Source organism: Taudactylus pleione, unplaced genomic scaffold (assembly GCF_031769625.1).
Source record: "Taudactylus pleione unplaced genomic scaffold, aTauple2 ptg000372l, whole genome shotgun sequence".
In the NCBI taxonomy this organism is placed as follows: Eukaryota; Metazoa; Chordata; class Amphibia; order Anura; family Myobatrachidae; genus Taudactylus; species Taudactylus pleione.
Window position 1 is genome coordinate 14,864,124 of NW_028284773.1, and position 144,179 is coordinate 15,008,302.

Consider the following 144,179-nt stretch of genomic DNA (forward strand, 5'->3'; position numbering starts at 1 on the left):
AATCTGCCCCACCTGCAGTGCAACATGGTTTTACCAAGATGATCAGTTGAGAGATATATCTCACTCAGGGCCTGATTCAGAGCCGCTTGTAAGCGGCCGCTCGTTTGCTCTGAGTGATGTTCGCACAACTGCGCATGCGTCGTAATGCGCATGCGCAAACCAGTCATTGGGGTCGGAAATCGAGTGCTCGCAAAACAGCGAGGGGCTGCTAATTTGACTGACAGAATGTACCGTTTGTGGGTGGTAACAGGGGAAGGTGCTTGAAAACGGGGGAGTGGAGATCCGAACGCAGGCGTGCCTAACGGTAAAAAGGGCGTTTAATGGGAGTGCATAATTAGTAAAGGAGCGTCATCGAACTTGTCACTTGGCTGTCTTTTAGCCTGAACTGCTCGCAGTGATTGCGGTAGGAAAAACCTACCACAAGCACTGTGAGCAGTTCAGATGCCTTTCGATGTACCCGATTAATCTAATAAATACCGGAGATGACATGTGCGAACGGCTAAGGGGCGTCTTTACAAAATAGCGAGCACATTTTTCGTTCGCTCGCTCAGACATAGAGGCGTCAACAAACCGCAATGAGCGAGCGCACAATTTAAATAGCCGGCCCCTTTTTTTGAACGACCGTCCGCATATAGCGTCCGGCTCTGAATCAGGCCCTCTATTCCCAACTCTGAATCAGGCCCTATGTGTTACCTGCACCTAAGTAAAGTGTTAGAGAAGTGAATGAATGTGATACCAATGTGAGATGGTCTGGCACCTATTCTTCCGACATCAGTGTTTGTATGGGGCTGCTACACCTGTGGCACCACCTCAAGTTCTAAACTGGTTATTAGACTAAAGGTCCGTACACACGTAGCAATCGGCCAGCGATACGATATCGCTGGCAGATCGTTATGCACCCTCCCTGGTATGCTGGATGATAAATATCGATCATCCAGCACACCACCAACTTGCCGACGACAATAGCGATCCGCGATCGACGATCGCGGGCCCCTATAGTTACTAGCTCGAAATCAAGCAAGTTGACTGGCATGCACGGCCGATGGACAATATCGCTATCGTCCATACGTGTCCGCGCATCGCTGGTTGACGGTAAGTTAGTAGGGACCATTTAAAAGAACGATTTGATAGATAACGGTAGTGATAACGATATTGTTCAAATTGTTCTTTTAAATCGCTGCGTGTGTACGCACCTTAACATGACATAAATCACAGAGCATACAAAAGAGGGGAGTGAACTAAACAAAAAAAAAACAAAGGCCAGAGGTAGTCACCTAAGCTAACTAAGCCACCTCAGTGTAAAGATACATGAATGGTATTACATATTGCTGGTAGATTGGCAACAAATGACTACGATGCTGTTACCCCACCATTTCCTCTGCATGCCTCATGCAATTGGGGAGTGTCAGAAACACAGCAGTGATCACACCATTCATTATCAGGGGCTGGGTACGGGATGCTGGCGCTCAGGATCTCAGCATGCAGAAACCTGACCCCGGCATCACGACAGGGTAAGGATACTGACACCTGTCCGCAAGTATCCTACCTTCATTACAAACAGCAAACAGTATAACTAAAAGGTCGCAGTCAGTGGCGTTTGTAGGTATCTGTGCAATGTGTTCATTGCACAAGTTCCTGGGTCAAGTCCCTCTTACAATTGCCGCCAGCAGAGCCCTCTTTCTGATATCTTCAGAAAAATGGCGAAAGCACAAATGTAGGCAGTTATTTCATATGAATCCTGCAGCGCTATCACAGGCAATGTCCCTTTGTCCACCAACCTGTGCAGAGTATTTCCACAACTAGGAGGCTGCAAGCCTATTGCCCAGGATGTGCCCTCTCCAAGAATTAGTAAGTCAATATAATAGTCTTCCAGAGCCAAAGTCAAACACAAGTAAGAAATCCATAGGAGTCATGAGGGGGAGATTTAATAAAGCTTCAGAGAGAGATAAAATTGTGAGGCCTATTTATCAACAAGTTTTATCATATGCAACGTGTGATAAAAGTGCCCAAACCAATCAGCTCCCAACTGTCATTTTTCAAACACAGCCTGTAACATGACAGGAGCCGATTGGTTTGTGCTTTATCTCTCACAGGGCCTTGTTGCGTATGATAATAGTGCTCCAGCCAATCAGCTCCTGTCATTTTTCAAACATATTGGTTGGTGCCTTCTCGCTCATAATTTTATCTCTTTCCAAGCTTTATTAAATCATATGGTGGCACTAAACAAGCAAACAATAATAATGCCATATCACCCTCTTGTGTTCCCTGCTCTGGTCTCAGAAGCATCTTAGCAGCACATGCTTCTTCAGGGCTAGAAGCGGAGTGGCAGCTTCTTTTGGAATACCCACACAGCCCAATAATAAGTGTTGGTTACATACCACATGTCAAACACACGCTCTAAGGGGAATATCCCATTAGCTGTGATAATCACGGCATTTTCCTGAGTTCCCGGTTTTCGCAACCATCGCAAGAAAACCACCTAATTTACAGTCAGGTCCATAAATATTGGGACATTGACAGAATTTTCAGATTTTGGCCTCTATTCACCACCACAATGGTTTTGAAATGAAACAAACAAGATGTGCTTTAACTGCAGACTTTCACATTTAATTTGAGGGTAATTACATCCAAATCGGGTGAACGGTGTAGGAATTACAACAGTTTCAATATGTGCCTCCCACTTTTTAAGGGGCCAAAAGTAATGGGACTATCAACTCAAAAGCTATTTCATGGACAGGTGTGGGCTATTCCCTCGTTATTTCATTATCAATTAAGCAGGTAAAAGGTCTGGAGTTGATTCTAGGTGTGACATTTGCATCAGTGAAGCAAGCTGTCATTAGGCTGAAAAATCAAAACAAACCCATCAGAGAGATAGCAAAAACATTAGGTGTGGCCAAATCAACTGTTTGGAACATTCTTAAAAAGAAAGAACGCACCGGAGAGCTCAGCAACACCAAAAGACCAGGAAGACCAAGGAAAACAACTGTGGTGGATGACAAAATAATTATTTCCCTGGTGAAGAAAAACCCCTTCACAACAGTTGGCCAAATCAAAAACACTCTCCAGGAGGTAGATGTATATGTGTCAAAGTCAACAATCAAGAGAAGACTTCACAAGAGTGAATATAGAGGGTTCACCACAAGATGCAAACCATTGGTGAGCCACAAAAACAGGAAGACCAAATTAGAGTTTGCCAAACAACATCTAAAAAAGCCATTACAGTTCTGGAACAACATCCTATTGACAGATGAGACAAAGATCAACTTGTACCAGAGTGATGGGAAGAGAAGAGAAGGAAAGAAACTGCTCATGATCCAAAACACACCACCTCATCAGTGAAGCATGGTGGTAGTGTCATGGCGTGGGCATGTATGGCTGCCAATGGAACTGGTTCCCTTGTATTTATTGATGATGTGCCTGCTGATAAAAGCAGCAGAATGAATTCTGAAGTGTTTCGGGCAATATTATATGCTCATATTCAGTCAAATGCTTCAGAACTCGTTGGACAGCGCTTCACAGTGCAGATGGACAATGACCCGAAGCATACTGCAGAAGCAACAAAAGAGTTTTTTAAGGCTAAAAAGTGGAATGTTATGCAATGGCCAAGTCAATTCAGTGACCTGAATCCGATTGAGCATGCATTTCACTTGATGAAGGCAAAACTGAAGGGAAAATGCCCCAAGAACAAGCAGGAACTGAAGACATTTGCAGTAGAGGCCTGGCAGAGCATCACCAGGGATGAAACCCAGCGTCTGGTGATGTCTATGCGTTCCAGACTTCAGGCTGTAATTGCCTGCAAAGGATTTGCAACAAAGTATTAAAAAGTGAAAGTTAGATTTAGGATTGTTTAGTTTGTCCCATTACTTTTGGCCCCTTAAAAAGTGGGAGGCACATATAGAAACCGTTGTAATTCCTACACCGTTCACCTGATTTGGATGTAATTTCCCTCAAATTAAATCTGAAAGTCAGCAGTTAAATCACATCAAAGCCATTGTGGTGAATAGAGGACAAAATATGAAAATTCTGTCAATGTCCCAATATTTATGGACCTGACTGTAGCTCTTAATTTATCCTAATGCAAACGAGATTCTGGCTAGTTCTTCCTGAAAGCTGACTAATCGCAAGGATAAGGAAGGGGGGGGGGGGGGGGGGTGACATCACATTCCTGCCATTTTTTCACATATTTAAAGGGCTACCTGGGCATTGCTCAGTCAGCAGTGTGGAGAGGTGGTTGTTGCAGTGTTATTTGATCACTTTGTATTTCTGTTTGTGGTGAGTACACCCCTATCTGATGGACAGAGACGGAGGAGCCTGTGAGGAGAGGAGATACACACAGACACACATCATTTTGGAGCCATTTCTGTTCCCTTAGGTAAGTACCTTTGTACCCCTGCACCCCTATAGCCCCCCACCCATGTACCCCTAGAGCCCCCCCAACCATGCACCCACCTATTAATTCACTAAGGCACACATTATAAATAGGCTTCAATTGTTATTTCTATGTATGTATGAGGAAGTGCATCATGGGAGAAGAGAAAATGTGACTTTCTTTTCTTATAAAAATAAACAATAATAATGACAGCGCAAAACACGTATAATGCTGCCCCTGAGGGGAATAGAAAGCTCTTCACGTAACTCTCGAAACAAGCACATAAACAAATGACAACTTCACCTCATATGGCGCAATAAACGTAATAAGAGTCCTTACATCAAAGAAACAAGTTCATAAATCACTGAATGTTTTCAATTTTTCATCAGGATATGGATTTTTCTCCAAATATAATCCTTCTTCAATAAGGTCCTCAATGATTAATATAGAAAAGAAGAGAACAAAACATGGTGCAATATAGCCAAATTTTTTTTGGGGAAAAATGAATTTATTACATCACACACACATTTGAAAACACTTAAAATCGCATATAACCATAAATGGTTAAGGCTGGGGTATCAGTAGGCTTGTTTCATTGATATATTACCCTCCCAGATGGAATAGGGATTGAGGTTCAGGGTCCTAGGATTCTCCCTTCTCCTCCTTCAGGCAAAACAAAGATGATAACAGCAGATCCCCATATACTGAAACAGTCACCACGCTTGAAGCTTTTCGGACGTCCTGTCCTTCATAAGAATCATGGTGAGCTCACTATCATAGCACATATATATACACCTAAGCTAATAGGAGGGACACTCCTCCAATCAGTCTCAATAATGTCCGCTGATTACCGCCGCGTGGCACGGGCGGAAATTACGTCATCATGCGGCGTCCGTAACCGGAAGTGACGTCATCATCTGGCACCCGGAACTGGAAGTGAGGTCATCATTAAGCGCCGGGAACCGGAAGTCCATCGCATTGCGTTCCATTAGTCACCAGAAACTGGAAGTGAAGATTTGAGATGCGTTCCACCATGTATCTAATCCTAAACAGGAAGCTCTATGTGTTCCACTTCCATCCAGAATAAAAAATAGGAATTCTGTAGCTTTAGGTCCCGTTTTAGACACAGGGCCTGATTCAGAGCCGCTCGTAAGCGGCCGCTCGTTCGTTCCGACCGATGTTCGCACAACTGCGCATGCGTACGGATTTTAATACGCATGCGCGAACCAGTCAGTGCGGCCAAAAATCGTGTGCTCGCTAAATAGCGAATGCCTGAAAATTTCAGTGACAGAATGAGGCGTTTGTGGGTGGTAACAGGGGAAGGTGCTTGAAAACGGGGTGTGGAGATCCGAACGCAGGCGTACCAAAAGGTCAAAACGGGCGTTTTAAGGGTGTGCATAATTAACAAAGCAGCGTCATTGCCCACGTCACTTGGTTGTTTTATAGTTAGAACTGCTCGCATGATTGTGTAGGAAAAACCAACCACAAGAATAGCGAGCAGTTCATACGCCGTCCGATGTACTCGATTAATCTAATAAATAGCGGACATGACGTATGATGCGAGCGGCCAGGGGGCGTTTTTTTTCAAAATTACGTTCGCATGTTTCCTTTGCGCGTTCAATTTAAATAGCCAGCCCCTTTTTCTGGACGAGCGAGCGCAAATAGCGTCCGGCTCTGAATCAGGCCCACAGTCCATAAAAGTCCTTAAAATATGTAAATAAAAACATATAAAAAAAAACAATTAATAAAACACAAATAGAATTGAAACTAGGAGTATAAAAAAACAATAAATACTAAAAAATTGAGACAAATATAAAAGATATATCATATAAAAACCATTTTAGTTCGAATTCACCATTTAAACCATTTGGGGTCAGAGTGTCCAATTTGTAAATCCATTTCATTTCAGATTTGGACAATCTGACCTCCATATATCTACTTTTCCATGTAGGTTTAATGGCTTGAATTCCCCAGAAAAATTTTAGTTTATTTGGGTTAGATTGGTGCTCTTTTCTAAAATGCATGGACACTATGAGTTTCAAGGCCTTTTTTAACGTTATAGACGTGTTCCGCCAATCGTGTCTTCAAATTTCTACTTCCCTATATATACACAAGACCACACTGGCATTCTAAGCCATAAATCACATTTTTAGAATTACAGGTAATAAAATCTCTAATAAAAAATGTTTCACCTTTTACCTAAAATTCTTTGATTTTACTCTGACCTTTTACTGCCCGACACATGCAGCATAAACCACATCTATGAAAACCTTGACTTCTAATACTTGTCCTCTGTTTTCCTCAATTGCACTAAATTATCTTTAAGATTACGAGATCGTCTATAAATAAACTGTGGTTTTTCTGGTATTGCATCGCCAAGCACTGGGGACCTCATTCAGAGTCGGTCGAAGCGGCCGCACGGTCGTACGGGAAAAGGGGCCGGACATGCAAATTATTCCCTCGCAAGTTGCGTCCCTAAGTTCGGATCGGTAGCTGGCCGACCAAGGGGAGGAAGCGGCCGTAATTCAAAAAAAATACGCCCCCTTCTCGTACGCATTGCACGTCATCTCCGGGCATATAAGGATTAATCGAGACCATCGGAACTGGTCGTAGAGCTTATGGTTGACCATACCCTCTCTTAAGCTCTACGATCATGTCAGTGTAAAAACCTCCCATGTCACATGTGCCATGACGCTACTTTGTTAATTATGCACTCCCACAAAACGCTGTTCGCATTAGGCACGCCTGCGTTCGGATCTCCACTCCCCCGTTTTCAAGCACCTTCCCCTGTTACCACCCACAAATGCCTCAATCTGTCACTCAAACTACCGACCTGGCTGTGTTCAAGGAGAGAAATTTCTGATTGTAGCGGCTAGTTTGCGCACGCGCATTGCGAACTTTACGCATGCGCAGTATAGCAAACATCGGTGGCGTACAACCGTGCGGCCGCTTCGACCTACTCTGAATGAGGTCCTGGGTCCTCTTTCAATATCTTCCAGTGTTTTTTAAAAACAAGTTCAATATCTTTAAAATTTGAATTATAATTACTAATAAAAGACCACTGATGATCTTGGGCTATTTTGTCCTTTTTGTTTTCCAATGAAGTTTTTCTCTCAATCTGTTTTACGTTTTCAAGAACTTTAGTAATTCTATCCATATTATAACCTTTATCTAGAAATCTATTCCCCATTTCAGTCATTTGTTTATAAACCAATGCATTAGGTCTGAAAAGTCAGTCAAAACTCCCAAAAACATATTGCATGTTTGTAATAGAATACCTTTTACATGGAAAGTCAGTTTTTTACTATGGAGAGCATTTTTCGTGAGAAAACCAAACTTGGGAAAAGGGCAACGCTTTTCTAAGCAAAAACATGAAGTGTTTTGCTATTAAAAGCTTTGCCCTTTTACATTTTTTGGCTTAGATACGCTAGGAAGCAGCAGCTTTTACAAGTCACCTAGTGAATAAATCCCACAGCCAGAGAAACTATCCTATCACCTACTCAATGGCATCCAAAAAACCCTGCGTGAGGACTTTTGATTCATTGGCCCTTAGGACCTTCATCCAGTCTTCAGTAGTCTGCTGACAGTGTTTCATGGCCCAGACTGGCTTCTTATCCTGATGTAGGTTACTTGTTCCCTGAAAAAGGCTTTATTTCTTATGACTCTGAAATTTGCATTATTTCTCAGTTTTCGCTAACCTACTTAGTTTTTTTTTACATCTATGGTTACTCGCTGGACTTAAATTGCTTAAATTTCAATAAACAATGGAAAAATGGGGGAGTTCTAAAACGTTTGACCAGTAGTATATATTATTGTTATTATTATTATCATTTATTTATATGGCGCCACAAGTGTTCCACAGCGCCTTACAAAATATATAAACAAATACATGACTAAAGACTTACAGTACAATACAACAGAATGCAGGACAAGGACATGGATAATATACATTGCTACATTAGCGACAACAACAACCACATAAGCAGCAGAGCTTAAGCAACGAAGTGTTATGTGCCCTAGTGGGGAGTAAAAAGTAGATGAAAGTAAAGTAAGGAGAAGCACAAGAGGGTAGAGGGCCCTGATCAGGTGTGACACAGATGGGGAACACGAGGAGGAAGGCGCATATAATAATAATTTTATTTATATAGTGCTTTTCTCCCTTAGGACTCAAGGTCGCTTTAAAGACATCAGAAAATATGGTACATTGTACAAGGATTTGGTGTTGCAAAAAATAGAAAACCACACAGAGATAATTCAAATCAACCGAAACCTAAACAGCACAATAAGCATATTGCGGGGTTGGTGCAGACATTTTGGGAAATAACTTCCATGGGTTATATATTCCACCCACAAAAGGTACCAAATGAGGCAGCCATCTTGGGCGCACTACGTAGGATTACCCTGGGTGGAATAGGTTACGCCTAGAAGAGATGACACAAAATGGGTGGTTGCAGCATCCTGATGCTAGGAGTAGGGTCCCAACATAATAGTTAGGTCCATGTATTTTTCATCCCATCCACGAGTGTACCAGGTGAGGCAGCCATGGTGGGCGCACTACTAAGGTTGCACTGTGGGTGATAAACCATACAAGGACCCAAGGAATATATGGGAAAACTGACACATGTGTGGCAGTATGATATACCCTTTGTAATAGATCCACGTGAAGCACATCCTGCCCATGGAGGATGCACTTCAGTGGATGTATAGCACACCAGCATAGCAAACAGTGGGGTGGAAGTACATTTTAAAAAACAGGGAATAGCAAATACAGCAAACAGTGCTGCAGATTGGCATGACACATACGGGTGACTGAAACATTTGAAATATGAAATGCACTGAATGAATAGATCCACATATTTGTACATCCTGCCCAAGAAAGACCCCAACCGAGGTAGCCATCTGGGGCGCACTGTGTAGGTTACATCTGGCGCAAGTAGCGGAAGTATAACATCCAGGTGGAGGAAAAAAAAAAAGGGTGAGCGCATTATAAGTTAAAAACCATGTTAAAAACTTATCAGAAATTTAAAAATGATAGAGTGATCTGCAAAAGGCCACAGCATCTCCTTCGCTCGACTGTGTGGTCTTGTCGTATCCATCAGTTTGCAGAGCTCGATTTGGCTGCAGCGTGAGACAGCAGCCGATCCCAGTCTCAGGGGAGTTGAGATGAAGGTGCAGTGGCAGCATTCCTGTGCTGCTGTGTTTGGGAAATGGTTTAATTTTTGGTTACAAAGTAGTCAAAAGTCCAAACTTCGGTTCTAACTCCATATATATTTCTGTTTTCTTTTATAGGACAATACCACTGTTAGATAGACTGTGGTTTAAATTTTGTTAACTGGAAAAAATAAAATTATCTATTTGTGACATTTTATTGTAAGATGCCTAAACACAGGTATATTCCAAATCTATTGTATATCTCATCCTCTGTATGTCTACCACTTGCAGCTGATTAGCCATACATTTGTTCCCTATTTGGTGCTTTGTTTACTAAATGGTGCTTTTTCAAACCCTGGATTTCCATCAGGATGAAAAGCAGAATTTGCCATTTGCAAAAGTGGCGTTGAAGCAGTGGTTAATTTCCCACTAGGCATGTGCCTAGGGGCAGCACGGTAGGCCGCCACTGCAGATAGATATTTTTACCTGCTGCCTGTGCCGCTGCAGTGACCAGCAGGGCGAAGACATGTACAGGGTCTGGGGAGTCGATCTTCCGGCGCAGGCTCTGCCTTTGAAGCAGCGGGGCAGCGCAGAGTGCGTCATAACATCACACGTGCTGCATCGCAATACACAAAAAAAGTTATTATACTGCTGTTTATTGTGACACAGCATACCGCTCCTCTGAAGGCAGAGGAGCCAAGCCGTGGCTCAAAGAGGAGCAGCAGCCAGAGAGGCCACACAAGAAGGTAAGTGACTGGGGCTGGAGAGACAGAAGGGGCTGTTTATGCAGAGCCGCCTGTCACGGCTATTGGACGGCTCTGCAGCAGCTATGCTTCACCCCCCTGGCCTTAGCGGGGAGATCGGGAGAGGGCAGTGATAATGTTGTACCTATGGGCGGCCTGACTTTTAAAATCGCCACTGCGTTTGATTTTTATACCCTCTTGCCAGTCTGGAACAACTGGTGCCTACCATTTTACTGTAGACAAGCAGATCAATCTGTAGCCCAAAGTGCAAATGAATAATATACTGCATGTTTTCTTGTGCCACATTTAAACTGTAAAAAAGGTGGAATAATCAAGAATTTTCTACTATAGTTACAGAAATGTTTGCATAAAATATTCTACAGAGAATGATAAAACAGATAAGACATCAGTCAAAACAAAACACACTGTCAAAATGTTTTTCTTTATTTGTCTTTCAGACAAGTTACAATAGAATTTAATAAATACCCAAGGTTCTTTTAATATATCATGCTGTATACATCAGTTAAGAGTGCCACAAACTTAATTCAGTACAACTTATGTATTTCATTTTGTGGGGCAACCAGGAAATACTTAAAGGAAAACTTGTCAAACTGGACACACTCCATACTACGGGGGGTATCCAATTAGCCGTGGTAAATTACCGTGGCTAATTACCTCGCCCTGACTATCCAATTAGCCCCAAATTCGGCCCGAGGTCGGCACTTATCAAGTTTTTTTTTTCGAGACCTGATGTGTCCCGAAAAATAATTCACAATAAATGGATTATTCTGATTATTTTTTCTCCAAAAAAAAAGGCGAAAACACATAGGTCCGCGAGCTTATCGCGACTCCTATGTGTTTTCGGGAGTATGATGCTATTATTTCGACCTAAATTATAGGATAGGGTGGAAAAAAACATTTTAGAAAAATCCCTGTTTTTTGCCGATCGCGGGGATCAATTAGCGCCAGAACAATGTTTGGGGCTAATTGGACACCGCTCTACATTTGGCTGTACCTTGCATGTTGATTATAACATTTAGCCATGGCAAACAGATTTAAAGACGGCGTCTTGGAAAGATCCAATAAACACAATATTTGCCAATTTTTGAAATTTGCCCAATCAGGATTATTTTTACATTAGTTACAATTACTGACCTGTGTTTTATTTTTGATATAAAGATTTTCAAGCAACAAAAGTAGAATGATTCTGGTTAATAAATTGATTATAAAATAATGCAAATTAGAGGAAAATGGGCAATGAAAATACAAATAATGCAATTCAAGAAAATGGCTAGTTGAAATTAAAATATTTATTTTGCTATGCAAGGGGTTTTTAATGTGTAGAGCCACCATGCCCATTGAGTTTTGTCAATACCTGTTGCATTTCTTTCGGTGTTTGCTGAAATACATTAGGATGCCTCCAATTGTCATTAAACCTATAGTAAAATAGCTTATCAAAAGCACTTGCATTTTTTTTTTTATGTATTTTTACTAGCATCAAAACTTAATGTATAATGCTTATGGTTATATAGCCTTGGTACACTGTTCAATTATACACTTTGGATGGAGGCAGCCATTTTGTTCGCCGAATATACATTTATGGCAATGTAGCCTACTGTTTCACAAGAGACCACTGGAGAATTTTGCTTCAGTTAATAAAATGGCTGCCAGTGCTGTTTAGTTAATGTGTGCAGCTTGAATAAGTTGACACAGTGATGTATTATACCTGTGTAATATCACATCCACATAGCAAAATTACATGGTCACTGAAACCTTCATAGACTTGAAATTTGAATCAATGCTTCTAATGGCAGGTTTTTTTGAAATTATAAAGAATTATATATATATATATATATATATATATATATATTTATATATAAAATAAAAATAAATGAAGCACTTTTACAATATAGTCAATTGAATTTAACTGAATTTTAATGAACTGGAAACAATGAAACTGTAGAAAAAAATAACCAGACAAAATATGCTAAGTAGAATTGTAAAATCATAAAAAATGTCATGTTTACAGACATTAGAAAATCAGAATTGTAAGAATGAAACATTTCGCTTGAAACTTTTTAAATTTAAGAATTTAAATGGGTGTAATTGAATACACTTCCAAAATTCATATACATTACAAGACCTCTAAGATCAGGGCTACCACTACATATTGACATGGTTACATTTATGTTAATAGGTGCACATGAAAAAGGTGCTGTAACCAGAGCAATAAGTCACATATTTGCTTTATTTATCAGAATATGAGAAAAAAAGACAGACTATGATTGGTTGATGTGGGCTATATAGTCTATTACTGTAAACCAATTTCTGCAAATATCCCCAAACGTGACACTAGTATGTACTGGCTCCCTGTTGTACAACTCTGATTAATAAACTGCTGTTCCAAAAATAAAATGTAATATTTCTAAGATGTAACCACAATCTGTATTGCTCTTTAGGGGTAATGTTCAGAAAGAAGACAAAAAAAAAGAAAAATTAAGTGCTATGCAGCTAGTGTCTACAACAACAACTGTTGTATAGTTGTGTGACAGCCAAAATGACAAGAAAATAAGTGTCTATTTCATCCACTTCTTTCAATGAACCACAAGTGTCAGTTTGAAGAGATATGGCACCATGATTAAATCATGAGAGCTGTTTTGTGCTTCACTGTCTCCCTAACATATATGGTAATGCTAGATAATGGATGTTTAGAAAATATCACACACATTATTGGCAACGGTTATCAAATAAGTGCTCACAGGGGATAAAAACAAATTGTGTCCTCAAGGTATTTAATTTGCTTTAGATATAATCAGTGCAAGGGAGTGCAATCCAGAATGCAATCCAGAATGCAATAAATGAATTTAAATTACAATTTAATTCTCTCTGTAAACTCAAGGCTTTAAAGCAAACAGTTCATACTGATCAATCCATGTCGTACTATAAGGGTTTAATATTCAATATTACTTTCTTCATTGGAGCATATGTCATATACAGTAAATATAAATATGAGGTGTGCAATACTTTCATGGACAGCACTAAAGAAAAATAGTAAGTGGTGCTAAAGATTTATATACAAGAGCTCAGATGACATATTCTGGCCCAGATTACTTGCTCATGTAAAAGTTGGTAAGTGTGATGAAGGTACAGCACAAACACAGGACAGCAGCGACAGGTAGACGTGTCTCTTCACTGGACACTTTCACAAACACTTGACAGTCCTCCAAGTAGCCCATTATAAATAAACAAGGCTGCCCTTCCTTATGTCTTATATAGAAGAGCTTGCTTCAGGAGATTGCTGTGTGTAGAAAATTCATCAGTGCACAGATTGTATTCGCTCTCCTTGAAATGTATTATCTGAAAATCAAAGCAATTTAAAATTAAAAAAAAAAAAGGAAAAAACATAAAAAACATAAAAAAGAATACAGTTACAAATGAAATTATCAGAACATCCCTTAATAAACATATCATTGTGATGAGAGAATATAATGCATATCATAAACATGTTACTGTCAGTTATATAGGAGGAGGATTACCTAAGCGGATTACTTTTCTTGATGAAGGGCTTCAATAAAGGCTTCAAGTTTTTCCTGGATTTCTCTTACTTTTTCTGCAGGGATAAAAAGCAAACAAATTTAGTTCAGTACTTTAATGATCCTATACAGTGCTGACAGACTCCAAGTGTTTTGTATTGGGAACGATGAGGGGATTATGACCTGTCAAATAAATACCATGATACATAATGTAATATTTAAGGCAGTATTATGTTTAAAAAAAAAAGTTTTTGAAGTGGATTTTCTTCACATTTTAGGTCCTTGGGGCTTACAGAAGTGCAAAAAACTAGAGTTAGGTTTCTCTAAAATCACGTCTGGGCGGCACAGCACCTGTTCCTCTATATTACAGAATGGAGGACTATCAACAATCACTAATCCTTGCTTTCTCTTTTAACCTAATATCCTTATTCTCTATATTAGAGGTGGAAATTCATACCGGACAATCCAAACATAGAATAACCAACCACAGTTTAGGCAGAGAATCAAAGACTTAAGACGACAAGAATCAACCATAATGTGGACGTTAAAGGGAAATAGACCTTTAAAGCAGATTATTAACTCACTATCTATAAATATCCAGTAAGAAACATTTGGGTCTGCTCTATCTGCAAAGTGTACTATTTTTTTATTTAATATACCTATGAGCTTTGTTTATAATTGCTTACCAGAGAGAAGTAACAGCTCAGAATAGGAAAAGTAAGTAAACTAATTTAAAACTTAAACTGCTGCTCCTCAAGCTGGCTACACACCTGGAAGATATCAGCAGATGATGATACACACTGAACCCCCATCACTGCCATCTAAAGATATAATTGGCCGGGGGTCGCGCCACGCCCTCCTCCCCAGCAGCCTGTGCAGCAAGTGTACTGGCGGTTGTCTGACTGCCTGTACACACAGCATGATGTGCAGATATATACACATTGGCCGACACATACATGATGTATCCGCCGTTCAACTGAACGGCCGATATGTCGGCCAGTATGTACCCAGCATTACTAATGTAATGCTTTAGCAAACGGTTACTTACTAATGAAACACTTTTCTGTATCTTCTCATTCCTTCCTAAATTAACACTTTTCAGTCCTCGCAGTCTGGAGAGAGGAGACATGTCTGCAGAGGACCTGGACTGCAGACATGTTCCTATGGTAATGGTAACAGCCGGCGGTGCTTCCCGCACATTCCTCACCACCGCTAAAGGAGAGATCACAATCACTCCATGAGTGGCAGCGGCGCTGCCAGCTGTTAGCATTACCATGGGAGCATGTAGACATGTCTCCTCTCCAGCAACGGCGGAGGGGACTGTGCGGAAGGCTCCATTTAGCTCAGTCATGAAGCAAATGAGCAGGCATTATACAGTTTACTAAAGCATTAAATTAGTAAGAATCAGTAGTTTAAGTGTAAAATTGCTACTTCTTACTAATGTAACTCTTTTTAAGTGTTAAAATTAAATATATATGGCAAGAGGATGCACATAGTGTAGCATAGTTAGTTCAAATCAGCCCCTTTCCCATGGTTAAACACTTACAGTGATTACAGAAAACAGAATCAGATTATTGTCCAATACTCATCACAATTGCATAGTAGACCAGTTAAATATCAGGATAATCCTAAAACAGAGTAACAACACAGCAGGCCCACATAGCCTAAAACCATATACTTTAATGGGTATTTAAAAACATAATAATTGCCTCTTGCAATATAACTTATTATCTGAATGAATCAATAGTTGTTCAACTTCACTGTGAGGCCACCCAATGTGTCACTTGGGCCTGGTTCATATTTTAGAATAAGATAGAACAAGTAACTGTATACCTGGACAAACCATGTTGCAATGCAAGGGGTGCACATACAGGGGCTGGCTGGCTGGCTACACAAGCAAGTGCCCCTCCCTGACTTTCCTAGAAAAATAAAAAAACCTGTTATGTATATTTATTGTGCAAACCCTCCCCATCTGTATACACGTTATTGAGAGCTCCTCCCTATCTGTATACCCATTATTGTGGCCCCCTCCTTATCTGTCTGCATATACTTTATTGTGCTCACCTCCCCATCTGTATAGACTTTATTATACCCCCATCCCATCTGTGTACCCTTTATTGTGCCCCCTTACCAGCTGTATACCCATTATTGTGCACCCCCCTCCCCTTCTCCCATCTGTATGCCCTTTATTGTGACCCCCACCCCATCTGTATACCCATTGCTGTGCACTCCTCCCCACCTATACCCACTATTATGCCCCCCTCTCCATCTGAGTATTTTAAATGTACTGCTCCCTTCCCTGCAGGAGTTAACTTTCCTAATTCTCCTGGAGTTCTCCTCTGTTTCAGTGCTACAGCTCCACGGCTCCTCCAATGCACTCTCACTCCAGCAGCAAATGCAGTCTCTATCCAGACAGTGCGGGTTCCCACTGGCAGCTGCTAATATTGCAATGTCTTACTTGATGTCCGCGGCATTGTCGGCAGTAGCAAGTGGCGCCAGCGGTGGGAAATGGAGCCCAAGCAGGACGACGACCAGGTGCCACTGGGGCAGGCAAGGACGAGTGGCCGTCGTGACGTCCAAACGGGGGCCTGCGTCCTGGGTGACCACTCTAGTCACATGTCTGGCAGCCGGTATACATGCAGAGTATGCTCCCTGGCCGCTCAGGTTTTTACAAGGAATATCAGTATGGCCGGTCAGGCTGATTACTCTTGTAACACAACCAAGCAGCCTCTGCATGTCTAACGGTCACCAGAAGCATATGGAGCGTATGGAGCATATGACGGCCCCACATCACAGAAATTGTACCGTCCCAGGGGGCAGATGGCACCCTGGCCCCCAGCCCAGCCCGCCCCTGTGCATATACATACATATTTTTTGCATACAGGGCAAATACTGGCAGTTTTTGCATGTAGCCCACAAATGCCGGACAGCTTTATTTTACGCTGCAATTTAGATATCATCTTGGACTCACTCCTCCCACATCTAAATCTCTTTACCAAGATGCACAGTTACTTGCTCTTTCTTACTCTATTCCCAAATCAGAATCAGGCCCTTTATCAGGGCTGTCACCTTTGCGAAAAAAAACCCCTAATCCTAGGAACCTAAAACCACTATTCATTAACTAAGATGCAAAAATGAGGAAAATAGTAGCACACTGCGAGTAAGGGCCGTATTTAATTGCAGGCGAAAAGTCCCAGACTTTTCGCATCCCGGACTTTTCACAGTCATTGCTAGTTTTGGCTCTGGAAAAGTATCGCGCCCGTCACCGCGATTTGCCCTATTCAATTGCAAGGGACGCGAGAACGCGTCCCGGCGAAACTGAAATAGGCGATAAAGTCCTGTAAATTTTGGGAAATCACCCCGACACCCCCCTAAAGATGCACTGATATGGGGAATCACTATGGATACCCCCGAATAGCCCTGCTGCAGGTATGTGGGGTGTTTAAATGCTCTCAATTGGTTTTATTTAGCGTCTTTGCACAAGTGGTGAAGAATAGCATTTAGTTTTTTTGTTTGGCCAAAATAAGTAGTCCCAGCATTTTTGGGGTACATGAAAATGGGTGCAAGCATAGTTACAAATATTCAGCATACACCTGCAATAAAAAAAAACAAAAAACTTGGGCATACTTGGGGGACCCCCTGGAGTCGATTTCGCTAGTTTTTAAGTTTATCCCCCAACTTTGTTTTTTTTCTCCCCCAAAACAAAAAGTACTTTTTTGGGGTGTTCTAAAGTATTTTAAAAACTTTTTTTGATGCAGTTTACCTTTGGGGTACTGTCCCAAGGCTGCAAGGGTGTTCCCGTAACTTTTGCATCCCAAACCACCAATTCTGCACTTTTTCCGCCTCAATTCACAGGCGAATCTTTTCCGCTGGTTACAAAGCGCAGACTTTTCCCACCGGCGAAAAGTTTTGGCAATTGAATACGTGGAAAAGTTCTCGCCTGGCGAAATGACGTCACCGGCGAGAACTTTTCGCCGATCTCGGCTTTTCGCAGGCAATTGAATACGGCCCTAAGATGCATTTCAGTGTGAAAAGACACGGCGCGCCAAGATGGTTTGTTTGGCGTCACTGCAGCAATAGTGTATGAGGACACATCTGTATACTGGCTTTGTGCAATGTTTCACACAATATGTTGCAACAGGCAGAGTAAAGGCTGTTTTGACAAACGCTTTAATTGTATTTTTTTTAACTGTGCATTTTTTATAACTCAGAAAAACACAACATGTACCAGGCGCTAATGAGAAAGTAAATTAATAATCGTAGCAGCAAGTCACCCAGTGAGCTCACTACAAATTACAAAACCCTACAATACAGATGATGGTGAAGCGCTAATTTGAAAAAATTCTGTTTATAAATATATTAATACGTGTATAATACACTTGAACCCTCCTGAGATGGTAGAAATAAAAGTTCAGGACACCAAATGATATTAATAATCAATTTTATATTCTAAATCATATGAAAAATAAAATACTAAAACATTAAAAATATTGATCACACAATGATGATGAGTGACTGATATCGCACAATAAGATGCAACAATCTACTGCTCCAATGGCTGAGTATTCAGAATTTTGTCTCTTGACAAAAATGCCTTGTAAATGAAAGAGGACAGGAAGGAGACAGTGACTCAAAGAATCATGCGCTACGATAGTGGATTTCAGAAGAACATCTTAGAACAGAACACTGACGTTGCAGTGGACAAACTTTTACCAAAACTTTACACCTGGTTTGACAAGTATCATTTTCTGCTATGAAATGCAGATGGTAATGCCAGCATTTGGGGTTTATAACATGAATCCATGGTTCTTTTCTGACTTCTGTCAGTGGTTCAGACTGGGTGTGGTGTTATTGTGTAGGGAATGCTTTCATGGCACTCATTAGGTCCCTTAGTACCAATTGAAAATGTGTGGTAATGATGGGATGCATATGACCAGCACAATTTTTTCAGCTTAATCCAGTCTGTCCACTCTCCTCTGAGCTGTCTCATTAACAAGGGGTTTTCACCCGCACTGGATGTTTTTGTTTTGAGCACAATTCCATGTAAACTCTAGAAGAGTGGTCTCTCAATATCAGTCCTCAAGTACCACCAACAGGTCATATTTTATGGATTTGTTTAATTATGCTTAGATGAGGTCATCTATTTTTAGGGTCAGTAATTATCCCTCCTGCTTCCACAGACCGAAATCCTCAAAACATGAGCTGTTGGGAAAACATGAGGGTTTAAGTTGAGAACCATCGCTCTAGACTTGCATGAGATGAGCAGTTTCTGAGATCCTCAAACCACCCCTACTTACACCAACAATTATTCTACTGTAAGTCACGTTTCTCTTTAATTCTGGTGTTTTAGCTGAAACCAACTAAACCACTTGATCATATATGTGAATTAAAAAATAAACCGTAGCGCTTCAGGATCTAGAGATGTAAAAAACCATTGGACAAAATGTCCTTTAATAAAGAACAAACTGCAACGTGTGTTTCCTTCCTTTAAAAGGTGGTAGCCAAATATTTATGGTGTAACCAAGTATAAATCTAGACACAAAGAAACAAATAAAAATAAATATGATGCCTGTAGTGCAATAATACAATAAAACACCCTATGAGGTGACACAGAAATTATAAGTGAAGTCAATCCGCACCACAAATAAATGTTTTCAACCTTATTTGATATACGGTAATTGAGGAAATCCTTTCAACCCAAATGCTTCAAAGTAGTACTGATTCAAGCCCAACAGGTATTTGTTCAAGGATTAGAAAGATGTGCTATCATAGTGTGCTTAATACAAAAACCAAGTAATGCATGTCCATACATAAAATAATACTGTAGAATGCATATCTAATACCATTCAAGATATCAGAGGTATTCCTGAGGAAGTCATAAGAACTATTAATGCGAAGACAAAACACATTGGACACATATTAGCTACCTCTCCCTATAGTAGCTTTCTGGAGTATTCTAGGAGTGGCTTAAATATATTGATGGTTTTTGGAATCTGATAGACTGATTTCACTGATTAGTTTATTCAGATAGGCTATTGTATGTGCAGTCTGTGATTAAACTTATATTGTTTAATACACAATAGTTTTTTTTTAGCTATAATTCAGAGGAAGTTGATATCCTTCTTTGGACCAGTTTTTGGAAGTATCCAGTGTTGGCTCAGATAGGCATGTTTTATTGTTACACAATAAAATTCATTAAAGTCAGGTTCTACTTCAGGGTCCATAGGGGGTCCACAGGGTTGACCTTGGGGTATAGCTGGATCTGGATCCACGGGCACCACGCAGTTAAAGCTTTGCTGCTCCCAGGATGCACTTGGGTCCGTCCTCCGCTATAGCCCGCCCCCGAGCCACAGGCACCTCAGTTTTAGTTGGTGGCCGGCCGGAGTCGGGTCACCCTGCGCAGTGGGGCTGCTTAAGCAGCCCCATAGCTTTATTATTATTTTTATTTTTAAAAAGAAGATTTTATTTCTCTATTTTTACTATCTTCTGAGCGGCAGCATCAGACTGTCCTTCTGGACGTCCACGCTGCCGCTCCAACAGCGCCGCTGGCGCTGCAACGCCGGTACTGATCCGGGGATCGCAGCGGGACCCCGGAGTCAGTGTTAGCGTGGCTCCGGGAGCTCCCACTGACTGCTGCCGGACTCAAGGGGCCAGGTAAGCCGCGTGCAGTCTTCATGCCGCCGGTCTCTGGGGACAGACCGGCGGCGGGCTTCCCCCCTAATTGGCATACCCCGTGTGTCTGCTGACCTCCAGGGTGTAAGACCGGCGGGGAACCGGCTTCCCTGGGGGTTTAATACTAGCAGGGGAGGCAGCCTTCCCTGCTTTACCGCTCCTCCCCTCAGCCCAGCACGCCTTCTCTCATGCGTGCTGGCATCGCTGGCCTGTTATCTCCTGGCCACTCCTCCTCAGTGCTCTCCGGCGGCTATCTTCAGGCAGCATCGCAGAGCTCCCAGGCAGGCTTCCAGTGGACCAGTCCCCCTGCGTACCTCTCCCCTGATCAGGACAGTGTTCGCAGCGCTGTAGCCCTCCCAGACACTGAATCTGGGAGGTTGATTGTAGCGGAAGGTGCAGTGAGTATATCTTCTCTGCATGGTATGTGACTTTTGCTAGTGCTGCTGTCTGTGCTTATTTCTACTTACTGTCAGCTTTTTATCTATCCCTTTCGTTCTCCTACGGCCCGCAGGTGCGTGGGGGAGGGGTGTTCTTTCTTTGTAACCTCACTTATATAAATCTACGTATTTGTGAGGTCCGTCACATACTGCGGTGTGCTACTCAGTACCAGTTTGTGGGCTGTTTGTGTTGCATGCTTGGGAGTGCCTTACCTTGTTTCGGTGATACACTATTATTGCGAAAAGTTTGTGTCATGTCTGATTAGGAGAAAGAGCGCTCTGTGGCTCCTGTGTTGTTTTCCTGCTGACGCTGTTCGGCAGGAGTTGACGGGGCGGATTTGTCTCAGGACGGTCTGTGCGGGCGGTGCCAGTTGGTACCTGGACCTTCTAAACCCCCGGTGGCGCAGGATCCTCCGTGGGCGATGTTTACGCAAGTGCTGGCGTCGATCGCGGACCGACTTGCGGTCCCGACCACGGTGCCATAGCAGTCGATGGTACCTTTTCAGGGGTATCCTCAGGCGGTACCCCCTCCCTGGGTGGACGTCCTCTCCAGCTCTGTTCAGAGCCTGGCGGCTTCGTCATCGGCCTTTCAATCTATGTTGCACAGTGATTTGCCCCCACGGGCGTCCAAGCGACCCGTTCCGGCTTCACTGGCGGCTCAGTTCACGGACACGGACGTGTCTTCGGATGACGGGGAGATCCATGAGGACTCTGACTCGGATGCCGGGGCCCAGGAGGTGGAGGCTAAGTCTTCCATTAATGTGCCGGCATTGGTTAGGGCGGTGCGGGCCATCCTTCATATTGAGGAGGATGTGCCGGCCCCCAGGTCAAAGTACCCAAATTTTAAGAAGGCCAAAGTAGCTTTGACGGTTTTTCCCCTGTCCGACCAGTTAACAGATCATATGGCTGGGGCCCGGCAGTTGCCCAGCAAGAGGTTCCAACCGCAGAAGCGGTTGGCTTCGAACTATCCGTTTCCGGAGGCTCATTGCAGGAAGTGGGAAACTCCGCCAGCGGTGGATTCCCACGTTACCCGCTTAATTAAAAGCGCTACGCTGCCTTTGCCGTCGATCTCCTCCCTGAAAGATCCCACGGACAGGAAAGTGGAGACTTGTTTGAAGTCTATCTACTCTCTCTCGGGGGCGGTGGCCCGTCCGTCCATGGCCATCTCTTGGGTGGCTAAGGCCATCGAGGGCTGGGCCAACGCTTTGGAGGACACGTTTCCGGAGGATGCTCCGGAGATCCAGAGAGCGTTGATAGGTCAAATGAGGGATGCGGCTTCCTACATTGGGGAAGCATCGTTAGATGCAAGCCTGCTGACCTGTCGGCGCAGCGGTGTCGGCGCATCGGTCCTTGTGGCTGAGGTCTTGGAGAGCTGACGCGGACTCCAAAAAGGGACTGGAGGCCTTACCTTTTAATGGGGAGTTGCTTTTTGGTCCAGACTTGGACAAAATTGTGGACACTCTGGCTAAATCTAAATCAGCCTTCCTCCCTTCGGCTTCTGCACCTACCAAGGTACGGAGCTCTGCCTTTCGGTCCTTTCGGGTTCAGGGCAAGGCCAAAAGGTCAGTCCTTCCCGAGGCAGTCGATGACCAAGGCCGCTTCTAAGCCCAAGAAGCAGGCCTGGAGTGCCAGGCGCCCTTCTTCCAAGCAGGAAGATAAACCTTCTGCCTGATGGGACGGGCCTCCCTCTGGGGGACCCCAGAGTGGAAGGCTGACTTCTTCTATTTGCCCAGTGCTGGCACAATACCACCACGGATGCCTGGGTTCGAGAAGTGGTCTCCCAGGGGTACGCCCTGTCTTTTCGCCCCACCAGTTTTTCTGCATGAGTCCTTCTCAGGATACGACCAAGACTTTACAGATTCAGGAAGCTATAGAAAGCAGGGGTCATTGTTCCTGTTCCTCAATTACAACGAGGGACGGGGTACTATTCTTCTCTGTTTCTGGTGCGGAAACCCAATGGTTCTCATCGCCCTATCCTCAACTTGAAGTCTCTGAACAAATTCCTCAGAAATCCCAAGTTCAGGATGGAAACGTTATGTTCCATCATTCTGGCGATGGAACCGGGGGATTACATGGTGTCCCTGGATATCCAGGACGCCTACCTCCATGTTCCGATAGCGCCTTCGCACCAGCGGTATCTGAGGTTCGCTATCCTTCAACACCACTATCAGTTACGGGCGCTACCCACTGGTCTCTCCACGGCACCGAGGGTGTTCATGAAGATTATGGCGGTCATGGCCGCACATCTTCGGAACCAGAATGTCCGGCTGCTGCCGTACCTGGACAACCTCCTGTTGCTGGCAAGCTCCCCGGAGGTACTGCTTCAACATCTCCACCTGACGATCGCTTGCCTGCAAGCGCACGGGTGGCTGATAAATTGGAAAAAGTCCTCCCTGATTCCATCTCAGCGGATGGTTCATTTGGGAGCCCTGCTGGATTCTCGTCAGCAAAGGATCTTCCTGACCCCGGAGAAGGTCTCCTCCCTGCAGCTGCGGATACACAGTTGCCTGAGCAGTTGCCGCCTTTCGGTCCATTCGGCTATGAGAGTTCTGGGCTCCATGGTGTCAACATTCGACATTTGCCCAGTTCCATTCCCGGCCCCTGCAGGGGCTGATTCTATCGGAATGGAACGGGTTACCTCACCGGATCCGCTCTCAGTTGCTGGAGTTGTCCCCGGAGGTTCGGCAGTCTTTGGCTTGGTGGCTTCAGACAGCTCATCTGGTCGAGTGGCGCCCCTTTTGGATCCCGGACTGGGTCTTGCTCACGACGGATGCCAGTCTTCGGGCTCGTTGTCACTTCAGGGTCGTTGGTCTGCGGAAGAAGCTCTTCTTCCCATCAACATTCTGGAACTGCGGGCAGTATACAGGGCCCTGTAGTCGTCCGGTCCCGCTCTTCACGGAAGGGCGGTTCAGGTGCAGTCCGACAACGCCACCACAGTGGCATATATTAACCACCAAGGAGGAACTCGCAGTCGGGCAGCGATGTCGGAGGTGTCTCGCATCCTTGCTTGGGCGGAGTGTCACATTCCAGCGATCTCGGCAGTCTTCATTCCCGGAGTCCTGAATTGGGAGGCGGACTTCCTCAGCCGTCACGACGTGCATCCCGGGGAATGGTCGCTTCACCCAGAGGTGTTTCAGCTACTCGCGGACAGGTGGGGGCTGCCGGAGCTGGACTTGATGGCCTCCCATCACAATCACAAGTTGCCCGTTTACGGGTCAAGGACAAGAGACGCAGGCGCCAGTCTGGTAGACGCGTTGTCGGTGAAATGGATGTTTCACCTGGCGTATCTGTTTCCTCCGATATCCCTACTTCCTCGGGTTCTGCGGAAATTCAAGCAGGACGGCGGCACGCTCGTGCTGGTAGCTCCGGCATGGCCCAGACGTCCTTGGTACTCCGATCTGAGGTGCCTCTCCATCGACGCTCCGTACCTTCTCCCTCAGCGTCGGGACCTGTTGTCTCAAGGGCCCTGCCTTTACACGGATCTGGGTCGGCTGTCTTTGACGGCGTGGCTCTTGAGACAGCCGTCTTGAGGTCTAGGGGTTTCTCCAGTTCGGTCATTGGTACCATGCTTAGGGCACGCAAGCCTGCTTCCGCACGGATTTACCACAGGGTGTGGCGCACTTATTTTCAGTGGTGTGAATCCAGAAACTATGATCCTCAGGTGTTCCGGGTTTCCAGAATCTTGGAGTTCCTTCAATCAGGTTTGGACCTCGGCTTACGCCTGGCCTCTCTGAAGGTTCATGTGTCTGCTTTGTCCGTGTGGTTTCAGCGACGGATTGCTACACTGCCGGATGTTCACACTTTTTTCCAGGGTGTTCTCAGGATCCAGCCTCCCTTTGTGCCTCCTGTGGCTCCTTGGGACTTGGCGGTGGTGCTACGGGTCTTGCAGGGTCCTCTTCTTGAGCCTCTTGAGTCAGTGGACCTCAAGTGGCTGACGTTCAAGACCGTTTTTCTCCTGGCAATTGCTTCTGCCAGGAGGGTGTCAGAGTTGGGGGCGCTTTCCTGTCGCCCCCCTTTTCTGATTTTTCACCAGGACAGAGCGGTGCTCCGCACTCGTCCTGAATTTTTGCCCAAAGTGGTCTCCAAGTTCCACATTAATCAGGAGCTTGTCGTGCCAGCTTTTCAGTCACCTGATCTTTCAGCTGGTGAGGCTTCCTTAGATGTAGTCCGGGCACTTAGAATCTACGTGGACCGGACTGCTTCGGTTAGGAAGTCGGATTCATTGTTTGTCCTCTTCGGTTTTCACAAGAGGGGTTGGCCTGCCAACAAGCAAACGTTAGCCCGTTGGCTTCGTTCAGTTATTTGTGAGGCTTATGCGCAGGAGGGTTTACCTGTGCCAGCCTCTGTTCAGGCTCATTCCACTCATTCTGTCGGTCCCTCTTGGGCTGCTAGACGTGGCGCCTCTGCTGTTCAGCTGTGTAAGGCGGCCACTTGGTCTACAATTCAAACGTTTTTGAGGTTCTATGCGTTTGACACCTTCGCCTCTCAGGATGCATCCTTCGGGCGCCGGGTGCACCTTTCAGCACAGGAGCGTCCCCGCCCTTAGTTGAACTGCTTTGGGACATCCCCAAGGTCAACCCTGTGGACCCCCTATGGACCCTGAAGTAGAAAACAAGAGATATGGTAAGAACTTACCTTTGTTATCTCTGTTTCTACGAAGTCCATAGAGTCCACAGGGCGCCCGCCCTGACGCACCTGGCTTCAAATGGGCTGTGTGGCTGGTCACCGGTTTTCAGTCTCCCATTTCTGTGAGTATGGTTTCTTGTGTGTTCCAGTCTTCCTTCTCTCTGTTTAGTCTCCTCCTCCGGCCTTGGCTGCTTACTAACTGAGGTGCCTGTGGCTCGGGGGCATCCTGGGAGCAGCAAAGCTTTAACTGCGTGGTGCCCATGGATCCAGATCCAGCTATACCCCAAGGTCAACCCTGTGGACCCTATGGACTTCGTAGAAAAAGAGATAACAAAGGTAAGTTCTTACCATATCTCTTGTTTTTGTCTTTTCTTAAAATATGTTGCAGTAGGGGACGCCCTTGTTCTTTTTCATGCACTACCTTAATGTGGGTACAATTAGATGATATTTCGCCCGATCCGACAAATCAAGCCAACATATTGTCAAAATCGGCTAATGTGTACGGACTATGCCGGCCCATGTGCGCTCCCGTTTGGTCGTCGGTCGCATAGTCAGGTCGGCCCTACATGCAGCTCAATCTGACAATGCGACTGACAACCCCATGCAGCGGGATGTGGCTTGTGCCGTCATATCGGGGGGACAGGCACCAGATAGTGTAACGTATATCGGCAGCCCAAAATGTTGGCTTGTTACCCGTTGCATCGCACTGTTTACCATGTACCCAGCTTTAACCACAGCAGAAATGTACGAGTTTTGCAGCCTCTAGGGCATGAGAAGATTTGTGCATCTTGTATTATAAAAGTCTCTCTCCTTTTTACATATGCATAATCTAGATTCTGTAATGTTTTCTTTAGACACAGACTCTTAAAAAATGCTTAAAGCCTGAAGAGAATTAACATATAAGGAAGACACGCCATCCACAGTGTGAGTCAGTACAGTTGAGGTCTCTTTGATTATTTAGTACTTCCTCTACCCTTTGTCTGATTAGAGTCATTGCTTACCCAATTCTAATCAGACTGCACCTGAGCACACGCAACAGTCACTGAAACAAAAAAAACACCTAGTTTCCCAGGTTCCTGCTTTTTATTGCTTTAGCTGTTTAGACAGACTAAACAGAGCAGATAAATAGCATAAAACCCTGCAGTTTAGGAGGGAGATGTAAATGAAAGGACATTGACACATTAGGACAGTGTGCAAACGTCCCATACATAAGCTCAAGGTCTAATATCTAAAAGAGGAAGACGGATACCACCCACATGACAGGAAACAGCAGCTGGCTGCTACGGCCGCATCTTGTGCTTATCCTGTACTGGCAGCATGATAAATAGCCGAAAATCCCACGCCACCATAAAGGTGTATGCCACCTGTACCTCAGTCTGATCATCATTTTAATATTACACCACCATCAGCAAATGAAGGGAAGAATATGTGTAACACTTTCATGTTGGAGAACTGTGTGACAAGCAGCACAATTTATTACTATATATTAAATCAGTTGAATTTTTCACTTGCCTAAGAACTGCACCCATTGTAACATCTAAGCTCTATGGATAGAATGCTGCTGTTGTGGCAGAAATCTGCTGATAACATATTATATAAATATGCACTAAGTGATGATTTCTAATATGAAACCGTGATATTATTTACCTTTTCCAGAGAACATTTAATCATACACATCAGTCCCTGTCCCATTACAGCTTATAGTCTAATGCTTAGTGATGTGTACCCAGCACGAGATCGCCGACACAATTGCCGATGCCGAGTCTGATGGGGAGAAGGTACGAGTCATGCGGCATTCTGTAGCATGGCATCGTTAGCGGCATCCCCGTCGGCCATGTAGTAGGGCGGATGGAATTGTCGTTAGCAACCCGCGGGAGCATGCATATAATGGGTACACACTAGATGATGTACCAGATATGTTGCTCCGGGACGACATATCATCTAGTGCGTACCCAGTTTAAGGTTATCTACCTGATAGACACGTACTATATGCACATATACATATCTGGGTTGTGAGAGGAACCCAGAATAAACCTACACATAGACATATACAAAATTGAGCACTTCTCTGAGATATATACAATAGTCACTTAAAACCAGTCCAATCTTACTGATAATATCCGTAATCTCCATTAATGAGGTAATTCCTTAATACGTCTCCTTCAGAAAATACACAATATTCCTTTTTCGACACACTAATATATACCCCTTCAGTGTCAGACAGCACCTCTTACTGTATATCAGTTTCCCAACTGCAGTTGGTTTTAAGTGACTATTGTATATACCTCAGAGGAGGAATGCTCAATTTTGTATATATTAATCTATGTATTATTCTGTGCCGTGTGTAGGTCATATCTTTTGAGCTGCACCTTCTATCAGTTGGAGCGTGGGTGTAACACTTTTTCTGTAAGCCTACATATACACAGGGGGAATATACAAACTCCTCAATTATTGAGGTCTGTTTGCATTAATACATATAACACAACTTTATGGTTGAGGAATTAACTCATGACCCAGAGCTGTGTGAAAGCAATGCTAACCACTGCCACACCAGTTCCTGTAATACTGTGTATCATTTCAATGTCATTTTTACAATAAATATAGTGGCATACTTTTAAATAGCCACTGAAGGTGCACCAGGGTCTTTGCAACTTGTGTACTTTTTTTTTTTTAAACGTTGCGTCTTATTTGCACAGCTACAAACCGCAAGAAGCAACAATACTACATTACTAGAATATGCTGACCATTGGGGCTTGCGGTACTTGTACATCTATGTGCTAATATGTGTAAAAAGGATTCAGATACGAACGGCCACGGCTATGTATAGTACTAATTCCTTTGTGACTGAAGTGGTACACTGAGAGCATCTTTGCGTGCAGCTACAATGCGACTTAAGACACAGTATTTCATGACTTGTTTGTGGAGTTATAAGTGTTGGAGCATCTCAGTTTGCGCTGCATGGAGTAATGTTGCTAGGTGTATGAGGGCACATCTGTATGAGTGTGCCTGCAGTAGTGACCATTTCCACCAGTGATAATACACATTCAATTTACAATGGTGTGTATAAATGGTGTACGTGATTCATGGATGCAGGAAACACTGTTAAGTAAATCTTTATTTTATAATAATATAAAAAGGAGAAAATTATATATATTCACACCCACCTTTATTTTATCTTTAGATGATCTATAAAAATATATATTTGTCACTGAAAATTGTATTTTTGGGTGGAATTTGCCTTTATTATTACAGGATAGAAAAACACTTCCCCCCCAATCCCTTGAAAAGAATTTAGCTAACAGTCCTGGCATTCATCAATATATATGTCTTTTTTGCTCTCCCTAACAAAACATACATTGTACATTTTTAAGTGCAAATGTGCAAAGACCTGAGCACGGTCCCACATACACAAGCACACTACAGTTGTATGATGCCTGGTCAGGTCACAAGGTGCAATTGTGATTCTTTTTAAAAAGCTATGCAACATCTTCCATAAACTGGCCTCCTTATAGATGCTGAGTAGATTAAGGGAGAAATAAATGGAGCATTTAATATTGCACCTAGCATGAAACATTATTTTGCCCTCATATACCAGTATAATGTTATCCACAACACTGTGTTGCTATAATTTACCTGCATTAACATCAAGTTCACAAACTTTGCTAACCGCTGATAACTTAGTAATGAAGAAAGAAAGAAAGAAAACCACCCAGGCTGCCCTCAATAAGAAAGAGCATCAATTACCAAGGAGAAGGACAGATTTATAAATGGGAGGACATCTTCTGTTCCCTAAAGACAGTAAAACAGATGGGGAGTGAATGGACAGCCAGCAGGTCCCCTTGTACAAAGCGTGCATATTCCTAGCATAAGAAAAGGGGTCAAGATTGTAACAGTATGGCTGGGTGCTGGAAATAAGCTTTCTCCCATCCTAATGGGTGCACTGTTCCATCCAATACTAAATACAATACCGCACTGCTAAAAGGCTATAAATATTTATTTCCTGGTGGCATTTAATGCCTACTCTAGGGAAACGCCAAACATAGCCAAATTATGGTCATTTACATTGATTGTTGGTTCTAAAACAATTAGGCAGAATTCCCACCTTTATACTGAGAATACTCCATAAGTAACACAATCTTAATACACAGCAATACACTTCTGACCAGTTAAGCATTGTAAATAAACATACCACGGAACGGATGCAGTCAGAGCACCACCCAGTCTCTCTCTGGGCCAGTGGCTGTTCAAAGACATGTTATCAGTTCAACACATGCCAGAACTAATACTTATGTCATCATTATCTAGCTAAATGGCATGCCTGGTCTATGAAGAATGCACTAAAAGGTGCAGGGATCCTGTATTAGAGTCTGGCTCCTTATAAATAATGCTAAAAACAGCAGAAAACTACTTGACTCTTTCTTATGTGGGATTCGGAAATGAAGTAAACCAAACACATCCTCCTGAGGATGACAATTAATGTTTTTTTTCATTTTAAGCCCATGGGGAAGTAGATGGCTCTCACTGTGTGACTATAGAGCTATGACTGCCATGAGACAGAGCAGAAGCCATCTTACCTGCATGACAGGGTAAACAATGAATTTTACTGTTTAACCCATTCTACACCTGACCCTCTACATCTCTTTTCCACCTGGCCTTCTTTGGGACCGAAACAGAACTAAAGAGAATCAAACTAAACAAAAGCATAAAATATAGATCAACCTGGATAGTATTAACACAACAGAACAAAAAACATGATGCTCTAAAAGAGCCTGGTAGTCTGAAACAGAATGGGTATGGAATACCAGCGGTCAGAATCCCAACGCCAGCATCCCATCAGGGTTAGAATACCGACACTTTGTCAGTTGGTATCCTAAAAACCTCCCTTCCCGGCAGGCCCGCCAAGAACCGCGGTGGGCCCGGGTAACAGGGGGCATGGCCTAATTGCGGGAGGCGTGGCCACGCCCCCTTCCTGAAAGAAAAAAATAAATAAAAACTGAGCGCTGAGGGGGGGGGGGGAGCGTTCTGAGCCCCCTCAGCCCTGCTCAAAGCCAGGTGGGGCATGATCGCTCCCCCCCACTGCTGTGGCTGCTGCTCAGCAGCCATGAGCAGTCTCCCACTGCAGCTCAGCACTGTGCTGCTGTGAGGGAGGGGGATTACCCAGGCCCCTCAGGAATCTCGGGCCCGGGTAATCTAGTACCCGCTCACCCCCCACCCCTCTCGGCGCCCCTGCTCCCCGATGCCTAACCCTAACCTCCCCCCCATGTGCCTAAACCTAACCTTCCCCTCCCCACACCCTAGACCTATCCTCTTAGTCCCTAACGCTGACCCTCCCCATGACCCTGCTTACTCACCTTCGGGATGCAGGCGCTGGGATTCTGACAGGTGTCGGGATTCTGGCGTCAGTATTCTGACCGCCGGAATCCCCTCCGTCTGTATTATAACCCCATCCCGTCTGAAACACCTCTGAGGTTCGTGCACCACTAGTTGCACAGACCTGGGTTATGATATTGTATGTCTGTACTTTTCGTGCTGTGACCTTGACAGACTGCAGACTCAGATTAGGCCTTTAATGTGTATGTGATATTAAGAAGCGAGAGAGCCATGGATATCAGTTGGAAAATACGCATGTCGTTATATGCATGCTCGGCTCACAAACAAGTAGTTTGTCTAAGTTCAATTGCTTAATTGGCTTTAGGATCCTTGGGCAGCTGACACCCTGTGCTCACAATCCATAGCAAATTAACAATAGATTTCTTTATACATTGCCAGAAAGGGAAGTCACAAGCTGTTGGTCAATGGTCACATGCTTTGTAATGAGCAGTTTTATTGCACTATCAGCATAAATTGTGACCATGCGCTGACCCGAATCATTAATAATGTACAGTTTGCACGTCATCTTGCTCCAATGTGGGAGGTTGGGAGGTTTCCACATAGGGTAATTCAGTAAAGAATGGATGGGGTAACCTAAGGAGTCAGCAAGGAATGGGTGCTAAAGAGAACACAAAAAAAAGAGCAGCCACCTAAAGTGTGCAAACCCTTATACACGGCTTATTATATAAGCACCCATGGTATTATACATGATAGAAACGGTTATTAATCTAGCCATTTATCTATAAAGAGCTACCGATGTGTCCACATCTACCATCAAATCACAACAATGGCCCCATATGGTGCAGCACGGGCTTTGCGGCTAAGCAGCACCATGCATCTCGTCACAGACGTTTTTACAAAATGTGTGTCTATCACTTTGCTAATGCGACAAAATGACAATGCACAGATACCCTGGTCACTGGCGCTGGCATTGCATGCAGCTGCTGTGTGCAACTCAGACGCTAACCTGTGTCAAAAGACAAAAAAGGGAGGTCCAATGAGTGAGCCGAGTCAAGTTTCACACCAGGCACTAATCCTAATACACAATAAGTGACTTTGTATGCAGGTATGGTGCGAACAAAAACTAAGTTTAGGAAAAAGTACATATCGTTAACCGTGGCGGAGCGCCTAGCTGTGCCATATAGGATAGGTATATGAGGACAAATCTGTATTGTTTACATCAGTCCCAAGAGGTGGGAAAAAGTAGACGAAAAGTAGGATGAGGATGTTGTTCTTAAATTGGGACTGTTGAGAGATAGCGTAAGTGAGAGAGATTGGTGTGTCACATCACTGTCAGAGCAGTACATTTATACCATCATGTTATGTAAACAGCATAGGCATCTGCAATGACCAATGTACCATCATCTGCATCCAGTGAATGAGACTTCTTAGAGGTGACCTGTGAGAATAATGTTTCGCTCTTGAAGAAAAGTTGTAGAAATTTATACTGAAACCCATCCTCACAGGAAAACCCACAGATCTTCCATTTCATGTGACTGTCATACACTTGTTCCTATCCAGCCATCCAAAGGAACGCCATGCTGCAAACATGCCTGTCCATGATCATGGGAAGTTAAACACTCGCTAAACACATGAACGGCATCGGTGTAGAAGACATCGCTATAAATACAATTTGTCTCTCTCATTTACTCAACCACATATAAAAGAGTTCTTATATCCCATTAGGAGTTTTTTGGAACATTTTTGCTACATTTTTACAGTGAATATTTGTATTCTGGACTGAGAGTTAACAAATCACTGATCAAAAACACAGGGATACGTTCAGTATCCCGACGATTAGAATACAGGCGCCGGAATTCTGACACCTGCCAGAATCCCGGCACTGGCATCACGAAGGTAAGTAGCAGGGATAGGAGGTGGGTTATGGGTTAGGCACTAGGGGGATGGGGAGGGTTAAGCACTAAGGGGGAAGGGTTAGAGTTTAGGGTGCAGGGAGGGGCAAGTTCGGTTTAGACACTAGGGGGGGGGGGGGGTTAGGTTTAAGCACCGGGGAGCGAGGGTTAGGGAGAGTTGGATGGTTAGAACACTAAGCAGCAAGTGTCGGTATCCTAACCCTGTCGGGATGCTGGCGTCAGGATTTTGCCGGCATCCCGTACCCAACCCCAAAAAGACACATGCTATTCACATACATGCAGCAATTAGACACAACACCGGCAAAAATTTCAGAAAATCATGCTTCTGATTTTTACTGCTGCAGACTTTGTAATTACAAATTATCCTTAAGCAGCATGTGACCAGCGCTTTACATGCAATGTCAACAGTTTACATCACATCAATGTAAAGCTATTATGATGAATATCTCTCAGCAACAACTTGGACGTTAAGTTGATAAAGATAAAAGTTGCCTTTAAAATGAATGAGAAAAAAAAATAATCGGACATGTCTCAACAAGAGTGTTGTGTGCTCTGAATGGAGAGAGCTGATCTTTCAAGACACAACGGCTGCTGCCTGGGAGACATGAAGGCTTCCATTGGCAGGGAATGGTAAACACAGGCAGGAGGTCAGCCACGCTACTCTCCCACAGCCTGTAATCCCCCGGCACAGCCTCAAATACTACTACACTGGCGCCATCTTGTGTACTGGAACTGAACTAATCAAGAGAAACAAAAAATGTTTGAAGAATATACAGTATAACACAATACAAATGTATTGTTCTGACTTGGGGCTTAAATCCTTCAGCAAACAAATGATCACAAAGTAATGTTAAGAGGGAAATGATAACATTTTCTGAAGACTTTGAGGGATGCTACATGGACTAACAGGCTTTTAGCAGCAAACAAAACCTACTAATTTTATTCATCTAGAGCAACTTAATGAAAACGCGTCTGAGTGGTTGGAGAAGTGTATATGGTGCACCTACAGTAAATGTGACATTAATGAATTCTAATATATAGTCCTAATATATAATTTATACACATTCCTATATCTAATATGTTAATTTAATAAAAAGAACTATAGGATCCCTGGCCTGCTTTCTCACAGTTACAGGCTGGTAGCGCCTACTGCTCACGAGGATGGATCTTCTGACTCGCTGGTGCCAGGACAGTGCTAGAAGCAAGAGCCGAAGAAGCTGCTGGGGACTGAGTGAGAGTGAAGCTGATGGATGGAGCTAAACACTGCTTAGAGAAGAGGAAAGGGTGGAACACTGCCTGAGTGAGAATTTTATTTTTTTCTAAAATTGCAGATGTAAATATAATGGCTAAACTGTCAAAATCACTTGGATACCCACATCTAACCAGCTATTACATTTTCACTTTATACCTCTTTTCCACCAAAATCCCGGGTCCAGCCCAGGACAGTGAACCCGGGTAAGATGACCTGGGATTCCCATTTCCACTGAGCATTACAAGGATCTTACCTGTGTAAAACCATGCTCGAGACTCAGGAAGAAATGCCAGGTTAAATCGACCCAGGATTTTTTCCTAGGAGCCTTTTCCACTGAGCCGCGACCCAGGTTGACACAGCAATAACCCTGGTTTTAGCAGCAGTGGAAAGGGGCATTAGTCACTCCCTCCATATTTCAAAGGGGGCGGGGGGCAGGCCCATGGAAATTATTGCACACAGCCCTGCTCATTTTCCTGAAACATTAATCCTTTATATTTGCCCTTCCCAGGGTACTGGGTCATTGACTGCTTCTGTAAATAACTTAACTGACTAAGGGGTCTATGTACTAAGCAGTGATAAGTGACAGAGTGAAAAGTGACAAGTCTGTGATAAGGTGCCAGCCAATCACCTCCCAACTGCCATCTCACAGGCAGTGTTTGAAAAATGACAGTTGGGAGCTGATTGGCTGGCACTTATCACAGACTTATCACTTTTCACTCTGTCACTTATCACTGCTTAGTACATAGACCCCTAATTACTTTGTTGTTTGATTCCCCCCCCCAATACTGTGTCATTGCATTGAATTGTATGTGTATTATTGGAATTTTTCCTGTTCTGTGCTAATGACACTTGGTGGCACCATATAAATAAAGATAATAAGAATAATAAAAAAAGAAAGCCACTATCAGGATTATAGAATAAACAATGTAATTTTAATCTTATCAATGAATTGTGCTACAATCTATAATGTATAGTTCCCATTTATGCATTCACAAGGCATGTAAATATGAAGTGAATTGTGCGGTTTTAAGAACTTACACTGCAATACTACATTTCAATGAATTGGACATTATACTGTGGTTTCTGTGCAAGACCTAATATATTTCACAACTAGCTGAAGTACCCAGCATTGCCGGGTTTAAATCTTCAAATTATTAAGTTTTATTATGTGATGTGGTCCAAATCCATCCAGTGGAAAGCCCAGAACAGGCTAGTACACTCTGCCATGAGGTCTGACCCCAACCACTCCATTAGGCATCTCAGACCAATTGCCACTCCTCTGTGAAGTTTTCATCCAAATCCAACCAGTGCAAGGCTCAGAGCAGGCTCCCCGGATCAAAGTTCTGCCCAGCGTACACCAACGAGAGGTCCGACCTGGACCCTGAAACCCATAAAACCTGGCCAGGATCCAACTGGACCACCTTGCTTTGGTTTCATCCAAATCGGTGCAGGGGTGTCCGAATGCATAGACAAACCATCAAACAGACCAATGAATTTTATATATAAGATAATGATATTTTGTCTTACAATAGGCTGCTAAAAAGTAATTGAATACTGTAGGCACAAATACCATAACAGCACTTTAAAACACATCACCCCATTTACTGAATAAAACACAATGACAGAGTGCAATAATTAAACCCTTTCTCTGTATAACAAAATTAAGCCACATGATCGAACTTGCTCTTTGTGATATTACATTAGTCTAATAATACCAGACCGCACAACTATGTCTGTGGCTAATCAAAGACGTGGTTTATGAAGAACTAATTCTTCAAATTTCCACCCTCCAGCTTTTGTACATTCTAAGTGTATTTTCTACAAGCATACAAAGAGATATATTTCCAGTTTGTATTGTGTCAGGAAAAACCCAAACAAAACCACAAGCATTCCTACTTTTCAATTCCTAAAGCTACAGCTCTGAAACACATTTCTCTCTTTCTGGGGAATGCCTCCGGCGAACGCACTTTCTTCATACAGCAGTGAAACAGATCCTGCAGCTGATTAGATCCTGGTGCCTGCACAGAACACAGAGCTTATACTTTCACAGCTTCAAAGCTAACCTGTCCATTGAGTGATTTATACCTACATGTGCTCAGACAGCTGCCTATCGCATTTACACGTTTCAGCCATAGTGACTATTAAACCCAGGTATGAAATTATTTACTTGCCTTATATACAAATGTACATAAGTCATAAAAGGGAAACAATCCCCAAACTATAGGTCTTGAATGCAATGGGTTTGCTTTAAACAACTGTAGTTTCATAAAAGAAAACAGACATTGAGAATAGCTGGGAGATGTTGTAACAATCCTCAATTTCCAAACTTGTTTAAAAATTAGGTCGCTGTCCATGTCTTAATTAAATATATGCAATATACTGTAGTAGGGCTAATTACTAGGTTTCTCATGCCTTTATAGTAAACCATTATAGCAAACAATGTCAAACACAGGCATTCTATAACATACACTATAAAGTGTGAACAACAGTTAAATAGTTTATAACAAAAGAGTTACTTGTGAAGAACAAATAAAAACTCTGCTCAGGACTGAGGCACAGTGCTAGGTCTAATACATCACTTAGCAACAGACACACAATTAAAAACTTTTACCCCAAAACATAATAATGAATATAACATAGCAACCTATTTATCATCAGCAGCAACGAGCCTGAAACACGTCAGACAAGTCTGGACAAGTGTGGACTACCAAATCCACTGGCTGCAAACTGCTATTATTTCATATTGCACAGAATGCAGGTGCCATACAAAAGTGTAACAAATACAGATGTGTCCAACTACATCTTTGCTCATAGAGCGCCATACAGAATTCTAAGTCGCGGCATGAGAATAGCGCCGCATGTCGTGGTAAGGCGCAGTGAGAGTTTACAACATCCATGGCATGCAAAACACAGCTTCACCACTGGGTGGCCAGTGCTCCACTACAGTGGTGAATACAGCAGTGGATGGATACAGTATAACACTACATAATACAATACAATAGAACAGTAAGCCCCGACAGGCAGGCCAATCACATACTGTAGAGTATTGCAGAGAAACTAGTAGTGGGGTTTGGGTAGCGGTGCATAAAATCATCATTGAACTACAAGTCTCAACCCAGAAAGAGGTGTCTCTGGATTACAAACTGATTATGCATTTTATGCCGTACACTTGTGGCAATGTCGGCACTGATGTGCCACAAAGAGCTTGTACAACATGTCGCTACTCGACACATAGCTGTAAGTGTTGGTCGCGTCGGCACTGCAAAGTGGTGTGTGGCGCTCACTTACTGTAGTGATTTCATGTCTTAGAAAGTAGTGGGGTCTGAGTGAAAGAGGCGTCTCTGGATCATAAACTGACTGTGCGTTTTATGCTGCACACTAACGGCACTGTCCCTGCTGCGGTGGCTGCCGACTCCGGGGGCTGCACATGGGATCTCGTGATGCTTGCGAGATCCCACGCATGCCCAGTGGAGCCGGCCGGGAGTGAGACACAGTGCATCAACAAGGTTTGATATAAGGGGCGCTGATATGGGCACTCCAGAGGTAAATATAGAAAATATTTATACACACAAAATGGTTGTAATATATACAACAGAAATACAATTTATCATGTAGTACTTATGTGCAGCCTCTAAAAAAACCAATCTAAACAATAAAAAACACACAGAAGTGGCGCTAATAAGTCTACACAATTATGTTGAAAAAAATGCAAACCTTATAAAAAAACTAGCAATCTGGCAGCATGTAGGAAGGCACAAGGAGGTGCACTATTCTTGATCCCACTCAGGGGAAGTGTGCTGTCAGTCAGACAATTCAGGTATTCCAATTTGCCGATATTCCCCAGTTTCAATCAGTCTCTGGTATTAGTAGCAACAATATTTTAGCAGGTGGTGTAGCAGAAGTGCAGGGTCCTCTGCCTAACGCATTTCCCTGTCTTAGACAGCTTCCTCAGAGGCAATGAGCGTCACCCATACAAGGTATAAATATTCCCATGTCATTAGCATAATTTAAAAAAATTATGCTAATGGAGTGAGACACTGCACCATTGCACTGATAATACCGGTATACCATGTTTCTCTGCAGAGTGTGATCAAATTAATCACACACTGCTGATCACATCCCACTGCATTGTTTAACTTCCCTTAACACAAATGTAGAATTTCGTATTCACGGACTTTCAGACTGTAGTAGGGGACTATATCCTACCAAAAAACATTTATCTACAAGTCAGACAATATAACATCTTCAGTGGATTAAGTTTATCCACCTCAATCACCCAGATATAACCATCAGACCAAATGAGGCAAAATTTACACTAAACCTTCTGTGTGATCTCTGGTTATCTTATTGCTAGCTACAATTGTAGCTAATATTGATTCTACTCAAATAGCAACTTAACCGTTAAGTGTCTAAAAGCAATATTTGGCTATACAAGCATTCCTTTTTAAATTGTGATCTATGGTATATATATTTTGTAATATTATATGTGAATAATAAATGAGGAAAAACCCTGTTTAATGTTTAACACCTATACGGCTCTTGCTAGTTGTTTATAAGGTTTGCATTTTTTTCAACATAATTGTGTAGACTTATTAGCGCCACTTCTGTGTGTTTTTTATAGTGCATCAACACTTGGCTGATGCGCTGTGTGCTCAGCCAGGGATCGCCGAAGGGGGGAGTTTTCACTATTTTTCATTAGTTGTCTACTATTTATACCGATGTAGAAAATCAAAGATCTCAGTCAGCAAGTTACATAAGAACTCTACCAAAGTAGTACTCGTAGTTTTCATGGTTCCCCACCAGTTGCCTAAATATAACTGCTTGAGCATAATTCATACTTGCCTACTTTCCTGGGACTGCCGGGTGCCAACTGAACATTGGGTTCCGCTCCCAGACCCCCACAAGAGTAGGCAAGTAGCCTGGAATTACCGCTGCCCCCCCCGTGTCCTCCCACGAAAGTGTGCGTTCCCGGGGGAGCAATGACGCGATTCGTGCTGAAACGCGTGATTGCAGCCCCGCCCCCAAGCTTTATAATGCCGGTAATATCGGCATTATAAAGCAGGGGTGGGGCCTCAATGACGCCGGCATGCGCCCGCACCTCCTTCTGCACCGACCTGGCAGCCCCCTCCTGGAGGGGGACTCCAGAATGTCGGCAACTATGGCATAATTTGCTGGTGCCCAAGGCTGGAGAACTGAAAGCACATAGTAACTAACTGGCTGTCTGTAGTGTCCAACAGCGAATCATCAGCAGAACTCCTTAGCACCGGATGTTAGCCCAACAATGTTACAGTAATGGCCATGGTAGGAGGGAGCTGGCCGCCACTTATATCCAGCCTGCAAAGTGATGGTTGGGGAGACAGTGTTGTTTTATTTTAAATCAATAGTCAAATTAAGGTTCACGTATACATATTAATCGTCCAGGAAAGTGCATGAGAAAATACAGTTTTCTCACATTTTTCCATTAGACAAGATATACCAAACTCGTCGTTTAAATATACAAGAAAAAAAAATGAAGTCAGTGCCGTTTGCATTTGCACTGGATCCTCATCATTGGGTTGTGTGATTTTCCAGAGCAGGATGTATGGTTGGCTCATCTGCCTCAGCATTACAACTAATGCACAATAAGGGGGCATATGGCCAAATGTTTTCTTGGACGCACCTAAAGGGGACCTAAAAGCAATTCTATAAGTAACGGTGCCCATACATCATCAATCAATTGGGGCGATTGCCGATACCAACCAAAAAGTGATCAAAATCAGGTTGTCCAACATGTTGGATTTCACCAACCAATCTAAGCTGTAGATTGCTAATGTATGGTTACAATCAGCTAATTTACAGATCGGTGCCAGTTTTTTACTAGGAAAATCGTCAATTTCATTATTCTCAGATCTGATCTTCAGATGAAAAAGATCTGCAAATCACTCAAAAATATTGCCAAAGTATGGGTGTATATTGATGGATTGGAGAAATGTTAAATCGGGGAAAGCAACGCAGAATCTGTGAATATTTTTCTGATTGCTGATGTATGGCTCAATAAGTTTCTAAAATAAGCAATACTGCTAACAGTTTGCAATTACAATTATTCACATCACATATCTGACACTATCTTAGCTTAGAGTCAAATTATTCATTGATGTGGTCCATAGAAATGTATACTAAAGGCCCCCATACATCAGAGATTGATTGCAGCAATTGTGCAATTTGCAACAGATTGTGTATAAAAATCATTCCCTTTTTCAATCGATTGTGGCAATTCTGCAATTGATTGAAAAAGGGAAAGATTTTTATACACAATCGATTGCAAATTGCACAATTGCTGCAATCAATCTCTGATGTATGGGGGCCTTAAGAATGAATACTCATGGCTGGGGTTTAACATCAATCCATAATGATGTGTTACTTGGTCAATGAGAAATGCTTGAATTTTTCGCAAATTAAATCAAGAATACAAGATAAAAGAATATGGTTGGTTGCATTTTTTTTACATTAGTTATACCTGGCCTATATAATTACAGCTATTGACGGCTATTGTCTCAGGGCCTATAGCAGTATTCCTTGGAACACTACACCACATTCTATAGGTCAACTAAATGGATACCCATACAGACTGGGTTCTAATTAAAAGAGATCACATATGTTGGCATCTACATGCATTTCAAATTACATTTTGGGAAAAGCCATATCTAGGTCATGGGAATATATTACACCAAAAATTCATAATTAACTGTTAGAATCACAATAGTAAACATTTCCATTTAAAAAAAATTCCCAAAACACTAGCCCATACAGTCTACATACAAAGCTCCAGACAAACAATAGTGAAAAATATTTTCAAAACATAGCAAATAAGTTTTTACCCCCTGCAAAAATATGGAATACTGAAATTGCTTTGAGCAATAGTTTTTGGCAGATGGCAACAAAGTTTATGCCCACTCATTAGTCTAGTCTTGGGAACCTTACACCATCAAAGGTAACGCTTGTCAAATACAGTTCTAGGAATCTATATCCATTTGATGCTGTGAGCTCTCAGGGCCAAGATCACATTTCATATATTGGTCACAATTGTCCATAAAAATTTTCTCTGGCAGCCAGGCTGGGGGACACTGGACCATGGGGATTGCATGTTGTGGCTGGAGTTGGCACTTAAACTATACTGTAGCTTTAACACTAAGCTCCTGCCCCAAGCAACCCCACAATGCCAGTCATCTTTAGGTGCCTAACGGAGTAGGGCAAGTTTTGGATGAGCCTTGTTGTAGGTAGCCATTTGTTTTGTTTTTGTAATCTCTCTGTTAATTTTTTAACTTATAGTCCATGAGTTGCAGTGCACAGTGTGAGTGGTGGCGGCTGCGGGATTTGTCAGTCAGCTTGCCGCTATGCAGCTGCGAGAGGGGGAGTGCACTCAGCGGGACCCTCCACATAGCGTCCCGGTCTCAGTGAGAGACCGCCTGGTCCCGGGGACGGAGGGTGCGGGGAGGCAGCAATGTCTTGGATGGTGGCGTTATCTTGCCATGCTTCCTGAGGGCGGCTCCCTTGCAGGGAGTGCTCAACTCATAGGCAACTCCTGCAAGGAGCATATCAAGCACTTTCCTGGGCTGCTGGCCTACCTTGGACTTTGCAGCAGCAGGGGTGCAGTCCTGGCTGCTGCGTAGGCCGTGATAACAGGACGGCTGCTGGACTACTGTTCTCTCCTGGACCTGCAGGCTGAGATCCTTGGCTAGTGCAGTCCTCTTCTAAGCTCCTCTCCTCTGTAGCTGTGGGCCTCTCAGGACTGCTAAGTATACTTACTTTTTTACTGTGGGGAATTGTGCAGTTGCCAGTGATCTGTGTTATTATTTTCCTGTGTCTGGGAATTTGTTCTGCCTCTGACTGCTATACAGTATCTCACGTGGCAAGTGTAACCTATGACACACTGCGCCAAACATGCCAAGGCGAAGAACGTTGCTATGACTTTGTTTTACACTTGTGCTAAGTGTAATGTTAAATTGCCGGGTAGACAGGTGGACTGTGGGACGTTATACGCTGACTGTCAGGGCCCTTACAACTGCCCCTGGGGAGCAGGCGTGAGCGCAGGCACTTGGTCATTGGCTTCTGACTTAGTGAAATTTGTGACCCTTTAGTGAAAGGCTCAGGCTAGTGCAGCAACTGCGCCTGTTTCCTTGTTGCGTGGTTCTGAGTCGCCTGCTCCTGGTAATGCGACTCACCAATTGCGGTAGCCTCTGTGGGTTAGTGGTTAAAGTAAACGCTTAACACAGCCATAACCAGGGGTTCGAATCCAATTAAGGCCAGGGGCATTGAGCAATTTGAGTGTCTAATCCACCCTGGCTCCGTACTTTAGAGTTTACAGCGTCAGGGCTTCACAGGCTTTCCACTTATTTGGACCGCTTTATTTAGGATCCTAAGGTGCGCGAGACACATACACATTTACTTCCGTCCAGGGCTCCACTAGGTGTTTCAGATTCTGATAGAGGGTGGACTGGCGGGTGACTACGTTGTCACAGAGGATGAGGATTTGGAGTCTTCCTCACGTCATCACTGCAGTGAACCACTCTCTGGACTATTTGAATGTGGATTCCCAAGCAGAGGCTGTGGATCTGTTCAAGCATCGGTGTGAGAGGGTCGTTACTTTCCCTTCTTCTGCAGATTTCTCCACTCTCATTGAGGAGGCCTGGCAAGCGCCGGATAATAAGTTCTCCGTTCCTCAGAATTTTGCTTGCCTTCAACCACGGCCAGCGGATCCTGCCTCAATTTCGGAATTGCCTCCAACGGTTGACCCGGCAGTGACATATTTAGCCAAGTACACGGCTCTTCCTGTTCAGAAAAAACTTGGAAAGTTGTCTCAGGTCCATTTTCATGGGCTCCGGGTCGTTATCCGACCTTTACTAGCATTGAGCCAGGGGGTCTCGAGCGTCGGAGACTTGGACCGGTTTTCTAGTGCCTACCTGCACTTGAGGGTTAAGGCCTAGCGCCTGACAGGGTCGCTCTCCACCCAGTCCGGTCAGGGGGGCGGTTTATCTAGTTCAGAGACTGTAGGGGATAGTCGTCTTCAAATGCCTGGATACTGGGCATCATTTCCAGAGGACACATCATTGACCTCAGGGGTCTGCCATCACTGCGGTTTTCCGCCACCATTTCTCCCTGGTATGCGGAAAAGAGTGTGGCGTTGGACCAGGCTATCATTTCTCTCTTCTCGGAGGAAGTCATTGCTCCAGTTCCACTGTGGGACCAGGAACTGGGGCTTTACGCCACCTAGTTCCTAGTACGGTAGCTGACCAGCTCCTTCTGACCATTCTTGAATGTTCGTGCTTGGACCATCAGGTTGTGGGTGGCTCATTTTCAGATGGAACCACTCAGATCACTGCCCTGCAGCATGCAGGCCAAATACTTTTTGGCCTCCCTGGATGTCAGTGACCCGTATCTTCACATTCCTCTTTGCAGTCTGATCAGATCACTATCAGTTCCAGGCCTTAACATTCGGTATCGCCACGGCTCTGCGTGTTTACACCAAGCTCATATCAGTAGTGGCAAGCTTGCTGCGCACGAAAGGTATCCTGAACATGCCTTATTTGGACGATCTTCTCGTGAAGGCCGATTCGGCCCCGAAGTTCAAGTGCTTCAGGATCACGGCTAGATCCTGAATTTCAATAAGTCTCGCCTACTACCCTTGCCAGCGCATTCAGTTTCTTGGGGTGGTCTTCGACACCCCTCTTCAGCGAGTTTTTTTGGCTCACTCCAAAGCATGGACGGTCCTTGGTCATGACGGTGCTGTCAGTGCCTCGCCGACATTTTTTTGTACATGATGTTGTTGGGCACAATAGTCTCCACCTTCAAGACCATTCAATACGCCAGTTTCCACACGCATGAAAACTGGTGGGAGATTCTCCAATCTTGGATAGGATGCTCAGCGCCCCCTATCCTCTCAGTTTCTCGTTCTGTTGTCCGACAGAACTCATCAGTATTTCACTTGGTGGCTAGTTTTCAATCATCTCCTCCTGGGATTATACTTCGTCACTCTGGTTTGGATCTTTGGGGTCATTGTGACAACGGAAGCGAGTCTCCTTTCACTTTCGGCCCCAAGGGCCTTTGATCACCATTGGGGACGGATCACCCTGCTTGAACTCCAAGCAATCTTTCTGCCTTACTTGGGAGCTCAGTCCGTCCTGGTCGGAGGCAGCCCGAGTCTTTTCCTGGGCAGAGACTTTTTTTTCCAATACTCTGAGCGGTGCTTATACCGGGAGTGGAGAATTGGAAAGCGGACTTCCTCAGCAGAACCAAGTTTCTGCCGGTGAGGAGTGGTCTCTCAATCCGGAGGTCTTCCATCAGTTAGTTAGGAAGTTGGGCCTTCTACAGGTGGGTCTCATGGCACAACTGCAAAGTTCCCCAGTTTGAGCGAGATCCAGGGACCCACTGGCTTCCACAGTGATGACATGACAGTTCTGTGGGATTTTCATGTAGCATATCTCTTTCCACTGACCCCACTGATGCCTCTAGTACTTCGGGGATCAACAGGTGTCGGTGATCCTGGGAGGTTCCGGACTGGCCTCACTGGTCAATGGTCATGGTACACCGGCATTTTCAAACGTCGGTGGGTTCCGGGTGACATCTACATTTCAACCAGACCTACTGCAACAGGGTCTGTTACTACACAAGGATCTTCCTTGGTTGGCTTTAACAGCCTGACTTTTGAAACCAATCTTTTAAGATCTAAAGGTTTTCTTCGCTTGGTGGTCCACACTATGCAGAGAACTCAGAGACCGATTTTGTCACAATTGTCCCAGGGTATGGAAATTCGACATCTTGTGGTGTGGACAGCGAGGAGTGCATACCTCCAAGTTTCACTTCTCTCGTTTCCTAGCCTTTTTTCAAGGGGGTTTGGAGGCCGCCCTAAAACTTTGTTCTTTGAGAGTTCTGATTACGGCCCGGTCAGTTTTTCATTCCAGCTGCTGTTAGCCCTTATTCTGGAAGTACGAACATTTTACAGGGCATGGTGCATATTCACCCACCATTTTGTCCACCATTAGCACCATGGGATCGTAATCTGGTCCTTTCGGGTCTCAAGCAAGCTGTATTTGAGACTTTGAATTCAGTGGATCTTCAGTTTGTTACTAAGAAGCTGGTATTCTTGCTGGCTATTGCCTCAGCAAAACGTCTTTACTCGTATTTCATGAAAAGTACCTCCGTTCCAGCCGACAGTTGTTTCAGCTGTTCTCTAATACAAGTATGATCTAGCTCTGCTCGATGTAGTGCGAGCTCAGCAGATTTCTTGGAAGAGACTCTGCTTGTTCTTTACAATGCACATACACATGGTTGGCCAACCATTGCGCGTTGGATCCGCTCGGTCATCACTCAGCCTATTCTGTGGGGCGACAGACATCAGACAGGTTATCTGCGTTTTCCTCAAGGGCGGTGGCGACACAGGACTTCGGCGGAACAGGTCTGTCGTGAAGCTACCTAGTCCTCGGTGCACACATTTGCAAATTTTTACAGTTTCAGGTGCGACGCCCACTTTGGGCAAACACCGGTCATGCAGCCTGAGCGATCCCTCCCCTGGGGGCGGTTGTTGAACGTCCCATGGTCCAGTGTCCTCCAACCTTGCTGCCAAAGAAGAGTGGATTTTTGGTCACTTACTGTTGAATCCTTTTCTCTTAAGCAGGCTGGGGGACACTGCTTTACCTCCTTCAAGCTCAGTCGTGGGAGGTTTTGGTTCTTAACCATCTTTTCCCTACTGGTTTGTTTTTTGGTTCTAACAGTTTCACTGGGTTACTGCTACTCCTTACCAGACTCTTTTAAAGACATACTGGCATTAAGGGTTGCAGAGGGAAGGAGCTACAATATAGTTTAAGTGCCAACTCCAGCCCCAACCTGCAATCCCCATGGCCCAGTGTCCCCCAGCCTGCTTAAGAGAAAAGGATTCAACGGTAAGTGACCAAAAGTCCTCTTTTATTCTCTCGTTGATGCACAAATTCTTAACTCTTACAAAGGTGAATATGAAAATCAGGTTTGACCGACTAATTGTGTGTACAGTGGATTCACAAACTTCCCTAATTTTACACTCTGCTGATAAGCATTAGCTTGCTAAATGGAAGAGCTTCGGGTACAAGGAGATGACCTTCAGAGATGTAAATAAGTCTACTGACACATTTCTGAATAAAGACCCCCTTGCCGTGTACAGTGAAATAAAAAGCAGAGCTTGTAAGGTGCAGAAAATAAATTATAAAAAATAGGAATCTTAAGATTACACATTCAGAGTGGAAGTGGGTTTTACAAGTAGGAGTAGTTCAGTAGATTGTAAAATAAAAAAGTATAAAGTTAATTTAAATGGTAAGCAATTGATTTTGTGTCATTTTGTCTTCTAGAATATAGCAGTGTTATTCAAAACAAAGATTTAAAATTTTTTAAAAACATCTACATAACAGAAATATGTGGCCAATAGAAAATCTTTACTGATGTTAGCCAACAGCAACATACAGAAGTGTAGGGATGCCTCATGGTATTGAACTTACTAAGATCTTCTGCTAGTTGGACCCTCTTTCCGATTAGCAAGTTTACTTTTTTATCGCCGTCTTCAGCAAAGTCTTCCAACACCTCCTTCACGTTTTTCTCTAACCGCCTTACTGCATGAAAGAGATAAGTGGAGAAACCGCTTAGTAGTAATAAGCAGATATGTCGACTCCAGCTCAATGTCAGTTACATTTGGAAGTTAAGGCCGGTTGCCGGGAGCAACAGCATGAGAGCGGGGGGACAACGGGCGATGTCACTAACTACGCGCGGGTGCGCACATCACCAGTGACATTGAGGGTACACATTAGACGATGTTGCCGACATGTCGTCTAATTCGGCCAGATCAGACGACATAAGGTCTAGTATGTACCTGGCATTAGTTTGTGCAAAACTCAGGCAATTATGTAGATATAGGGCAATATGGCAAATTATTTATTTAATGTGGTCTGTTTCACCCCAGTAGATTCTTGTCAGGTCTAAGGGGTAAATTTACTAAAGTGCCAGTTTTTAGAAGTGGGGATGTTGCCCATAGCAACCAATCAGATTCTGCTTACAATTAACCAGCACCTTCTAGAAGATTATAGCTAGAATTTGATTGGTTGCTATGGGCAATATCTCCACTTCTAAAAACTCTAAATTTAGTAAATTACCCCTGAGAGTTCTCTTCAATCTAAATGTAGGGTTCAATCACACATGATTTTTTACAAGTGTTTATACAAGGAATGTTTGAAACAGCTGGTAAATATCCCCCAAGAAGTGGCCGCCAAAAGGTCATGACTTAAGGTGCCTACACACTTAGCAATATTTTACACGATTTGCCTGATTCCGACGCATCGTGACGACAAATCGTGTAAAATATGCCCAAATCGTGAGTGTCCACTCACGATCACGAGGCCGATGCGCGTCCCTGCAGGTCGTACATCGCATCTTCAGATCTGCCGTGCTGTAGGGCAGATCTGACAATCTCAGTCACGATGCACTGGAATAGTTAGGAGGCACAATAGATCGTTTGTCACATTGGACAGTTTTTAACACCAAATCGTGCCCACGACTGCCTGGGAGCTGCTGGGGAGAGTTCAAGGGGAAATTGGACACAATGTTGCATCGCCAAGTGTGTAGGCACCTTAACTTCTACAACAACTTCTCCTGCCCATGCTCATTAGGCTGTATGCAGTACAAAAACCGCAAACAAATAAATCAGGGCACAAATATTAAAGGAATAGCAGAAAGATGAAAAAAAGAAAACACTATTAGAAAAAAGTTTGAAAATGTGAGTACAGCTATACTCAGGTAATAAAGTGACTAAGGCCCTCATTCAGAGCCGTACGCTCTGAGCAGAGCGCACGCTCTGAATGAGGGCCGGCCTCCATGAAAATGGAGCGTCCTTCTGGACGCTCGTATAGCTGTGGGTCACCACCCACAGGCTATACGAGCGTGCATTTTGATGGCCGCGATGGTCGAGACCATCGCGACCATCGAAATTGCGAGCCGGAGCCTGCGGTTGAGGTTTTCAACCGCAAGCTCCGGAGTGATTTTGGCTCTATCAGAGCCAAAATCACTCCCACTGACATCACTAGTGATATCAGTGGGCCGGCTTTTGACGGGAGGCGTTCCCGTGGGAACGCCCCCGTCAGGGAGGCACGCCCCCGGCACGCCTACCAAAGGGGGCGTGCTGTCAATCAACATTGACAGCACGCCCCCTTTGATCGGACACAACGAGCGAAGGACTTTCCTTACGCTCGTCGCGTCTGACGCATGCGCACGACAGAGCTCCCTCCGTCGTGCGCATGCTCAGTCCAGAACATCGACCCACTCGCGAGCGGACAGCCGCTCGCGAGTGGGTCTGAATCAGGCCCTAAATCCCCCACACTTCCACAGCTATAAAACATTACTGAACTGAATGAATTAATTGCTTTCCTCTAAGGCCTGCTTCAAACAAAGCTTTTTACAGGCATTTGGAAACTGTGAACTGCTTAAAAAATGCTCAGTAGTAAAGTCTATGACAAACGCTCTTGATAATCTAAACTTAAACAAACATATAATTCAGAGATAATACAAACATCTTGATATATCAAATGATATCCATGGGTGAGCATAGATGGTTAAATCAAAAGACTGAGGTACTAATTAAATCACCTGTGCCCAAGCATGGTTATCCTTAAAACCTGGACCATTAGGGTGCCTTGAAGACCGAGTTTGGGAATCTCTGGCCTAACAAGACATTAAAAAATCAGAGGTACAGTATAAAGTACAAAATGATTTCAACTGATATGAAGACATTTAATTATTATTATACATCCTAAAGCTGCATACACACACAACGATTTTGTTACCAACGATTTTATGACTGATTATCTGTCAGAAAATCTTTCAGGTTTTTTTAAAGTGTAATGAACGATTTTTTTGAACTACAAGCGATTTTTCCATATTAACTTAATGAAAATCGTTGAGTTGGCAAGTCTGACTAAACTACAAACGTGAATGCGCATGAACGATAACGTTCATCGTTTGACTCAGAAAGTGAACGATTTTTTCAAACGATTATCGTTAAACGATATCGTTTAATGATAATCATTCAAAAACTCGTTGTGTGTGTATGCAGCTTTAGTATGAGATATGGATTCCTCTTCTGACAAAGAAGGGCTGAATGACGTCTCAGAAGGTACTAGTAAATATTTTGGCAAGCAAACGTATAGCCAAATCCTAAAGATCCTTATGGATATAATTATCGCAGCTGGTGAGACTGTATTTTCCGCCAGGTCTGATTAACCCATGAAATTCCTGATGAGATGTCTACCTGGATCTCTGGCCATTTTTGCCTATACAAGTTGCGTTTTGCAGCTATTCAGTTCTAAAACAACCTAAGCAACCAGCAGAACCATACTATTTATTGGCACCATAACATTTAAATGTGACATTACTAAACGCAAGAATAATAAACATTATATATAAATAGATTAAATGTTGATATGTGGTTTAGGTAAACCATACATCATATAGATGGTACTTTTGTGTTTGACATCATACCTTCTGAGTTTGTAAGCTGCTGCCTTAAGGTGTTTGCGGTGATCCCCAACATCCTCTGTATTCTCCAGAACAGGACTACATCATTACACTCCAACTAAAATAACAGCATACATCAATATACAAAACCAATCAAATATTTTCACACCACAAAAAATGTATGAAAATAAAAATGTAAATGGAATAGAACATCATTAGTTTTTCTACTTTATTCTATTCAGATGTGTCTGAACAGAAATCAGCTAAGCTTATGTAATTTATGTACATTTCCATCTGCACATAATGGTGATCTGGCACCACCTAAAAAACCAGAGTGGTAGGTCCTGAGTACTAACCTCGTGTTTCAGACTACATCAATTATGTGGCCTGTTTAATGTTTCTATTATAGGCTGAGAAAAATCATATAAGCCGTAGGTGACTACAAGTTCTTATGCTGGGCAAATATTTTATCTGGCAGCAGATATCATGTCCATACACTGTGAGATATGTCACAGTGTATGGCCACACGGTATATCTGCTTTCCTCTACTAGGCAGGAGACCTTTCACTGTTCCTCCTCTGTGAAGGAACAGGGGAAGTCGGTGTCACAGCCAAGGGCAGCGCATACACTGCCAGATGCGGCCGGCTTGCAGCAAAGAAATTATCGGATCTGTTGCATGTTGGACGATTCGGCAAGTTGAACAGACCGATAATTTGTGGCCGGTCGCAAAATACAGTGTATAATTATCTTGCCGAATTGGCCAGATAATTGTACAAACTATGTCCAGCATTAGAATAAAAATTTGGAGAGAAGAAAATCTATTGCTGTCACATACTCCTCTTAGCGCTAAGATGGTAATTTATACATGATAAAGTGCACATCAGCAGAAACACTGTTGTCTTATTATGACTATATGCTACATTTTCAAACTTGGTTTGGCCAGCAAAACATTTTTCCATATCTGACAATTTGTACCCTCTGCCTGGAGATATTACATATTATGAGTGTGCGCACAGACAACTGTTGGCGGAGGAGAGGGTAATGGGCTGCCAAGCTCAACTCAGAAGCTCTGCAATTTATACATCAGACACACCATACTGCAGTGTTTATCCTGGCAGCAAAAATAAGATCAAGAAAAGAATATTATTTACTTCAAAGATGCCATCTAATTTATATTACTGTGGAGTCTTCATTAGGCGTCTAGGGTCTATTACATCGGAGGGCATATTAATTATTACATAGCCTTAACCTATAAGCTAGAATCAAACACAGGGGCTATGGTACAGGTAGCGCTGAAACTGGGTTTGAAAACCTATTTTATCAAAGAATAAATGGTTTATTATTTTTTTAATATGACATTTAATAGAAGTTGAATGGTTGTCTCAAAAAAGAGCACACTTACAACTAACTTTCTATACACCTGGGGGTATATTTACTAAAGTGGAGATGGTGCCCATATCAACCAATCAAATTCTACTTAACATTTATCTAGCACCTTCTAGAAGATATTATCTAGAATCTGATTGGTTGCTATGAGCAACATTTCCACTTCTAAAAACCTGCACTTTAGTAAATGTACCCCTTCGGGTCAGCCAAGTGCAGAGGTTGCACACAGGGGTTTAATAGCGACACATCCCTCTAAGGTGTATGTTTATTGATACAAGCACAGAAAAGAACAATGTTTTGGGTGCAATTCCCCTTTTTCACATGTGGTGTGAGCATCTGCAGAAGGGGGAACATTCCTGAATTATCATGTTCCATTTTATCCTTAAAAAGTGGGAGGCACATATAGAAACCATTGTAATTCCTACACCGTTCACCTGATTTGGATGTAATTGCCCTCAAATTAAATCTGAAAGTCTGCAGTTAAAGCACATCTTGTTTGTTTCATTTCAAAGCCATTGTGGTGGGGAATAGAGGCCAAAATATGAAAATTCTGTCAATGTCCCAATATTTATGCACCTGACTGTACATACACATATTGAAAGAAACCATTTAGTGGACTAAATCAATAATCACAATAACAAAGCCTATTAATGGACTAGAAGATCACATCATCAGAAGGCACATGGTTGCAGGTAATTGACAGTCTGAACACTGGTTCATATAACAAAATGGCTTCCTCCATTGTGTGTAGCGTTGGGTATACTTTAAGACTAACATAATTTTAATGAAAGCGTACTCTTGGTAAGAACTATTCATCATGCACTGAACAGTAAAATCCCACTTTGGATGACTAATATCTTACCTCTGAGTCTACAAAATGCCTCTGATAGTAGTAGAATCCTCTTCTACAAAGATTACAGTGACCGAGAGCAGATTTCAAGAAATGCCTTCTGTAAACTTGGTGCCATGTGTCTTTGATCTGGGCAATTACACAAATAGAATGGTTTGTTCAAGTTCATTCATGAGCTGTTAGTTTCCCTACAGAAATTTTAACATTTTCCTTGTAATGCTAAACCCACTTTTAACAGCAGGAATTACTTTCAGAAGTATAAATACAGTTCTAATTTTCAATGGTGTAGTGTATATATTCTATTTCGTGAAGCGATAAATTATCAAACTAATTCTACCCATCTCCATCTGATGCTCACCAAAATTGGGTCCACTTCTACACCACGGGTTTCTAGATTCTTTCTGACAGTGGTGACTTCATCACTGGCAAGATATGCAGGATGGTCCTCGTTAACCTTCAGCATCTTTTCAAGTTCATTTTTTGTTTCATTTCGTACAGTCTTTAATGGGAAGACAGTAGTTTCAGATAAAGGTCAACAGTTAGGAACTTTTAAACCGTGCACTGTCACCTAAACTTACCTGCTCCGGAGCACGAGAAGTCCAAGAAAACCATCTCTCTTGCCAATTTGGACCTACCATATCACGTATGACTGATTCAGCTGTAGATGTAAATCTAGCATTAGAGTGATACTCTAAAAAGAAAAGCTTTTTAATCAACTACCCCAGTCAGGTTAATAGTTACAGGTCCAGAAGTAAAAAATGAATAGAGACAGGTGCGGCAGGAAGACAAAAAGCTAAACTGCTCAAATGTGTCACAAGGATGAAAAGGATGAATGTCCAAAGTCATGAAAGCACGCACCAAACAAGTTAAAACTTCATAAGGAGTAACGTTCACAAATCAAAGCTGACCAGCACTAACAGATGGAACCTAGTAGGATAATTTCTAAAAGCTAAAAGGAAATCCTTAAAATTATCCAAAAGTACTTAATTTACACCTCTCTTTACCCAAACTCATCAAAACTATTGTGCAAGGCTAATATTAAAGAGGATACTGTAATGTGGCCTTTATGATGGCCCTACATATAGTGTTTAGTGTTCACCTGCCACAACCCGTGCAGTTCCTCTATCCTGCCTGGGGTGTCGCACTCTGCTCTGGTGCTAGCAGCACATTCTGGTCTGTATCTCAGCAGTTTGTTGCATCAGCTAAATGTGCTAGAAGCATCAGAGCAGAGAGCAGGCAGAAAAGAGGAACTGCACACCAGTGATCGCGCTGAGCAAAAAAACTTGTGGGTCCCAGGGACCTCTCACTTTAAACAATTGGTGTTCTATTCCACTTTTTCAGGGACCCATCACATATTATGGTAAAATGCTGGGGGCAGGTAGCAGTTGGGGTAGAGCTAGAGATAGAGGCAGAGAGAAGTGGGGGTAGAGGGGGTAAGGGCAGGTAGCAGTTGGGACAGTGGTGGAGAGCAAGGATTGAGCTTGGGGCAGACAGTGCTTGGGGTAGGGGAGTAAGGGTAGAAATCAGCTGGGGCAGCATTGGAGCAAGGAGGGAGTTAAGGGCAGGCTGTACTAGGGACAGTGCTGTGGGGTAGGGAGGAGGTAGATAGCTATACAATACTATGAGGCAAGATTGGGGTTAGGGGCAGGCAATACTGGGGGTGGGGGGCAAGGGTAGATAGCAGCTGGGGCAGGACTGGGAGGCAAGGTTGGGGTTAGGTTAGGGGTAAGGGTAGATAGCAGCTGGGGGCAGTGCTGGATTGGTAAGGGTAGATAGTAGCTGGGGCAAGCAGGTGATTAGGGACAGTCTGTGACAGAGAGCAGTGCTTGCCTTTGCAGAGGAGAAGAGTGGCTGCACTGCACTGGGTCGGGGCAGTCTGTGTGGCATAAGTACATGTGCTGGCGGCGGCTCCCGGGGTCAGTGCGCCCTGTAGAGGATGCAGAGGCACCACTGGAGACTGACCTGGGCTGGAGGAAAGAGACCTCAGCAGATCGACGCACTGGCGGGCTGAGAGAGAGGGAGGAAGACACTGCAGGCTGCGATTGGCTGAAGAGACTAAGGCAGCGATTGGCTGGGGCAGGTAGCGAGCGATTTGCAGGGGTGCTGGAGGCGCTGACTCGTCGCTGCTGCTCCCGTGTAGTGGGCGGAGCCTGGCGGTCCCAGGACGGGTTGGTGGGCGGGCCGGTGTCTGGCTGGTTGGAGCTGCCTAGAGATTGGGTGAGGACTGGAGGGGCGGGGACTAGATGAGGAAATGCCGGCGGCGGCTATTGGTTGAGAACACGCCACTGGCGGCAATTGGCTGCTGAGGCTCTGCACTCAGAGCGTCCTGCAGGACCCACTCAGTTTTTAAAATCGGGTTCCCAACAGCCTGTAGTGCGCAAAAACGTGCTATAGTGCATATTTTGTGATCCCTGCACGGGTTGCGACAGGTGCAGAGTACTATAATGAACATTAGTGTTGTGAAAATTGTTTCAAACTCCCACATCCATAACTTTCCTATAAACAAAGGAAATACATTTACAGGTAGTGAACACCAGGGTGAAATCTGATGCATTGCATCAATATCAACAAACACCAAATCTGAAAATATTTATATTTACTGTATACAGAAAAATGCAAGAATCAGTTAAGAAATGTAACCCTACTTCCTTCATTCCAAACAGGATGTATTCAGCATCATGGTGGCCTGGATGCCAGTGGTCGGAATCCTGCTGCCGGAATCCCATCAGCAGTCGGAATCCCAGCTCCAGAAACCCAACCGCTGACATCCCAACGGTAAGTATTAAGCTGGGTACAAACTTAGCAAAATTTTTAATGATTTGCCCGATTCTGACGGATCAGGATGGCAAATCGTCAAAATTGTTAAATGTGTACACTCTATGTCAGGCGATACATGCTCCCTTGGGGTCGTCACTCGCATCGTCAGGTCGGCCCTACATGCAGCCCAATCTGAGAATACGGATGACAACCCCATGCAGCGGGATGCGGCAGAGGCTGACATATCGGGCAGGCACCATCAAATGTGCGGGATGCGGCAGAGGCTGACACCCATGCAGCGGGATGCGGCAGAGGCTGACATATCGGGTCAGGCACCATAAAATGTGTACCGCCCAATATGTCGGCGGGGGGAGGGGGAAACGTTTGTCGGATCTCTGTGTACACACATAATTTAGTGTCTACCCAGCTTTAGGCTTGGGGCTATGGTTAGAGTAGGGGTATCTCAACCGCTGGGTTCCTGTACCAAACCCTTCAGACATAAGACTTCCCTTCTCCAACATCTCTGATTTTTATATTTTTACAACAATAATGAAACTTGATCAAAATATACCTGGATCTCACTGGGTGCATCACCAGTGTATGTGTGTGATTACATCTCACTCTGGACAACATGGTTTGGAATTTTGTAGGTAATTGGAGTGTCTCAGGACAAACAAAAATCATAACGGACTAAAAACAAAACAGGTCTGCACCGAAAGAAAAAAAAAAAAAATATAAAATATAAGCTTACTATCTTTTAAGCGACTTTGCAAGGTATCCTCCATGAAATGGATTGCAGCATCCCACTGCTGTTTGTCTGAGATGGAACGGTCCTCTAAAGCATTGTGCTGGATGACCCTCTAACAGAAGGCAAAAGAAAAACAGGATTTTTGTACATCTGTTAAATCAATTTCTAGGTTTCTATTTTGCAGGACACAGAAGTACACAGGGCTAATGTCATAGTTTGAATCTTAAGCTGCTCTCATTCTATGCTATTTTGCCAACAGCCAGTTTATACTAAGAAGGTCCCTTAGGACAGAAAGAACAATACTTTGCAGAGACTGTCTAGCTTCCCTCAAGGTCTGAATGACATCACCAGATAAATCAGTAGCCTTAATGCCGAGGCTTTAAAAGTTACAGCGAGCAGAGCAAAATATTTGTGGAAAAAGCCTCTGGTATTGCTGAGGGGAAAAAAAGAGACTTTCAGTTCTGGCGAGTGTCCTGTCTTTGGTAAAGCCCACCAAGGAATAGGTGACAACTACGGCAAAGTGCTATAGACAGGAGGGTACTTCCGATTCCAACAGTTTTTACAGATTCAAACTAATGCAAGAGATCTATATCCTACAGAAGTGTCCTGCAAAGTTGTGTTTCTTAAAACAACAAATTAAGAAACACAGGACACAGAAAAATGTTTTAAACAATTACATATGAAAACTGACAGTCACAATATGTACTAGTATTGGCACATACAGTCATACTGTACATAAAAATACACAAGTGAGAAACTCTTGTAATGCTGGGTGCACTCTTAATGTGTTCCCAGCCGAAGACTTGTGCGGCAGGTCTCGGCTTCGGCAAGTGCCTACACACTTTCCGATGCCGCCAGCGATGGCGCGACAGCGGGGGCCATGCTGCATTCGCCAGCATGGCACCCGCTGACTGTATTGCCCGTCAAGCACCCATCGTCAACGACATATTGGAGATACACACTGCCCGATGTGGACATATCGTCTAGCGTGTACTTGCCTTTATTCTTCTGTTTGTTGGTTGAAAATCAAATGAGCAGCTGAAGATTATACCTACATTAATTCAGCAGGCAGAATAGCTATTTGCTCCAAGCATTCCTCATTGGGCCCCATACCATGGAAAAGCCAATGCTCATAGCTAACAGTTTAACCACAACTGAGATTAATATGGAAATACCAGGCTATCTTCTGCTTGCTCGTTCCACTTATGTCTCTTGATGCTCTCCTCTTTTACTGCCTCCTTTAGCCTATCAAAAATGTCATCGTGTTCTTTGCCCTTCTGCTCGGTCATAAAGCGGGAGAATTCCTGCTGAAGGGTTTCCCAAGCCACCTAAACATGACAAGAAAATGCTGCTAAATTATGGGACATGTTAAAAAGGCTAATTATATCCTTCTCTGTGATTTATAGAGTATGAAAATATATTTAAATGTAAAATGTGTACGTTTGTTCTATAAAGTTATATACATAGTATCAGTTGCAAATCTCAGACAAAAGATTAGCTCCACATATTAAATGCAAAAGGGTCAATGAGTACAATGCTCTTATATGCGAACATGAACTTTGTTTCACATAAAGGCATGTGTTTTGTTGTGGTTTCTGGTACAGTGGTGACTACAAAAAAACATTTTACAAAAAACTTAACCCCCATGTAGCTTATCTCTCCTTACCCGAATTGTAGGGACCAGGATAAAATTGGGCCCACACAAAATATGGCCTCTTTTACACGTGTGTGGCAAGCATAACACCATGTCCACCTTTCCTCCTCCTCTCATCACACTAGCCAAGTGATGGGGCTGAGACTGTGAATGTGAGTGGCCTGCAGCGGCACAATAGATACAGCAGGAGCTGACTTGGTGCTCTTCTTTTGGCCTCCTCGCCCTATTTTTGTGCAAGCTCCATTTCATCATAACCCTGAACAGTAAAGAATAGAGGGAAGCAGGGTGCCCTCACTACTCACTCACAATGGGGGATTACTGTGGAAATAAGTTGTATAAATAGAGGTAATTACCATTTAATATAAAATGTGTCATTGAATTCCGTGTGAAAATTTCCCCCTTACCTACAGCCACGATTGTACATGGATCCTGCCAGAAACTGTACTGGAGTTTGAATGCTTGAACAGGTAACACGTTGGCCCTGATCATGTGAATGTTCTAATTAGCTACAGCATGCTTTCAAGTCTATTAAAGACATTTTAAAACTATATTCTACAAGGAAAAGAATACCAAACATCTCAATATAACTACAATTCCATTCATCTCCTGCACTCGAAGGATAACAATTTCCAAACGTTGTTACAAGAGAATGTGAGAACTTGCTGTTCCATCTAAGAGTTTTGCGGTTTGTGTAGTTTCTATGCATCATCCTAGCTCCAGCTACGTCAAAATTACAGGTTACCAGCATAATGTTTGGGATGGGTAGTCCTTTGTAATGGATACATATACAAGTTGCAGAAAAAGAACACATATTATGTATTAATAATAATGCATCACCTCTACTGCTTTATGAGGCAGTTGCTTATCAGTCCATTGCTTCAACTTGATGTCTATGGTTGTGTTGAAAGTGCCTGAGTTCATGGTCTGTGCTGCTGGAAGGTAGATATTCTCAATTACATGAGTGGATACTCTTTCCCACAGTGTCTTTTGGAGGATCTCTTCCCTGTTGGAAATCAAATGGAAAACGTGTATGAACATACAAATAATGGTATTTTATGCATTCATTAAATCTTTTTCTCTATATCCCCATATTTCCAGTGTTCCCCAATGGATTCAGAGACCCTTTCAGGACATTTGCATTTTAAAAAGCTACAAGCTGTATAAGCACCTCAGTTTTTTATATATCCATCCTGCTGGGAATTCTGAGCCTGTTGAAATGTCTTCAACAAAAACTATGTCTTGAAGAAGCTAAAAGGAGAACTGAATGGCGAGCTCAAAGTGTCACTCCCTGTGCAGAGGTCTGCACCTCAAAACAGTGCTAACCTAATCAGGAATATAGCAGAGAGGGCAGAGATCTGAACCTAGTTATTTGAATGTCCTATTCTCATACCAAGAAACATAAATCTTCCAGATCCTATAATAAACGTTATTATTTTTACAACTTCCACAATGTTAAAGTCATATGCGCCAAACCCTGATGTTAAAATGGGCCATGGGTTAAGGTAGCAGTTCCTTGTTTGAGGGAAGATGCCCCACGAGACCAACAGTATGTTGAGAACGTCTGTGTACCACAAGCATCATGGACAGTCTGAAGCCACCAACACTTGGACACCTTCTTATTTAATATTTTTGAGATTGCGGGGCAGCAGAGGCACTGAGGAGAACAGATAACTCAGCTACACATTTCATGGGACCACCTTGGTGCATGTGAATAGCTGGTATTTGAAGAGAAACTCTTCACCTTGTGCTGCAGCCAAAAAGCCATGTCTACGTTCGGCTGACTACATCTGTCCACAATTTGCTGAAAAATTACTAGTATGAGAGACTAGTCTGCTCAGTGCAGTGTGTGCCTGTTATAATTCACTGGCCTCCCAGTTTTCTATGCCCAATAAGTAATCAAGTAAACATTTGGTTCTACCTAGTGCATGCTTCTGCTGGTCTCCTTCACTGCCAGGGAACTATTAGTACTACTAGGGTTGCTGTACCATACGGTGTTGTTTTACTGGACTCTAATGGACTTTCCCCGCAAAAGAAGCTGTCCCAAAACTAGAACACTTAATTCTAGGGCACTGATTGTAAGCTTGTCTTCAGTTAGAGACCACGGCCCCTAAAACCAGAAGTGAAATACAAGCACCCACCAGCCCCTTAGACTGGCATCCATTGTTGCAATTGTCAATATGGCAAAAGGCGACCCATGTTCTAACTGTTAACTCCTCAACCACCAGAAGAGAGAGTAATGTGTTCTCAGAGACAGAGAGATCTGTTGTGTGGCTCTAGGTTAAAGCAAGTCCTAAGTAATTTAGAAGTTTGAATGGAATTGTGAAAAAAAAAAAAAAAACACAACTTGGATGTCTAGACCATGTTCCGAGAACCTGCATGCGCAGACCTTATGGATTATTGGGAGCCAACAAACACCTTTCCAAATCATGTAAAGAATGCATCCTGTCCCCTGAAAAAAAACACCCTCTGTTGTCATGTGTCCAATAGCAGACCCAAATAAAAAAAACAATGTCTTAGTAGGGGCCAGACTGGTATCCTGATAATTGAAAATCTAACCATGGGACCCGAAGTCTGAATAATGTGCCAGGAAACAAGGTGGGTACTCTGTCTTTATAGAAAAATTGTACACGTAAGGGATAAATAAGTGATTCACAAACTCTGTCCTCACGGGAGTCTAAAAGTCCAGATTTATGTATATCCATCCAGGCGCAGGTGACTTAATTAGTACCTGTCAGTTAAACTAAACCATCTATACACAAGAATGGATACCCTTAAAATATGGACTGTTAGGGTGTCTTAAAGCCGAATTTGGAAAATCCTGGGATAAACATGATCACCTTGGACTACAACAGCATGGCAATGACCCCCATAATCTTAGTGAACAGCCATGAAGTAGTCATCAAATCAAAAGGGAGTACCCAAAACTGCTAAAAGGGGAGACCAAACCGCAAATTCTACAGGCTGGAACATGTGGATAAGAATCACCCTTACATGTGTTCCATGGTGTGGATGACAAAATTCAATTTTAAACTTGTACACCTGAATACAGGTGCTGAGAGTCTACAGGTTTAAATGGGCCAAAAGAACCAATTGGTTGTTGGACCAAAAATATCTTTGATTAAAAACACTGTCCTTCTACTGGAAATGGAATGATTACCCCCTGTGCTAAGGTACATATAAATAGTATTCTTAGGGTTTGGTCGCCAGCTACTTGGCAGAACAAGCCTGATTCCCTCGCTTTACAGGGTAGAGGACTGCTTTCTCAACACCCGATGCTTCTGGGACCTCACCTCTGAAGGGTCCTCCAGAATCCGCTCTAATGAAGTTTTAACCAGACCTAGGTTTTTAATTAGTCAGTGTCCTAAAGGAAGCTTCATGGTTTCAGTGTCACCCAAAGAGATGAATGAGAAATATATATTCAGTAAGGCTATGTGTATCTCCTGAACCAGCTGATGTACAGTATGATGCAATAAACTAACCCTACTAACTCTAACAGGGGTATTCAATATGGGAGCGAAAACATCGTTTTTGCGTTAATATCGCACCTATGACGTAATTATCGCAGGTTTTAGTTTTACACCGTATTCAATTTCAAAGACTTTTCTCAGTTTTGAAAAGTCTTTGATAAAAAACGGGGATAACTTTTCACCACTGAATAGGTGTCGCAAAAAAGTGCAGAATTGGGGTTTAGGGGTGCAGGTTTTAAAAAAAAAAAAATAGCCTGCACCCCTGGGAATGACATTTAAAAAAGAACTGTGTCAAACAAACAAAAAAAAAAAAATAGGGACACCCCAAAAAATTTAAAAATTGGGGTGAAAAAAAAAAAAAAAGGGAAAATATTGATTAACAATAGGGAAATAGGTTCAGGGCTATTCTGCAAGTATGCGGCAGGTGTTTTCTAGAATAGATTTATAGCGGCATGTGCACAAATGCAGAATTTTTAAAAACTTACTTTAGGGACTTAAAAATATGCTAGTACCCATTTTCATGTACCCCAAATTTGATGGGACCACTTAAAAAAACAAAAAAAATAACCTAAGTGCTCTTCTGCAACACTTCTTCAATGTCGGGAAAAAACACCTGCTGCGGCTATTTAAATCCCCGACTTTCATTAAAAGGCTAAAACGGGGTTACCCATAGTGATCCCCCATGTTTTAACAACTTTAGGGGGGTCCTACAATTTTTTTAAGGAAAAATTCGTAACTTTACGCAAATCCAACTTCGGAGGCTCCCGTTTTCGTTCATTTCATATTGAATACGGGGATAAGCGGGCGCGCGCCCGATACTTTAACGCAGGTAAAAACTCCGATATGAAACGTAAACTTCGACAGCGAAGTTTACGTTTCATATTGAATACCCCTCTAAGTGTGTAATGAACAGTAATTTATATGTATATGCAAATAAACTGAGGTCCAGGAAAGCTACATCTGGTAAATTAGGATTATTTTATCTGCTAACAATGATCAAAATCAGTGGATTGAGCTCTGAAAGCTTTGATTCCATCCACTTATTACAACTGGTCACTGCCTTTTTTCACAGAAAGTGTATTGCAAACAACTTAAATTATTGTTCTGTGCTGATTGTTTGAATCTAGCTATTTTATTGTGTATTTCTAATTTTACTAAATTATGTTTTCACTCTCAGTGCCACTAACACAAGCTATAAGTATTTACCTGTATGTCTACAGTATGTAAATAAATTCTGAACGGTATGTGAGAAAACCATAGTCAGACAAGTTAAAGAGCATCCAGATATTTAACATGCTTTTTAATATAACCACATGACACATCAGTTAATAACTAAAAAAGTTCCCAGCTAACTAAGTTTTATAAGTGACAAAAAAGAAAACATTTTAAATGCTTACCAATGCTTTGGTGTAACCTGGGTAAGACTTATAACTTCATCAAGAATTTCATTTTTGGCTTTTTCAAAAAGTTCATTCTTAAAAAGGAAACAGTATAGAGAATAAATTATTAAGAAAAAAACATAACACTATAGCATGTTACGTATTTTGCGATTTCAATAAAAACAAAACAGGTCACTAGCACTTCTAAGCCAACTCTTATGTGCGGTGAAAAAGTACCACTCAAAGATAGTTTGCATGAGGATATAGGAATATAGAAAGGAAACGGGGGAAAAAATGTGACAGTAATAATGCAGTGTAAATATGTAAAACAAAAACCAACCAAAAAATACAAACTAAATTAACCTGCCATCTCAATACCCTTCCAACAGCCAAACCAGCCCATCGGAACAGGCGCTTTATTTTTTACTGCTGAGGCAGCTTAATTTTCCTTTACTTCTTTTATTTTGTTAATTTTTTGGTCCGTCTAGGACTGGCGCAGGCTGCAGAGACGCTGGGGGGAGGGAGGGACACACTGTTGACACAGACAGCTGCTGTCGCCTGGTCTTGTAGCCGTGCACCAGAGCAGAAGGCACACAGGTAAGTTGCTCCCTGATTGGTAGGGAATTTACACAAAGTAAGCCACGTTTTTTTTTTTGTCCCAATAGAGGAGGATGAACTAGTGGCGGCCCGGTTCTCAGCGCCTGTACTAGTGCATCGGGAACTTTTTAATAGGGAACAGTTTATAAACTGTCTAACCCCCACTTTGCCAGACCCAGTAGGAGGTGCTTTCCTCTCAGCCGCTCCCCCTCATTGGGGCGCTCTCTTCCCTGAGGTAAGCTCACCAAAAAGATCTCCTCAGAACGCCGATTGCCATTCTCAGCAGCCTCAGACACTCCTGTAGCTAATCGGGCCCATACGTCAGCAATAAATTGGGTCAACTCTGCATTTTGCAGATGATTGTGTAAAAAAATAAATAAATGCCAATATATGGGGTTCACCGACTGCTGATCTCGATCAAAAAGTGAATCAGTTGACTTTCACCGACCAATCAGGGCTGTAGATTGCTAGTGTATAGTAACAATCAGCCGATTTGCAGATCGTTACTAGTATTTTACTAGTAAATGGGCACTTTCATGATATGCAGATCTGATCTTTGCATGAAAAAGATTTGCAAATCCCCGAAAAATATTGGCAATGTATGAGCACATAATAATGGATTGGAGATTTGTTGAATCGGGGGGAAAAATGCAGAATCTGTGACTCTTTTTCATGAACTTTCAGCTGTTGAGGGTCTTCCTGTGAAGGTACAATCAGCCGTCACTCAGATAAACAATCAGGTAGGCACAATCAGTACCGATGTAATTCGGAAGGCAGACAGAATTACGAGACGGGTAGAGAGGTCCCTTCATACTCTCTCAGTGGTCTTCATTCCAGGAGTGGAGAACTGGGAAATATCCACCCAGGAGAGCAGTCCATCATCCTGAGGTCTTCCAACTGTCGGGTGAGCTGGAAGTCAACATGATGGCGTCCACGCTGAACCACAAGGTGGTCAAGTATTACACCAGATCCAGGAGCATTTCCAATAGATTCTATGAGAGTTCAATTGACTTCTTCCTAATTTAACTATTCCCACCAATAGCAATGCTTCTGTGGGTTAATTGGGGAGAGAGAGCAGATCTGAGTTATTTTAATAGCTCCGGACTAGCCCTGCTGGAGTGGTTACCCAAGCTTGCTCAGCATGGCTTTGGCCTCACTGTGGCGCCTCCCGCTCAGGATGGATCTTCTTAGTCAGGAACCCTTTCTTCTCAAGGCCCTGCCTCAGTTAGCTTTAAGGGGGCGGCTATTGCACAGCCATAATAAAGGCTAAAAAGGTTTGCCGACAGAGTAGTCCAGGCAATGTTAAAGGCGAGAAAACAGTTATCAGCAAAAATATATCATAGGGTCTGTAAAATGTTCATATCTTGGTGCAAGAAGAAAGGCTTTAGTCCTTTGGACTTTCGCCTTTCTAGTATTCTGTTATTTCTTCAGACTGGATTTGAATTGGGTCTACGACTACATTCTCTTAAAGTTAAGGTGTCTGGTCTTTCTGTGTTCTTTCAGAACAAAATTCCAATAAGGCCAGCAGTTCAGACCTTTTTACAGGGGGTACTCCAGATCCAACTTCCTTTTGTACCACCTGTAGTACCATGGGATTTGAATCTCTTTTAAAGGCTCTCAAGTCTCAACCCTTTGATATTAACATGACGTTTTCCTCCTAGCTATCTCTTTGGCCATAAGGGTATCCAAGCTTGAAGTTCTATCCTGTTGATCGCACATCTCGATTTTCCATGAGGAAAGAGCGATGTTCCGAACGTTCCTTACAGCCAAAGGTCATTTACTGTCATCATTATCAGAAAATTGTGGTTTCTTTTTACCGCATACCTATCGAATGGATTCTAGTGGTTCTCTTCACTCCCTAGACTTAGTACAAGTGCTTTGGATTTATGTGTATAAGGCCAAGAACTTACATTGTACAGACAACCTCTTTGTCCTTTACCACTTTAATAAATGTGCCCGTCAGCTTCCAAACAATCCCTTGTCTATTGGCTTACAGCTGCAATTCTTCAGGCTAATATTTGGCTGATAAACCCATTCCAGATTCCATAAAGGCTCATTCGACCAGGTCTGTAGGGAATTCTTGGGCTACAAGGCATGGCACATCGGCGGAGAAGCTTTGTAGAGGAGCCACTTGGTTCTCGGGGAACACTTTTGTCAAATTCTACAGTTTCGAGAGCTGTGCTTAACAGGAAGCCAGTTTTGGAAAACAGTTTTACGGACAGCATAGGAGCGCTCCCTCTCTTATAATTAACTTTGGGATGTCCCCAGAATCTTCAATGTCCCCGTTGGAAAAAAAGAGAACACAGAATTTTTGTACTCACCAATGGGGGACATCAGAATCCCTACGTAACGCTCCATGTAATAGCCGGGAGGTGTTCCTTTTTATGTCTTTAATGTTATGTAGTTTCAGAATTTATTCTCCTCTATTTCTTCCTTCCTCTGTCCTATGTGCTTTGTTAGTGTAAAATGGACTGGTCTGGCAGATTGTGAAATACAGTAAGTAAAGAGCCTGTGCGGTCAGACTTATTGAGCAAGTGCCCAGACTCCTCCAGCTATACCCAGTCTCCAGTATCGCTCATGGAATCAGGAAAAGGAGTCATCGGTGAGTACAAACATCCTGTTATTTTCTCAGCCATTCCATCTGCATTTAGTGCTAACCTTGGTTACTTTATAAAGCTGCCCTAGGAGTGGGTACACTCAGACAAAGCTCCAAAATTTTCGCCTCAAAACTGACATCTTTATACTGTATACTGTAAGCATTGAATTTCTAAAAGAGCGGATGAAGGACCAGGTTGCAGCCCGGCACAATGGTTCAACTGAGGCCAAATGCAAAGATACCCAAGAAGTGTTCATTGACCTAGTAGAGTGGGCTGCAATGTTATCATGAATTGGGAGCTTCTACAAGATAAACTCCGATCTGATGGTAGCCATTATCCATTTTGCCACTGGCTGTTTATCTCTGACCATCCTCTCTTAAGGACCAGGAGAGGTGTCTTTCGAAATAAAGATGATCTATCAACATAGAAGCACAAAGCTCTCGCAACTAAAGGAGGTAGAGTCTCTCAACTTCCCCATAATAGATCCAGACTCAGAGCAGATATACCAATATCTTGGTTCAGGTTGAATTTAGAAACTACCTCTGGCTGGAATGAAGGCTTGGTGCATAGGACAGCTCTGTTCCCATGAAAACAAAAACAAGACAAGGTGACCTACAGAAACTACAAATAGCAAAATAGACACCTTCTGGGTGAGGAGTCAAGTTTTCAAAAGGATGGTTTCTGGAACTCCAGAAGGACCAAACTGTAGCTACATGGAACAAAACAGCAGAACAGGGGGGCATGTGAATGTGAAACAATACCTGATGAAAAATCTGAACCTCTAGAAAGGGACGAAAACTAAACCTTAAAGGGAGGCAAATTTCAGGTAACTGTCCAGACAATCCTTTAAGAATGACTATATAACAAGAGATGTGCTAAGTTAAAGGAAGAAGCGAGAACCAATTTCTTTCCACGCCAACCTATATAGGTTTCACACCTTATGTTAATTGTTGGAAACCACTACATTCCTGGCCTTGTTTGTGGTCTGAGTGACCTGCCCAGACAGACCCTTAACCTGAAGAATCAAGGCCTTAACAGTCATGCCGCTAAATCTAGTCGAACAAAGTTTTGCTGGAAAAAGGGTCCACAACTTTTAGAGGCAGCCTCCAATGTGACTACTCTGATATGCCTATAATATCTTGAATATCAATGCACAATGATCTCCAAGGAAAGTCCTGCACCACCATAAATACTGGAACACTTTACTTCTTAGTTTTCTTGAACACCCAAAGAAAAATTGGGAATGTGATGGGAAAAAACACTAATCGGTACTGCCATTTTTTATCTTAATTTATTTATAGTGCACCACCATATTGCAGCAATGTCCGAAATTAATATTGGTTATTCACAACAGTCCTTGCTCCATTGAAGTATAAATTCCTTAATACACAACTAAACACACTGGGGTACTTTTTTTTTTATTTATTTAGCAGACAATTAAGCTACCAGTATGTTTTTGAAGTGTGTTTGGAAACCCATGCAAACAAGGGGAGAGCATACAAACTCCACACATAGGGCCCTGGTCAGGTACTTAAACGCCTAAACACTGTGCCTCCGTGATGATCCAACCGCAATGGTATCTGCTAGGAATTCATGTGGATACCTGGTTCTCGGACAGTACTGAGCAACCTTGTGGTTCAGCCGAGAGGACATCATTTCTACCACTGACAGACCAGCACCTGTCCACAAGCTGGTTGAAAAGCTCCAGGTAGAGAGACAACTCCTTAAGATGAATGGCAAGCCAGTTCAGATAGTCAGCTTCCCAACTTGCTTACCCCTTGGGGATGAATATTATCAAAATTGCTGAGACATACCTTTCCATCCAGCGAAAAATCTTGGTTGTTTCCATCGTCGCCAAAGGGCACTGGGTTTCACCTAATTGCTTATGCGTGTCATGGTCGTGACGTTTCCTGACTGAATATGAAGGGGTCTGCCCCACACAGCAGACAATGCCTGTAGCAAAGCATTAGCTATGATCTAAGCTTGGGCTGAGCCTTAACTAGGGACCAAAGCCTTCGCAGGAGAAAGATCATCATCACCTCTCCACCAAACCTGTAGTTTGGCATCCATGGATATGATGGGGAATTTCAGATGTATAGGTGGTGGCCCTTGCAGAGATTGTGCATCTTCAGGAACCACAGAAGGTACTGAGGAGTTGGGGGAAAAAGACTGAAAAACGGAGTCGTCAAATGATAATTTCATTGGGACCACCAGGCCTGAAACTGGATCTGGAAGGTCAGAGAGTTGAAGTTCGCAAACGATACCACTTCAAAACAGTCCTTTATTGCATGAAATCACTAGCTTCATGCAATGGAGGACTGATACTTACTCTGTGTTCCCATCTGAGAATGGACCAGTGGCGTCACAAGGGGGGTTGCGCTGAGGGGTGACACCAAGGTGCAGACTGACACTCCCCCACAGTGACAAGAGCCGGGTGCTGCACTGTAGTATTAAGTGCAGCGCCCAGCTCCTGACACTGTGAGGGAGCCGGCACTGCAACACAATGCAGTCAGCACCCCCTCCCAGTAATATTGAAAAAATGGGAGGGGAGTGATTGGGCCGCAAGGCCATGCCCCGCCCCACAAGGTCACGCCCCCTTTTCGGGATGGGCACGGCTGCGTCGCGCTCACAACGTCCCTCCCCGCAGCGGGTGACACCGCGGGGAGGGACGCCACTGGAATGGACAAAATCTTCTCCTCTTCCAGAAAGATTCTGAGAAGTCTGGTGTAGAAAAGAAGACCCATAGATGTCATACACTGGGCTGAGACGCTGGATATTTTATTACTCAACCATGTGCTTTCAGTGTTAGATGCAAATTAATGCAGAGAACAGAGTCATTATCAGAATGTCATTCAGGTATGGAATGATCACGAAAGCGCTACCTTGGCTTTAAATACTCTTGGAGCTGCAGCCAATCTAAGATAGCTCTGAAATGGAAAATTTATATAAAATAGTCTGCAAATAAACAAACTCAAGAATAAATAAAAGATTCACATAGCTGCTCCAGCAGTTCAAAGAAATTGTTCTCAATTGTGCTCATTTTGTGAACATTAAATAATAAACTAAGGTAGTTTTGTTGCAGGTAGAGGGAAGGAGACAAGTGCAAACAAGTTCAAATTTACATGCCTACTCCAGCCACAGCATCATCTATACCCTAGGATTATCAGTGTCCCCTATATAGGATGGAAAAGAGATTAAAAAAAAAACTTTCGCTGTTTAGTGCAGCCCAAATATTTGGAACAGGCTGGTCCTGCAGTGCCTATACCAGCATAAGCAGGCAATCCATGTTCCTACTCCAGATGGAAAGTTATTTAAATGCACAATGTTCTACCTATAAATAAAGGCTTAGTTTTGTTTCAATCTATCCTTTAATTCAAATTTCTAAAGATGCTGGGATCGCACAATTTGGAGTTTTGCTGGATTTTGTATACAAAGATCCATATTCATTTGCTCTTGATGACTGTCTAAAAATTAAAAACGTGATGTAAGGAAGACTTAATTGTTGTTAGGATTATTGTACAGGTTGGATTTCCCTAAACACAGATGATATAAACCTGATAAATGAATATAATGTATCTAAGATGGGAACTACAAAATACTCTGAGCTTACCCTGTCAAGCTCACGTAGTCGGGGATAGTTATTCTTCCATTCAGTCTCAAGATTGAAACGAGTTGCTAGGAAAAAAAACAAAGAAAGTCAATGCAACTTCATTTCTGGTACATGAAACAGCAAATTATAATTATGGATAATTCCTTTTCTTCAAAATACTCCATGACAACTTTCCTTCAAAGCTAGAAAAAGATGGATAAAATGATCTCCAGTTCTTCCTATGTTTTTCAGTGACTTCTTAAGCTGGACATCTAAATATGGAATATTTCTAAGAAAAGGAATTGTCAGTACATGTTAACAGCTGTTTTCTCATTCAGTACTCCATGGCACCTCTTACAATGGGACGTGTCCAAGAGACAAAATAAAGAAGTCACTAGGGACACTAAAAAAAAATGATGAGAATAAGTTTGGGGGACTTTTAAAGTGGATAATACAATGGGGGAATGACGCTACCCTGTACACTATGTTACCACTCTGCCTGCGTTTACATACAGCGGCAGTCAATGTGTGTATGTACAATCACATGGTATATCAGCTTATAATCAGCGTGTCTTATATGATAATAAATGGTGACATATATACTGATGCTTCAATGTGAATTATATTCACAACAAAGAACCATACTAAGAATATGCTAATGAATCTATATAGCCTTATAATGGAATTAATCAGTATCAGCCTGAACTATAGGCAAATTTAAAGCCCCCGACTTATAAATGAATAATGTTTCAAATATAAACAAAAGAATATGAATTAATATATAATTAATACCCAAGTATATACCTGTACTGGAGATTATCCCTTGTCAATAAACAGCAGCTTTATATTTACACTGGCTAAGGGGTGTATTTACTAAGCAGTGTTAGGAGACAGAGTGAAAAGTGATAAGGTGCCAGCCAATCAGATCCCAACTGTCATTTTTCAAACACAGTCTGTGAGATGACAGTTAGGAGCTGATTGGCTGGCACCTCATCACTTTTCACTCTGTCTCCTAACCCTGCTTAGTAAATAGACCCCTAATGCTCATTTATGAAGGAAGATTTGAGAAGGGAGTTTCTAAATTGCTCAGTCATATAATAGTAGCTAATTACACAAATTTTTTCCTTTGGGCAATTTTAGCCCATGTGAGTGCAATACTTATAAAGTGTAACAATATTACTAGCTTGATTATAAGCAAACATTCTGACCTAAGGTGAAGTGATACTGTTTAAAAATCTGGGAATCACAGTACGTGATACAAAGTAATAAAAACACAGCTTTCCACAAACTACACAGACTGCTCTTACTATAAATCTGAAGAAATATGCTTATGGCTATCTGATGAGCATCAGAATTTACGTTAGATAAATTGAACTACATGTATTGTAGGAATTATTTAAGATGACTATATATAGGAGGGTATATAAATAATAAAAATTTAATTAAATAAAAGACGGGATCTGACTATATATCCCGCATAACCCATTACTTTTTTTCATAGGTGGGCATATTCAAAATAAGAGATTAACGATACTCTATAATACTGTTAATAGTATCAAGAAGCAAATAACAGGACAGCGAGACAGACTTTTTAAATTATTTTCTTTATTATATGTTCACCAATCTCACAATTTTTATTTTGTATGTTAAATGTTGATTTTAATATTTCACTGCAGAGGCAGACGTTTTAATTAAGAAATAAAAGTAATATTTTATATATATTTCTTTAGTGTGCCTGTGAGAGACAATTCTTTTCTTCTTCTTGTTCATACTTATCCGTGAGGTCTCTAATTTGGATAAGTGTGCCCCATACCAAGTTCCCATTTCTCACATAGTACTTTGATCACCTAATGTGCCAGATAAAGACTTTTTTCTTATGGATGCTTGTCAAAAAGGAATTTTTATGCTGACATGAATGCTGCTGCTTCAGTCATCCTCATGGATTTATATAGGATTCTAGGGAAAATGTCATCATCATCCAGATTACACTTTGGATGGGTTTCTTCAATTTCCCCAGTTGAACTAACGTGCAATGACACAACCAATGGGGACAATAAAAAGTTACCATATATTTTCCTGAGCTGAGTTGCAGATAGAAATCTTTGTTTACATGTGCATTAGCCACACACCGCCTATAGGAGGCATTTCTCACTACAACAGCAAAATAACCTAGACGGCAGACACATTCAGATATGGTGCTAGCGCAGAACACCTTCACCCTGTAAGCCGGACAAAGCCATCCATTCATTTCAGATGCTAAAGAGAGGGATTGAAATACAGCATGCTATTAATGTTACCTTTGAAAGCATCAGCTTGCTGTTCAACAGATGCCCGAACCATTTTCCAAAAACAATCAGAAACAGCAAGACTTAAATTTTTAGTGGTCACCTGATGAGCCTTAAGCATTCCTTTTCTGCAAGGTAAAATCAGACCAGTATGAAGATTAATAAAAGTAAAGCCACACAATAAAACAGAGCACTGTGACATACCTTCATGGGAAAAACTTAAATTACATAATTATAACAGCACTTACTTTAAAAGACTTGATCCTTGAAAGAATTCCTCTTCATAGTCTTTAATGGAATCAATGCTTTCATTGGTGTTACCTATTGAAATAAATTAAAAGAAAATAATTGTGCCATCTTGAAAAGCAAAAACCTTTGGACAATTTTTGAATATTGGGTATCCAGTGCCCCAAACTATGACAAGTTGAAAATAACAATGCACCAAAAAACTAATTTCAAATCCATAAAACATTGTTATTATTAACTTTTATTTATAAGGCATAGTTCTGCAGCATTGTGCAGAGCAAGATAATGGGTATACAGAATAACACAAATAAAGAATGAACAGCAGCATTTTTAAATGATTGTGCAAAGATTAAACCATCGTACATGTGATCAGTCCCAACCAGAGTACAGTATGGCTTTCTGCAGAAAGCACATTAAAGATCTCCCGTTTCCGTATTTTTGAAAAATTAAACAGTTTTCAGATTATCACTATATCATACAAAAATAATAAGAACTGTGATTTAAAAAAAAAAAAATAAATTATAGATTTATGTGTTTCAGTAGATGCAGCTATACAAATGATAGGACTACCTTTAACATGATCACCTTTTCTTTGGCTTGCTCAAGACGACACAGGATAAAGTTTCCTGAACCCGAATAAATAAGACCGTATCCATTTAGATAATAAAAAGGTTTAGTGATACACAGACAACTTCGTAGAGTTGGGTAACCACTGTACAATAATCGAGCTGACCAGTCAATTCATGGCTGCCCGACCCGAATATTGCACAGTGTATACACAGCCCTGGGGCCTATTACTGTTCCCAATGCTGCACGATATTTGTCGGTGAACAATCTTTAGGGACTTTTATCATTCTGATGGGAAGGATAATCGAGTAGTGCATACACTGGAAATCGGATGTTAATATGATCGTTAAAGCGCTCTAAAAAAAACAAAACCTTTGATTGTTTCTCTACTCTGTTAAGTGTGTACCTAGCTTTAGAATCTAATTGTTTCTAAAGATAAGAAGAGTTGTATTCATATTACCTTTCCCAGTTACAACAGCAAAATACCCAAGAGCTTTCATTGGAAACAATTTGCCTTCAATTATTTGTTGAATCTACAGAAATAAAAAAATAGTACAATATAACATGCTGTTAATGGATCGTCCTTAATATATTAAACAAGTTTGAATATAAATACAAAAATAGCACTGTTTAGTACAATAAATAGGTTTTCACTATTATGATACTGTAGCATGAATTACATACAACAGTTCACTTACTCGACTAGGGCTGGCAACATTTTTCTCAGCAAGGTCTACTTTTGTCAAGACAAAAATAGTGCGTCTGCCTTGTGGATCCATTTGGCTTACAAGGTCAGTGACAATGCTCCTCTCTGCATCAACAGAGCCATCTATAAAATAAAGAAGGAGAAATAGTTCACCTCATATCTTTCTCTTATAATTTTATAGTTGTTTAAATAAATGGAAGATATACAGTATTAGTGGTGGATTTACAAAGAAGTGTTGTTTCTCTATAATCTGATGACGCCCCGCTCAAATTTTATTGGTCAAGACAGTCATGTCCTTTACGGATTCTAAAACTGAAAATTTTACACAATAAGGCAAACTCAATAATAATATAAGGTTTAATCTTTTTATATTGTTTTGTTTATGTATTGTTTATATGTTTTCAGAATTTATACTATATATAGTTATGTCTGATAAACAATGCCCCCTTGGGACCTCCGTGAGATTTTGTAAATGGTTAGTAGTCCTATATAAACTCTCTTGATAAGACCTGGAAAATTAACTCTCCAAAAGCAGCTTGTGTACAGAGTAACTATATGAAGCTTGTCACTGTATATTCTGAGATAGTTCCCTTTCCAGATTCTTGGACCCTGATTTTCTAATTTGTCATGGACTCTCTTGGAAATGTAATAGCACACACAGTTTTTTTTACACAGTTAGCACTGTATACATACCTTGTATACAGAGTATGATAGCATTTGGGTTCTGCATATAAGCTTTACTAATGCTGAAGATTGTTTCCTTTGTATCTGGTGCCATGCCAGAAGTTACCGTCTGTGAAAAAATTAGACAAAGTTCACAACATAACTGATTACAGAATAAAATGATAGGCGCCATGTCTATGTTCTGTGTGCAATGGTGGGTGCATCTGCATGCAAAATTCTACATTACAATGCCACAGGTGAAGAGTCACACGGAAGCCGGTCACGCGTTATGTTTAATGCGACTTGCAGCGCATGGAGGCAAGAAGTATGTGGACGCATCTGTAAACATAGCCGGCATGCCCTGTACTCTAATAGTGCTACTTACACTGATTACTCCTGGCAGGTCAACAAGCACCATTCTCTGGATTCCTGGGCCCTTAACGCTTAGTGAGATTGTCTGCAAAATACACAACACTGCCATAAAAAAGACACTTCACAGAAATTGCTTTTTTGTCATCATCATACTGGAATAAGTTCCATATAATATTATATTTACAGTACCTCTGGGCTAACGGTTTGTCCATTCTTGACACTCTTCCTCATTCGTACCTCTATTTCATCCCTCAAGGCAGCAAGCTGTCAGAAAACACAATTCCAAAAGTAAAAAAAAAACCCAGTGTTAAAAACGTAGTAAACATATAAGTTTGTCACCAATAAACGTAGAAAAATGTAAACAGATAGATACCACCAGACAAAACGTTTTTATTATTATCCTTTATTTATAAGGCGCCACAAGTGTTCCGCAGTGCCTTACAAAGTACATAAACAAATAAGTGAACAAGAAACTAGTGACTTACAGTACAATACAATACAGGGCAAGGACATGGTTTGTACACATTGCTGCATTAGCAATCATAACACTCAAAATAAGCAGCAGGGAGTCAGCATTTAAGTGTTAGATGCCCTTATGGAGAGTAAGTAGTAGAAGAAATGTGGGAAGGGGGCCCTGCTCGCGAGAGCTTACATTTTAAAAGTCTAAAATCTAAAACATGACTAATTTTGAACATGAACACAAAGAGCAAATAAAAAATGAAAGGCTGATTCAGGCAACAGTGCCTGATGAAAAATAGGACACATCCCCTCCTAACATACTGTGTATATACATAGATTTTTCTGTGTGACTTGCGGGTGTGGCATTCCCTGTGAAGCCACGCTCCCTAACCGTGAGCTGGGACTAGATTGGCTTGTGTTCCCGGTCTAGGATCATGGTGTAGAGTGGGAGTGGAAGACGCATGGAGAAAGCTGGGTGCTTTGATGAAACTCCAGTTCATGAGAAGGGTGGAGAATTGTAACAAGGATAAAACTAGGATGAGATTCACAGGTAACTGCAGAAAGCATTAGACTGGAAATTAGGAATGGTCACAACAGTGGCTGAGGATCAATACGAATCTCTGGACTAGTGGTACTGTGCGCTGTGGTAGCAGCGGTTCTGTGTCTGATCAGTGGACAGGTATAGATGGTAGTGGACAATGTAGAGACAGCGGTTCTGTGGCTGCACACCGGCTAGTATCGTGGTTTTGAATGCTGTAGTGAGGCTGTACACCGGGTGGGTACCTGTGGTTCTGGACACAGTAGGGACAGTGGTACTGAAGTTGAACACCGGGCTGGTACCCATGGTTCTGGACGCTGATGGAGTTGCGGTACTGAGGCTGGACACTAGTGGTTCTGGTCGTTGAGGTTAAGCTCTAGGATGAAACAAGAGATTTGCTTACTGAAACACAGGATCTCAGGAGAAAGCCCAATGTCAGGACACTTGTCAGCATAGGACTTCACCTCTGACAACCAGCATAGAGGGACGTTGCACTAGCAGCTTGCCAGCGTTACAAGAAGCCCTTTATAGGACAGGGAATCAGGAAGGAACTTGCTATTGGAGATACAGTGGTTAACAGACCCAGCTGAACATGGCGGTGCCTATTTACCGGAGTCAGCGGGGAGATCCTCCACGTGGGACGCCAGATCAGGTAAGTGACAGGGTCTTTGTCTGATGTCTCTATCGTTGGTTGTGACACCGCGAGTCCACGCCCCCAAATTTCAGCTGTGCACAAAGGTCTATTTTCTTGAGGTAAAGAAGTTGAGAGGTATGCTAACAACCCGATAATGTCTGATCCCTGAATATAAACAAATTATGCCCGCAAGGTCACAAGGTGCTTGTAGTGATGTCAGATACATGCTCAATGCTGTTTTGAAACCGATTCGTCAACACATGCACAGTGGAAGAATTCCGGTGTTCATCTTGTATTGTGATACTGTGGACACTTGTGAAAACTTGTAAAGTATTCTCATAAATGACTCCCAGGAAGGAGTTATCAAGGGATGTAGTTTATAGACCAGCGGACTAAATGCCGCAGGTCTATATCCCGACAGCAGAAGCCCGACAAGGGACATAAGATTGTCGTCGAAAATACTGACGCCTATCTTAATCCAGACGCCAGAATGCTGATGGACACCGGACTGATCGAGGTAAGTCTGGCCGTTCTTAGCACATAGCCGCGGAAGGGGTGGGGGGTGGGGTTAGGTTTAGGCACTCCCGGGTGGACTTAGGGATAGGCACACCCCCCCCTCCGCCCTGGGTTTTAGGGTTAGGCAAGGGGAAGGGGGATTTAGGAGCCAAAGGGGGAAGGTTAGGGTTAGGCCCCCCCGGGAAGGTTAGGTTTAGGGTGCAGGGAGGGGTGTGGGGAGGGTGAGGTTAAGGCACCCCCGCGGGGGTCATGGGGTTAGGCACCACCCCAGGAGTTTTAAGGTTAGGCACCCCTAAGGGAGGATTAGGGGGGGAGAAGGGTAGAGTTAGGGAACTTACATGCTTTGTCGGGATTCTCCTCTGTTGGGCTTCTGGCGTCATCATTTCATCCCGGTGGCAATTGAGCCGCCTGGTATTTCATACCCAACCCGTTAGCAATTGAAAAATTATCTGTCATACTCTTTTTTAGAAAAGCAGAGCAGTTTGCATGAAATTGGTCGCGTATGTTCCAAACCGGACAGACTCCAAACAGCTTGTCAGATCTGTGCTGCACTGATGAAAATGAGGAAGCGTGTCAATTGCAATGGTCAAACACTGCCTTGAAGAGATGTGTTGCAGTCCGAAAACCATTGCTTAGGCCCATAAATAAAAAAGAAGAGGCTATTGTGGGCAAAAAAGCACAGAAGCTGGACCACTAGTCAGTGGAAGAAGGTTCTTTTCACAGACAAATCAAAGTTTGAGGTGTTTGGGTTAGAGACTCAAGTTTGTTCATCGTGCGACAGGCTAGCACATGCGTTCTGCTTGCATTCATGTTGAAAACAACGACAAAAGGTGCTGAAGAACATGGTTTGGCCACCCCAGAGTCCTGACTGCAATCCACTTAAACTGCTTTGGGATTATTTGGACAGGTATCTGAGAGTAACGAGCCAAATACACCTTGACAAGTGGGCTACAAACAGAGCTGAAACTTTAGAAGTTGACAGATAGAATGCCCTGTGATCAACGCTAAGCGTGTATACTTTGATGAGAAAAAATATAAAAACTCAATTTATTTGTAAACATGTTTGTCAAAATAAATATATATTCTTCATAAACTAGCTTCTTTTGTTCATTACCTTCCGAAAAATCATATCAACGAATTGATAGATAGATATTGCTGCAAAGTGAATGAAACAATGTACACATGCCTTTGGAAATAATTCTGCTCTAACTGCTGCTAGCAGGCTGCAGTGAAACAAGGCAAACAGCACATCAGGGCTAATCAAAATGATATAGGAAAGCAAGAAACGGATGTCCCAGGGTAAAGGAAAGCATACCAGCCAATTAGGATAGAGTTGGGGTGGAGCTTGGCCTTTAAAAAAGTGCTGATTCATTTGGGAGGGGTGACTGACGCTGGACCAGCTGGCCGGTTTGATAGTCAGTTAGACAGTGATATCTTAGTGCTAGGCATTGCCAAGAAAGAGGTGTTGTGCGTGTGTAAGTTATCTGCCTTCCTGATGAATAAAGCAGACTGCTACACCAAAGTTACAGTGTGAGCTTCAGGGAAAAACTGAGGAGGAGTAGGGGAAGAGGGACAGGAAGAGTCACTTATTTTCCTAGTGTCTGTGTCCCCATATTACTAAAGGAGAAAAAATACAATTACTCCACCAAAAAAACTGCTCTGTGAAATGTGCTACTATCAGACTATATTGTGCTATTTCATCGACTGAGAATTTTTCCAATCAGTTCCCTTTTGAGGCTATACTAAATAAATAGACAATAAACTATTTCGAGCAGGCAAAAAAAAGCAAGTAAGTTTGTATCTAGAACAAACCATGCTGCAATGCAAGGTAAATACTGACTGCTTTTACATGTAGCCCAAAATGATGAACAACTGTATTTTTACACAGCAATTTAGATTTCAGTTTGGACATACCATGCTAACATCTACATCTATCTGCACATTATAAATCTGACCCACCTGCAGTGCAACATGGTTTTACCAAGGTGCAAAGTTACTGCTTTTCTTTTGCTTTGCCTCCACCTCAGAATCAGTCCCATTATATTTAAAGTCATATCACAATGAAAGTTTTTTCCTTTTATCTGTACAATACATGTGCTGATTTAGGGCCTGGTTCAGAGATGGACGGAATTGCAAAACGCACACAAGCGGCTGTGCAATTCCGTCCATCGACACAGTCACATCCTTGCTGCATCGGTGATCCCAGAACTGCTACCGAGATCGCAGCCTGGGATGACAATTGGAACCATCGGTCACAATGGTTGTCCCTTTGGCTAGGCTGCTATAGCTGAAGCATACCGCGGCCTGACCAGTTCCTGGCAGCTTGCAAGTCCAGGAAATCTGTGTCCACCGACCTGGCCTTGTCCCTCCCGGGGATGACATGCCCCTGTTTCTGGGTATGTTGCCCAGGAAGGCCCCCACTCTGCCCGCCAAATGCTGCAGCATGTCAAACAAGCTTCAGCTAGGGAGGGTCTGCGGGCGAGATCTCAGGAACATGCGCAGAGAACTCAACAGCGGAGATGCACGCTAACGATCGGATTACTGTACATCTCTGAATCAGGCTCTGAGTGCAGTATAACGTTACAACTAATCCCTGGTTGCAGAATTACCGACAAGCATTCACTTTATGTGTTGGTGTTCATAATACTAGTGATGCATAGTGAAGTTACACAGTCAATGATAATACATATGGTTGCTTACATCTGTTTCCTTGGAGAGATCAAATTCCCGAGAGCTATCTTTGAATACAGCAACATGGTGGGGTCCTTCGCTTAAAGTAACCTGAAACAATAGCAAGAAAATAAAGTTCAATAGAACACAGATTACTACAACACTAAAATATTTTACTAAATACACACGCTGTTTTAAGACTAGTATTATTCACTGACATTTTAGAGTTAAATTTATATTGACATTACAAAATAAGGCACTCTTGGTATCCCTAACTTGGATGAGTATGTTATTAAAAGAAAAATAATAATATGTTTTTAACAAGTACAATTAAAGGGGGATTAATAACAATGAAGTTAGGAACCATTATGGGTACCGAGGCATGGCCTTTCCACTGTGGAATTTGTATGTTCTCCCCATGCTAGTGTGGGTTTCCACTGGGTGCTCCAGTTTACTCCTACTCCAGAAACACACTATTAAGAATTGGATGCAGGTAGTAACGGATGTGGATGAGTAAATACTCTGTGTACAATGCTGTGTAAGATGGTGGTGCTATATAAACAACAACAACAAGGTAATGTCGGATACTACGCATGAGGTTAGAATGGGTTTATACCTCAAGTGCCTAATTATTGATCTACCTTCTAAACTGTGCTCCATTTTGACATTCTGGCTGCATTTGCTCATTATGCCTGATTAATATTAATCAATTTAACAATGCGACTTCAGTTTAGTACTTTCAATATACCTTAACCGGAGAACGAGTCATCATCTCCCCAGACCCTCGAGGGAAGATTCGGGCTTGGGCAATCATTTCAAGGACACTGGTTTTTCCAGCACTTTGGTCACCAACTACAATTACCTTAAAGACAAAAAGATCATAAATGTTATAATGCAAGACTAGTCCCAAAAATCATAGTGTGTGTTTATTATTATTAGGAGCGGGGAAGGAATGATAAAATTCAGTAATTTTTTTTTTTTTTTTTTAAATAATTTTCAGACAGCAAATGGTATGGTGTTTATAGAGTCATTCTGATAAGGACAACCATGGCAGCTTCCAATCAACCACTACAGGCCTCTCACAGGAGACTTTACTAGAAGTGTCTTTGGTATCTTACTGTACTTGGAATTTATATGATTCCCTATGTTTATGTTAATACACGGTCGATGTTACTCATGGCAATGTTATACTATTTTCTGAATATGAAAAACCTACAATAAAAACATTTAAAAAAAAAAAGAAGTGTCTTTGGTAATGCCACTCAAAAAGAAAAACCCATAGTAACATACCCTTGGTAAATGGTCTTGCGTGTTATAGTTGGCATCATAATCAGACAGGATGTCCAGTACTTCAGAATACAGATCTATCAAGGATTTCTAAAACACAAAACACAGGTTCCAAAAATTATCAATATAACAATCTATTTTCTCGCTATTATCTAATCTACAAATGCTAATAACACACAGAAATAATTGACGCTACAAAGAAAAACAGAAACAAATAGGTGGGCACCGGCAAGGAGCCGCCGCCTCTTCTCAGGAAGTGACAATTTTTTAAAAAAATAAATAAAATTAATTAAAATTGTGAGATGATGCACTTTAAAGGTCTTCTAAATCCCCAACCCCACCCCCTAGAAAGATGGGGGTACCCTCATTTGAAAGAGGAGATATTTATTTTTGCACTACAGATAATAATGTATTAAAGGGATAAGAGACGATTTCCCCCAACCTGGCTACAAATATTTAAGGAGCACTCAATTTAGAAACCTGGCTACACATTGTTAAGGGACACTCAATTCGTATTGCCTGGTGATCACCGAACAATATTATCCTGTGCTACGGAAAACAGACATTTTCCATACATGGGTGAGAGTCACCACGTGCCCCATCTTGTCCATAATTACATCTGTAAATGTGGGGTCACCCACAGATTAAAGAGGGGAGTCCCATATATTTTGCAGGCCACTGATACAGCTGGTTGGCCAACACTACAGTTACCATCATATATAGATCCATTTTTACTTATATCACCTTCAGTTTCCGGTGATGAATGCCTTTGTCATCTCTTTGTAGCACCAGCTTCCGCAGATCTTTGTTTTCTTTCTCCAGACGTTCCAGAATTCGCTGGTATTTCAGCTGAAACATAATAAACACTAAAGTTACAAGATGGCGCTGTAGCCTATGCTGATCTGTCCCCTATGAAATGGCAAATAATGTAACTAAGATGTGTATTTATTTGTTTGTACTCCATGTATTTACCAGGACCCAGCATCTGGAGAACTGAGGAAGTGACAAAATAGGCTGTAGTGGAGCACCACTGTGTATTAGCAGTGCGGTACCAGCAACCTACATAAGCCCGACTGACTTCCAATATTTTCCTGGTGAACATAACAATTTGCACAGGGGAGGGGGGTTAATTAGGCAAGAATAGTTGAGGCAGGGGACTGGGAAAATAAATAAATGTACTTATAAAACACATAACTCTCGATGAACCTTGTACTACATCTAGAAGTCTCCTGCAATAAAGGTCCATGTTTTTCTTATTATAGGGGAGTGCAATACCTTACCAGTCTCTTAAAAGGGTATACACTGTGTTTGTTTCTTATCTTTTCTGAGTCCGTAACCACCCTACCTGTCCAATACCTTTTCTGAAATGAAAGTTGTAGGACTTAATCTCTTCCTGGCAGCAACCACAGGGACCACTACAGTCAAGTACTTGTCCTTAGGCACCGGTCTTCACTTTAATGATTGATAGGTTTGGGCAATACATTAAGAAATGTAATTCTCCTTAATTTGTCAGGGCACAGTGGGATTCCATGTACCAAGAATTCCCTGTAGGTTAGAAAAACTGTTTATACCTGCTCATATACTGGATCATCTTTACGGGGCTAGTTTTAAAGAGGACCTGACAGCATTTTTTGCTTTATTATCCAATGTATCTTCTATATTGTTTTTAGTAGAACTAAAAGGTGGAGGAGCCTGTACATTTTATTGAAATTACTTTTTATGGTATAGAGAAAACCAACGTGAAAGCGAGTTGCCAGCTCCAATTTTCTGGCTACGTCGTGCTCACTCCCAGCAAGCTTCTTGAATATACAGTATCCCCACAGCTGGAGGAAGACTGGCTTGGAGAGAGCATAGTGCATGCTATAAAAAAAAATACTCTCTTCTGGGTGGAACCCAATCCTTGCTTTCCTTACTGCATAGTGTACGAGGCAAGCAATAAATATAAGTCCTGGTAACAAGTCCTGTAACTGCAGACATACAGATTAAACACCCACCTGTGTTTGCAAAAGCTCTTCTTGTAGCTGATCAACTTTCTCTTTGTCAGATGCCTTAAACAGCAGATTGTGACATTATTAGCTATGGCTGTACTCATGACATTTTAAATTAATTGCAACAATTTTGGCACATACAAAGGTTTGTGCATCAGGACAGAATTCTATTAAATGTTGACAAAATAAGATACTTCGATTATTATGCAATTAAGTAGCATCTTTCAAATAAACATTATAAAAGAGTATGATTCATTGTACCACAGCTTGCATCAATTTCAAATAATAATAAAAATTAAATAACATTTTAAAAAATTATTATATCAAATACCAAACATATGAATCATAAAAATTAGGGATGTGCAGGCTCGGATAGGTTCGAGTTTGCACATTGAGTTCGGATTTTTCCCTCCAAAAAAACGGAACTCAGAAAGAGGCTAAACGTCATCTTACATGGACGATCATCATCATTCCTGGACTTTTGTCCAGAAATGATGATGTTCATCCATGTAAGATGACGTTTTGCCTCTTTCTGAGTTCCGTTTTTTTTGAGGGAAAAATCCGAACTCAATGTGCAAACTCGAACCTATCCGAGCCTGCACATCCCTAATAAAAATATGACTACACTCTTCACCCCCTGGCCATTAACTTTAACCATATCCAAATGATCCATATAGGGTATTTATCCAAAATCCTATTTAAATTGTGCATTCAACATGTATCTGTAGACTCACCTCCCATAAGACCATTATATTCCGATCACAACTATTTCACCTAAATATGTATGCTCACATAAGTCACTACCAACTGGTCAGACATATTTCCAGATCCGTCTGTGGCCATCATCAAAATAAGTTATAGCAAACATTCCACATTATAAACACAACATATACACGTGACTTCCAAACAAATAACAAAAGCAATTTCGACAATAAGAATCAAGAGCACCATTAACAGAAAGCAAGAGCTGTGGCAAGTGTGATAACTGGTTCCACTAATGCTTCGGGGGGTAAAGAAACATTAAATGAATATAAAGTAAACAAATATTTGTTTGATAGGTTGGCATTCACATATGATCAGTAACAGGTGGAATGCAAAAAGCAACTGCACTATATGGTCCAGAATCAAAATGCCACTAAAATGTTACATGATCTTAACAATCTCTGTCTACAATGTGTCATTGAAGACCATCATACGAATATGTCAAAACCTCTGTTGGGTTGTCTAAACATTTTGAAAAACCATAATATCTTTCGCCGCATTGAAAACTCCTCTTGTCATAAGCACCACTGACAAAATGACTGTATTATCACCACTCGGTGCTCACAGATTAGCGATCAGACACACTATTATTAAACAAACTATTATTTCAAGATAAAATACATTTGTATAGGGATAACTTCTCATTGCTTCCAGTGACCTAAGACCCATCACCTTGCGCTTCTGCTGTGCAGTGCCCGTGTTAATGTTCCCAGCAGCCCTGCGTGCCTCCTCTTCATGCTGCTTGAGCTGCTCTTGTAATAGAATGAGTTCACCAAGCAAACCCTGCCGTGAGTTTACAGAGAGAGAGACGCGGTGAAGGTGGAGGACAAAACATGATGAAGATGATGGGGTGCAAATAGAAGGGTATAACAAAGGTAAAATGACAGACAGCAGTCTAGGATCAAAACGGACATACAAGTATGTAGCATAATGTGTACACTAGTGTACTGCAGGTAAGGCAGCATGGATTAAAGCGTCTTGCAATGTTGCAAATTTAAAAAATTGTCATGTGGCAAATACCACTGACTGGTCTTTTAGTGGATATACTGTAGAAATCAAATGATGATGCTGTGTGATAATGTAGTGCTCCCTGCTAAATATGGCATGCCATTAATATCCAAACAAACTTCTGGATTTTGAAATGTCAATTCTTCCCAATGCGAGGGGCTACTTCTAGAGTTCTGCCATGTTGTAAAATCACATGTACTAAGCACATAGCTGCAATCACTACTCTGTAGTTAGGAAATGGCCATAAGGGCTACAATACTGGCATGGAAAAAGCTCCAAGTAGGGTCAGGGAATAACATTTGGCCTTTACACTTTCAAAAGTAACCTAGGATATATACTGTAGTAGAAAAACAATGAGGGGTCTGCTTTTTTTTTTTTTTTTTTAATACATCATGTGCAAACACAGTCTAGCTCCTCAAAGAGTCTGTATTGGAGAATGTTTAATGCACCTTGTTTATGTACAAAAATGTACAGCAGTGCAGCAAATTTGCATTATAAGGAATAATGCTATTTATATATATATTCGCTTTACACTGCATAAATTAAATAATTAGATGCTAAGGGTCATTTTATGTAACAGACCACTACAAGACTGTGTCAAATGATAAAAGAAAAATGCTGGGCAAGTGACAAAGCCAGGGGTAGGATGGATGGTGGGTTTCTAGGAAGCTTGTTTAAGTCACAAGGTATGAAAACTGTTGGAATCTAGACCACTAGAGTCACAGCATTTAATTACATTAGGGCTGGGTATAAACAAACTATATCGGCTTGATTTGTCATTGGAACGACAAATCGGGCATATCGTTGAGTATGTATGCTCGACTTACGCGCTCCCGCAGTCACATGCGATATCTTATGGTTGGCCGTCCTGCACGGTCAATCAACAGATATTGTGTACAATGACATGCTCCCGAATGCAGCATTGGCATCCTACAGCACACCGTCGCCCTCTGCATCATGCAAGTGTGGATGCAGGGTCCCGTTGCCCGTCCGATCGGCCAACTACACATCGTGCTTTAAACAATAGAAAGCAGATTTCTCTTTCAATGCAATTATAACGTTAATTGTGTGGGTTTAAACATTTATTGCTAGGGATGCAGGCAGGTTGCAAACTTGAATAAACTGAACATTTAAACAATCAAGCATTGAAGGATTACAGTTTTGGTTTTATTTTTCCACAGTTCAGTCTTGGTTTCTTGTACTTTGTCACAGGCATGCAAATATCTCACCACAGAAGGAGCGCAGGATGTATTAGTGCTAAACATAGGCAAAATCCTAACCTAGTATGCCACTTTGTGTAGTAAATGCAGCAGATAATGCACTCACACACAGCACACAAACAAATCCTGCTACACAGTTTGACCTCAGCGAAAGGAAATAGTGTCAGTTGTAAATTACAAATCGGCTGTCAATGGCTAGTTTCATGACCACAGCAAAAACGACACAAACGTGTGCACAAGTAAACAAATCTCATTCACAAACTACATTTGTTACTCAGCAGCATGAGTTATCTATAGTTGAGATTGGTCATTAAGCATTGCACAGTGTAAGAATAGCTCCAGATGGGAAATGACTGCCCCATCGTGCCTTAAGCAAAATAGTAATGGAAATAAATGGTTGTATCTCTCTTGGTTTTTAACCCATCTGCTCATACACTCATACCCATCTGCTCACACACTCATACCCATCTGCTCACACACTCATACCCATCTGCTCACACACTCATACCCATCTGCTCACACACACTCATACCCATCTGCTCACACACTCATACCCATCTGCTCACACACTCATACCCATCTGCTCACACACTCATACCCATCTGCTCATACACTCATACCCATCTGCTCATACACTCATACCCATCTGCTCATACACTCATACCCATCTGCTCATACACTCATACCCATCTGCTCATACACTCATACCCATCTGCTCACACACTCATACCCATCTGCTCACACACTCATACCCATCTGCTCACACACTCATACCCATCTGCTCACACACTCATACCCATCTGCTCACACACTCATACCCATCTGCTCACACACTCATACCCATCTGCTCACACACACTCATACCCATCTGCTCACACACTCATACCCATCTGCTCACACACACATCATATAATCCAACAGGAACTTGAAATTTACAATGATTATAGTTGCAAGAGAAAATAATAAATTGTACAATGACACTTTTTGGATAAGGGTATTTTAAACAAAACCGTAACAAGATTACACTTTGGAACATAAACTGTTCACACCAAAATAAACAAACAAAACAGAGTACATTAATATAAACTACCATTTTTATATTTGGTTTTTGCTTGCTCGCACAGACGGTGGGTAAGCTCCACGCTCATGGTGACAGACTACTGAAAGAAAAGTTACATTACTATCCATATAAACCTCCAACTCTCCTACTCTTGGCTAGTTTACGAAAATAAAAAATTGAAATGGGGCTACAGAGGACAGAGACACAACCTTTATGGGTGGGCTAGTCTGATCCCCTACAAGCATCAACGTAAAAGGAGCACAAAGTAATCCCATTGCACCTCCAGCAGTAGACAAGACAGATGGAAAAATGAGCTAAAGTCACTTATTTATAAATGGGAGAAATAATAATGCCTAAGGTAAAACAGCTGTTTGGAATAACTACCACCGAGGCAGCTATATACACCTACCAAAATCTGCCAAAGGCATGAGGTGGCGACGGGATACTGTACTGCAGACCTGACCTACCAAAGCACTATTATTCATGGTCTAGAGAAAGCAAATGGGCATGATCCACCGTACCAGTCAGGCACTGAGCTGCTGGGACTATGAGAAGGTGGCCCCGTTACAATACTTGTAAATATATAAAATGATTAGATGACCGGGGTGCTATCACTGACAGCTTAATCATAGAGTAACAAGAGTGAAAGAGAAAAAAGTATCTGTCTCAGTATGCTGCACAAACATAGAAATAACTTATAACTTTTATTGGATATTTATAAAATGTCCGTTAGAACAGCGCTAGTGAAATATTGAAGACAAACAAGTATAAAATAAAAGCAAATAGTTTGTGTCCCCTTGCTGAAGGTACTAGGGTCAATCACAGCTGTCAATGAAGTACAATACTTGATGTTCTGAAGATACACACATTCAGGGCTCACAAGCCCCCTTTTTATCCTGTTCTAACATACAATACCGCACGGGGTAAGCCCACACTGGGTCCCTTAACCAATCAAGCTAAGTGCATGTACTGTGAATGCACACACTTAACACTGACCCTAATGGACAGGTGGGAATAGTCACTCAGTTGTGACTGAGACCACCTGGATAGGTACCCACACCCCAGGTGGAACATTAATTTTAATATGTTTTATTTCATATTTAGTCTGTGAGCTTTACACAGGCTGCTTAAATGATGATGAACTGCCAAGTTCCATGCATCAAGCCTTCACCGGATTATAATCTAGTTATGAAAAGATGCTGACTTCATCGTGACGCAGAAGAGACATCATGAAATCCGTAACCTTGATAGGAAACTGCGGGGTAGCAAAAGCAGTGCTTGAAATTTGCTTGTATCAAATTGTCTTCTTGCTTAGTATACAGAGGTGTCCCCATGCATCTAGCCTCAATACTACTTGCCTGGTGTGAGTGAGCCGCCAGGTCCCCTGCTACTCTGCTAGCATTGGGAGTCTTTTTTTTGCCGAAAATGCACCCAAGTCACAATAAAACTAGGACGCACCAGCAGCCAGTGCTGATTAATTTGAAGAGTGACACTTGTATATCTATGTGCACCTGAGTCTGTATATGAACCATAACGGAAATTGGAATGAAAAAAGTTGCAGCCGCTACATTGTAACACTTATACAGATTCAGAGACTCAGTCGCACACAGATATACAAGTGTTGCATATCAGGACCCAGAGTCTGCTGGTGGATCCTAGTTGCATCGCATTGCGACTTAAGCCTGTATTCAATTAGAGGTGAAAATCCACGATCGCAGAAAAGTTTTCGCCGCTGCGCAGTTTTCGCTTGTTTCCGAAGTATCGCACTATTCAATTCCAGGACATTTTTGCCTAGGTGAAAACTCCATAGGTAAAAGTAGGGAAAAAAGTTTTTCCACCCAAAGGCAAAAAGAAGTGCAAAATCCATATTTTGGTGTAAAAATGTGGGGACTTGGTTCAGAGCCCTTTGGACACCCCCCCCCCCCCCCCCAATGACTAATTAGGCAAAAAAGAAAATCTTAATTCACCCCAAAAAAGACATGTAATTTTTGAGGCAAAAATGTGTTGGGAAATGGGTCTAAAGATAATTTATTGCCGATGACGTCCTTTTCGCCATTTTCACTTATCCCCATATTCAATGTCAAAGACTTTTTCGCAGGTGTGAAAAGACTTTTTCGCAGTGGCGAAAAGACTTTTCGCCACTGCATAGGTGGCGAAAAATAGTGCAGAATTGGGGTTTTGGGGTGTAGAATAAAGAAAAGTACCCTGCAGCCTTTAGAATGTCCCCTTAAAGTAATTTGCATCAAAACATTTTTAAAAATAAGCATAGGACACTCCAAAAAAATGGTTTCATTTTGGGGGCAAAAAATAATAATAAAGAATTGGGGGACAACCTTAAAAACTAGCGAAACTGACTCAGGGGTGTCCCCAAGTATGCAGCAGGTGTTTTCCAGAAAGTGGGTGGTTGCAGCAGGTGGATTTTTTTAAGAATTTTGAAAAATCATTTTAGGGACTTAAAAATATGCTTGTACCCATTTTCATGTACCCCAAATTTGATAGGAGGACTACTTATTTTTTTAAAAAAATAAAGCTAAATGCTATTCTTCACCACTTGTTCAAAGACGCATTAATGCACCTGCCGCAGCTGTTTAAAAACCCCAATAACCTTCAGCAGACCAAATCCCCCCGATTTAAATAACTAGTTCCCATAGTGAAATATTTTAGTGCAGATTCCTAATACAGTTAAAATATAATTCTGGTCATCTTTTCTGTTCAATTTAGGTAGTACAGTATACAATTACAAATAATTTCCTATTTTGTCAAAGTGTAAAAAACCTATTCTAACATAACACCAAGGTTCTAATATATGATTTTGTACAATGTTGCACACAGTGTAACTACCATGAAACCAACCTCTACTTGTTACAGTACAGTATCTGTGACCAACATGATTTATGCAATATAAACACAAAATACAATGCCAGCTAGCCCTATGTGAAATTGTAATTTCCTCCTTAGCTACTCATTCAACCAATGAACCAAATTGAAGTGATAATTGGGTTCAATTAGACTAGACACAATCCAGGTGATTACTGCCAGCACTGTTGAATCTAAACATCAATTATGGAGCCCATAACCTAGCGACGAATCGCCGCGTTCCTGCAACCTGGCATCTCTGGATCGGTGAGATCCAACATGATGGATTTAACTGATCTGCCGATCACGATCAAACTATGATTTATGATTTGCAAATTAGTGAAATTTAACATGTATAATTTCACAGATCCTCGGATGGATCGTGAAACATCAATTGGTCGCCGGTTGGCATTTCCGACCAGCGGATCGGCATTTACGATCCCATCACAGGATCCGGCAATCCGTCGGAAAGTGTATGGGGGCCTTATATCAGATCCTTTCTAACAATGTGAAGTTGGCTAAAAGGTCTCATCAAGCAGCACAGGAGGCAACTGTCAGAAGAATTTCCAGAAGAGTTGAGAAAATAATTTAAATATATATCAGTCTGGTAAGGGTTACAACTCCATTTCTAAGGCTCTGGAACTCCAGCGAGACCTGTTATCTCCAAATTAAAAAAATTTAGAAGAGTGGTACAGGGAGCTGTACCTAGAAGGAACACTAAAGTATAGAGACTCCATTGTTGACACTGGCACTTTATTATTTAAATTACAGTTGCTCACATAGTGCACAATTACGCAGCACTTTACAGTGTATATGTAATCATTCCCATCGCTTTAAAAAATTCAGCACAACTATAGGCAACTGTTATTTTTACTAACCACACAGGACAGAACAAGGAAAAAGTATAAGAAAGAGTAACACGTACATCTACGAAAAATAGAACAAAATCTTATAACCAGAAAAAAACCTGAAACTTGAGAACACTATAAGAGGTGGGCACAGTGTCATCCAGTGGCTTCAGAAAAATCCTGTTTTCTCTTACATCCAATTGAGGACAGTGAAACACCATAGGAACATTTGGGTAGGTACGCTAAGTGAACGGTGGTACGCAGCTGGCAGGTCACGAAGGAGTAAGAGCTGCAGTTGCAGAATGGCTTCTTTCTGGCCAGGCCTCAAGCTGGGGGCTCTCCCCCAAGGACCAGCGTGTACCAGACACTGTCATAGGAGGGACAGCCCACTAGTTACTGCTTAGTGTGAGGCTTCCTGCAGACGGGCACACTGACCTGGCACTAAGGGAATCTGATGGCTGACCAAGGCCCCCTCCTCTTCTTACTGGATTGAGGGAGAGTGGAAAACACCCACTGCTAGTGATGGCTCCTGCAATAGCAGTGACGCAATACCCCCTGAGACTGGTGGTTAGATGGTGGGAACAGGAGGCAGCATCTGCAAAGATGTCTCCAAGACCACACTGGTGCTCTGACAGCTTCCTCGCTGTCAGAGTATAGTGACAACAGCTGCAGTCTGCAGTGAAATTTAATGTATCCAAATTGTAAAAGTAAAATACTACCTAATAGAAAGGAATCTATGCAAGGTGATAGTACAGAGGAAGCAGGAGCACAGTTTTGGGGAAAAGTTTACCAATGTCCAAAGTAGAGTCTCTTGACCCCATGGTGTTTCAGTGTCCTCCAACCTAAGGGCCTGAGTCAGAGATGGACGGAATTGCAGAGCCGCACACAAGCGGCTGCGCAATTCTGTCCATCTCAAATGCTAATACAGCAGGAGGTGTCTGTAAGAAACAAAACACCTCCTTGCTGTGATTCCAGCACTGCTACTGAGGCCGCAGCCTGGGATCACCATTGCAATCATCACGATTGTTTGCTCTTTTGGCCAGGCTGCAGAAGCTGAAGCTTACCGCAGGCTGGCCGGGTCCTGCGTCCGAAAACAGAGACCCTGGCCTCGTCCCTCCCGGAAAATGGGGGCCACATGCCCCCATTTCCAGGAACGGTGGTCAGCCACGCCACCGCTCTGCCCCCCAAACTCCGCAGCATGTCATTTATGCTGCAGCTCGGGGGATTTGCAAGCAAAATCGCAGGACCCAAAACATCGGTGATGTGTACTAACCATCGAATGGACGTACATCTCTGAACCAGGCCCTAAGTGCATTTGTCATTAACAGAGAGGAAGCAGCCATATTCCAGGCTGAACCAATATTTATGGCAGTGCAGCCTATCATAGAGCTCCAGTTCTATAGTTTCATGAACACTGAATACTATTAGCCCACACTATCATCTCTGTCCAAGTCACATGTACACTCCAAGATATATTCTAATATAACAAAATTAATCTCTGCTTTTCCCAATGACAATGGAGAAACAACCTCCTAGAACTCCTGACAGTCTTTGTATTTAGAGGGGCTCAGCACTTATCTCTGACCTCAAATGGATCCCCCACTAAATTTTATTATTGGGAAGGTATTCAGCAAAACTTATTTTAAACTGAAAACCACTTTAATTCTGTTTTTTTTTTTTTTTTTTTAAAATATTACACTATCCTGATCTGTACTGAATATAGACCGGAAATCATTGTGACATAGTTTGCATGGGCTTCATATCATGCAGAGGAGCAAAAATGTTGCCGCATCTGAGTACAAAGACAGAGCATCGGTCGCCCGAGTAAGCCTACAGTTCCTGCAGAATGAGCGTGGGAATTGACGTGGGAATTGAGACACCGGAGCCATATTTGTTGTGTATGGGATTGCAGTCGCAGGCTGCAACACTCCCCCAAAGAAGTGGTGACATTAATGCATTCTTTGCAGCCACTACTCATTACCTCACCAAAATGCTGAATGACTGTCAAGCACACTGCGAGTAAGTCATTGCTGCGAGCGACTATGGTAATGTATCTTGATGAATGCGCAAATTGGCAATTATCGCTTAAACTGCAAAAACATTGCCATAGCATACAACTCTGAACCAGGCTCTATGAGCTATCCTGAGACTGACACCCACAGTGGAGGTGGGAGACAGACAGATTAGAAAAACACACTGGACTATATAGGCTAAGGCATGGGTCTTCAACATTTGGCCCTCCAGCTGCTGTGGAACTACAGATCCCAGGATGCCCTGCCACAGTTTTAGCATGCTGTTATATCAAAATGATGGCAGGGCATGCTGGGATGTGTAGTTGCACAGCAGCTGGAGGGCCAAAGGTTGAAGACCCCTGGGCTAAGGGGTTGGGTATGAGATCCCGGCTGTAGGGATGCCGCTGGTCAGAATACAGACAGCTCCATCCCGACACCCATAAGGAAATAAGGTAAGACTAACCCTTACCCCTAACCCCTCACCCTCCCTCCCCGGTGCCTAACCCTAACCTCCCCCCTCCCCCCCCCCCCCCCCAAGTGCCTAAGCCTAACCTCCCCCTCCCCGCACCTTAAATCTAACACTCTCTCCCCAGTGCCTAAACCTAACCCAGTCCCCTAATCGTCCCCCTAACTTACTTTCGGGATGCCGGCGGTCGGGATTTTAGTGCTGGGACCCCGACGCTGTTGGGATTTTGGCGCCGGTACTTGGGACATCGGCATCCTGCACGGTGGGATGATGGCTACATCTCCAGGATAAGTAATAGCAGCCCGGAAATGTTGTACTTACTAGTTGTCTAATAATGCAGTATAACTCTCCAACTGTTCACAATCACTTATATTTACATAAACTTTGTTTTCTCAGATTACATTTCAGTAGCATGCTCATAGGAGAACTGAAGAGGTGAGTGGTTGAAGGTGTTATGTAACAATTTTCTGAAAAAGGAATTTTTTTTAATGGATGAAAGTGTTATGACCTAAAGATCATAGTAACTGATCTATTTTGTGTATAAAAGTGCTATGTCCAATTCTTGTCAAATTTATTAACTGAAAAATATCTCAGTTTCTTCTAAATATAACATACTAACTACATCCACTCACCTCATCAATTTGCCACTGGATTTTATGACACAGTTATGGAAATACTTCTTATAGGCACATTTTCCTTTAAGTACAGCTACTGACCAACAAACAGACAAAAGCTTCTCCAAGAATTTACTGTGCAAAGGTTGCATGATTTACTAACAGCTTTTAAACTACAATAAGAGGACATGTAAGCCTGTATGTATGTTTTGCCCGGTATAAGTAACATTTTATCTCACCTTCTTGTATTGCTTCTCAGAACTGTCAAAACTCTGGCTGTCGGTAGCTTTGAAGGCAGTCTCACCTTCAGGGCCTGGCAGAGAAAGATCATCATGCATATCAAGTATGGTCACTCTGAATTTACCAAATCTTAATACCCATTTGCAGCTTTTAGACATGTCAGTCAATTCTATTGTTATATTTATACCTATAATGACATGTGCCTGTATCATTCAGCAACGATAAGATGACTACAATTACACAAAATAACAGTCTACTGGTCAGGCTTCCTTTCCAGGAATAGCCAAGAAACTTTCAATTCCAAAGGCTACAGTTATAGGGAAAAAAAAACAAAACAAAAAAACCATATCTGATGTATTTAATATCGGTGCTCCCCCAGGCATTGTAAATTAATTCACCCTAAATGAACAATTGTACACCAAGATGTTTATGCACCACTACCAAACATCTCCGCCTCCATCGTGTGCCCAGTAAAGACAAAGTGGTAAAAAAAAAAATCTGAGTTATGGTATAACATACAGTACCTTAGCTAACTCCTTTTATTCGAGGTCCATAGGGTCCACAGAATCTACCTTGGGGGATATGTAGTGGAACGATCCATTGCACCAAACAGCACTAGCTTTGTAGCTCCCAGCATGCTTCGGTCCTCCTCCCACCCCCAGCCATTCAGTTTGTTAACAAGTCTAACGACAAGAGACGGAAAGTGGAGAAGGAAGTACATCGTACACAAGACACGCACCACATACGAAGAGGGAATCTCATGATATGAAAAAAACAAAAGAACAGATCCCAACTGAGGCCAGGTGCGTCAGGGAGGGTGCTCTTTGGACCTCAAAGAAAAGGAGTTATCTAAGGTAAGTTATACCATAACTCTGATTTTCTTCTTCAGGGTCCATAGGGTCCACAGAATCTACCTTGGGGGTGTCCTAAAGCAGTTCCCTTAAGGGTGGGGACACTCCTGCACAGAGAGGAGAATCCGCCGCCCAAAGGAAGCATCCTGGGAGGCAGAAGTATCAAATGCATAGAATTTCATAATAGCATTGATGGAAGACGAAGTGGCTGCCTTGCATAGCTGTTCAGCCAAGGCGCCATGTCTAACCGCCCACGATGGTCCCACAGACAGAGTAGAATGTGCTGTCACCTTGTTTGGGACAGGGAGACCAACCTGTGTACAGACCTGAGAAATAGTCGTACGCAGCCAGCGAGCCAAAGTCTGTTTGTTTGCTGGCCAGCCTCTTTTGTGAAACCCATATAACACAAATAGCGAATCTGATTTCCTGATGGAACTAGTACGATCTACATAAATACGAAGGGCTCAAACCACATCCAAGGAAGCTTTACCTGTAAATAGGTCTGTAGACTGAAAGGCCGGAACTACAATCTCCTCATTCATATGGAAATGGGAAACCACCTTTGGTAGGTAACCCGCCTTAGTACGGAGGACAGCTCTATTTTGATGGAAATTCAAATATGGAGAGCAACATAACAGGCCTGCCAAGTCAGAAACTCTACGAGCTGAGGCGATAGCGAGGAGGAGAAGTGCCTTTGCTGTCAACCATCTTAAGTCCACTGTATCCAAGGGTTCAAAGGGAGCCATCTCCAACGTCCTTTGAACCAAAGTCAAATCCCACAGAGCCACCGGAGGCACAAATGGAGGTTGTAGCCAGAGAACCCCCTGCAAGAATGGTCTAACATCCAGCAGAGGCGCAATGCTGTATTGGAACAAAACTGATAAAGCAGAAATCTGAACCCTCAAGGTAGCCAGGCGAAGACCTAAGTCTTATCCTGCCTGAAGAAAAGCAAGTATTCTTGCAACCTTGAAAATCTTAGGGTCATATTTTCTGTGAGCACACCAAAGAAAAAATGAATGCCAAATTCTGTGATAGATGTGGGCCCAAAGCAGATTTCCTTGCCCTCAGCAAAGTTTGAATCACCTAGGCCGTAAAACCTTTTGCCTTGAGGATGGCAGACTCAACAGCCATGCCGTCAAAGCCAGTCGAGTTAAATCCTGATAAAGGCAGGGACCCTGCACCAGCAGATCCGGCCGTAGAGGCAGTGGAAGTGGACTGTCTATGGATAGACATGTCAGGTCGGAGAACCAATGCCTCCTGGGCCAGGCAGGGGCTATTAGTATTATCCTGCTGGTGTCCTGCTTGAACTTTCTGATGACCCTTGGGAGGAGGGAAATTGGAGGAAGACAGGTATGCCAACCTGAAGTCCCATCTCACCACCACGCAGGCGGCTGAGGGGTCCCTTGTTCTGGAGCCGTACCTGGTGACTTTGTGAGTGTGACTTGACGCCATGAGGTCTACATCCGGTTCTCCCCATTTGTCCACCAGGAGTTGAAAGACATCCGGATGAAGTGCCCATTCTCCGGCATGTATGTCCTGGCGATTTAGGAAGTCCGCTTCCCAGAGAGAAGACTGCTGTTCTCTGGTAGCCTCCAGTATAGTTCCTTCCAGAGCTGTTGTAAATTCTTCCATAGCTTTCGCTACCCAGGCTACAGCCATACCTGGTCTGGTAATAGCTCCAGATAATGAAAACACTGATTTCATATGATTGTCAAGTTTTGTATCTGTAACCTCTTTTAAAGAGGATGCTGCAGGAATGGGTAACGTAGCACTCCTAATCAACATGAGCATCTATCGTTGGGGAACTTCCCATTTGTTACATTCACCAAGTGCAAATGGGTATCGAGAAGTTATATTCCTTGTAGAATGGAAATGCTTCACAGGAGTACTCCATGCCTCAGACATAAGCTTCGTCAGTTGCTCAGACTGAGGAAAATAATCTTTAGCCACCTTCCAATGCCTAAAGACCACCTTGGCTCTCGGTAGGACCTCCTCTTCCTCTATCCTGAGGACAGATCTAACTGCTCTCACCAGAGAGGGGACATCCACAAGAGACTGATGGTCTTCTTCCACTGAGTAAGGCCCAGAACTCTGAGGATCAGTCTGAAGAGGAATCCAGGTCATCATGAGGCAACTGATAGGAACCTCTCTTATGCTTCTGCTTTGCCACCACTTGTCTATCTGGCTACTGAGGAGCTATAGACGGTGGCATACTCTGACTAGAGTGAGCAGTAGAATCGACCCAACAGGGATTCATGGGGGGCATATACATAGAAGGATGCAACTGCTGTGAATACCCCAAAGCATGGGGAAATACCGTAGCCGGATCCCGCGCTTCTGCAACTTTGTCCACTAAGTGCGACAAAACCTGATACCACCGGGGTGGTTCTAGCGCTGGAGCTCTAGATGTACTGGCTTGAACAGGTAGCGGTTTACAACAGAGGCCCACACAATCCACCCAGGTTAACATACTGCTCAGATAGGCCTGCCAAACAAGACACACATGATCTGAGAACTGGCATAACATCCTTCTCACCTACACCTTTAGACATCACAAATGTATAAATGGTATAAGGTATACAGCGTAAATGCAATGTGACTCCCTTATCAATGAAACTCCCCACACCTTTCAGAGGGATTAGGAGAAACACAGTGATGGGTATAACTGACAGTTTGGAATTAACGGCAGTACTATACAGCAGCTAGCATTAAAGTCACATACAATGCATAAATACGCACAATTGCCATTTCAAATGGTACTCTGAATCAACTAGCCAGCCCCGAAGGGGTAATGGTAGGATATAGAGTGCTATATACCAGGCCCAAGAGAGAGGTATACAGGCCACCTCTAAGACCAACCGCTACAGCAGTACACACACAAACACGATCTGTGATCGTCTCACCACGAGGTGGTCATTTATAGCAAACCAGTCACTTGAACTCCGTACAGGAAGTTGCGTCTGGTTTGGGGCAGGGGCGCCTCATCTCCCCTAAGCTGCAATTTTGACAGCACGGGCCTCATAGTAGTAGATAATAACTAGTGCGCTCTAGTACGTCTACTACCCATCCCCGGCGACAGACAATAAGGACCCGGCCGCCTTAGTGAGGACATGTCACACGAGGCCTTCATCCGCAGCTGCACCAGATGCGGCTCCTACACCGGATGCTAGGACTGTCGCGCGCTTACCTGTCATCTCCGTGCCAGACCTGCAGTCTGGACCCCTGCACAGGTAGCTAAGCCACGCTGAGGCCCACCGAGAACCTCAGGGCATATAGCGTTACTGGTGTCTTCGGCCCCGGCGGAGGTAGTAGGAGTCGCAGTACCTGCGTCTTTACCGGCGCCTGGTACTGCTAAACTAGGCTTTTCAAAAAACTAATAAAAAAAGCCTGGGACTGCTTAGGCAATCCTACTGTATAACAGGTACGTCTGGATACTTGCTGCGCACCAAACAAAAAAACTGAATGCCTGTGGCTGGGGGCGGTGGTATATAGGGAGGAGGACCGATGCATGCTGGGAGCTACAAAACTAGTGCTGTTTGGCGGAATGGATCATTCCACTACATATCCACCAAGGTACATTCTGTGGACCCCATGGACCCTGAAGAAGAAAAATTAAATAAAATGGTATAATATAAATAAATTAACCAATTTCTGTGCACCCCCTAAGCTTTTTATATTGTAAACACAGTCCTGCCCCCCATACCAGCTCGGAATATACTTATTCTGCAAATCAATTTGCAGTTAAATACAATAGCAATAGAGAGGACATTACACACCTAACAAGAGAAGCAGATCAGAAGCTCCTATGACTTCACTAACCAAATTGTGACCTGTGAAAAATCAGTAAAATAGGTGAAAAATAGTTTTTGAGTCATAAAAGCATGTTAGCAAAACCTGGAAAGGAATCTTGCCTCCTGCTTATTTCTTTTATGAACTACTAACCAGAAAACATATGTAGACACAGAACAATGACAAATATGGAATGAATTTATGACAAAAGTTAAAGAGATTGTGTCCTTTCTTTTTCTATATTTCACAATGCAGAATGTAGACCAGAAGAAGAAACGGATATAAGTGTAAGTACGAAACTACCTCATATGTGTATTGTACTTAAATCTATATGTACTGATTTGCTCCAATATGTACATGTGAATTATATCTAGGTACAATGTAGGCTTCTTATTTTGTTCTACAATTTAGACTTTCTTTTAAAAGTATACATGTTTAATTACATATTTGATTTTTAATATTATTTTTATTGTAATAATTAACAAATTCCCATCTCTATAAAATATTAAAAGTAAATTAATTTATAGTAAAATAAATTGAGTATTACTTCACTTCTTTTAAGAATCAATTGATAATATTATAAAGTCCCCTTACCTGATGAGAGCCACCCCTTTAATAAGCTAAAACTTTCCCCAAGCTTGTCAAAATCCGGTAGAAGTTTGGCCAGCTCCTCAGAATTCGGGAGGGCTTTACCAAGTTTATCTGCAAAACAAGAAGCATTGTCAAAACTCTAAAGTTTCAAATTATGTTTCAAACAACATCAAGTGGCATTAGAAGCACGTATCTAATTCTCTAGCATCATTTAAAGACTATCCACATGCTCTAAAAATATAATTGGAGTTCTATAGAAACACTTGCTTAGCATCTCCCAAAGCATACAGCAAGCATCCGTCAGGCAGGGGCGGAACTGTGGGAGACAATGGAGGCGCCTACCGCCGGGCTCCAGCACTGAAGGGGCAACTCCTCCATTGCCCACAATATATTAACCCCCCCTTAGGGCTGTAACTATGTACCCGGAGTGTATCGTCACGGCTGCCCAAAAAATGGCACCTCTTCCCAGCACCTGAGGAACCACCATACACTAGTGGAGAGCTCCCGCCTCCGTCTATCTATAGCCTGTCGCTTACTCATTGGTGTCGCTGCTCCTCATCAGCTTCTTATGTCAGTGTGACACGTCCAGCGCCCCCTCTCTGTCTCACTGTTCCCTGACGGCAACCCTAGCTGCTCAGACCTGTGCAGCCCCTCACCAACAACTCCCAGTCTCACTCCTCCCTGGGGACAGCCCTAACCATGGACCCAAGCAGCAGTCCCGATGCCCTCACACCCACAACTCTCCGTAACATTTCTCCCTGGCGGCAGCCCTAGCCGCAGCAGGGTCCTGACTGGCTGGACCGAGGATAAGCACGGCTGCAGATCTTCCAGGAGCTGGATGTCAACAAGGATGCATTGAACAGAGCTGCGGGTAAAAGGGCATGGGTGGTTGGGGCCTGGGGCACCAATGACTGAGTCTGGGGGAGGCAGATCTTTGGTGGAGCAATTTTCCGACATTTGATGCAGTCAACAGTAAACTGGGCAGTTTGTGATTTGTAGTACCATCACAGTGGCAGCCTTACAGTATCTTGACAAACTCAGTCTTCAAAGCCCCCCACATCAGGTGGTTTTCCCCTCCATCAGGGATTTCAGGAGTACTCTGAGACTCATGCTAATTGCACCATACAGGTCACTATTTTATCTGTGAGATGTGTCCACATACATCTATCCTCCGTGCCACACAGAACACGTGATCGCAGAGTGACTAGGAAGTGCAGGGCATCTTTTCGTGCAAAGTTTTCCCTTTGAATGCATCTTACTCACAAAGCAATGCAAATAGGATGCACAAGCAGCTTCTTCTGATTAAAATTATATGTGGCATACTTATATTCTGTGTACGACTGTGGCTGTATCTGCATGTGAAATGCTACATTACAGTGTCAGCCGCTGTAACAGGGGGGACACCAAATTATAACTTGCCTCCGGGCGTCTGGGATAAACTTACGCCACTGACGCACATTACATCTGTTGCTAGACCAGAACTTTCTAGGATAAAGGCAATAGCCAGGAGTGCAGAGACAGGCAGAGATGAAGAATCGAGAGCTGTATAACTGACACCAAGAGAATCTACTACTTAATTAATATTTCCAGTTTCAGATCAGGTCAGCTTTGAACAACTCCAAGATGGTATCTGTATTCAGATGTGCTTGCTGCCAGTGCACCAAGGCCACTTTGTCAGTATCAAAATCCATGACTGAAAATGGTGAAGCAAACATTGTTTTTCAGCAGTCAGATATTACAAAGCTAAACAGTCCAGTGACTGTAATGGTCTGAGATATGATGACTCAAATTGGCACTGCATGGTGTTACAATACAGCTTGAAAAAGTCCACAAACGACAAAGAGTGTCATTTTGTCCCGATTTTCAAACATCTTGAACCACCAGCACAAGACTCATACACCTGTACGTCAGGGACATTTCTAGAGAGGAGGTGGCCCATGTGCAGTCTCCGTCACGGGCCCCCTACTCTCCGTCTGGTAGAGTGTGCCCAGAGCCTATTGCGCATGCACAGGTCACCGGGAAAATGGCAGCGGCGGCCATTTTCCCTGTACTGCGCATACGCAAACGACGGGAAAATACAGAATTAAGGTATAACATACCTTTGATAATTATTTTTCTTCGAGGTCCATAGGGTCCACAGGAATTACCCTGGATTATGTAGTTGGATCGCATCCAATGCACCAAACAGCAAAGCCTTGGAGCTCCCAGCATGCACCATTCCTCCTCACCACATAACCCGCCCCCAGCCATTCAGTTTGTAACCAAGCCTTGCGGCAAGAGACGGAGAGTGGAGAAGGAAGAAAAATTGCACAAGAAACACCCTCAATCAGGCGAAGAGGGAATCTGACAAAAAAGGCTTAAAGAACAGATCCCAACTGAGGCCAGGTGTGGACGTCGAAGAAAAAGAATTATCAAAAGTTATTTTATACCATAAATTTTGTATTTCTTCTTCAGGTTCCATAGGGTCCACAGGAATTACCCTGGGGACGTCCTAAAGCAGTTCCCTTATGGGTGGGGACGCTCCTACGCAGAGAGGAGAATCCGCCGTCCAAAGAAAGCATCCTGGGAGGCAAACTATCAAATTCTATCAAATTCTACTCTTTTGATACAACGTATTCACAGAGGACCAAGTGGCTGCCTTACAAAGCTGTTCAGCCGAGGCGCCATATCTTACAGCCCACGACGGTCCCACTGATCGAGTGGAATGTGCTGTTACCCTGTTAGGGACAGGGAGATCAGCCAGAGTATACACTTACGAAATTGTCATACGAAGCCAGTGAGCCAAAGTCTGTTTGTTCGCTGGCCAGCCTCTTTTGTGAAATCCATATAACACAAAAAAGACACTCAGATTTCCTGATGGAGCTGGTACGGTCCACGTGAATACAAAGCGCTCGAATGACATCCAAGGAAACTTCACCTGAAGACAGGTCTGAAGACTGAAAGACCGGTACTACAATTTCCTCATTTATGTGAACACGGGAAACCACCTTAGGGAGGTGGTCTGCCTTGGTATGGAGGACAGCTCTATCCTTATGAAAAGTCAGATATGGTGAGCGACATGACAATGCTGCCAAGTCAGAAACTCTGCGAGCTGAAGAGAAGGCGAAGAGAAAATGTGTCTTTGCCGTCAGCCATCTCCAGTCCACCCTAACCAAGGGTTCAAAGGGATGCGCCTGCAGTGTTTCCCGAGAACCAAAGACAAATCCCATGGTGCCACTGATGGGAGAAATGGAGGGTGCAGCCGAAGAACCCCCAGAAAGAATGTTCTAACATCCTGCAGAGGGGCAATCTTATGCTGAAACCAAACTATCAAAGCTGAAACTTGGACCCTCAAGGTAGCCAGGCAAAGACCTAAGTCTAAAAAGCTAGTACTCTAGCTACCTTGAACACCTTTAGGGTCATATTTCCTGTGGGACCACAGAAATAAATGAATGCCAAATTCTGTGATAGATGCGAGCTGAAGCAGGCTTCCTTGCTCTCAGCATCGTCTGAATTACAGAAGTAGAGAACCCCCTGGCATTTAAGACGGCGGACTCAAGAGCCATGCCATCAAAGCCAGCCGAGGTAAATCCTGGTAGAGGCATGGACCCTGTATTAATAGATCCTGCCATAAAGGCAGCAGACGTGGACTGTCTACAGACAGACGTGTCAGATCGGAGAACCAATGCCTCCGGGTATCATCCTGCCGCCCTCCTGCTTGAATTTTCTGATGACTCTTGGGAGGAGGAACATTGGAGGAAACAGGTATGCTAACCTGAAGTTCCATCCTACCGACCACGAAGGCGGCTGAGGAGTCCCTCGTTCTGGACCCATACCTGGGGACCTTGTGGTTGTGACGTGACGCCATAAGATCTACGTCTGGTAACCCCCACCTGTCCACCAGGAGGTGGAACACCTCCGGATGAAGAGCCTATTCTCCGGCGTGTATGTCCTCCCAGTTGAGCACACCTGGGATGAAAATTGCTGAGATCGCTGGAAGATGGCCCTCTGCCATCTATGTCTATTGGTAGATGGCTTTATTGGTCTGTACACCTTCCCTGAAAGGTGTGCTGACCCATCAATGCTCCCCATCCTCGCAGACTTGCGTCCGTGGCTAGGAGTACCCATTCCGAGACCCATTACAGACAACCCTTTTCTAAGCGAGGCGTCTCCAACCACCTAGCCAGGGAGAGTAGATCCTCTGGTGAGATACAAAGCATCTGATGCTTTATCCGATGATATCGACCGTCCCACTGGGCCAGGATCCACAACTGTAGGTGCCTGGAATGGAACTGGGCATAAGCCACCATGTTGAATGTGGCCACTAAGGAGCCCAGTATCTGCATAGCAAAGTGAACTGACATGGTTTGCTTGCATAGTACATTCTGCACACGAGACTGTAGTGCTACAATCTTTTCCTCCGGCAGAAAGATCCTCTGTTCCAGAGAGTCCAGCAACGCCCTTAAGTGCACCATCCGCGGAGTTGGTGAAAGAGAAGATTTCTTCCAGTTGATCACCCAGCCGTGCTCCTGTAGGCAAACAATAGTCATCCGTAGATGACATTGTAACATCTCCTGAGACTGGGCCAATATCAGGAGGTTGTCTTGATATGGCAGTATCCTGACTCCTTGTCTTCTGAGAAGAGCAGTCATGACTGCCATTATCTTTGTAAATACCCGAGGGGCTATAGCCAGACCGAAGGGTAGAGCCTGAAACTATTCTCGATCCACCGCAAACCTGAGAAAGGCCTGGTGAGATCTTGCAATCGGGACATGCAGATATGCATCCTGTATGTCCAGCGAGACCATAAAGTCTCCTGGCTCCATTGCCAGCATAATTGACCTTAGAGTCTCCATACGGAACTCTGGCACCCTGACAAATATGTTGAAAGATTTTAGATTCAGTATAGGGCAGTGCGACCCATTGGGTTTTAGAATCAAAAATAAATTTGAGTAATAACCCTTCCCCTGTTGCATCACGGGAACAGGCACTATGACTCCTGAGTGCAGGAGAGCCCCCACAGACTCCCAGTAGGCCGAAACCCTGACCAGGTCTGCAGGAAAATTTGTAGGAAAAAACCTCTGAGGGGGATGACTTTGGAATGTAATGGCATAACCCCGAGAGACCAGCTCTCGTACCCAGGCATCCATAATTTGCTGCCAGGCCTGGGAGAACTGTAACAGTCGGCCTCCACCCCTGACATCTTCCAGGGGGAGGCCCGCCCCATCAGACAGAAGGCTTACTGTCTGGCTTGGGCTGCTTTCGATGAGACTGCCCCTGTCTGTCCAAGGATTGTTTTTTTGTCCTATTCTGTGGCCGAAAGGACAGAGACGATGACTGCCTTTTAAAAGCAGACGTAGATGGTATTTCAGTAAACCTGGGTGTTGCCAGCGAGGTCATTATGTCATCTAAACCCGGTCCAAACAATACTTTGCCTGTGAAAGGCAAAGATTCTAGAGCCTTTTTAGATCCTGGATCTGCCTTCATGTTCTTTAGCCAAAGGGTTCTTCGGGGTGCCACTGAGTTAGCCAAGACCCTAGACACCCAAGATGCCTGCATCAATACCAGCTTCCCCCAAATACATAGCCGATTCCTGCATCTGGCCCAGAAGAGACTGCTGCTCTTTTGTTGGGTCGACTATAGTCTCCCTTGTGCAATCCTCCATAGCCTTGGTCACTCAAGCTACAGCCGTAGCTGGCCTGGTAATGGCCCCAGATAGAGAAAACATTGATTTCAGTTAACTATCAAGTTTTTTATCCGTAATGTCCTTTAAAAGAGAATGCTGCCGGAATGGGCAACATGGCGCTCCTAATCAAACTTGTGATATGAGCGTCTACCGTTGGGGGAACTTCCCATTTATTACACGCTCCTGGTGCAAAGGGGTACAGAGAGGTTACATTCCTAGTGGCTGGAAAATGCTTGCTAGGAATATCCCATGCCTCCGACATGAGGTTTGTCAACTGCCCCAACTGAGGGAAATAATCTTTAGACACTGCCTGACGTCTAAAGACCACCTCTTTAGATATCTGTGCAACCTCCTCCTCCACAATATTGAGGACAGACCTCACCGCTCTTATCAAAGAGGGAAAATCTACCAGGGATTGATGGTCCTCCAAGACCTGAGACTGACCCAGAACTCTGAGAATCATCATCTGATGAGAAGGTTGAGTCAGACTCCTGAGGCAACACATGACGAGAACCTCTTTTATGCCCTTGCTCTCTTACTACTCCCTGGTCCTTCCACCTGCGGAGAGGCTGAGGACGGTAGTATACTCTGGCTAGAGTGAGCAGCCGCATTAACCCAACAGGGATTCATGGGGGGCAAACACATAGGATGTACATGCTGTGGGTAACCCATAGCCTGAGGCATCACTGCAACTGGAGCCCATACCTCCGTGGCCTTGCCTATTAAATAGGACAAGACCTCAGGTGTGATGGCCATCCAAGATGGCTCTGGTGCTGGGGCAGGTGTACCAGATGTATTCGGTAACTGTTTGCTACAGTTATTACAGAACCCATTCTGGTTAACATCCTGCTCAGACAGTCCTGCGGAACAGGATATAAGCACCGGAGGACTCCCATTCTCATCTTTACCTTCAGACATAATGCAATGTATAAATGGTATAAGATATGCAAGGTCTAAATGCAATGTGACAGTCTATCTATGACACAAGCCATCCTCAGAGAGATAAGGAGAAACACAGTGATATATGTACCCGACAGTTTTTGAAAACATAGGCAGTGTACATACAGCAGCTAGCATACAGTCGCATACAAGTTTCATAAACTTAAGGTAAAACATAAAAGAAAAAAGCTTAGGACTGCCTAGCAGTCCCGCTGTTATAACAGGTGCATCATGCCACTAACCAAACAAAACAACTGCATGCCTGTGGCTGGGGGCAGGGTATGTGGGGAGGAGGACCGGTGCATGCTGGGAGCTCCAAGACTTTGCTGTTTGGTGCATTGGATACGATCCAACTACATACCCAAGGGTAATTAGTGTGGACCCAATGGAACCCAAAGAAGAAATGGCCGTGGCGGCCATTTTCCATTCGTTTTATTAAATTGCAGACACCGGCGCCGACGTGGAACTCCGGAGAGGTAAGTATAATATGGGTGCAGGGTGTGCGGTGCAGGCTCCCCCTGGACCCAGGGGCCCGTGTGCCCCGCACACCCTGCACCTATTATAAATACGCCCCTGCCTATAGTGAGCATAGCACTTCTGGCTAGCAGGAGGAAGAACTTCTTCTGGAAATAAGTCCTCCTGTCCTCTGTTTCACCTGGAGGCTCTTACAATTGCACAGCTAGTCAGGAGGCAACCAGTGACCACAAGCGCGTGCTCCGAGCCGGGTACTCAGTACTGTGAGCTGTCAACATATGAAGGAGGGGCTCATCAGAGACCATTGTTCCGATCAGCTAAGGGTTACTTCAGTTAAACACTGAAGAGGAGAAGAGCGATACCGATTACGTGCAAATTGAAAAGAAATCCCATATGGAAAAGAAAAGGATATCTTTTGGAAAATCTAATAATTTAATCAGACCTATTTGCCCAAAGGAACTTTTTGGAACAATATTCCCACTACAGATGTGCAGATTGTCTCTTCTTTTTACTGATAATATTTTAGGCTCTGATAACACCTGTGTTTATGTAGTTGATCAGGAATTTTGACTTGTGGGCATCACGTCACCAACCATTTCCCTCTCCACCTCTGCACAGTTGCTGTAATAGTAAGAGGCAGCGGTGAAGAGGTGATCATGTGAGCAGTGACACAGAGGCAATGCACTAAAGTAGTTCCCCAGGATCCGTAGCCCCCTTCCACCAGGGTAGCTGTTGGGGTAGTTATGCCCTGGAATATGTGATACGTATAAAGCCCTTGTACCCGTATATATAAGCCCATTTGCAATACACAACTACTGAAGTATAGACATTCAGTTCATAAGTGCAAATATTATTATAAATATAACACATAATTTTCTTTGCATACAAACAGTCTTAAAGATACTCACCAAAATTAATGTGTTCATCTAAATCCCATATAAAATCAGGCACAACCCACTTGTATTCACTGAGATCAGGGAACATATCCTTCCACTGGTCATATGTCTAAAAGATAAATTCAAGTTTGAAGAAACAACAAAGGAAACTTAGATGTACATCTGAGAGTTTAAAACTTTCTAACACGTTTGTACCAAAACCAAGGCAATAGCCTAATGTAGCTACTAACAGCATTTCTAATATATGCTGCTGTTGCAATTTTGATTTCCTTTAATCATACGGCACAGGCTAATTTTATGTCCAGCGTTCTCGGGTTCCTGTCTAAATATCTATGGGAGGGACATCTCTGTCAGCCAGTGTCAAAGACTGCAAATGCAGGACACAACATAAGCCATACATTATAGGGAGGAAACAACAAAAACTGCAGCGAACTGTGAGGCGATGTCTGTAAGCAGACTAGCTAGCACCATCAAAGAAACTGGGCAAAGTCATAGTAATATAGATAGCGTTCATTCTAACACCCTGCACCTATCACAACCCATGCAGCTCCTCTCTCCTGCCTGGGGTGTTAAGCTGGCCACACATCTAAAGATTATCTGTCCAACCAGCCAACTTGTTGATTGGTTGGAATGAAAATCTGGTAACGGATAGGAGTAACTGATGATCAGCAATTTGCTCCTAAATGCCAGAAAACAGATGAAAATGGTCGTCAGACAAGTTTGTTAAATGTTTGATCTAAACAATTTGTTCAAACAACAGTTTTTGTCCATTTTCCAGTGTTTGGGAGCAAATTGCTGATTGTCATTTGCTGTCATACCTTACCAGATTTTCATTCCAACCAATCAACTAGTTAGCTGGTTGGACAGTTAATCTTTAGATGTGTGGCCAGCTTTACTCTCTGCTCTGGTGCTTTTAGCACACTCAGCTAATGCAATAAACTGCTGAGATACAGACCAGAGTGTGCTAGAAGCACCAGAGCAAAGATCGACACCCCAGGCAGGAAAGGGGAACTGCATGGGTTGTGATAGGTGTAGGCTGCTAGAATAAACATTAACATACATTACATACAGATGTGTCCTCGTACATCTATCCTCCTTGCGTGTTTCTACCTTCAAATGCGTGTTATTCGCACAGTGGTGCGACTTGGAAGCACAAGCAGCTTCTGCTGATTAAAATTATATGTGGCATGCCTATATTTTGTGTGCGACCGCAGGTGCATCTGGATGCGAGGCATTACGTTAGTGTCACAGCCGGTGACACTAACGTAGCATTTCGCATGCAGCTGCATGAAAAGATGCTTGGAGCTATCGAGTCACACGGAGCTCCCGCGTTATGTGTAGCGCACGGAGGATAGATGTATGTGGACACATCTGTAAATACAAGTGGACAATACAAAATAAATGGTTACCTCCCCTCAGACTACATATGAACACAACTGAAGGGTTTATGTTGCCATCTTAGGGTTGTTTCCCTGATTATACACACTGACTTTTTAAAAACAAAATCAATCGTGTTTCAAAGTAACCGCCCACCTCCCCTCTCTAGAGCTGCCTCCAGAAAATTAGTGTGTGCTTTGTGGACACGGTTAAAAATCCGCACAGAGGGAATGAGTGAGACACCACTTCAAGGTCCAACCTTCTAACCTTATTCAGTCATTTATAATTTAAACTTTCCATTTTTCATTCTGCTGTAAATGTGACCGTTTTAAAAGGAACTGTTTTCAACTGATATAAAGTAATGAATTAGGTCTATACTATATACTGTATATTTCATTTTGATCAATTACATATGCAAAAGTTCTAATTATAGGACAAGGCAATTATAACCATATTTTTTTAATAATTGTAGTTGTTTTATGATGAAATGGATAAGTATTTTATTACAGGTACATTATCGTTCTCATAAATCCTGCAATAACTAATATTTCTATTTTATACACTAATAGCAGATGTGTAGGCATAATCAGTGTTCGATTCATACAACACATTTGTATATTTGTGCCAATGTACTTCCCTTACATAGATCTTATAGATGTGGAGTTGGGTATTTCCATAAGCCTTTTGGCAGCACATTTGTGTTACAAAATAAACAAAAATATTTAAAAGGAATCACAGTTCTTCTTCCTCTTTTGAAATGGCTTAGTTTAGATTCATTTATGTCATGAGTGACGTGACATCAAGATGGATTTTGTTAGATGTGCCATTTTACTATGTTTGAAGGTTTTCATGGCATTGTGTACATAGAAATGCAAATGGGAGAGTGTACAATGTATTATCCAATCTCCATCACCTCCAATGTGGTGAAAAAAACAAGACCTTTTGCATGGGATAACAGGCTGTTTTATCGAATTTAAGCAGTCTTGTACAACATGAATTCCTGCTTTTGCATATTGGTGCACATTTAGGAGCAGCTTTAGATTGAGTTACCTTTTTGGTCAACTTTATGCTTGAAGACTCCTCTTTCACTCTTTTGCAGATTTACTTTATTTATTTTTTCACATTGTTAAAAGCTATTATTGTGGATTGAGGTTTGATCCTGTTACATAAGAAAAAACTACCTTGGGACACAGTTTCCCTCTGAGGTAAGCCTGCTTGCTGCGATCACAACCGGACTGGTGTGAATCGCGTACAGACTCTGCCTGGACACTGATCGTTATCAGCTGCTGAGAGTCCCGGTGCCCGTTTTAATTCTACAAGGGCAGTCAATACCAGGGGCCTTCCACGAGATAGACCGGCGGGTGAGTCTTAATACTACAAGTATATACTGGCTATACGGGAATCCTTTTTTCCAACATATAGTTTATCTTACTACAGCCGATAACACACAAGTGGCTTTAACACTCGAGACTGTATTAATCTCTCTTTGGGGATTTCTATACAAAGATTTGCTGATGCCGGTTCTCTATATGTGATTGCAATATTTGTTGTTTCCATCAGAACTTTTCAAATATATCATCTAAGCCGCAACTAATTGAAGGAACTCTAAACAATCACTATTAGTACACTTTATTGCAAACCTTGGGATTGAATATCCTCGATGTGAGAATAGTGGATTCTAATGTATCCGGATTACTAATTATATGTTGTTGATGCCTCAGGTGTAATAGTTACACATACATATGTATATGTGCAGAATTGTATTAGGGTATATTCATTTGATGCAATTGTTCTGATTTTTTATATGTATTTTATTAAATTGTGTTTTTATATATAACTGTGGTTATTATTTAAATTATTTTCTATCTTTGGATAATTACTTTATATATTGAAAACCAAGCGCTGCTGTGTTTTTTCTTAAGTATCCTTCCTGCTATAGATGGTGGCAACCATCTGGTAGCAGCTGCTGGTTAGTCATTTATATCTAGTCCGCTGCGCTCTACTCTGCTCAGCGCCAAGGGTAGTTCCATATTTATGCTATTACATGTTTGGATTAAGCATTATTTCTTAATTATCTAACATGGCTGTAACAAAAATCCTGCACACCTGTTTTAAACGCATTAGATGTGCTCTAGTTGTGCATATGGCTTGTCTAGCAGCCTGTTGTGCCTCTGTGAGAATTAGCATTTCAGGCATTCAGATGGGACGTCCAATGGGAGCATCTTGGGTTCTAATGTTGTATTACAGTCTGTGTGCTGCCCTCACTTTGCCACCTAAAATGCTGCCTATTTTCTCCTTCTATTTGAAAACCCAGTGAGTCCCTCCGCTGTTCTTATGGATTTCTACAGTGTGCACTCTTTTCCTAATGAATCACTGTACGTCCTATAAGGTTATAACCTCTACTGTCCATGAACTGCAGCAGCAGCATTCATAACTAATTCATAACCAATATGGAAAAAATGCTAGTAAGATGAGACATTACAGGCCATACACTATAACCCATCACACACAAGCAACATGTCACCTGTAGCTGATCAATCATCACATTTCCACGACTATCCTCTAAATCAGGCCTGGCCAACCTGTGGCTCTCCAGCTCTTGTGAAACTAAACATCCCAGCATGCCCTGCAACAGTTTTAGCATCCCCTAATAGAAAAACTGTGGCAGGGCATGCTGGGATTTGTAGTTTCAGAACAGCTGGAGAGCCACTGGTTGGCCAGGCCTGCTCTATGTCATAAATATTATGAGCTGAAACACATTTGAGATTTTGGATGTAAAACAAATACTGTACTTTTACTACCGTATGGTAGCAGTAAAAAGTATTAGAGAAGTAGCATAAAATATTTGAAAACTCCTTACTAAATTTCATACTGTATTTAAGAATACATATGTGCATTAATAAAAATGAAGACAGAAAAAATAAAAAAAAAAAGGATTATTCAACTGCAAAAATGTGTTTTTTTCTGGAAAAAAACTGCCATCTTGACCCTCATTCACAGAGTATATAATGAGGTGTAAAAGCCAAACATGGCAAGAAACAAAACTATAATGTAGATACGTACCTTTTTGGCAGTGTATCCACCACCAACAGCAGATCCTAGAACAATATACCGGAGTTTTAATAGTCTGGATGCCAGCCTAGCAACCCAAAAGTTCCGTTGAGTCTGATATGCAACATTAAGTGGCAAAAGTCTGCTTCTCCGTAGTGGAATACGAGATAAAGAAGAGTAACAACGAACTGATGGACTGGGGAAAGGTCGCTGAATGTTCGCTACTGAAAAAGAATGATGGCGACCTCTGCGAGAAAACAGGTTCTGGGGGGAGAATTTGGCGTTTCTTACAACGTGCTTATTTATCACTCCTCTGTACACAATGCTGAGAAAAGAAAGAAATTAACCAGATTAATAAACCTGTTGTAAACATGCATACTGTATTACAATATAACAACAATTTCACTTGTGAGCTCCCAAAACAGAGTGCCACCTACCTTCCACTGGAGAATGCCTCTACATAATACACAATTATAAAAATAAAATTAGTTTTGGCCCTGACACACATGATACTGTAACAACACAACTTCATTTAAATATAGCCAACTGGACAGTGTATTACAGCCTGTTGTAAAACACTGTAAATGAGGATTGATGCACTGATTACAATTCCTATATACATGAGCTGTAAGATACACAGGTGATATTCATTAGACATTAGCAACCCTTTTAGAACCCAGCCTTTCAGCTACAGGGGCACCATGGCTGCCAGCTACAGGAGGACCATGCCAGCCAACTACAGGAGGACCATGCCTGCCAGCTACAGGGCACCATTCCTAGGATGATCTACCCCCATAGCCCAGTGCGTGGTGCGTCTTATTGACTCTATAAACATGACAGAGCAGCATCTGGCGGCAGAGCCCCAGCAGCACTCACCAGGCGGCCCGCAACATCCTGTGTGTCCGGGGGCACCCAGCTCCCTCTCACCCAGCAGAGCTGCCAAACAAGGGCACCCAGAGCTGTCACAGCAGCAGCACTTCCGGGAAAGAATCAAGCGCCCCCGTGATCGGGGCTCGTCAGGGAAGAGAGAACGCTGGATACAAGGTTCCATTGGCAAATAGTTCCTAGATACGTTGTGGGACCTAACGAATCGGCTGCTACATATTTCGGCACTGTGCCTTTTTTAGCTTCACTAAAATGTGTATTTAGTACCTTTCAGTGTCAATATGTGACTCACAGGTAGCATGGCACTATAAGTATATTGGTAACCCAGCTCGTGTGTTGTACAGGTAATTGTCATACTTTACTTATGTGCCGATTTTGCTTTTTCAAATGTTAGGAGGCCTGCTGTAATAACAGTACTAGTGAGCAAGAGCTGAATCTTCATGTAACAGTATAGCTGAGATACTGACGAGGCTCAATACTTTCTTATTGTTCTAAACTAGGAAGAGGCTACAATTTTACTACACTGCACCAAGTAGGTTTTATATTCTATATGCAGGGGCGTATCTATAATGGGTGCGGGGAACACGGGCTCCTGGGCACAGGGGGGTGCCGTGCCGCGCCGCACCCATAGTATTACCTCTCCCGAGTCCCACGTCGGCGTGGAGTCCGGTGCTGTAAAAATGACTGGAAAATGGCCACCACGGACATTTTCCCGTCGTTTGCGCATGCGCAGTACAGGGAAAATGGCAGCCGCGGCCATTTTCCTGGTGACCAGTGCATTCTCTATAGACTCTGGGCGCCCTCTAGTACCCAGAGTCTATAACTCCAGTGCTGGCCGCGCACAGCTCAGTGCGCTGCCAGCACGCCGGACAAAGAGGGGGCCCGTGTCGGAGACTGCACACTGGCCCCCGCCTCTCTAGAAACGCCCCTGTCTATATACAATGTTTGTTTATGAATTACTGCAGCCGTGGGGGTCAATCCAATTAGCCTCGGTGTACTCGCCGGTGCAAGTCATCACGACAACAGGCGCACTTTACAGCAGCCAGAACTCGCTCAAGAGTGCTCGCAGCCCCATAGGCTACAAGCACTATGGGGCTGCGAGTGCTTCTTCGCTAATTGGATTGACCCTGTGGTTTGAGACTTATTTGGGAGGGAGACGTGTGTCTCTACATAGGCTTACCATACTACCCCTTTAAACCAATACACTCATGACTTACACAGGTTCTGTGGCTGATTAAAACCAGGTGAAATGCAGACTTGAAGTCAACCAGTGATAGAACCTGTGTAATTCATGAGTGTCCCTGGTAGTATTGTAAGCCTATCTCTATAGTTCAAAGAGGCTGTCTCAGCTAAGTAATTTTCCAATGAAAGGAGGCAAAAACGCAGCAAAGCATGGGTGCTTGGAGGCCACACCCTGAATCATAGGGGGGCGTGGAAGTAAACTCCATCATTCCTTTCCTCGCCTTGGCAGTCACAGCAGCTAGTCAGTGTAGTGAAGTATAGGCAAGAGACAGAGGAATTAAAAGATCAGGGGGCCTATGTATCAAAGCTTGATGTGAGATAAAATTGTGAGATATATATCACCAACCAATCAGCTTCTAACTTACATTTTGCAGGCTGTGTTTAAGAAATGATAGTTTGGAGTTGATTGGTTGGTGATATATATCACAATTTTATCTCACATCAAGCTTTGATACATATGCACCCAGGAAAGGAGGGAGGCAGTATAAGGAGGACATTTACAAGATGCCATCGCAATGGCAACATGTTTTGCGATTGTAATCATCGATGGTTATTTGATGCGTATGCGCAGTCAATGTAAGAAATTCACACATAAGCAAAGGTGCTGTGATGCAGCCACCGCTTCTGGGTGTCTGCAGCTGTATTGATGTAATACTCCATTGGATAATCTTCGAAAAGAGGCCTGCAATGGTTGGTAACTTGTTACTTGTCTGCTGTATTGTAATGTGCTGTTTTACCTTGTACTGTCTTATTATTTTGCCCTCTGTACGGCGCTGCAGACTACTTTGTGGTGCCCAATAAATAAAGTTTAATAATCATTCCTTTTACCTTCCACCTGAATTGTGCACTACATTACACTACACTCCTTATTTACATTTTTACAACCCATTCTTTATAAAACTGTTTTTTGTTTTTTTAAAAATGTTCTCAAAGCAATACCTAAATCAGCAGTGGCCAACCCGTGGCTCTCGAGCCACATGCGGATTTTCTGTTCTTCTGTTGCGGCTCCCCTGTTCAGAGGGAGCTCATCCTTTGTTGCAGCAGTCTGCTCCGTTCCGGAGGCATACGTGAGTGACGTGAAGATGTCACAACGCAAATAGGATGCAGAGCTCAACTTGTGACTGAACCTGCAGCCATGAGGAAGCGGTTGCTGACGCCAGAGTTTACCTACGTGACACAGACAGTCCGCAGCAAGGTATGAGATGTGGGGTCTTTTTTTATTTGTTTCTTCATTTTATTTGTGACATGGGGGGCTGGGGGGGCCCGTGGAGTGGAAGGGAGTGTGACTAGACTGGAGTGGCCCGGGGAGAGAGGCGGGGGTGGCTGGAGTGACACATGAGGGGTTGCTGGAGTAACACATGAAGGTGTGACACATGGGGGGCTGCTGTTGTAACAAATGGGCTGGAGTGACACATGAGGGGCTGCTGGAGTAACACATGGAGGGCTGGAGTGGCACATGGGGCTGGATTGTATTTTAATCTGCATTTTTTGTGGATGCGGCTTTTTCAGTGTATTTTATGTGGATCTGTTTTTTTCCATGTTTTCTTTATTGCTCTGGATTTTTCTTTCCCTTTACCACCAGCCTGACTAAAAATGCAGGTGTGACACACAATCACGCTCCTACAAACGTCATACCAGGGGCCTGGCCTAGCTGGCACAAGGCTACGCCCTTTTGGCACGTGCATAATCTCAGCTCTTTGACTTGCCTACAAATATTTTGTGCGTCTGACTGAATGGCCTGTGGCCACCCCTGACTTAAATACTCTTCAATTGATGAGATACTCAATAATTTGGTCGTAATATCATCCTTCTTGGTGTACATGTGCAGAGATGTAATGTATTTGAAGTGTTCCTCGGTTCAAAATGCTTTCTGAAAATAGTTGTAAAACCTAACATAAAACATCTATGCAGTAATTGATCAGTGGTTACAAGAGGTAGGGACAGTTGGCAGCCCACAATAGGAATAAAATTCTATGTCAGATACACAAACTTTGTGTAATTCTCCTATCTTGAAAAAGGAGAGGAGAGCTCTCTGAAACGCGTTGAGGAACTTCCACACACACTGGGACAGCTATCCATCCAGAGGAACGAGTCGCAAATTACATCATCGGCATTTTACCACCGGCAGCACCCACGATCTGCAGTACGGGTACTGACGCTCCATCACAGTTTCCTGCTTGGAAAGAGGGTAACTGTTCTTCCAGTGAACAATATTTTTTATTTTTTATTCAATTTGAAGACTTTTTTTTTAAAGGGGTTTTAAACAGTTGTTTTAAGAATTAAATGTATGTTTTTTTGGACTACGTCTGCTATAAAAATAATTTTGGGAAAGTAATGGACTAATCTTTGGATACAAAATAAAGACTTTCAAAGGACTAAGAATATAAGTGTTGTTGCAAGCAGAAGGTGTAAAGATACCATGAGGTGTATTCGTGACAGTATGCAAAAGTAAGTGTCTCTCTGATAGAAATTAAGTGGTTTATGGTGATTCCCTTTTCTATATATTGCTGCCAGCTACAGAAGGTGTAAAGATACCATTTAAGGCACGCGTGATAGTATCTAGTTGTAAGTGTCTGTCTGAGATAAACCAGGAGGTGTACAGTGTTTCCATTTCTCTAGGCAAAGATAAAAATAAACCTTTCTAGGAATTGCTGCTAGAAAGCTAATGTAAGTGTGTTTCTAGCGATTTGCTACAAGAAAGAACACCAGAGGAGAAATCACAACATTTGTTCTACTTTAAGATTGAGACTGCGCTGGTTATTCCTCTAAACTTTTTATTTTTACACTTAGAAGAGGTCACCACTCAGCTCCCCGGTGCAGGTAAGTGTTGATATCCTCTAATTCTACACCATGGGGCAGCGGGTTCCGGTGGTGGTATGGAGGGGGGCAGTGGGTGGCGGTGGGGGTGCAGTGGCGTCGGAGTAGCAGCAGGCCGGTGATGATCAGCCTGTGGTCTATTTAGAGCAGAGCAGGAGTTGGGGAACCGGGGAAAGCCCTGATAACACCAAGATGGCGTTATTATCATAGGGTTTTCCCTTGTATTTTTTTACAATTGGTTTTTAGTAAATCTCAGGTAGAACGCATTTCACATTACAGGTATGGGAAATGCGATCTGCATACTAAAAATGTGAGAATTGAAGGGTCTTTTCTCACGAAAACTGCTCCAATTACCCTTTAATACATTTATGTGATACTAAAATAATGTGAAAACACCCTTTTTCACTTTTTTGTTTGTAAAAAATAATCTTGGTAAATGGGGCCCATTAAACTTTGTATACTATAAACTTTGTCTAATATGATTGTTATCTGTGATTCCTTCAGAACCCAATTCAGGCTTCTCACACTCACTTATAAAACCCTCACCCACTCTGTTCCTATTTACACCTCTGACCTTATCTCCCTTCATGCTCCCGCCCACCCACTTCACTCCACAAATGCATGCCACCTCCTCCCACCTGATTACTTCCTTCCATTCCATCCTCCAAGGTTTTGCCCGTGCTGCTCCCTGCCTCAGACTGTCTCCCTCTCCCTATTAGACTCTCCTCCTCTCTACAAAACTTCAAATGGGCTCTCAAGACACACTTCTTAAAGCCATCCAGCTGTCATCCTAACCCACTGCTCCTTGCTCACTGTCTCCCCATCTGTGTCATCCCTATTTGTCTGCTCTTCCCCATTATAATGTAAGCTCTCACGAGCAGGGCCCTCTTACCTTATATGCTTCTCCTTTTTTTTAATTATAGTATCTACTCCATTTTGCCTTCATCAGTACCTTAAGCTTGGTTTCTGCCACCCCGCTGCTTATTTGAGTATTATGATTGTTAATGCAGCAATGTTTATTAACCATGTCATTGTCCTGCAATGTTTTGTACTAAGTCATTTTTTTTTCTGGTTTCGCTCATTCTTTTTATGTACTTTGTAAGACGCTGTAGACCCTTGTTGGTCGCCATATAAAGGATAGTAATAATCCATTTGCATGTGCATTTGGCTAATGAATGCTACATATCTGTGCCACAGGTTACCATTTGGGTAATGATAACTGGGACTGACTTAAGGTCTAATTGTAGTTGTGTAGAGAGGAGTAGCTCCTGAACTAACCTTGTGGTGGTAGCATTTGAGAATTAATAGTGTATGAGATACTGGGGAGTGTAATATTTTTTTTAGACAGACATGGTGGTTGTTTTTTCGACTAACTCTGTGTAACATGCATAAGTGCTTGCTGACCATGACCAGTTATCGACAGTGGTCAGAGTTTGAGATCTCTTAGAACCAGGGGCGTAGGGAAGGCGGCTCTAGTGGAGCGCAAGCTCCAGGTGCCTAAAAGTTTAGAGGTTGCACCGCAGCCTGACTCAGGTGCCGCACCAATCACCCAGCCGCCCGTGGCTCGCAGCTGTCAGTGACAGCCTGAGCCGCGTAGGCTTCCACACTCTGCGCTCCCGATTTGTGCATGTGACGTCAGACTGGGGCGGAGATTAGACGGGACCGAGAGGCTGGAGAGAGGAGCTGCACTGACGGGGAGTGCTCTGGCTGGACTGACAGGGGAGCACAAGTGTGCTCTGGCTGGACTCAGGGCCGGATTATAGGCGGAGTGGTCCGGGGCCCCCACAGTGCCGCAAATACCACACTTGTCTCACTGATACAGTATAGTGGTGGACCCGACGGACTATAGAAGCGCCCCCCTTGCTGTCATAATACCACGATTTGCGGGTGTTCGGGTAGGGGGCGGGGCCTAATAGAAGCACTCGCCCCATCAGAAAGCTGCTGCAACAGGTACTGTTCTGTTCCTCCCCCATCTCTCTCCCTGCCTCTTCCTCTCCCTCCCCATCTCTCTCTCCCTTCCTCTGTCCTCTCCTCCCTCTAACCCCCTTCCTCCCTCTGTCTCCCTCCCTCCTATTCTCTCCCTCCCTGTCGCTTCCTCCCTTTCTTGATCCCCTTTCTCCCTCTCGCTCCCCCTCTATCTCACTCCATATCCCTCTGTCCCCTCCTCTCTCTCCCCTCCCTCTTTCCATCACTCTCGCTATCTCTCACTTTCTCCTTCCATCTCTCTCTCAGGACCTCATTCAGGCCCGGTCGCAAGCGCTGTGCGTTCGCAACCGGGTCGATGTTTAGGCCCTGCACATGTGCAGCGACCGTACTGCGCGTCCGCAAGCCCCGTAGCGAGAGAGAAATTCTCTCCGGAGCTCACTACAAAAGGGGCGGCTGTCGACGTTGATCGACAGCCTAGCCCGTTTTGTAAGCGGGGCGGGGTGGTGGTTTCACAAACGGAGGCGTTCTTAAGGAACGCCTACCGTTTTGTGGGCGGCAGCACTGACATCAGCAGTGATGTCAGTGGGGAGCTTCCTGCTCGATCAGAGTAGGAAGCTCCCTGGGGCTTGCTGTTGCCGAGACCCAACCTTAGGGTCAAGACCATCGCGACCATCAACCTGGTCGGTTGCTAAGTTGTGGGTGCTAACCCACAGCTTAGCTAGCGACCAGGAGGCTGCACTAGAAAAAGCAAGCGGCCGCCCTCATTCAGAGCGAGCGGTCGCTTCTTGCGAGCGCCTCTGAATGAGGGCCTCTGGGCCTGATTCAGACCCGGTCGCAAGCGCTGAGCGCTCGCAACCGGGTCGATGGTGGCCCAGAGCGCATGCGCACGATGGAGCCGGCTCCGTAGTGTGCATGCGCGAGACCCAGATAGCGACGGGGAATACGTCGCTCCGGGTCTCGCACCAAAGGGGACGTGCTGTCGATGTTGAGTGACAGCACGCCCTCTTTGGTGAGCGTGCTGGGGGGGGTGGCAGCTCAGACGGAGGCGTTCCCATGAGAACGCCTGCCGTCTGGGGCGGCCCCACTGACATCACAAGTGATGTCAGTGGGAGAGCTTTCGGCTCTGTTTGAGCCGAAAGCTCTCTGGGGCTTGCGGCCACGAGAGCCTACCACAAGGGTCTCATCGCAAGCCCGATGGTCTTGACCATCGCGACCATCATCATGGCAGCTCGCATTAGGTGTGGGTGGCAACCCACAGCAATGCGAGCGGCCAGGAGGCCGCTCCATTACAAAAAAAAAAACGCCCTGATTCAGAGCGAGCGCTCTGTCAGAGCGTCTGGCTCTGAATCAGGGCCTCTGGGCCTGATTCAGACCCGCTCGCGAGCGCTCGCAAGCGGGTCGATGTTGGCCCAGTGCGCATGCGCACGATGGACTCGGCTCCATCGTGCGCATGCGCGAGACCCGGATAGCGACGGGCAAGCCGTCGCTATGGGTCTCGCTACAAAGGGGGCGTGCTGTCGATGGTGAGCGACAGCATGCCCCCTTTGGTGGGCGTGCCGGGGGTGTGGCTGGCCAGACGGCCCTGATTCAGAGCCGGACGCTCTTTCAGAGCGCTCGCTCTGAATCAGGGCCCTCCTCTTTTTTAGAGCGGCCTCCTGGCTGCTCGCATAGCTGTGGGTGACCACCCACAGCTATAGCAAGCGGCCAAAAAGATGGTCGCGATGGTCAAGACCATCGGGCTTGCGACGAGACCCTTGTGGTAGGGTCTCATCTCCCGCCAGCCCTGGAGTGCTTTTGGCTCTATCAGAGCCGAAAGCACTCCCACTGACATCACTTGTGATGTCAGTGGGGCCGGCCCCAGACGGTACGCGTTCCCATGGAACGCCTCCATCTGGCCAGCCACGCCCACCAAAGGGGGCGTGCTGTCACTCACCATCGACAGCACGCCCCCTTTGGTGCGAGACCCATAGTGACTGCTTGCCCGTCGCTATGCGGGTCTCACGCATGTGCACGACAGAGCCGGCTCCCTCGTGCGCATGCGCACTTGGCCAACATGGACCCACTTGCGAGCGCTGAGCGCTCGCAAGCGTGTCTGAATCAGGCTCTCTGTCCCTTCCTCTCTCACTATCTATCTATCTATTGTTCTCTATCTATGGGCTCCATTTAGTAATGTATTTCTGCACTAAAGATATTTAGAACTAGCACTTGCCGCTTTTTTATTAAATGTAATTCAGAATTTATCATTGAGGTGCTCGCTGGCAAGCGTTCCTGTTAAAAAAAAAAAAAATAAGTTGCTTTTTTCATGTGTGAACTGTGCGAATGCACAGTTCAGCAGACCAGACGCCAAGGAGATCTGGGAGGGGAGCCATATTATTTGTGCGGACTGATGCTGATTCCCTTATGTGTCCCTGGCTGCCTCCCCTCTAGGGTAACTGAGCTTTAATGGCAGCCAGTTACCAGCATCAGTCCGCAGAAACAAGCCTGGTCATGGCGGCAACCTCCCTTGGGTAGGAGCGCTGCATGGTGTGGGGGAGGAAGGGATTGAGGGCTGGTCAATTGCTGCTGGGGAAAAGGAGTCTACTGGGTGCTGTGGGGGTGAATTGAGAGCTGCTGTGTACTGGGGGAAAGGGGGACGCTGGGTGATGCACATTGTGGAGTGGATGGGGGTGGATGGAAAGGTGCTGTGTACTGCAGGACGGGGGATCTGCTGACGCGCTGCATTCTGGGTAGACCCGGATGCTGGGTCAGACAGCCGGGAGCGTAGCGCTCGTCAGCACAAGATAACAGCTGTAGCAGGACAGAGAAATCATGTCCGCTACACTGCTGGGAGTCGGTTCCCAGCAGTGTTGAGGTCATGATATAGACTGCTGCCACCTTGCCGGTTAGTGGAGAGTCCAGTGGCAAGGTAAGGGGCATAGTAGTCACTGCCTGAGGCTGTGGAAATTTTATTGATGGGGCCCCACAACTTAGTTGCCCCGGAGCCCCCACAAGCCTTAATCAGGCCCTGGCTGGACTGTTTATACGCTGGCTACCTCCAGTATGTACATTATAATTTATAGGGGCGGTCACTGTTGGGTGCAATATTGAATATATATGAGGGGGAGGAAAGTCAGTGGTAGTGCCTCCCCCCCTCACTGATTGTAGCAGGTCCCACTGATATATAAGTAACAGGTTACTGACTGATGGGTTTATTAATAAATATAAGGGGATGGGGACCTGCTACAATCGGTGAGGGGTGGGAGGCACTACCACTGAGTCATAAAAAATGCATGTACTATATAAAAAAAGTGTGAACTATAAAGGTTTTGAACTAAAGTGAACACTGCCGCTTCTCATGATATATGTGTGTGTAAAGTAGGAGTAAAGGCAGCACTCAGAGGGCCTGATTCAGCAGTGCACGCAGATTCCTGATGTTTGGGAATCTGCGCAGGCCCCATTCTGCGAGTGTGCAGAATGTGTCCTGTTTAATCACACGCAGACCCTTATATGTCTCTGCTTAATTGACAGGCAGAGACATTTAAGGGGTGGTGCAGGGGCTGGGGCGGCTGCCGTCCCCTGAAATGGCGAGTCCGCCCAGATTTCCAGGAGTGGCCAGCCCAGGGGACTGCATGGATGTACGTAGTTTTATGAGCTCGTATGCAGGCCAGGCTGAGTAAGCTGAAGCTTACTCAACTGGCTGGCCGTCCACCATTGCGACCATCGACCACCGATGGTCGCAATGGTGATCCCAGCTTGCAACCTCGGTTGCAGTGCTGGGATCGCAAATGCAGCAGGGGGTGTCATACACCTGCTGCATTTGCATTATTGCAAGGATCGCAATTGCAAAGCTACCTGTGTGCATACATCATATCTATAGCCTGCGTGCAACTTTACAACTGTGATCCTTGCTGAATCAGGCCCATTGTCACCAATTTCGGATTTTTAAATATTTTTTATTTTCAAATGTAACACGCCCCCACATATTGGCCACGCCCCCAATTCAGTATGGGGGGGGGGCGCCAAACATACTCTTGCTCCAGGCACCATGGCACCTAGCTACACCTCTGCTTAGAACCGGTTCTATGACAGACACAAAGACTGAACGTTATTGAATGTGCTTTAAAATTAAATAGAAACGGTTATAACAAACTGACAAACTTGAAAATAGGTGCAAAGCAGTTACTTAGAATAAAATTGAACTATAGCACATGAAATTAAGAACTTCAATCCCTTTTTACCCTCCATAATTAGGTCAAGGCTAGAGGTTGGACAGTTTTTCAGTAGCCAATGGATTATCACACAGTGGGCCTGATTCAAAGTTGTACGTGGATAATTTACGCAGTTGGGTGATGTTTTTATTATAAGTCGCATGGCAGATGTGTCCCGGTGCCTCTGCGGTATTGCTCGGAGAAAGGATTTAGATGCAGAGTGATTGAGAGTTGTGGGAGGGATGGTTAGAAAAATGTGGACGTGTCGCAACCATTTTATAGTGTTGGATCCAGCAACTTTGTCTTAGTTCATTCGCCCATTCTGCGGGACCATGGGCTTACACAGGACTGATAATTGAATGATCTGTGACCGATGCTGCCTCTTTGTACACAGATGCTGCAACTTTTTATGCATATGCTTGGATTTGCAAAGCTGCAGGTGGGCGTCTTTACATATCCCGGCGGATGCGATATTTGCACAGTAACTCACAGTATCTGTGTAAAAAAAAAATGGAATTAGTGTACAATTCTGAATCAGGCTCAGTGACAATTTTCCAAATCATTACATATCCATACAAGTTTTCTGTATTTTTATGAAAATAATAGCAAAAATAGAAATATAGTGCAACATCCTGAGTGTTTTCAGGATTGCTATTTTTAATACTAGCTGGGATACCTGGTGTTGCCCGGGTTGAAGACTGGACCCTGAAGTACACCTGCAGCCTTTATTTGTTTACATTGTCCTCGCCTATAACACGATTCCATTAATCCTGAAAAGGACCCCACTGTTTGCTAATATGCTTGCAAACAGTGGCGTAACTACCGTGGGTTCAAGGGGTGCTGCTGCTATGGTGCTCAAGCTGCCTCTGTGGCCCGTCGCTGCCCCTGCACCCATTCACGCACACAAGGTGGGCCGGTCCAGTCAGGACCATCGAGGGGTGCCCTGGTGTCGGCAATGTTGATTTGTGGCCGGTTCGCCTGCTGATCACAGCTGGCACACTGACAGGTTCCGATTGGCTCGCGACCGGCGCCAGATTCAAATTGCGCAGCCGCTGTCTGTCCATGTCTGCTGCTGCCTGCCGGTGCACCAGCTGTAATTAGCTGGTGGCCCGGCCCCAAATCCACACCTGCTGGTTGCTGATGGCACACGGGGAGGCGAGAGGCTGCTGGAGGGACTTGGGGAGGTGAGTTGCTGGGGCGGGCATAATGTGTAAGGGGCACTACTATTGTGTGGAATAGTGTGTTATACGGGACACTACTACTATTTGGTATGATTTGTAAAGGGCATTACTGTGTAGTGTAAGAAGCATTACTGTGTGGTATTATGTAAAAGGGGTACTACTACTGCATGGCATAATGTATATAAGGGGTACTACTGTGGCATAACCTGAATAGGCTCTGTGTGGCATAACCTGATTGGCCTCTGTATGGGGGCAAAAGTATGTGTTTTGTATTAAGGATATTCACTGTACATGTCCATGGGGTAATTTACTACGATGGGAGTTCTATTAAGAAGTGATGTTGCCCATAGCAACCAATCAGATTCCAGGTATTCTAGAAGATGCTAGATAAATGAGAGGTCTTAAATATAACTCCCATCTTAGTAAATTTACCCCCTAGTGTTTAAACTATATGACATAATTTATTTTATTTGCATTGGGACACAAAGCTGTCGTGAGCATTTCATCACTTTGTACAAAAATAGTGTTCATTTTGGCACCCTGCACCTGTCACAACCCATGCAGTTCCTCTTTCCTGCCTGGGGTGCCGCTCTCTGCTCTGGTGCATCTAGCACACACTGGTCTGTATCTCAGAAGTTTGTTGCATTAGCTGAGTGTTCTAGAAGCACCAGAGCAGAGAATGAGACCCCAGGCAAGAAAGAGGAACTGCACGGATTGTTGACAGGTGCAGGGTGGTAGAATGAACACTACAAAAACGAAGAACTGTTTGCTTAATTGATTAACATAGATGGAAAGCATGCACATAACTGGGTGGTCATATGCGCTCAGATCTGTGGTCACGTGCATAATTGCAGTCTCAAGGCAACGTTCATGGTAATTTTACACCTGTGTAAATTGTGCAAAACATGTACCACTGAAATGAGAATGTTCCTGCGAGAGTGCTTTCTGCAAGGGAAGAGGATCGAGCAGGGGCTACCCATAAATAAACAATGATCACACCCTAAATGAGCAGTGTCCATTCCCTGAACTCACTTAAATATCTGTATTTGCAAACCGCAAAAACTTGATTTTTGCAAATGAATGGAATAAGGCTTATTCCTGCTCCTTGTTGCGCCAGGGGAAATGTAGTCATTAAGTTGACTTTCATAATGTTGACGCCACAATGTCAGCAGTTATGATATCATCATTGTTAAAATGTTAGGCAACGTGTCAACATTCTCAGAATGGCAACACCTGAAATGTCAACTTTAGGGTTAGGCAACAGGAGAGTTAGGGTTAAGCTGCATGGGGAGGTTAGGGTTACGTTGCGGGTGAGGGGGGCTACGGTTAGTCACTAGTAGAGGGAGGGGTAGGGATTAAGATTAGGATAGCAGAACAATACTTACAGGAATGCTGGAGGATCACAGCTCTGACCAGGAAGTGATGGTCACATGACCACCAGGACCCGGAAGCCGTGCTTTAGCCGATGCAGCTGATAGAAGCAGTTAAGTGACTACTGGGCCACCAGGATGATATGTCGACATTCTAACATGTCAACATTTCATCAGTGTCTACATGATAAATGTCGACATTATGACCATGTCAACATTCTCATATCGACATTACTCTGAGCCTCATTACAAGTAAGCAGTGTGTAACTATTCAGATAGCTAAACCAAGTCCATCTCTTAATCCACAGACAACGAGATTCCTAGAATTTTCCACCTTTTATAAATACAGACTGAAATGCATATCCATATAATATAGCTGTGGTTCTGCAGAGTAGATCACTGTACAGTGGTAACAAAGAAGATAAGATAGAGGTAGAATAAAGAGCATGGTAAGAAGATATAAGCCTGTAGGGTAGAGGTAAAACATTAGAAAAAGGGAGGGTTTACACTGCGCTTAGTAATATCCTAATTAGTATCAGGATATGCAAAAGTATAGGACTGTGCCAAGTAACAAATGACAGTAAATAGTTTTGCTTTATAAAAAGATAAACACAATATGATACATAAATTAAGTATGAGATAGTAAAAGACATATAATAATTATATAGTATACAATGTAGCTATTCAAAGAAAAAGCAGTTACTAATGGACCAATATTTTCGGTTTATTGATTCCTAATAGTGGCTACTTAGCGCTGCAAGTCGCTTAAGAAAGAATTGCTTTTCAGTCCAATCGTGGTTCCAAAGCACAAAAAGTTTTTTATGTAATGAAAAAGTAACACGGTGAAAGAATTAACAATTACAGTAAAAAGCAATCAATAATAGTACAAGCAGATACATACGCAAACGTACTGGTCCCAGTATATAGTCATCAATCCAGAAGTCTGTGATCATCAAAGAGGCAGTCTGTACACTGGTGTCAGGTCACTGCTTATATACCTTACAGAGTTCTACGTTAACGAACTAGTTTACAGGTTTCCATTGTGGTTCTTGCTTCAGGATAATCTGGTCATTGGTTGATTCATAAGGTGTCATCAGGGGCATGTCTCAGTTCTCCAACGGTCTCTTTGTGTAGTTTCCCGCCGAACAACTGGTTAATACTAGCTACAACACTGCATACTGATAATAACATTCTATGCAATAACTCCCTAACATCCATAACTAGCGGACGCCAATAGGAACGGGAGTCTGCAAATAAACAGGGATTTAGTATGATACCAAACATGACATGTCCACTATGTTCTAAACCTTAGATCTCGTTTCAGTACATATTACATCATAATTATTAGTCAATACTACCTTTAATAACACTGGTTATTAACTATAATGCGTGGGTATCATCTTGCACATATGTGTTCGCATATGTGCGTCTGTGTTGAAATAGCAACTATATACAAATGAGCGTCCATGTGTGAGTATGTGCGTACACATATTAGCGTCCGTGTATATAAGTATATATTTATGTGTGTGTGTTATGTGCATCAGTGTATGTGTGTTGTGAATACACAGTTTAGCGCATCGGATTGCGCGAGCAAAGTAGCGTCATGGTTTACTCAACATCAGACTACAGACGACCAGATCATCAGATAATAATTGTGTGCGATTATATTCAATTATTTGACTTCGACAGGTTGTGTGCGTTTTTTCACTCACGCTGTGTAAATATCAGAGTGAGATGGGTTCAAATCTTAGCAGCCAGTCATATAGGTACCTTTTTGTGATGAATCAAGTTATCTGTGCTGGCGTCCCAGCACAGACATATACTGCCTCATTTAGTCGCACCTTATTAGTCATGGATTGTCAAACAGGCTGCCCGGATACGGCAACCCCTGCAGATGTAATTATCAACAGGCAGAGCGTTTATGGTAGCTGAGGTGGTAACCGCTTCCCCTTCTTAAGGTATATCAGGGGGGATCTTGTAGCGTAAGACGGGCACTTGGTCCGGCTTTGTATATGTGGAGCTCCATCTCTGGGTTAGCAGTGATGTTGTTATGGGAAAATTCCGTGAGGTCAAGGTACTGTGCTGCTGCTACAAGAGGACTACAGAGACTTTTTCAAGACTCAAGAGCTGTCTGCTAAGCCTGTCCTGGTTCTTAAAATACAGGGGGGAAAATGCGTAGGGTTCCCCTGTATTTTATGAACCAAGACAATGCTCTCTTGAGCCAGTCCTGGTTGTGGAAATACAGGGGACAAAATGAGTAAGGGTCCCCTTTATTTCCCATAACCAGCACCTGACTCTAGCGGGGGTGTAATGCCACAGCCAGGGAACCATTTCACTGGGTCCCTCAGCCAAAGCATTACACCTGACCACCCAGGGATCTCTGGACAGGTGGGATATAAATAAAGCACCCTAGGCCTGGGCTGATAGCCCGGGGCTATCCCCAGCTCAAGCTGAATATATGATATAGCACAAATAAAATAAATTAAAAACAGAAAGAATAGCCTATTCAAAATCAGATAATGCATCAAATAGCCAATACACATGATATTATATCAATCCCATTTGTGCAGCGGCACAGTAAATATATGACAATTGTAAATCAGATAATGAAATCAGACAAGCATAGTAAATAAAAAGTATGGTGGTCGCTCACATCAGCTTAATGACATTGCACAGGTGCTTGTAAAGGGCGGGGTTTACACTGAACTACAGAAAAAAAGGGATATTCCCTCTAACACTGTGCAGCAATATCAACAAAAATACTTGAATCCTACATACTAATAGAAATTGAGAGGTATTGGTTACATACATTTGCAAATATATGAATAAGCGCCAGGCCAACGTCAAGGCTCCTCTATACCGGCATCCCTAACATTATGGGGTTCACGTCTGAGGCGCAGGGAACTCCAAAAGAATCCAGCCAAGGACCATCCCCAGGGCATCACACAAAAAAGGGAAAAAAGGTGATAGTGAAGTGTAAAGTATAGATGTGTAAAGATAAATCAATAAGTGTTAATATAATGAGAGAGTTAAAATTACATATATAATAGACAAACAATTAGAAAGGTGATGAAAAAAATATCTATGTGACTTAAGTGGTGATGCCCTGAAAAGGCCCAGCCAGAGCAACTCCGGGGCCCCACGCCCAAACGCTCACCCCAAAATAATTGTTGCTACCTAATAGTAGCACCCACTCTGGGTCATATAATTTTAAATTAATGTACTGCATAATAACAGCACATGTATAAGCCGAGAGCTGACTCACCTAGGAGGTACCCCAGAAACCACCAAATGGCACTATACGGACCAGCACATCCTCCCAATGCTGGCTCAATTCATGCCTCACAGAACTGCAAACAAAAAGTGTGGTGGTTGCTCATATCAGCTTAATGACATTGCACAGGTGCTTGTAAAGGGCAGGGTTTACACTGAACTACAGAAAAACAAATTGACACTGATACTGAGGAATAAAAGTTTATATTTGAGACACATGCAGTGAGAATAGGCAATATTCGCTGATCCTTAACTAATGGCGCAATACGGAACAAAGCCAATTATTATGGATTATCTATTTGGACCTGTAGTGCACATACAAACTTGTGCCTATTCATCTGCTGAGTGACAAACAGCCATCTGTAATTACCGGCATAGCAGTACATATAGAGGCTACTGCTACTGCATCACACACTTTGAAGAAGCCGCCGACGGGCCAAAGAGGCGGAGAAACGCGTAGATTCTGCCCACACGTGGAGAGGCACAAGAGACGGAATAGATTGGCGTGTTACCGAGGGTCACTTTCCTGATGCTTTCTTTCTCCTATTGGTGCCAGCTAAACATATTAAGCATCTCAGCCCCGCATCGACATCTTGAAAGACTGGTAACTATACAGCTACTAAATAACAAGATCTGAATGCTGACTGCATAAACGGGACACCACAAGGGAGTGAGTTTCTGGATAATGTTAATATGCATGCATGCTTTTTTTCGTACACACTCCTCCTGCCAATCATGCCTTAATGAATCCACAGTTTCACAATTTCATATTGGAACATTTAAATATATATACTTTTGGATCACCTTTTTTCTGTGTGTTTTTCCAACACAGCTACAGTAATCATCCACAGACTCGCAACTCACGGATTATGCAGTTTTAGCTTTATAAAGCTTGATTTTGCTACAAATTGTGCCCTTGGAACACTGAGACCTCATGAATTAGGTTGCAACATTTTTATCAATTAATTTTACTTGCGATACTATTTACTATGCTTGTCTGATTTTATTATCTGATTTACAATTGTTATATCTTTACTGTGCGGCTGCACAAATGGGATTGGTATAATATCGTGTTTTGGCTATGTGATGCATTGATTATCTGATTTTTAATAGGCTATTCTTTCTGTTTTTTATTTATTTTATTTGTGCTATTTCATATATTCATCTTTTTTCATTTGATATACTGTCATTAAACATTTTTAGATTGACTAGCGCCTCCTACACTTTCTAGTTTTGTATATTTCTTATTATTGGGGTCCAGTTCCCCCAATTTGTATAGGGGCTGCTGTCTATTCTTTATACTGTTTTAGTTTCTATGTGAATGTTAACCACCCGGTATGTTCGCGCCTATTTGTTTGTATATTTAACTATCCCCAGCTCCCCTGCCTGGTGGGTGCCGGGTTGATGTATAAAAGTGTGGTGTAAACAAAAAATAGGATTTTAGTACTTACCAGTAAAATCCCTTTCTCCGATTCCACAGGCGACACTGGAGATCAAGACACTGGGGTATAGACGGGTGGATGAGTGGAGCTGGCACTTTAAATGTTTAAGTGAGTGACTCCTCCCCCTCTATCCCCCAGAAGCCCCATTTAGTAAATTGGAGCCAGAGGAAAAAGAACAGAATCAGAAGACATAACTGGGGAGGAGTCAAATAGCAAGGATGGAAAAAATCTCAATAGAAACATACTAACAACAGAATGTATGCAACATGTATAAAAAACAGAACACAATGGCAGGTAAAGCAGTGCTGGGAGGGCTGGGGACATCCCAAAGTTTTCCTCCGCGGGTGGAAGAGCCTTGAGTAACCTGCAAAACCCTGCGACCAAAAGCAGATTCTGACGCTGCAAAGGTCACACAATGAACAAAACTGCGAATAATGGTCCACGGGCTTGCACGAAAGAACAAAGTTGCTGAGGTGCCACCCAGGTCAGCCCAAGAAAAACCCACCACGCGAGTAAAATGCACAGAATAGAAAAACAGAAAAAGCCGGGCACTAGCAACATATGCCTGTTGGATGGCCAAATAGATCAACGTGACTAACAGCTGCATAAAAGCAGGCCAAGCACTATTAGCAGCACAATAAAAGACAGACAAGGAATCCGACTGCCGCAATGCTGCAACACGGCCCATCTACATCCAAAGAACCCACACAATCCATGGTGAGGGAAAGACTGATGGCCATACGACAGCGGAACCACAAATGATTGGTTGATGTGGAAGGTCAAAACCACCTTAATAATAAGACGTTCTAAAACAAAGTTCCGCATGGTCAACATGAAAAAAGGAAATAAGATAAGGAAAACCGACAAGAGAGAGAGCTCCCAACTCCGAAACCCGTCTGTACGAAGCCAAGGCCCATAGGAGGTCCTTCGTCCAAGAGCGGAGTTTCAGTTCCATATCCTCCAAGTCTTGAACAGAGAAGACTAGAGGAATAGCAGAACCGGGTTAAGGTGTAAGCGGGACAACTGTCCCAGGAGAGCCCCTGAAGAAAAGATTGAATCTAAGGGAAAAAGACCAGGCGGCGCTAAGATATCGACAATACCGAAACCTGAACTCTGAGATAACCGAGGTGTAACCCAGCATCCAGGTCCTGGAGAAGAAGGGCAGGAGACGGGACGACTGAAAACAGTGGTAAGAAACCCCCCCGATATTCAGACTAGGTAACATAAGAACACCACATGTAGAAACCACAGAGTCCTGAATCCTGCTACGTCTAAAATAGTGGCCACAACAGCCATGCCATGAAATTCAGGAGCTGTAAGTCAGGGAAGACTAACTGACCTAGAAGCAGGAGGACTGGGCAAAATGGTAGTAGCCAGGGATCCTTGACGGGGAGCATTTGGAGATTTGAGAACCAGGCCCAATGGCCCAGTAGGATTTGCAAGGAAAACCATGTCCACCTCTAGCTTTACACACTTGAGGACTAGCGGAAGAAAGTGGTACACGAGTCCTCAATCAGACCCGAGGCACCAGATGACTGTGCTTTGAGGCCCAGAGATGTATATCTGGCCTGGCACCAACTACTGACTAGCAGGTGGGAAAATCCCCCAGCTGAAAGTCCCATACTTCAGGATGAGGGTCCTGACGATTGAGAAAGTCAACCTCCTAGTTTTCCACTTCCTCGAAGAGCACCCTTGAGACCTCCAAAACATGGAACTCTGTCCACCATAGAATGCAACTAGCCTCGCGCATGGTCCTGTGACTGCGTGTCCTACCTTGAAGGATGATAAACTCGACGACTGTGGTGTGGCATTGTCTGACAGAATCTGAATAGGCCAACCTTCGAGAAGGGAGTTAGCTTCCAGAAGAGCCTGATGATTACACGGAGTTCCAGCACATTGATCTGGAACAACGCCTTGTGAAGCGACCATCGACCTTGAAAGTGATTGTCCAGAACAACCATTAAACATCTAGAGCATGTTAGCCAAGGCGTATCACTCTAGCAAGCAGGGAGAAGAGAAAATGAAAACTATGAACAACTATGTACCTCAGAAGGATATAACTCCCCAAGGAGAAAAAGCACACTAAAGGATTGGCAAACCAGGTCTATCCGAGAAGGATAGAGAACCAGCAGGATACCAAAAAACAAATTAACATAAAATAATGAATGTAGTAGGTTATGTACATGAGGTCAGTGCGAAGCAGAGTTAATGGTTTCATTCTGGCTCGTCTTTCATATAGAAGGACGTATTGAATATAGAACCAAACTTCTAGGGTTTAGAGACAAACTGAGGAAAAGATGTCTGCCAGTATAGCTGTGAATGTGTTATTTTAAGAGCGCGCTGTTGCACAGTGAGCCTGTTACTCTGCTAAATGGATCTGAGACAAGAGCACCTTCTTAGAAAGGCGGAGCAGACTCTTACCTGCAAGCGACCAGGGATCACTTGGTCACTTTGTGGACTTAACTGACTAGTGTTCAACGTTGCCAACATCCTCGTGCAGCTAGAGTACCAATAGGTTCTGTAGGTCGACTAAGACTGTACGCTTTACAACCTGGTCTGTAGACTAGAATAGCATCAGTATAAGCTTAACCCTGTGTTAAAAACTAGGAGAGGACATTAGTGGTCACACCAAGATACCGCAGTCTATGAATCACAGAGTGATAACAGCGTAAAACTAGATCATGCGCTCACATGGGAGGCGAAGAACGCCTAGCCTAAGGAAAATGGTTCAGGTGAGAGACCAGACCCAGCCTAGTATTGGGATGGATATAAACACATATTCCACACTGGACAAAGATATACTCTAATTAATGTGTGGAGTGGACAAAGAACACTCTTGTTCCATCACCCTGTTGTAACATTCATTAATATATGGCCCCCAGATAGGGGCGAATCAGATATTAAACTGATAAGAACAGATATTACACATGATCGTAGCCGAGAAGCGATCATCATACCTATAAAAAGGAATAGAGAACCTGAGACAGTTACTGATATACAAGGCAGTCTACAGCGTCATGATTTTGAGAGAGATTTGTCCAGCAGTATAGTGCAACGTAATACTGCACAGCATCAGCACTAAAAGCTGAGCTGAAGTAAAATATATATTATATATAAATTACCTAGTCTTTAATTAATATATATATATATATAGATATATATGTATAGATATATATACTGTATATAGCCCAGACGTACAGTAAGCTACAGTCCAAACGCAAACTATGTGTGGGTGAAGGACTGCCACTATAAGGCGAAAAACCCTATTGCTGGGATAATGGATGGTATAAATCCACTTATAGAAAAAAAAACCTCTAATGTGTAAGTGCAGTCAAGTTTCCTGTAACTGGGAAAATCACAGGACATCTGTAGTGCAATGTGGGAGAAAAACCTTGTGACTGTGGTATCTACCCAGCGAGGTACAGATATGTCCTTATAAGGTAGCCACCTATTATGTTGAACGCGAGTCACCTGGGATGTACTGTGAGATGGTAAAACGGTAACACTGGTTATGTCCACGAAGGGTGTCATATCCAATATTACACTTGTACTATTGAAGGACAGAGAAGTACTAATATAGAGGTGGTACCAGGACCCCCCAATATGCCATGAAACATGCTGCAATAGCCTCCTTAGGAGCTGCCCACTAATTGTCTCTAAGCGGTCAGGCTGCCTATCACACATTCCCCCATAGATTTCAATGGCGGGAAAGCTCCATTGAAGTCTATGGTGGGAACCGCTACACTGTAGCCTACGATGGTAACCACATTGGTTTACCTGTGCTGTGTGCTATTGTCTTGGGCTGGTTCAGAGAAGGGTGCTGATTCCAGGGCTAGGGCAGTATACGGTCTTTACACTGAGGTGTTCAGTAAACTGTATTACTTATCCGCTCAGTTTCCAAGTTGCTCACTGGGCTCCAGTTCTAGGTCTTGTGTCAGAGCAGTACCAGAGTTACAGCTTCCACAAGTTGTATGCTGACTACATTAGATTCCTAATCCTGGCGAGTTCTGAGTTCCAATCTACCAGGACTTTATTGTTCTGAGTTCCGGAGGTCACCTTTGTCCCTGGAGTGTGTTCATGCTCTTGCTGGCCTTCACAGGTCACTAGGTGGGAGATCGCCCAGTAGATCTGGTCTGCTCACTCTGGTTCCAGTTCAGTATCCATACATATCACAAGTCTGTGGTTACTACACCGTCATTAGTGTACCTATACTACTATTTATACTCATGCGCTAGAGTTACATTAAGCCTTGTTTCATCTGCACCTCCGTTCAGTCCAAGGGTCCCAATCAAGATCGACAGAATAACAGAACCGTGACATGATGATTCCTTAATATTAGTAATTTTTGGAGACTTAAGGCTCCTGGATCACAAGTTGTGGATCATTGCGACCCTCCTCTTCCTTTGCTCAATTATTTTGTTGTCTAATTCTATGCCTCTCTTTTCAGTATCCTGGGACCTCTTAGAAAGGCTGCCAGCAGTAAAGCAGGCTATTGCTGACAAAGCGGATGATTGCTTTGCAATGTTCACTGCTAGAAGTGCAGTGAGCTCTTTCCTGACCCACAGTACCTGTTTGTAAGGAGACATCTTTGCAGGAACTATCACTGATAGTGCTCAGACCCATACATATACATTGTTGTATGTGGTCAGCATTTCACCACACACTGGACCTCATTCAGAGTCGGTTGAATCGGCCGCACGGTCGTACGACTAACGACCGCAAAATCCGATCGTACGGCAGGGCGATCGTAAACAAAGTGACGCCCATTCGTTAGCACTGCACCTCCTCTAGCTACGGACTGATCTGAACGAACGAACGAGTCAATCGTAGTCAGGCGCTCTATGCTAATTATGTTCTGATGTTTGCGGCCGTATGTGCTGTTTTCATGGTCACATGTCATGTTTACATGGACTATCGATCAGCTTGTTATTAGCTTTTTGTCAATTATCTAATTAAGTGTTTAACTCTTGCTGTTCTTTAAAACGAGTTTTTTATCATGTGTCAATAAACTTTATTGTTCATTTTGTGGTTGTTTTGTCCGTTTTTTTATTTTCACACAATTTTCAAAACAAAGTAAGGTTTATTAACTGTGAATGTACGTGTGCTAATTGTGTTAACTTTATAAATGCATGTGCATTTTGCGTTAGGATCATTTGCACTCTTATGTTTGCAATTGCACACTGCGTGTCATAGGCAAACGCAGGGGGGGTTTCCATCTGCCTGGAAACCCCCCTCCCCAACCCACACCATGACCACAATAGAAATAGTAATATAATGGAATTTTACTAGTGCTACATGTTCTTCTCAGTATCATAAATTAAATAAATAGCACCACCTGTGGATCTTTTAACATGTATCAGCCAGTAATAAATACACCTATGCACCAATTAGGGGATTTGGAAAACATGCACTGCTATAGAGCCCAATATTTACATATATATCCAGGACTCCAGGGCAGTGCTAGGTTCTTCTGCTGCTCCCCCAGACTCCCGGATTTGCTCCCATGCTCTGGAATGGAGCCCACATCTAAAATAAAAACATTCAGCTCAAGCAGGATGGCCCTACTGCCGCATTTAATAACTTACTGTTATCGCTAGTCCTGTATATGCTGGAATTATGACACACAATACACTTTATATGACGCATATTAAAGATGGATAAGTGGTAATTATGCCCTCTTCATGGACTGTCCACACTCACTCTAAAATCACGCATTTGGAAGGTATACAATCGGCTGCCTTAATACCGGCAGCCGGTTTCCCGACTGTCATATCCCAGGAAGGGATGAAATGCCGGGTGTCTAGATGTAGATGCCTGATATTTCCCCGATGCCGGGCGCCGCGAGTGGACAGCCGTGGGGGGGGAGGGTTAGGATTAGGGCACCCGGGAGGGACTTAGGGTTATACACCACCCCGGGAGGGTTAGGCTAGGGGGGGAGGGTTAGGCTAGGGGGAGAGAGGGTTAGGTACCCCCGGGGGGGACTTAGGGTTAGGCACCCCCCCGGGGGACTTAGGTTTAGGTAGCAGGGAAGGGGGGGTTAGGGTTAGGCACAGGGAAGGAGGTTAGGATTTTAGTCAATGTTAAAAATCCCTCCTGTATGTTGTCCCTATTGTCCAGAATGTGTAAAGTGTACTTATATTGTGTAGCCGAAATTAAAAAATTTATTTTTTTTGTTATTTTATGTTTACATTTTAGAAGCACAGCGGAGACACAGATCTAACCCACATCCTGAGGCAAATTCGGGAGGATCTTCGAGAGACCTCGGGCTATGTAATGCAGGGCTACTGCTGCCTCCAAAGGTTAGTGAGGCGTTTGGAGGATGTGTAGTTTATTTGTTTTATTTTGTTTACATTTTTATGACACTTGAAAAAAAAATTTAAGTTTTTGTATTTCAAACATTTGTCCTCTTTTTTGCCACACATTAAAGGGTGTAATTCTGCATGTTAAAAAATTTTGGACCAAAGGTGGGTGCCTTTCCATAGTGTAAGAACTTAAAAAATGTTTTAGTAAATCTTAATAACATTTGTAGTAATGTTGTATATTTTTTAATTATGGGTTGGCATACATTATTCACCTCAAAATGGCTTTAAAATTTTAAAATAAAATAAAAAAAAACATTTGTATTTCATTTAAAACATTTATTAAATAACAAACATGTTGCCAACAGGCTTTTACTGGTAAAAAAAAAAACATAACATATTCACAAATAACAAATGTCCTCATGGTTTGGCCAAATAAAATATCTGGCTTAGTCAAACATAAACAACTATAGTAAAAAAAAAAACATTTTTGATTTGGAAACATAGAAATGACTAAAACAAAAGGCAAATTAACTAAACATGTTGGGGGATATCCGTGCAAAATGTTAGTTGTCCAAAAACATACAGGGTATTGCCAATGGGTTCCATTTTTTTTCCAGGTTTTGGAAAGTGTTGTGATTTGGTTGGTAGGAAAAGACAAAAGAAAAAGGTACACATTAAAATATATTTGGTAACATTTTTGAAAAAATATAAAAAAATTTCAATATGCCTACCTAAAAAAACGTGAAACAACATCATCGCGTCTGGCTCCCCCCAACAGCATCACAACACCTTCCTCCGGGGGGCCATCCTCTGGCAAGGTCTCCTCTGGCTGCATGGGTACTCGACTCCTTATTGCAATGTTGTGTAAAATCCCACACAGGACCACAATGCGAGAAACCATATCCGGCGAGTACATGAGTGCACCACCAGAGTGATGGAGACACCAGAACCGGCCCTTTAAAAGGCCGTTACAGCGCTCCACCACCTGCCTGGTGGCAGTAAACGTGGCATTATAGTGAGTTTGTGGCCCTGGTGTGGGAGTCAAATAAGGAGTCAGCAGCCAGGGCGTGCAAGGATATCCACTGTCACCTGATGGAAATGGGACACCAAAAGATACATACATTTACCATGAGAACCAGTTTACACTATTTCTAGAAATACATACTGGATTTTTACTTACCAAGAATCCACGCGTCACCAGCTTGCAGTGTGCTTAATTTTGGCCAAATCCCTGAATGCTGGATCACGTACGCATCATGGCTGCAGCCTGGGAATTTGGCATTCAGGGAGAGGATCTGGAGGGAGGCATCACATAGCACCATTACATTTAGGGAATGGTAATGTTTTCGGTTCCTATATATTTGTTCCCTGCATGCAGGGGGCTGAAGTGCTATGTGACTGCCATCCACTACCCCTATGACGTGTGGAAAGCCTGCAATTTCAAAAAACTTCTGCTTTACCACATGAAGGGCTTCCGTATCCAAAGGCATACTAATAAAATGTGCTAGATGATTGAAAAATGCATCTAGCACACGCCTCAGGATCCGTGAAAATGAGGGCTGGGTGAGGCCACCCACCAGCCCCACAGTAGTTTGGAAGGACCCTGAGGCGCAGAAATGTAACACCGCCAACAACTGTGTAAGTGGTGAGATTGCTGTAGGAATGTTAATCTGACTTTCTAGATCATTCTTTAGTATTGAAAGAGTGTCTAGGATAATATTTGGAGGCAGGCGATAAGTGGTTACCACCACATCATCAGGCATTCCAAAAAGGGTGACACGTGTTCTATATATCTTGGCCCTTGCACGCCTCCTATGCCTAAGCCCAGGAGGAGGCTGAGGAAGGTTGGTGGGGGTCAACATGGCCACTATTAGCTGTCCAGCATCGCTCTGTAAAGTTAAATTTAGAATTTTAATTGGTTCTACAGAGTGTTTTTTGATTATTTGTGCAAAAATACTTAGCTTTATAATAATGGTGCATATTCTTACAGGGTCGGGCAGTGCCATCTTCGGAAATCACTACATGTGTATTTGTTGTACATTTTTAAAATTAGAGGGAATAAAAAAAAAAATAGATTTTTTTAGGTCAAACCAATATTACTACTTTTAGTGTTAAAACCATGCTTAATTTTTAAAATCGCCAATATGAATTGTTGTAAAATGTTAAAATGTAAATTTAAAAAATAGATCAATAAACAATTTTGCCAGTAAAAAATTTAAATCACAAATAAAAATAATTGTAGGTTTGAATAAATAGACACTTACCTGATTCAAGTCCAAAATGGAGTGTTAAACACCTTTAAGAAATATTTAAAAAAATATAAAAATTAGTATAAAAAAATTACATTTTTTTATGATTGTTGATACCAAAAAAAAAATAAAATGGAGTAGGCTGGCACACTTACATGATTCTTCGAATTACATTGGATATTTGAAGAAGACAAAAGCCCGGGCAACCAAACCAAACAAGTAACCGGCTGAAGCACACCAATTAACGGGGTTTGTTAAAAGTCCAAACCAATCAAATTTGTAAATCAAAAACCACCACCAAAAACAAAACACAACAAAATAAAATAAAAAAGGAACACAAAAACCACCACCACAAAAAATTTAAAACACAAAAAAACAAACAGCAAAAAGAAAGGAACACAAAAAAAACCACCAAAAAGAAATGAACACAAAAAAGAACCACCAAAAAGAAATTAACACAAAAAAGAACAACCAAAAAGAAAGGAACACAAAAAAACCAACCCCCCCAAAAAAAATGAAAATAAAAAAAACCCACAACCAAAATCAAAATTAAAATAAATAAATAAACAAAACACACAAGCACCTCTCAAACAACACACACAAGCACCTCTCAATCAACTGCAAACAAGCACCTCTCAAACAACACACACAAGCACCTCTCAATCAACTTCAAACAAGCACCTCTCAAACAACACACACAAGCACCTCTCAATCAACTTCAAACAAGCACCTCTCAAACAACACACACAAGCACCTCTCAATCAACTTCAAACAAGCACCTCTCAAACAACACAAACAAGCACCTCTCAATCAACTGCAAACTATTTAAGTACTATCAAACACCTCCTGCACCACCAAACACTCCAACTACAACCCACAAGTAAGGGAACATTTGGCTTTGCCTTAAATAAAGAAACCAAACCCCAATTATTGAAACATGCAGGAAAGGTGTGCATTGGTAGTTAGGGAAATAAGGATGCATGGGGAACCAATCCAAGGATGCGCTCACATCTAGCACAACCCACGCAGTGATTACGTAATGCAGGAAAGGTGTGCATTTGTAGTTAGGGAAATAAGGATGAACGGGGAACCAATCCAGGGATGCGCTCACATCTAGCCCAACCAACGCAGTGATTACGGAATGCAGGAAAGGTGTGCATTTGTAGTTAGGAAAATAAGGATGCACGGGGAACCAATCCAGGCATGCGCTCACATCTAGCCCAACCCACGCAGTGATTACGGAATGCAGGAAAGGTGTGCATTTGTAGTTAGGGAAATAAGGATGCACGGGGAACCAATCCAGGGATGCGCTCAAATCTAGCACAACCCACGCAGTGATTACGTAATGCAGGAAAGGTGTGCATTTGTAGTTAGGGAAATAAAGATGCACGGGGAACCAATCCAGGGATGCGCCCACATCTAGCACAACCCACGCAGTGATTACGGAATGCAGGAAAGGTGTGCATTTGTAGTTAGGGAAATAAGGATGCACGGGGAACCAATCCAGGGATGCGCTCACATCTAGCACAACCCACGCAGTGATTACGGAATGCAGGAAAGGTGTGCATTTGTAGTTAGGGAAATAAGGATGCACGGGGAACCAATCCAGGGATGCGCTCACATCTAGCACAACCCACGCAGTAATTACGGAATGCAGGAAAGGTGTGCATTTGTAGTTAGGGAAATAAGGATGCACGGGGAACCAATCCAGGGATGCGCTCACATCTAGCACAACCCACGCAGTGATTACGGAATGCAGGAAAGGTGTGCATTTGTAGTTAGGGAAATAAGGATGCACGGGTAACCAATCCAGGGATGCGCTCACATCTATAAAAAAGTCTGCACAAGCAGTATTCTTCATGCTCTCTCACAGGTTAGCAGAATGTCAACCGAGGAGCATGGTGAGCAGAGGCCAACTGAGCCAGGTAAGTGCAAATCACATTTTTTACACAACACAAGAACTGGTCATATTTCCCTAAAAAAACAACAACTTTGTAATATTTTAAACGTTGTAGGTGCTGGGAATCAAAGTCTACCAGTAGAGGAGGAGGAGGCGGGCCCAAGCAGGCCAAGGCCAAGAAACCCTCCATTTTCACGGATCGAGCTTGAGACATTGGTGACCATGACAATGGAGAACATAGTCAATGCAACCAGAAATATGGGGGTTGGAACCAAAGACAGGATTTGGGAGGAGATATCCAGGGCTGTTAATGGTGTGGGGACAACCTACAGAACACAGAAAGTCATCAAAAAACGGTAAGAAAATTATATTGTGAGTGTACTGAAGTCCAAAGCTTGATCTTATTTAAAAAAACTAACACTTTAAATTTCAAATATAACATTGACAGCTGGACGGATTTCAAGTACCAACTGAAGAGGAAGCTACGGAGTAGGGTGGACCATGCTGCGGGGACAGGTTGTGGTCCCATCCCTGAGGAGCTGGCCTTGACAAGGCTGGAGACGTTGGCTCAGGGATGTGTGACGGAAGAGGAGATAGTCGGCGTGTCCACTATGGACAATGACATGGCCGACTTCAACGCTCCACATGTGCAAGAAGGTAATTTAATTTTGTTAGACAAAAAGTATAAAGCTGAAACGTCTCTGTTTTTATTTTTGGGAAAAACAAATAGCATTTTTTTTTTTTATAATCCAGACTCAGAGGAGGTAGTGCCTGCTCCTGAGGTCAGGTCTGGGTTTAGCACAGATGGAGACTCTGCAGGGGAGGATCCAAGTACTCCATCTGGGGACCCTGTGGAGTCTACTCCAGGGCAACCATCAGACCGAGCAGTGCCTCTCCTCACCAGGTTGGTCTCCCAAACTCAGGAGAACACATGTGTTCTTCTGAGGATGGAGACCACTCTGGTGAGGGTGGCGGTGGCCCTGGAGACCATTGCTGGGGCCCTAGATCGTTTGGCCAATACCCAGGAGCAGGCCAACCCACCTGCCATGATGGAGCGAGACTCCCTTCCTCCCAGGACCACCACCTCTGGCAGCCCAACAGCCACCCCGGCAAGTATGGAGAGCCCGATGCCTAGGCCAGAGGAAATCCCATCTACCTCTGGCCAGGCCAGTCAGCGTGTTACACGCCAGTCGGCTGTCCGTAGCTTACCTCTTCCTCCGAGCCGGCCCAAACGATGCAAGTAGCCCTGGGTATCTCCGCCCTCGCCTGTTGTCCAGTCCCCATATTTCTTGTCACCAATGTCTCAAGCTCTTTTATTTTTTTTATCAAAATTTTTTTTTTATTTTTTATTTTTTACCTTATTTTAATTAGATACAAATGTTGCCAAAATAATTATTATTTACATTGTGATGAAAGGCAAATTTCAAAAAAATAAAAAAATTTCAGACCAAAAATGTCTATCTTTAACTATATCTATGTATACAAGGTTTAAAAAGTGTGGTATCTGAAAAGGCTGCTACGCAAAACACAATGCTAGATGTTTTAGAAAAAAAAGGTTTAAAAAAAACAAATAAACATTTGCATTCCGAAATCCCTAATGCACACGCAAGTGAAATGAGTTACAAGGTAATTAGCAGTGTTAATAGTTACAATGCAGCAATCTTAGCTGCTTGGTTTGTGTGGTTCCAAATCGAAACATCGAAGGTAACATCAGATTAACGATTGTACTGTTGTGGCTTACGGACGCTTCTTGCCTACCTTAGCCTGGACGATCAGCCTGTTCGTAGAGTGACGTTTGCATGCATCCGCAATTCTTGGTCGTACGAAGCGGGTAATTTATGCACTCCCCTAAAACGCCTGGAAACGCTGAAGAACGCCTCCGTTTCCAGACCACCAAACCCGTATACTCCCACAAACAGTCTTTCCTGTCAATCAACTTTACCAATTCACTTCCGTGTCGGAAGCCCTACGACCGACAGTATTTTTGATCGGTAGAGCTCGTACGCACATGCGCACTGCTAGCCGTGCGCAGGCGCAGAAAGAAAAACATCGTATGCGTACGACTGTGTGGCCGCTTCGACCGACTCTGAATGAGGTCCACTATGTCCACAGTGACTATGTAGCCATGGCAATGCTGGTACTGGGACCCCAACACAGGTCTAATGCTACTTGCAGCATATTTACAGTGCGAGTCTTATAACTTTATACATGCCGCTTACCAGCATGATTAAACTAAGTTATAAGACCCACATAGTTAAAATTCTCTAAGTAGTAGACCTGTGTTGGGATCCTGGCGCAGGCTTTGTCATAATGACATAGTTACTCCGGACATAGTGACTGTAAATATACATATCCCTGCATAATGCCTTAGACACTCTAGGACATCTCAACAGCTCTTACCGCTGATAGTGTACAAGGCTTTCACTTAAACCCCATAGTTGACCTGCAGTGGGTGCTCAAGGTAGTGTGCAGTGGACCCATGCTCCAACACTTGGTTTTTTGTGTACAGTACTCTGGCCCTGAGTCACAGCCGGACGCTCTGACAGAGCGTTTGCTCTGAATCAGGGCCGTCCTTGATTTGTAGAGCGGCCTCCAGGCCGCTCGTATAGCTGTGGGTGACCACCCACAGCTATAGCGATCGGCCAGGAAGATGGTCGCGATGGTCAAGACCATCATGACCATCGGGCTTGCGACAAGACCCTTGTGGTAGGGTCTCGTTGCCACAAGCCCAAGAGTGCTTTCGGCTCTAACACAAGTGATGTCAGTTGGCCCGGCCCCAGACGGTAGGCGTTCCCATGGGAACGCCTACATCTGGGCAGCCACACCCCCGGCACGCCCACCAAATGGGGAGTGCTGTCACTCAACATCGACAGCACCCCTCCTTTGGTGCGAGACCCGGAGCGACGGTTTGCCCGTCGCTATCCGGGTCTCGCGCATGCACACGATGGAGCCGGCTCCGTCATGCGCATGCACACTGGGCCACCATCGACCAGCTTGTGAGCGTTCAGCGCTCGCGAGCAGGTCTGAATCAGGCCCTCTTTTCATTTTATGGGTGCTCACTGCATTGGTAGATCCTTGCTGAGGCCCTGCGGTGCTTATTATGGGCCTTATAACATCCACAAGGTTTCTGATGCCTAAGGAATATCCCAGCTTCTGCTGATAACATTACATTATGGGGAGCGCCTTGCCTCATTACATCCCTGTATCTTTATATTTACTTTCCTAAAGATTTGTTTCCCTTTCCAGTAGCCATAGTGTTGTACAGTTATCAAACTTCTCTACTGCATCTCGAGAGACTAAGGCGATAATCTCAACAGTTTCCATAGTTGTGTTATAAAGGTGAACAGCCAGATGGATATCTTCATTGGTCTACAACAAGATGACATCTAAGCTACAATGAATCTTGGTCTTCAGATAGTTGTAGATATGGTGATTGTACCCAATGGTATGGGACTAAGGGGTCTATTTACTAAGCAGTGTTAGGAGACAGAGTGAAAAGTGATAAGGAAGTGATAAGGTGCCAGCCAATCAGCTCCCAATTGTCATCTCACAGGCTGTGTTTGAAAAATGACGGGAGCTGATTGGCTGGCACCTTATCACTTCCTTATCACTTTTCACTCTGACTCCTAACACTGCTTAGTAAATAGACCCTAAATATTGCAAACAAAAAAATGTCCCAAGGCTGAGGGGAGGTGGAACTTGAATATTTCCAACAAAGTTAAAAGGCAATTTTCATGGTTTATATAAATGTTTAAATAAATCACAGATAGGTGCAGTATACCTTTAAGTTATCTCACTCTTTCCCCAACACATACTTGATCTCATGGAAAGGTATATTGATGATTCCATTGACAAAGTAAGTGCAATATGATTACGACATTAGACATTTTAAATACTCGTTCAAGGTAAATGTGATATTAATCACAACTACAGCACTAACAATAAGCTTACTATAAGATTCAGAAACATAAATTTGTTAAACTTAAACCAACTGCTTTATTTTATAGCAAATAAAATAATACATGGCACGCAGGAGTGGTATACCTTTTAAAATTGTACAAATACTCAACCATACTAAACATCTAAAATAAAACTGCTGTATAGGAACTGTAAGAGAGTGTTGCCATTGGGGAACTAGCCAAAAATTGCACATGATGACATTATTGTGTTGATTTGTGATATCTCAGAACTCAATGGCATTCAGCCACTAAACAAAACATGAAAAGAGCAAAGGATACTGGGCCTGATTCACTACGGATCGCAATATTGCGTATGCACGCAGTTCAACTGCGTTAGCAAACTAATCCATTGCGATCGGCTATCGCAGTGGATAATTTATGCACGCCCCTGAAACAGCTTGTGAACGCACTGGCACGCCTGTGTTTTTCCGACCACCTTCCCGTCATCACCCACAAATGGCACTTCCTGTTAATCACTCTGCGATTGGTCTGTGATCGCAGTCCCGATCGCAGTGGCTAGTTCGCGCACTGCGATGCGTACACATGCGCAGAACGAAACAATCTGCCGATTGTATGCGTAATCGCAGTTGCGATCAGTCATGAATCAGGCCCACTGTAGGTAGGGCCCTAAAATTTCATGATCTTGCCACTCATTTCTTTTCAATAAAGTACTAATAGTAGCCACAAGATGTCACTGTTGCAATTTATGTCTGCAGAAATCTTAGCTAATTTTTCCTATTACGGTGATAGAGTGACACCTTCAATTTATATACTTTTGGAAAGCACACAAATTGATTTATACTTTTAAAATGATGAATCACACAGTGATAAATGTCTCCTAATTAAAACAGCTCAGCTATATGATTTTCTTAAAATTTTTTCAAATGATTAGCCCCGTGGTATTAAATAGTAGTTACATTTTTTTTTTCTTCTATTTTTGTAATATTCTGAATGTATCTGCTTTTAATATTGTGATTATCAATGCTATATAATATGTTTTGCTACAGATGTGTCCTTGTACATTGTTGCTGCAGTCACGCCAAACAGCCCGGTCCCGTACAACTCTGCTTGAGCCGAGCATCTTTTGCACCCAAAAATACATTTTATTCACAATGCGATGCAACTAAGATGCACCAGGCTACTGCACTGAATCATTTTATATGCAACACTTGTACATATGTGTGCGACTGCATCTGTAGCTGTATACATGCTACGATGCAGCAGCCGTGGCTTTTTTCTATGCC

General features: G+C 43.2%; 1 protein-coding gene and 1 pseudogene across 4 annotated transcripts; both read right to left on the minus strand.

Annotated features, from left to right (window-relative positions):
- Positions 1 to 10,686: 10,686 nt before the first annotated feature.
- OPA1 (OPA1 mitochondrial dynamin like GTPase) lies at positions 10,687 to 111,247 on the minus strand. 4 transcript variants are annotated; one of them, XM_088444812.1, is made up of 31 exons: positions 111,079 to 111,247; positions 110,215 to 110,527; positions 105,787 to 105,883; positions 97,804 to 97,911; positions 97,197 to 97,250; positions 92,569 to 92,642; positions 82,918 to 83,028; positions 81,490 to 81,543; positions 80,240 to 80,344; positions 79,499 to 79,585; positions 78,957 to 79,070; positions 78,239 to 78,319; positions 73,581 to 73,655; positions 73,405 to 73,476; positions 73,050 to 73,149; positions 72,349 to 72,479; positions 72,111 to 72,183; positions 71,086 to 71,158; positions 70,850 to 70,965; positions 68,574 to 68,638; positions 61,788 to 61,864; positions 57,761 to 57,926; positions 56,445 to 56,597; positions 55,273 to 55,381; positions 52,343 to 52,422; positions 52,123 to 52,263; positions 51,777 to 51,893; positions 49,553 to 49,646; positions 46,528 to 46,638; positions 13,800 to 13,873; positions 10,687 to 13,620 (listed from the first exon to the last, which is right to left on the minus strand). In XM_088444812.1, the coding sequence occupies exons 1-30, from the start codon at positions 111,093 to 111,095 to the stop codon at positions 13,809 to 13,811; spliced, it is 3,033 nt and encodes a 1,010-aa protein (XP_088300938.1). In that variant the 5' UTR covers positions 111,096 to 111,247; the 3' UTR covers positions 10,687 to 13,620; positions 13,800 to 13,808. The 4 variants fall into 4 exon arrangements, with proteins under 4 accessions (XP_088300938.1, XP_088300939.1, XP_088300940.1 ...); XM_088444813.1 differs by lacking the exon at positions 97,197 to 97,250; XM_088444814.1 differs by lacking the exon at positions 82,918 to 83,028.
- Positions 111,248 to 131,301: 20,054 nt separating this feature from the next.
- LOC148508302 (U2 spliceosomal RNA) lies at positions 131,302 to 131,474 on the minus strand (annotated as a pseudogene).
- Between the last annotated feature and the right edge of the window lie 12,705 nt (positions 131,475 to 144,179).

What these genes read in the sequence shown, in the direction of transcription:
- OPA1 (XM_088444812.1), bottom strand. An exon ending in TTCATCACCGGAAACTGAAG is followed by an intron (nt 79,586 to 80,239) that starts GTGATATAAGTA and finishes TTTGTGTTTTAG; the next exon opens with AAATCCTTGATAGATCTGTA. An exon ending in CTTCTCGTGCTCCGGAGCAG is followed by an intron (nt 52,264 to 52,342) that starts GTAAGTTTAGGT and finishes TTCCCATTAAAG; the next exon opens with ACTGTACGAAATGAAACAAA.